At 40.0% G+C, this 144179-nt stretch overlaps 2 protein-coding genes across 4 annotated transcripts; both read right to left on the reverse strand.

Moving 5' to 3' along the window:
* Positions 1–575: 575 nt before the first annotated feature.
* EIF1AX (eukaryotic translation initiation factor 1A X-linked) lies at positions 576–9701 on the reverse strand. Its single transcript, XM_033052298.1, has 7 exons — positions 9599–9701; positions 8662–8745; positions 6955–7058; positions 5551–5601; positions 4069–4150; positions 3871–3962; positions 576–2294 (listed from the first exon to the last, which is right to left on the reverse strand). The coding sequence occupies exons 1-7, from the start codon at positions 9612–9614 to the stop codon at positions 2289–2291; spliced, it is 435 nt and encodes a 144-aa protein (XP_032908189.1). The 5' UTR covers positions 9615–9701; the 3' UTR covers positions 576–2288.
* A 1588-nt stretch (positions 9702–11289) lies between these two features.
* On the reverse strand, positions 11290–87875 carry RPS6KA3 (ribosomal protein S6 kinase A3). Of its 3 annotated transcripts, none has more exons than XM_033051323.1 (22): positions 87692–87875; positions 74375–74431; positions 51687–51803; positions 49863–49944; positions 46149–46229; positions 44509–44588; positions 42026–42132; positions 40042–40079; positions 39528–39670; positions 36564–36634; positions 31024–31112; positions 30694–30758; positions 30493–30595; positions 30183–30307; positions 28319–28441; positions 26784–26873; positions 22325–22483; positions 18776–18937; positions 18505–18581; positions 17336–17453; positions 16461–16601; positions 11290–15358 (listed from the first exon to the last, which is right to left on the reverse strand). In XM_033051323.1, exons 1-22 carry the CDS (start codon positions 87761–87763, stop codon positions 15236–15238), a joined length of 2223 nt encoding a protein of 740 aa, XP_032907214.1. In that variant the 5' UTR covers positions 87764–87875; the 3' UTR covers positions 11290–15235. The 3 variants fall into 3 exon arrangements, with proteins under 3 accessions (XP_032907214.1, XP_032907212.1, XP_032907211.1); XM_033051321.2 differs by having other exon boundaries at positions 28319–28444; XM_033051320.1 differs by lacking the exons at positions 74375–74431; positions 87692–87875 and adding an exon at positions 64099–64185 and having other exon boundaries at positions 28319–28444.
* Between the last annotated feature and the right edge of the window lie 56304 nt (positions 87876–144179).

The following is a 144179-nucleotide window of genomic DNA, read 5'->3' on the forward strand; positions in this document are numbered from 1 at the left end:
GTATCAAGCTGTGTAGATTGGACTGTGAAGAGAGCTTTAGCAGAGGACAGGGAAACAAGGTGGCCAAGGGTACTCAAGAATGCAATACAGCCCAACTTATGAGTAGAAACCTAAGGGTGTTAAGTTGGTGCACCATTAAGAAATTAATAGTTAAGAAATTTCCTTAAAATCTGCAGTTTAGGTTGAGCTAGACGTGAATCTGGGAGCAATGAAGATTGGAAGGAACCTAAGGGCAAACCACAACAGATTCTGACAGAAACAGTTTCATCTTTGACCCACAGCTGAAATCTGTGTTATACTGAGAACTGTAGGCTCCCTAGAGCAGCAGTGTGCATGTTTTTCCCTTTACCACTGACCATGCATTTACATTTCACGTACAGAATATCAGTTTTGGCAAGTACAGTTCCCATAATATCTGAATCTTCAGTACACATTCCCTACAATTTAATCACTGACCTTCCTGCTAGTACAACTGAAAGGACAGACACCTTCTGCACTTGGATCTCAAGAACTCTGAGAGCTTTTAACCATTTTCAGAGCTGCTGACAGCCTGCAGAATACAACGAGGAAACCAATGAGCTTAGGAATGGTTTATAAGCCTTATTCTGAAACATTACACCATTTATGTTCCTTCACAATTGAACCTTACAGATGTACAAAGACAGTAAATTGATACATTTAAGATCAGTTGAGTAAGAATGCTGTACTGGTAGAATCTTTCCCTCAATATTTACCAAGTTTTTACAACAAATAGTTAAAATCCATGAAATATTTGGCAAAATTACTTAATACTAAGAAAATGTTATTCCTAGAGCAGGGCAGCTGATCCACAGGAAAGGAAAATAGATGCTATAATGAAAGAAAAAGTAAAAGAGAAGACATTTTTACAAAAGCTCTGGATGTTTAAACCTCTTTAAAAAAAACCATGTAAAGCAAAGAGGCCACTCCGTGTTTAAAGCCATTTTGTTTTTATCTACTGGGGTAGTCACTTTACATCATACCAAAAAGACTGTATAAGGAATACAAGTGTTAAGAATCAGATCTTTATGGCACAAAAGGAATTTTTCCATTAACCTTTCAGAGTTGTTAAATACATTATTAAAGACAAAGACACTAAGGCTACCACAAAATAATATTTGCATGATGATGTTAGTCTTTATTCAGTTTCTCAACTGACTCCTCCAGTCTGAAGGTGGACAAGAATCTTTCCAGTAGTCTGTTTCATTGATTTATTCTGGATGAAAAGATTCTTTCTACTTTTGACACAAACTTATTTTCTTATTTATAGTGTTACTCAAAGTTCACAAAAGCTTTTATGTTGCAACTTACCACGTATGGAATTTCAGATTAAAATAAAACTCTACTCTTAACATAACCTTTTATATAATGTAAAAAATATTCTACATGTTTAACATATCAAGAATGTTAAGCATTTACTTTGGGGAAAATCTGTTTTATTTCAGTACAAACCCAACTGTGAAGGCTTTGCATTTGTGTCTCCCTGTTCAGTCGGGTGCCACCCAGTGTTCATCGTCTGCAGCTGCAGCTTGGCCACTGCACCAGCTGCACTTTCAAAAAAATTGCAAATTTGAGATGCTGCTCACTTTTCATCTTTACTCCTCTCCCACCAGTCCCTCCACCATGGAAAATTTACATCTTTGAAATAATGAGTGTTTTTAATTATCAAAATCAGTATAAAAATAGCAGCATGCTACTAGATGTGAAAAGCAGATTCATCATGCATTGTGGGTTTAAATGCAGATTTCTGCCTTCCTCTTATATTATCAAAATCATTTTTAAAGTTAACATCAAGGCAAGGGGTATAAGGACAGACACTGCATAGTATGATTTGATACTAATCTGAACTGGGTTATTTGCCTTTAATCAAAATTCATGATAATTACAGGGTAAACAATTTTTATTTCAAAATACAAGTTTAACTGGAATTATAGTGATGAAAGCAGAAGAGGGAAAAATGCAGTCTTTTACAGCCCATGTCACTGTATCTCACTTACATCCAGAGATAAAAGCTCTAATTGGTGAAGAGACAAAATATTTGTGGCATGTCATTGAACCTTTGTGATAACCCAGCGTTATCCATTTCTAAAGAAATATAAATACTTTAAAACAAACATTGAAAATAAATCCTTTTGATGTAACAAACTACACTCTTTACCGAGAATTTTCAGTCTTCTTAAAAGTAAGGGACTTTACCCAAAAAATAATCGAAGTATCAATGTTGAACAATCCTTGGAGGAAGAAGTTGGAATGTAAACCTCTGTTCCAAATTAGATCTGAAAAGCAAAAACACCACACCATGTATTTCATCCAACTGTATTTTTCATCAAGCAATTCTTTTTAGAAACTACTTGTACAGTTCAACAGGAGACTTCCTGAGCTTAGCAAAGTCCTGGTTTTGCCTCAGCTCATACCCTGTTTTGTTGACATATGAAAAATTACTCCCTGCTTTTGCCCCCACCAGCCCTGAGACAATCCTAGGGTAATGCAGGTGAGCAATTCTGTATAACTACAGTATCTACAATACAATTATACATCACTAGAACAGCCATAAATTAGCCCACGATTCTCAAAAATGAAAATAAAACCAAATTTGAGAGTTACTTCCAAAGGAAAGGCTCCACCGAGTTCCTCCTATTTAACAAGGACCTTGGAGGTTGCACTTCATTCCAGATATATGATGGTGATCCTCAGAGAGGTTACTCACATCTTTACTTTACATCTTCTACTTTCTTAAAGCATGATATTAATATTTTATTGAAGAGCTGACAAAAGCTTAAGAACAATCACAGCTGCTCACTTTAACCCCACACACAGGTCCATTAGTTTGCAAACTTGTGCTACAGCTACTTGTCTCTTTGATGTCTTCCAATAGCCTCATTATTAAAAGCATGCAGTACTAGTTTTTCTGGCTTCAATGAGCTAAATCTTCAGTAAGCTCAACCACTGACAGGCCCACAGTGAAATTTTCAAAAGTCTGAAGAAAAATTCCTCAGCATTTTGATATTTTTAAAATACTTGATCTAATGAATCATATGTTGAGAACCTAAAAAAAGTCAGAATAATGTAAGCATTTTAAAAGAATTAGTCATATTATCAACTCAGAGCGAGAGGACTAAAAGAATTAAAGCATAATAGTATTCTTAGAACAGTCTATCCAATTAAGTTAACTCACTGGCTCAGTAAGTTACTACTTATCCTCTCAACCAGCTGACCCTGCACACATTCATCTCTCAGCTGTAAATTAAAGTGCATCAACTTAGAAAACCTTGCACAGCAGATTCTACTTCTGCAATTCATTATAAAATTTGAGTTGTGACAATTTTCCTACTGTAATTTCAGAGTGTGCATGACCACTTACTACAGTTTAGTGGTAAGCAGTAACAGAAGTGACTGTGACAGTCAAGATTATGTTAACTTTAGAAAAACTAAAACGCAGCTTTTTGGAATTTTTATGTAAACAAAAAGGAAGACCTAAGATCTTTGGTTTTTAAAAAACCAAATCCCTCGATGATTTCTGCAGTTCTGGCGGGACAGTGAGGCTGTTTAACCTACAGAGAAATTGGGGTTGGTCAAATGACTGATCTTCTTTTAGGCACCTTCAGACTGCTCTCCTTGTGTTTCAGCAGCATGACACCAAGTGTACCATGTGTTTAGAGCCAGCTTGGGAATGACAGAACAGGAGAGACAACAGAAAGCTGGCACATGCATGCACCACACCACTTCCTGATGAAGTCCCTGAGGAGCAAAGCTATCCTGTACACCCATGTATTCTTTGCTGTAGACTAACAGCAGCTTATTGCCAAAGATGAGGGCTTCAAGCATATGATAAAAATACACATTTACACTTACGTCATCAATATCTTCATCATCATCTCCAATATCATCAAACTGGATTTCATCATCATCTCCAGGACCGAATGTGTCTGTTTCATTGATTTTAGCTATGAAAGAATTTAGAGAAGTTAAGGAGTGCACTCACACTGTGCCAAGACAGACTGAGTATGCTTGACCAATATGCAGTGAAATATGAAGTGAAAAGATTCTTACCATGTTCTGGAAGTTCCCCGTAGGCTTTCAGGCTTCTGGCTTCGTCTGCATTGTATTTTAGAATAACATCAGCCTTGTTATCCTAAATAAGAATTTATTAGAATGTATTAGTCATCTATGAAGGAACAACCAAAACTATTAACCTCAGCAGACTGCATTATTTACAACAACTGTATTATTTACAGTGGATTAGCACCTATAATATTTATAGAAGAACATCCTGTTCTTCCTTCCCCTCCAGTTCTTTAAATGTGAAGTAAACACATTGGAGTATTTTCATTTCTGCTGAGTGATAACTTCATTATCTCAAATTACAAGTAATTTATAGATTCATAGAATGGTATGGACTGGAAGGGACCTTAAAGATCATCTAATTCCAATTCCCCTGCCACAGGCAGGAATACCTTCCACTAGACCAGAGTGCTCAATCTGGCATTGAACAGTGCCAGGGATGAGGCATCCACAACTTCCCTGGGCAACAAGACAAAAGAGAATTTGAGACAAATAAGAATTCAACAACTTGACAAGTTCAGTTTCACGCCTTTGAAATTAACCTTTCTTCATATAATACACATAGTGAGGAGTTTGATGGTCAATCAGGAATGACAGAATAACTAGGCTGGAAGAGACCTTTAAGGTCATTGAGTCCAACCCATGCTCTAACACCTCAACTAAATCATGGTACCAAGTGCTACATCCAATCTTTTTTTAAACATACCCAGGGATGGTGACTCCACCACCCTCCTGGGCAGACAAGTCCAGTACTTTATCACTCTTTCCATAGAAACCTTTTCTCTAATATCCAACCTATATTACCCTTGGTGAAGTCAAAACTGAAAAATTCCCAGTTTTAAGTACTTTAATATATATACTAAATGACAGTCTCTTCAATGTTTTATAAACCTAATGCACATTTCAGAAGCAGAATCTATCAACAACTGATGACAACACTAACATTCATGAAAGGCATTCACCTAATGAAAACTTGACAACTGTTTTCCATTACTGTTTATGTCACATAAAGTTATGCCACTCCATTTTTGGAAATTTAAGTACAAATTAATTACTGATTAATTTGCCTCTTAAGGTAAAAGCCTAAACATCAAGGATCCAAAATTCTGATTACCAAAAATTCTAATTATCACAATAAAATGTTTGGTACTTGACTCAATCTCCCTTTTTACTACAGGATGCAAGCACCAAACAGCTGCATCTGGAAAAAGAAAGGTCAAGCTTGATGACAATAAGTACCTTCAACTCACAGTGTCTCAGGGTGCAATTTAGAAGAACAAGTAGAACCAGAATTTGTCTACTCATTACAATCTTCCTGTAGTACCAGGAAACTAAAAATCATGATTTAGCATAACTAAATACAAATGCAAACTTAGATAGGAATTTCCTTACAATACCTGGTGTAATTTAACAGTAAATAAAGCTACTTTAAGGTACTCCTTATAGTAGCATATTATACTGAATTTTTACCTGATAGTCTCTTAAGCCAATCAATATAATATCAGATGTATTTATCCAGACCTGAAGGAGAAAACATATGTTACAGAAATTCAACTTCTGTTGTATAACACAAGAACCAAACAGCACATTTAGAATTACGGAGAGACATAAAGCATTTCTAAACGAAGCATTTCTTCATTTTCTAACTGGCATGCCAGAAACACCCAATTTAATGTTTTAACAGCAAATCCAAGTTCATAAAGACTCATATTTACATTATTTTTACATGTTACAGAGCTATTACAGGGTAATCAAACTTCTTTGAAGAGCTTCTAGCCAACAGGGTGGTTATTAAGCCCTAACATCTGAGAAGACAGAAAGAATGCATCAAGGCACTAGTCACGGACTGAGCTTCTCAAGGGCAAAAATTAAAAAAAAACCTGATGAAGAGGGTGATGGACAAGAACAGTGAAGAGCACAAGAAAATGAACTGATTTGTTTCTAGAAACTCTGTTAACCAGAAATCTGCAGAACATAATATGCTTTTAAATGTAGAGGGTGAGTCTATGTGGGTTCTATGCCACATCCACTTGGGCTTTTTTTGGAGATCCAACTAATTTCAGTTGGAATTTTCTTTCTTTTAAACATAAGGAATAGATAAGTGGTGTTTTTTGTAGCAAGAAATTAATTCTGCAGCACTTAGTGTTTATTTATGCACATTCTCCACTACCTACAACAGTTCAGGCAGCTATAGCACTGGTTACACTATCCCAAGACATGTGCATTCACTGCTGCACAAAAATTTGAACAATCCAGAATGAAGACTGTTTTGAATGAATGTCTGTTTTCATTGGAAACAGACTGAGGGGCCTCCTCCTTACCATACAGCAGCAGAGGACAGGAAGATGTAACACCTGACAAGGCCCAGAAGGGACACCATCTGAAGATGGCAAAATTAAGAATGCAAACACTCACACCTGACATCCCTGACAGTACAAATCTTTGCAGATTAGCTTTCAACAGAAATATTTTGGGAAGTGATGAAGTGGACACTGAAACAATGGCACTGGAGGTGTATTTTCTAAATTGCCACCAAGTTCCCCATCTGCAATTAGAGAGAATTTTATTATTTTATATATGTATAATTTTCTAGAATATGAAAAGCTTGTATTTCATAAGATGCCAAAAAAACCTTCCCCTGAAATATGCACATTGAAAGGCTGCCCTTCAACTGTGAATTTCACCCAAGTGCCAAAGACTGCCTATTCTTGTGTCTTGAAACAGAAAGACAGACTAGTTTACTATAAAAAAGGTAGTTTAAGCTATTTAGTAAAGTAGAAATATTAATTTTTATAGCAAGCTACATATGTAAATTTTTATAATTACATATCATGCATAACGTCACCGTTTCCTATTGCAATGCTTCAGAATTACCTTTTTTCTTAGCTTCCCTCTAATATGACATAACCTCTTCACACCATCAAAACATAATGCCTCCAGTCTTCCATTGCCTAACATCTTGATCACCTGGGCATATTCTGAAACAGATGGTAACATACAGAAACAAAGAATCATTTAGGCTGGAAAAGATCTTTAGGATCAACAAGTACAACCATTAACCCAGCACGGTTAAGTCCACCGCTAAGCGGTGTCACAGAGCACACAGAGCAAAACTTCTGAACAAATCCAACTTCAAAACACACCCAGTAACTTTTCCACTGTAACCCAAATTTGCTGTAACATTTTATCAAACATTAACTGCTGAGAGAAGCTTCAAGCAGCCTCAGAGGCTGCTGAATGTATCACAGTTTTGTATCACTGTTGATGTTAACATTTTTAAATACTGCTCCTTCTTGGTTGCATCCACCCTTTTGCTCCCTCTGAAATGCTTACTACAGAAAAATCTCAGAGCTATTGAGTCACACTCAGAGTCTGAAAGTTTATGACAACATCACAGAACCTATCCTAAAGGACAACAACATCTCAGTGCTGTCACTGAGGCAGGACAAAGCTGCACACCCTGTATAACCACCCACTGAGACTCTGAATCCCTCTTGCAGAGACTGTGTGGACAACACCCCACCACTGTCCTTGAACGGACATAACCTGTGTTATCAGACACTGCCTGGAAGGCAACCAGCAGGCTTCAGCTGAGGTCTATGAAGCACCTCTCCAACACCTACCCTCAATCTCTTCACCTTCTATTTTGTCTTCTCCCTCACCAAGCTGCAAAAATCACATACTGGAAAACTTCACACAAGTTACATAGTCCAATGAACCATGAGACTGTTCATAACTGAGAATAAAGTTTCATTAAATAGATTTTGCTTGGGAGATGCAAAGGATCTTAAGTTTCAGACGTACATAAAAACAAACTTCTGCTTACAACCAACACAAAATACCAGGAATTTGTTCAGTGGCACTTCTACAGTGATTTAAACCAGTACCTTTCCCATATTTCTAACAAACCAACTGATTAATCGATTATTAGGAAAGCACTGGCATTATGTGAGCAACCACCACAGTGTGACACACAAAACAGGGCGAGCTGAAAGAGAGATGAGCTCATTGTCACCAAAGGCAGGGCAGATGGGAATCCCAGTCATCCCCTGGCTGAACTCCTGCGCCTTACCTCACCTGACAGCATCCCATCTACTGCTCGTGTTTTAATAACTGTTGGACTTCCAGCCCAGAAGCCAACTGAACCAAGCCACAGGGGACAGAACAGGGAGATGAGCTGCTCTACCACACCAGTGACTTTGGGGAGCTCAGTGAAGGATCCAAGAGATGCTAGAGCCCATATAAAACAGAAAGTGGGACTGTGCATTCCAGGGACAATTACTGGCAAAACTGAAGCACATCTGCTAACCCAGCTGCTCACAGACTCTCACACAAAGCTATCAAGGAGTTTCTAGAGAATGTTTAAGTGCTGTTTCACACAGAGCATTGCACTAAGGTCAGGAGAAATTCCTTTCTTAAGTGGTGAAGCTATCAAAAATTTCCCTCCTCTTACTGTCTTTCTCTTACACTCAATATGCAATTTGGAATTCAAATACAACCCCAATAAGAATATCTCTCACTATTCTGTCACTGTATGTGACTGAAAACAATGACATTGCCGTACTATAGTTAAAAACTCACCTTGCCCATCTTCTTTGAACACCAGTTCTCTTTTTTCTGATTCATTCTCGTTCTTACCTCGTCGCCTGTTTTTACCTCCTTTGCCTAAATTAAAAATGGGAGAAGTAAAAAGCATGTGTACTGTCTCTAGATATAATAAGTGAAAAAAATCAGATTTATGGAGATTTTTATGCTTGTACTCTATACAGCTATTTTAAATATCCTACCCAGATCTAGATTTTTTGCTTACTTTTAAGTCTAAAATAGCTGAGTAGTAACAAAGAAAGTAAACATTATAATCTCCACTGTTTAAGATGTCCTGGTTGCTCTGGAGTGACAGCAGCCTTCAAAAAAGATTTTCACAAGATGGCCATTTTCATTTTCTGTGATCCCTGCAATCAAATACCTCAAAAATAATGGCAGGATAGCCTGATGCACGTAATCATCAAGAGCAGATGAATAACTTCTGTTACTGTGGTGCTGAAATCCCTGAAATACTCAGAGGAAGCTTACACTCCAAGTGAAGCTGTCCTTTTTAAAAGGCACACACGTGGCAACACGAAGAGCATAAGAGCAGCTCATGCATGGCTTGCTGTTAAAATCTGCTGCTCCTTCCCCTCACGGTTTGTGCGTTTCCTTTCCGGGGTAAGAAAGCAGGGAAGCGGCAGCAGCGCTGCCCAGCGAGGGCACGAGGGGCCCGGCCGCCTCCTCGGCAGGGCCGCTCCTGACAAGCGAGCGCCGGGCAGGGCCTCCCGCAGCCGGCCGGGCCTCAGCGGCCTGCGCCGCGCGCCCGGCGGGCGGAACCGGTCCGGAGAGCGCCGCGGAGCCGGGAGGGCCCCTCCGCCCGCGGGTCCGGGCTCCGGCGGCGCCCACGTGAAGGGCCCCGGGCCTGCCCTGCGCGACCGCACCCGGGTCCGGCCGCGCCGCCGCGGGCCCGGCGAAGGGAAGGGCGACTCACCTTTATTCTTAGGCATGGCGCCGAACGCTCCGCCGCGGAGGGGCTGCGGGAGGGGCGGCGGGAGGGGCTCCGGGCGGGGGCGGCGGTTCGGGCTCGGCGGCGGCTCCGGGCGGGACCAGCGGCGGGGCTGCGCGGGCTCGTGCGGTGCGCTCCGGCCGCTGCGCCGACCTGGCCACAGCGCCCCCGCGCGGCCCGGCGGACTGCAGCGCGCAGGACGCGCCCAGAGCCCGCTCCCCGTCCAAAGCCCGGCCTCGGGAACGGGAACGGGAACGGGACCGCCTGGCCCGGCCTCGGGAGCGGGAACGGGACCGCCTAGCCCGGCCTCGGGAACGGGAACGGGACCGCCTGGCCTGGCCTCGGGAACGGGAACGGAACCGTGACCGCCTGGCCTGGCCTCAGGAACGGGAACGGGACCGGGACCGCCTGGCCCAGCGAGGCGCTTTGGGTGGAGCTGGCGGCTAAGAGGAGCAGGAGCCCCGGACACGGCGCAGCGCTCGGCGCAGCGCTGTTAGTGATAACTCCTTCCTGTACCTGCCAGGAAAGACGGGGCGAGACTTTTTGCAGGAGCGCGTAGTGACGGAACAAGGAGGAATGCGATCAAATTGAAAGAGGGCAGGTTTAGATGAGACATTAGGAAGAAATTCTTTACTGTGCGGGTGGTGAGGCAGTGGCACAGGCTGCCCCAGCTCCGGAGGTGTCAAGGCAAGGCTGGGTGAGGCTCCCAACAGCCTGGGCTCGTGGGAGGTGTCCCTGCCCACGGGATGGTTTTCAAGTTCCATTCCAACACAAACCACTCTGATTCTGTAAATCAGAGGGTCTGAAGGTGAGGAAGGCTGACAGCAGGAACTGTGGTATACCAGCCCCCGTTTCTGCCTTTACAGAATTTCTGGAGGCTTACAAATTATGCAGTTTACTTGTAAATACATTTAAAAATGTTTTTAGACAGGCAGGATAAAGCCTTGCGTGAGAACAAAGGGCCACAGCTATGCCCACCTCTGATCCCAGGTGTGAATTTCAGAGGAAATCGCAGTACCCTTGCCCCATATCCACTACCAAACCTCTCCATGGTCTCGGATGCCTTGCTTTTGGTACACTTTGCAAAAATGCTGGTGACATTCTTCACAAATCCTATATACAATTACTGCAAATTTTTGTAGACTATGCAACCTTTGAAAATCTTCCATCTTTTCCAGATTGCAAGGTTAAAAAGAACCACAGCTGTAAGTTTCCAAGTCGTATGAGCTACTAAAACATGGGCCTATTGCTTATGGAGTGCTTCTGCATATAATATTATGTTCCAAATGTTTAATTCATTTAATTAATGTTTAATTAATTATCCAACATGCTCATATTTACAGTGTCCAGAGCAATGCAGGCATTGCAAATGTCATTTAGCAGCATCGCATTTAGAGTCAACTGGAATCCAACAGGGTATTAAAATAAAATATCCTTGCACTGCAGTCTTCTTGTATGCTGTATCAGGTCTATAAGCACCAGCTGAACACAAGTTTTTCCTTTGTCTCCACGTTTACCTTCCTCAACATGCTGCAATTGTCAGGACACTTGTTCTTTACAAACCCTTTCTGGTTGGCAAAGCACATGCAGTGTGCTGTGAAGGTATTTCAGAGTTAGTGATGAACAAGCAGTGACTTTTATAACTGGTCAGAACAAATGACTACATCAAACAGCCCTTTAAGATGTTTGAAAGTTTATTCATAGTAGAAATTTCAATTTCTTTTGAAGACTACAAAACCTGCCATTAGACAGGAAAACAAGCAATGATAACTTTCCAAAACTGTTCATAGTTACATCTGGAACAGTTTTAATTACACATTAATAGCATGATTGGAACATCTCTTAGATCAGACTCTGAATAAAACAATCATTTAAAGTATTCAATACAATTAATTATTTTTTAAACTAGCATTTCAGTTCTATGACAGCAGTGCCAAGCATCTAAGAGATGCTATTGTAATGGTCTAGAACAAGGTACAATACCACTGATTTCCTGGAACAGTACCCTAGACTCACATGCCATGCTGAGAAAACTAGTATAAAGTATGATTGTATAGAATCGTAGAAAAATATTTTATCTGTGATTTTGTCATTTTTTAAAAATTGTTTAAGTAGACTTCCCCCCCAGCTAGGTTGCAAAATAATTACATCCCTCATAAGTACACCTTCCCTTTGATTAGGTCAAGAGTATCAAGATAAAGCTAATCATTTACATCATTTTCATAAGTGAAAATTCATCTATTAACCACTGCTGCTTAGTAAGGGCCAGCACACTTTGAATTCTTTCCTTCCAATAATAGAAAAGCACAGCTTTAGTTGGTAACACCACATTTACAAAAGGAAAACACACACACACACAAATCCCAGACATGAAAATCTATTTTCTTATGGCCTTGTCTCTTAAGAAGTTTTAAATATTTTCTTTAAAAACTCCTTTTAAGTTTCATTCAATGTTATAATGATCATGAACATAGAACTTTGCCCTTACTGGACACAGATGGCATTTAACATGCATTGCAATTACACTCTTCCCTCCGTTCCCTTATGCTCTTAAAGCACAGTAAATGGTAATTTCACACTAAAAAAAAATAAAAACAAACCACAGTCAACACAGAAAATTCACCTGTATCTGCATTCTCTCTCTTTTTTTAATCCTCTATGACTCTGAGTCACTTGCTATGTGTTGCAGACCAAGCAGCAGTCCAGCAATGATGAACACAGTGTGCCATATAATCACATTCTAACAGAAAGGTGCTGAGAACTCAGAAGCATTATGTAGATTTCTTTATAGGTCATAAAAACTGCAGCTATAAAAACATTAAAAAAAAGGTGAAAGTCATGAACATAGATACAAACCAGGAAGTAAGGTACATAAACCATGCCTGGCCTGTAAAATACACCTCCCTGATTAGGCAGGCCTTTTATACCTTGATTTAGAAAGTAAGTTAAAAATATAGTGTATCTAGACTTCAACACATTCAGCTTAGGCTGTGCTAAATTTTCTGGTTTTGCTACAATTTAAAATGGTCATCCTCTGCTGATATATATATACATGACTTAATAGCAACATCTGTAAAGTCTAGACTAAATTAATGGCTCACTTGAGAGTGCAGATATGTAAAATACAGGAGTTAACTTTGCTTCACTATTTGGCTAATGACCAGTGAGCTTGAGGACCACAAAATATGGCTACAATAAAACTACTGAAAGTATTTTTATATTATTTTAATGTGGATATTGCCAATAGTGAGGCAGCTTAACACTTCCTCTTTTTGGTCTGTTCTTTGCCAGGTACCTATATACACACAATGAACAGAGGAGGAACTCCTTCCTGAAGTGAAATGTTACTACTGACACACTGGCAAGTACTGCTGTCCTTTTATTTCAACAGCGTTTAAATAATTTGGTTGACTAGACATGACATTCTAATTAACACCTTAAAAACCACCAGAAGGTATTTTCCAGATTTTGAGAAGCCCGAGTTAAAATTGCTCACAGAATTGAAAAACACTTTTTTTTGACAGGTCAGGTTTTACTAAATTCCATTGGAACTGCCGACACAGTAAAAAAAATTTAAGATGGCCTTTTTCTGCCTTTACTTAAAAATGTTTCTTGAAGGAACGGTAGATGCATCTCTGCAGCTAAAGGGAACTTTAATGCTAGAGCACCAAGTAAGGGGAAAATACTGTTTGTTTGGGAAGAGCTGTGATTACAAATTTCTGAGAGCTAGGCTAATTTAAGAATCCTTGTTTATAAAACCAGTTTCTTCACAATTATATAATAGATTAAATATTTAGCAAATTTTTAAGGGCAATAAAAGTGGTATTGCAAATCCAGCAATGAAAGCTTCCCCAAGAAACTCAGAAATTCTGGCAGAAGAAACACTCCCATTCAGAGCAAATTTGTGGTGTTATAAAGATGACTTTTCCTTTCAACAAACCACTGATGATTTCAGGGATATAAGCCAATTAATCACCATGAAAGAAATTTAATACCACTAAGCCAAGAAAATACCTTCTTATGCAAAACAGAAAATTGCATTTTTCACCAACAGCCATTCACCCAGATCTGTATTTTATTAAAGCTGGAATTCCCAATAGTCATTCATATATCTGGAAGGACTTGACATAGCCTATAATTTAGGTGGAATGGAACACTCACTGTATTCAAACACATTCCAGTGCCCCTTCTCATTGGGTAATTTCATCTTTTCAAGACCAGCCATCAAGATGGGCCTTTAATTACTTTAGACACCAAGAGGCTGAGAGTATTCAAAGTTTATACCAGTATTTAAAGTGAGTCTTCCACTCTCATTACCAACTCACTTCCATCTGCGGACAAGTGAGCATATTTCCTCTGAATGGCTTCATCTTACCTGACTGGGATGACACTATTTTCATGGTAAATTAGAATGAACCTTTTCAAACCAAACAGATGCTTATGACTTGCCTCTCCTTTTGCTTTTGAAGTCAATTAAAATTAGCAGAAAATAACTAAAATAACATTAGATCCATCAGTTTTGCAACTGCAATGAATGCAGGTAAAACCTACTCTTTGCAGGCTGCTGCTTATTAGCAACCAATATGTTTTGCTTTATCTTCAAATGTTGCCTTTCTTCTATAATGCCAACATTCATTCACTGAACAATTCCTTTGCAGCTTAAACAAAAGTCATAGAATACAGATAAAATATAAACAATGGATTATAAGAATAAACCATATAGAAATGTCCTCTATCAGAAAGTATTTAGCAATAATTCCTGAGTCCAGAGATTAGATGGAAGAGGCTAAAAGAGAGGGGAGGGGTAACAGTGAAATATGGAGCAAGTTATCTTTTCTCTGGCTTATATTACCTATAGGATATATAGTATGGTGAGAGATTCACTGTTTAAATTTCATAACATGACATGTGGCATCAAAAACACAGAAATGTAGAAAAGACATAGGCAAAGAAAACTACTTATCCATAGTATTACATTCAATAGCTGTTTAACAGTCAGGCTTCTTTCAGAGCTGTCCAACAACACTGATTAATCCAGGTGAACTGTTTAATCAGATTTACTTGTCATAATGATTAATAATATCTAAGTAAAACAAGGCATGTATACATTAAAGAAAACAGCACAGATATGTACTGCTTGTGAACTGTTTACAAAAACATACAAAATGTTGGATGGCACAATGTATAGTGCTAATATAAACAGATTGTTTAAGCTAAGTGCTTAACATAAACTGTCCATCTCAACCTGTAACAAAGAATATTTTAGGGGACAAAAGAAATATTCCTTATAAAAATAATGCTATGTGGTGCAGAGTGCTTTATTCAGTGTATTTTTGACAGAGGTGGCATTTGTAATTCTTCTGGTTTACTCAGTCGTGAACATGATCATTTTCTTGGTTTCCACTTGTCACTCCATTTGCAGCTCCAGTAAGATCAGTAACTTGCCATCAACAGTTTAAAGCGGGAGTAGATGAAAGCAGTAGCAGCAGCAGGAGCAGCAGCATTATAGGTACCAGCTGGGACAGAGTGTGCTTGCAGGTATCTGTCAGGTAGGTGCTACCTGTCGCCATGATTTGTGCTATCATCTTATGCCATGGTACCAAGTGTCTGCTTGAGGTCATTTCACAGGGCTGTTGAGGTAATTTTTTTAATACCTCTCCTCTGAGCAAGAGTAGAACGGCCAACTGGCTCCAAAACTGGTGACTGATTGCGATTCAAAGCGGAGTAAGTGGCTGCCATTGCACCCTGTGGGGTAGGGGGGAAAAGAACAGTAAGAGTATGTTGTGAACTGATGCACACACTATAGCAGTGCTAAATATCACAAACTCTGAACAACTTTTCATTTTCATCTACATAATAGAAAGATACTACTGCATTACTCAAGTCCTAGCAGTGCTAGGAGTGAGTGTTTTTTGGGGTAATAAATAGTTTTACATTGCTTAAAGAGTCAAACCCAGAAGGCATAAGCTAGGTTGCCAAATTAAGTTCTGTCACTGTGTTGTGTCAAAGAGTTGGGGGATGAAATCCCATTGGTAGACTGTCTCTGCTTACCACTTATATAACCATTCCAACAAAATATTTAAAAATCACCCACATTATTCAGCACATAAAATTTATTATTAAAAAATTTAGAAAGTTGTGAGCTGTGGGATCAGAATTCCCTGACTTCCCACTTGTGTTTTTGGATGCTAGAAATTTCTAATAGCTGACTCAGAGAGAGTGTTAATCATATTCGTCAGATTCCTTTTATGTTGCACAAGAGATTCTTGAAAGTAGGACTGAAAACAAGGTTGAATACAAAGAAGTAGAATTCAATTATTTTTGATTTTCCTCTGCTTGTTCAAAGGGGGAAAGTTCCAGATTGTTTCAGACAGAGTGCACAAGTATGATACCATAATAATTAACACTGTCCTTTTGACTTCTCTTCAGCTTTTACTGTGATCAAAGTATTCTGTTTTCCTTTACTTACTGGCAAGTACCCTCCACTGAAACTTGAAAGTTAGCGAACAATTTTACAGCTCACCTGTAGTTACCTGAGATTTTTCACTATGAGAAGAATGATTTATGTTGGTTTCTGAAAGCACTTAAGCCTTCCAGTGTAGTGTCAGTCCGATAGATTTCAAACACAAGAAAATGAATTCTTTTTCAAATATATTAGATTTATCACCTGTAAGTGGTTTCATATTAAATCCTATTACATACTACAAGTTAATTTTACGGCTTAGTGCAACAGCCAATCATAACAACTTTTTCATAATATTTAGAGGAGACACCCTAACTTTAAAAAGAAAACACCTTTTGTTTAAATTAATTTTGGCTAAAACAGCTGAAAAAAAAATCTACTTACCTTCACTAAATGGGGAGCATCCTGTCTGTTCAGCTGGTATTGAGGCAACTGGTCACAGTGAACTATCCATGGGTGACTGAGAACTTGGGCTGCCGTCAGTCTTTGATGAGGGTCAACATGAAGCATTTTTGAAACAAGGTCCTGTCAACAAAGGTCAATGGAAGTAACTGCAGAATTTCAACTTTAAAAAAAGATTAATAGTTCAAAACTATTAAAGAAGATTCCAGAGTTATAAAAAAAGTTCATAATGTCACTTTTAAACAAATTAAATACCACCCAGCAATGCTAGCAGTGTATCTTTTATCATGTGACTTAACAAACATTTGGTAACACAAAAAAGGAAGGTATCCAATTAAATGTGGAAAATTTTAGCATTTTAAGCATTCATATAGAAGGGGCATAAAGGATATTGCACACTTGAGGTTCAGAGTATTTGCTGTCAAAAATAGAATTCTCAAAAATGCAATTTTGAGAAAAAAACAATGCTTCATTGGTTTTAATTTTCATGATTTAGACTACCTGCATGATTTTTGAATGTCATGCATTCACATGAAGTTTTATGAAAGCACTTCTCACCATGGATAATTATGCGTGTGAATACTGATAAAACAGCTATATTTCTAAGGACAGCTGTTAACTACTACAGTGTAAGGCACACACCTCTTCTTTCCTCCTACATGCAAGTGACTGCAGAAACATGAACAGATCAAAAACAGGAAACAAAATTCCAGGCACATAAGGGATTAGATGAGTATTTTAATACAAAAACAGATGGAAGTTACCCAGTCATCTATGATCTAACATATACATTATAATCAACATGTTACATTGCAATCCATCCCTGATCTCCCAAGAGATAAAGCAAATATACTTGCCTTAGCTGTGTCTGAAACAGTGTTCCAATAACCACCGCTGAGGGAGAACTTCCCACTTCCTATTCGGGCCAAAATCTCCTCAGGGGTGTCATCAGGACCATTTGCAAAAGGAGTGTAGCTATTTAACCAAACAAATTCAATGTTAGTAATTTCCACAACCTGGGCCTCAGTAAGTATTACAAATCTGATTACAAGTTCAACATAATTATAGGCAACAAATAGTCAAACAGTTGTAAAAAGAATTTATTCTTAACATGTGAAAATACATGGCACTGATTATGGATCTGCTCTTGTTGTATGTATTCCCTCTGTATTTGGTCTGAAATTTTTCCTATTGCAGTTCCAATATTGGTGGCTCCTGAATTTCAGAAAGTATTCCTTAAGCTTCCATATTCTACTGTAGTACTAAACCAATACATTCTGTTGTAAATCTGTCTGAGAAAGAATAAATGCTGGTTTAATGCCAGAGGAAGAAAGGTGCATCATTTTCCTTGCCTGACTATACACATACTCTTACTGCTATCAGAATGCCCCCAACCAAAAGAGAGATACACTTAAAACCAAATATGTTTGTAATTTACTTACTTTAAAATACAAAAATCTTTGATGATAACTGTTAATCAGCGTGGCAATCTGAACAACCTAGCATAAAAAGGTAGTTGCTTTCACATCTGCTAAACAGATTTTATTTTAAACTTCTGCTACTATAGTTGAGATCCTTATCTTTTATACAATCAATTTCTGTTGCATATACAAATGCCTTTCTATTGCATTTATTATATTCTAAGTGCATCACTTCTAATATTTCAGTGGTTGGATTTTGCACACAAACATGCTTTAATGCATTGCCATTATATTTGCAACATACATTTCCTTCAACATATATGCTCCTGAATCTATCTTTTAATTTTCACATGAAACAATAAATTCTTGGTGAAAAATCACCTTTAAGCAGAAATTAAAAACCTAAAATAGAGGAGACATTAGAAGCAAAGAGTTTTTCACATTAGTCCCTGAAAAACTGGATTTTACTAAAGGCATAGTCTCAACCCCAAAGTTGAGATTAATCAATGCTTCGATAGAAACTCTGCAACAGTGGGCATACATTTATTACTGCTTTTGTTTGTATTGGTTTGGTATTCTAGAGTGAAGCAAAGAATCATCCTTACCCAGTGAGCATGGTATAAAGTAGAACACCAAGGCTCCATATGTCACACGCAGCATCATAACCTTGCCTCTTTAAAACCTGAGGGAGACAAGTATTTTTTCTGAAAAAAATGCTTAGAAATGCTTTGATCATGCTAAAAAATGGTAAAATTTCAAATTTTTACTGTTTACAGAGTGATTCTATTTGTTACATAAGAACAACAACAAAAAATCTAGCTAGCAAAAAAATCCCAGTAGAATATATCAAGGTATATAAACTATCCTAGGTTTTACCTCTGGTGCAACAAAATTTGCTGTGTAACAGGGAGTCATCAGAAGACCATTTTCTGCTCGCAGTTGTTTTGCAAAGCCAAAGTCACAAATTCTAATTGATTCTGGATTGCCAGATTCATCAACATAGAGAATATTGCTAGGCTTCAGGTCTCTGTGAACAACCTGAAAAACAAAAAAAAAGGAAACCATTAAATACAATAAGATAAACAAATAAAAAACCCATTATAATTAGCATTTCTGCTACTTAATTTGAAATCTCCCATCAGTGTGCTCAGTTTCCAGAGTTCCAGCTTCTACCATCAGCTGCAGTGTTTTGATGCTCCATGGTGTCTGGAGCGCAAGAATTCTAACTTGAAAACTAACTATAAAAGCCCTGCCAGACATCCCTGCCCCCCTAATTTATTTGTACAGACAGTTCCAGATGTCTCTTCTGATGGCTGAATCATGTATTTCCTTTTTAACATGTGTAACTACCAGGCTCTTGAAATCAGAACCTTTGGCTACTAATATCTTTTGGAGTCAGGGGCTGATGTACGACCTTGCTATGTAACCTCAGACTAGTTACTGCTGGAGTAACTGTATTCTATTCTCTTTATTCAGACAGTCTGGATTAACCTCAGAAAAACCTTTAAAAGCCCGATTAAGAAGGAATTTTAATAATAATTAAAAAACCCCAAAGTATTAAAGAGGTATTTTCCAAGTATCAAAAAAAGCCTGTGCTGGTTCCCAAGTGTCTGCTTTTGCTCGAGAATGTAAAATGCCTGACAATACTGGAGAAGCTACCAAAGTTCTGGCAGAATTTGGATTTGTTATAATGAACCTTAACAAAACCTGGAAAGCACAAGGACAGTCTTTGAAATCAGATGACCTGCTATATTTTCTTCATGAGACAAGTTAGCCTACAGCCTCCAGAGACTCTGCTCTCTGTAAAGAAGAGGGTATGTAGCACTGTAAGAAAGCAGAGTGAATCTAAGTGTCCTCCTTTAAATATTGAAATAGAACGTGAGGGCCTTTATCTTCCTTGTTGTCGTATGTGTTTTATTAATATATTAAACACAGCTTTTCATGGTTAAATTTAAATGGAAGCGATTGCGAAATATTTCATAAAAGTAATCACATTAGAACAAGAAGAAACTCCAGACTTCTGCAAATAAGTGATGTCCAGAAATCAGAAGCTCAACATCTTCATCCAAACCTACCATGGTTTCAGGAGAACAAGGAGTGCAGAGGGTCATGCACATTGCAAAGCCACTTAACATGTTAAGTCTATTTAGTAGACTTTTCCAGCATGCAAATCTGTGTGATGCTCAGATTTAATAAAGCAAGTACTTAAAATTATGGAAATAAGCACCTTGTAAGCTGAAATATACAAATGATATTAAAGAATTTGACTTGGAACTTAAGATGTTAAGGGAACATCCTGGCTTTAGATGTCAGTGTATGAGAGAACCAGTTCCTGATTGCCCTTGTTTTTACTTTTTACCCAAAAAACCCCCAGTTTTATTCCTGTTGATGTTTTGGGTTGGTTTTTTTTTTTTTTTTTAAAAGAGATTCTAAAAGGGGTAGAAAGGAAGAAGTGAGCAATGGAAACAGCACAGAACTGGGGATTTGGCTGTTTCTAGAACAGTGTGCTTGAGCTGTAGGCTTTTTTGCGAAGGGGAAGCAACGCTCAAGGAGGAAGAGTAAGCATAAGTGTGGCAGTCTAGTTCAAATTAAAACACTACTTCCCAAGCAATCAAAATGTTTATGCCAAAGAATAAGTGAAACACCTTCCTATATTAAGTAGTTTTCCCAAAGGTAAACTTTGAAAATATTTAAAAATATAATGCTTTTAAAAAAATTGCCAGATTGTTTAAATTATGTTGGCATTTTGTGTAGAAATAACATTTTATTTTAGAGCAACGGAAGAGAGCAAAATAACCTGCAGGAACTTTCAGTTCTTTATTTCTTAGCATTGTGCTTTTGACCAGCAGTCTCAATTACCTACCAGCATACACAAGTGTGCAGCTCCAAGATGACATGAACTTCTTGTTTATCTGTTTTATGACGTCTCTTATGCCAATCCTTAATCACTGTATGTTGGCCCTACTACTTTTAGAATGCTCTAGGTGATTGCTGGAAGCACTGCTTACCCTGAGGATTTAATTCCTTGCTTAGTTTCTCTTAGTTCAAAAGTATCCTATGAATGGCCATGAGAAAACTCTTCCTGGGAAGGATTGTGGAGACTGCACACAGATGCAGAGACTGTCAAACCAGATATTACCTAATACCATATTCAATTAAGCTCCTTCAGTGTCCAAAGGAGTTTTAACAGGAAAATCCACTGAAGACACGAGGGACTCTTCCAGAAAAGAATTAACACTACTGAAGTGCTCACTATTTACATATATGGCCAGCTTTCCTGTGGAGGTGTACTTAATATAAGACTTAAAATTTTCCAAAAGTAAACATTCCAAAGTGCACGTGGTCTAATACCAGTTAAAATGCCAATATTTACAGATATCTACAGTAAAGAAACCATAACCCCTGAAATCCCTTACTAGATGCAAGGTCACTGGGCCTCTTCTAACCACATGGGGCAAGAACGAACAAAGTTATGATTTGTTATTCTATTATCTGTATTTCCATACAGAAGATATCAAGGTTTGATCGTAATTCCCATGGGTGCTGCTGGCCAAGGACTATCATCTGTGCACACAGACTCAAATAAAAATACACATGTGAGCAAGTGACTGGCGAGATGAATCACAGAATGAGATACCAGGTAACCTTCACCATAAGTTTTCTGAAATAAAAGCTTCCAGACATGACAGTATGTATTGGATTGCTATTTGCTAGTGAAAATAATTTGAGCACTATATGTTTCAAAGCATCCTTTCTTGGGTAACACTATCATGTATTAGCAGCTTGACTTCTTCCTTCACCCTGATTTTCTGCCTTTTCTCCATTCCCTTTTTCTTGTTTACTTAAAAACACAACACAACTTGTATTTCTTGCCATGCAATTATCACACTGTCCTTCTCTATATTAGAATTACTTCCTCTGTCTCCAAATTAATTTCCCAAAATGTTAGTTTTCTGTCTCCTTTCCTGACCCTATAGCACAGGGGTTACAAGTCATAAACCATGTTCTTCAAAACTATTAAGTCAAAGGAATTACAAAATGGAAAATAATTTTTCAGGATATATCACAGGACAAGATTGAAATTACATTAGGACCCATGGTTATACAACAACACTGGTCCTAGCACTTCTTCCTGGACTTTCTTCCCTTCACATCCTCCCTCTCTTAGTAATTATCTGCATATTCCACAGAACTGCTGACAGACTGCATGAAGAACAACAGAAACAGTTGCATCAGCTCAGTTATCTGAACATGTACAGAGCTGATAAGGAAAGTTTTGATTTCAACACAAACTCCTGCTGCAATGCAATTGTTTACCAAAACCCACTTAATTACCACAGAGAAGAATGTATCAAATACAAGTTTATCTTCTGAAAGAGAAGAATAATAATAGCTATAAACATTTTGTCTGAGTTGAAAACTTACCCCTTGTGCGTGGAGATATTCAACCGTTTTTGTTATTGTGAACAGAACAGCACTAGCTTCTCGTTCTGAGAAAAATTTTTGTCTAAGAATTTTGTCCAGCAATTCTCCTCCTTTCATAAGTTCTGTTACTACATACACGTATTTTCCATCATCATACACCTGTAAAAAGTACATAAAAATTTAAACTTAAAAATATTTATTCTCTGCTGTCTTCATGTGAAACACACAGAGATAGTGCACGTGTGTCCACAAACTGTTTTCTTCAATTTTTTCCCCTGTATTTCACAACCCACACACTACCCAAATGTTGTCCACCTTCAGAAGTGAACACAAAACCTTTACAAAAAGCAATAGTGTACCAAAATAACAGAAATACTGGTATGAAAGTGTTTAAAGATAAAAAAGGGACAAATAACAGGTAGTTTCCCCCCCCACAGTTTCACTAAAACAAAGTAAACTAGACATGTGAGAAATTAAGTAGTAAAAAATGGAAACTAGTTTAATTAAGGCAAAACCAGAGCTAATTCAAGCAGCAATCGTTGCACTAAATTAAAAATATAAAGAGAGATCATTCCAATAGTCAAGACGAAATAAAAGGAAAAAAAGTAAATTTATCTCAAATAGCCTCTGTGAACAGTGAATACAAAGTTGATATGATAAAAACCAAAAACTTATACATTCCTCTGCACATAAAGCCTATAGCAAAGTCTAAAAGTATTTAAATACGCACATTTTATCCCTTACTTCTAGTTATGGAAAATGGCCTAATTTTTGCATGGCTTTTACCATCCAGGGAAGCATTTGAGAATTCTTTACATTCTCACCAGAGGGCACTACAGACCGAGTGATACCAAAGCACATTTTAAGGTACTTAGACTTCAGCATTTCAGTTCAGTTGTACTTTCACAAAATCATGGAATGGTTTAGGCTGAATAAGCCATCTATTTAGGTTGAAAGACCATCTATTCCCAACCTTCCTCCACAGGCAGGGGTAGGTTGCCCAAAGCCCCATCCAGTCTGTCTTGAGAGTTTCAACTTAATCCTGAAACAATTCCTGCTTTAGTGAAACCTTTTACAGACTGTTCCCTCTAATAATTTCAACCTACTTTCATGGTGATGTTGCAGGTTTTTTTTCCCAGTAAAATGTGTGAAATAAAAAATAACTTGTGTTTAAGAAGAAACAATTATCAAAATTATAGTAAAATAAATTTAGGAATAGATATTAGCTAAGTAACAGAAAATAAGTAAAAAAAAAAGGTTTTCATCCCAATTCCCTGGTCTTAAAGTACCCGGGAAAAACCCGCTAATAAAGTTCTAAGGGTTGAAACTTGGGTTCTCCTAACAATACTAGAAGGATCTATTTTCTTCCCAAATAATAAAAAAAGAATGTTAAATAATTCCATGGGTTGTACAAACTTAGGATCTTAAGGAGATGAAGACATGATGGGTTTCTGTGTTGTCGCTTAACAGGAATTTTCCCCCCAAGAAATACAAATGACTGAGCATCTAAATGTGTTTGTATTAAGACTTTAAATATTACACATTATTCAAAACCAGAATAATCTAATTCTAGATACTAAACTGGCTTTTTTTTTGTTAGGCATGCTTCCTCTAATCCTGGTATAACATGAGGCATATTTCATTTTACATGTCAGAGCATACACATCCCATGATTGCAGAACTCCAGCAAAATTTGCATTTATTTGGTTACTATTTTATCTGCTGGTCCTGTCTGCCAGCCAAAAATCCTCACAGATAACTCACTCCAAACAAACCATTCTCCTTGCACCAATTCCTCTAACGGTATTACCAATTTAAGTTGTTCTTGAATAAATACTGATGACTTTTTATTCACATGTGCACATTATCATGCCACGATCACAAATGTGATTTTTGTAATTTTAAAATTAATTCTGAGCACAAGCCACAGGTCAGTCAGTATGTCTTTTCTACAAGGCAAAGTAGAAGAAACTATAGTGACAAACAGATGTAGCATATGAACAAAATATAATGCAATGGAGAAAGAAATCAAGGTTTTTGCCAAGGGAAGCAAGATTTTACAGATATATTATGAGGTATTTTTAAATCATAAATAAGCACTTGGACAGGCAGACTGGATATCTTGTATTCAGGTTTCTAAAATATTTCTGAACAGATTCTTCAGCCAATGCTTTAAATAACTCAAACCAGGACAAAAGTTCTGCTACAGAACAGTAACTATTACATAAAAAGGGTAAAACATTTATAATGGTCTGGCACAGGAAGTTTCTAGGTAATGTTTTGTTGGAAACCGTGTGCTTCCTCCCTTCTTACACTGTTTCCTAGGCATCCACTAAGGGCCTCTGTCAGGGGCAGGATATTGGTTAAGAAGGACATCTGATTTAGCACAATATAGCTCCTTTTGTTTACATACTATGTAACTGAAAAAGACCACTGATAACAATCAGAAGGAAAACCCCCAGAGGACTGTGCACTGCAGAAAGAATTTGGTCTCTTGAATATCCATTGTTTCAATCCAAACACCTTCAGAATTAAATTACATAAAAAGACTCAACAGGAATGAAAACTTCCATCTTAAGCAAAATTCAAACACTACCGCATTTCTTCTTGAAATAGAAGAAAAGAAATTATTTATTGCAGAATAATGATTTTCAAAGCAGGCACTTAAATGCTGAAATACTTTATTCTGGCACTTCAGATTAGAAACATTTAAGTTTTGATGTGGAACTAAATGAAAAATTGAGCAAATCAATGGGTTTTATTTTTATCATGGTACATGGTGCTCTAGAGTTTGAGACCTGAAGGCAAAATACTCCTTATCTTCTCTGAAAGCTGTGATAGCACACTGTTATAATGTGAGACATGCAAGCAATCTGCCCCATGGGTCTGTATTAGGACAAGAAAAACTTAATGTCAAATTCTTACAGATTTATACAAGATTCTTTTTTACATTGGACATCCTTCCATAATTTCTGCTTGGGGAACTGATTTGAAGCAGAAGTGAGTGAGAATTACAACCTTTCTCCCTTTGTGCGCTTAAGGATTTTTTTATTTTTTTGGTAGTCTCCTATTTGTGTATTGCTGTTGCTGTGCATGAAAGATGGTTCCTACTGGAAGGCAACTGATGATGATAAAAGATGAATTACAAAGTGAAATAATTCAGCATATATTGCTGCTGTTTAAGACTGGCTGGATTTCTGTTCTCAGTGTAAAATAATCATCATGCTGAAGTTCAGGTGAATGTTCACATCCTTGTGTTTGTTTTCCTGCTTAAATAACAAACTGTCATGAATTAAAGTAACACAGGAGCCTAGCATGCAGCACTAGAAGCACCATGAATGCTGATGCAGGTTCTGTTCAGCACAGCTTTCAAGTAGCTTTTCTGTCCAACCTCATGAAGCAGAACAGAAAGTGGGACTGTAACTGTGGTATCTTCCTTACAATAAGATAAGCTCACTGGTGAGTTCCCTTATTTTCTACCTTATCTATATATCTACCTTATTTTCTCTGTCCAGGAAAGGCCAAAAAGTATGATATCAATAAGATAGAGAGACTGTAGTAGACCAACTTCATGCAGAGTTGTCTAGTGCTCATCGCTACACTATTTATGAGCTGTTGCTTTAATGACTTCAAAATGTCTGACAATCTCCTTTCAGCTGAGCTCAGCTTCCTGGAAATGGTTTGCTGTTTTGCCTGAGGTTTGGTTTGGGGGACCAGAATATTTCCCTGTAGTCTAAGAAAGTCATTAAGCATATGCCTTTTAAATTTTTAATCCTCTTTAATGAACAACCAAGGAGACAAAGACAATTTTCTTTTTCAGTTAGATCATCAGAATATACTGTTCACTATGAACACCCTCTACCTCCCAGTTTATGTTACTCTTTGCTTTTTATGGACAAAGTATTTCCATGGTCAAAGAAAATAATACAAGGAAAAAATACCTAGATAGTGTTCATACAGAGGCCAGATAAAGATACTGGGTAAAAAAGAGTGAGAACCATGGAAAGATTTTGTCTACTACTGAGTAATACTTGCTACTGTCCATGAAAATTACTTTGGTACTGTGCTAACAGTGAGTCCTTTGTTCTATAATAATGTGCTTTTGAATAATGTAGGCAAAATCAGATTCAAAGTCAACTAAGCAATCAAAAAACTTCCTTGTTTCTTTAAAAATACAGCCAACATTAAATAAATTATTCTTTGCTAGAATTTATGAAGGATGAGTTATTTGACTCCTTAGAATAAAACTGGTATCAAAATATAAGCATCTTTAAAAAAAACCACAGACATCCCAGTAAAAAACTAGACAGTACTGAATAAATTGCATTGGAACATTGTTTTATTTTTAAAGACTGAAAAACATGAACATAAATCTAAAACATATAGCTTGTCATCTCTCAAATCAGAAAGTGATTCACAATTGCAATACACTAAAGGGTGTCTTTGAAACACTACTTACATCTTTCAGGGTAATAATATTTGGATGCTGTCCATAGCGCAGCAGGATTTCAATCTCTTCCGTGGGATCTCTTTTACTCTTGTCAATAATCTGTAAGAGCGTGTACAGACAGAGGCATAATTCTTCTTGTGAATCTAGTGTATGCTTTGGTGTACTTATTAGCATCAACAGTTAAGCAGTATTTATTGTTGCAAAAGGTATGTATTACAACCAAACCCCAGTTTATTAAATTGGAAAAGCAAGGCAAAGCAAAAAATGTTGGGAAAAATGAAAAAATGTCTTTTGAAAACCATTTTAGAGGATAAGTGATCTAATCTCTTTGGTTGTGATAAATAATGCAAGGCTGCTTGGTAGGTAAGACTTCAGTGATCCATTATTTAATAAAATAGGAAGTTCCTAATTTAACACAAGATACTGGTTGGATAATGCCAATGAACTGATTTTCACAATGCTAATCTCAAACAAATATTTGGTGAGCAAAAGAAAGCAGAAGAGAAAGAGAACAAAAAAAATAGAAAAAGTAAAAATTTCTCAGAGTTAATTCATGCACACCTTCATTATGAAAGTCCATTTGCATCTCTGGCTCTAAAGTTCACCTTGTTCAAACAAGCAAAATATTGTTTTGCCCTACTTAAATGTATTTTTGTTCTCATTTTTTTCCTCTCCTGAACTGCAGAATTTCCTATAATGTGTTTTCCATTGTTATGTTACCCCTTCATCCTTATGCCCATACTGCTACCAGTCCCCTGCTAGCAGACCAGACACGGATCATCTTATTCTTTTTTTCAAGATTCCTTGAGGAAAAAAATGCCCCAACAGAGGCAATAGAAAAGTGAGTGAATCTTCACAGCAAATGTCATAGCTGAGGGAATTATCAGCTATGCCAGCACTTTCTTGCAGTTCCAAGAAATTACTTCAAATTGAAAGCACAGAAGTCAAATCTGTTCCTGGCCAGAACCAGAATAAAAATAAGTTTTTAACTACCAAACTGAACCAAACTGAAACTGGAAGTTTTCCAGGAGGCAATCTACATACTTAATTCATCTTTGTATTTTACATAATTAAGTAGTAAGCTGTTCAACAATTCGAAAAGAGAACTGCCTCACAGTACAGGATTTAAAGACTGCTTTTTTTTTCCCCACTTATAAAGTCTTGCTCACATAGTAACCACTGAGTCCCAGGTTATTACACAGAAAACCTTATAATTGCAGTTCTGGGAAATCTGCTGATTTCAACTGAGAATTTAATGCCTTCAAAGAAGTGCTAGAAAGCCCTAAAGAATAACATAAAAACAATATTAAAAACCTTACCGAAAACTAGAAAGCCAAAACAGAGCTGAAGTTTATTCTGGAAGTTGCACCAGACTGAAGACTGTTACAAACCCCTTAGCCATCTGAGACTTTATTAATTTACTCTTACAGTTGCATATAAAGTATTTTTATATTTAAAAAAAATCAATCTCTATGTTTCTCTATGACAAATAAAAATGCCCAATGCTAAAATCTGAAAAGTATGGTTTATAACAAAGTAATTACCTTCACAGCATATTCCATGTTTGAAGCTTTATGAATACATCTCTTGCAGACAGAATAAGAGCCAACTCCAATATCTTCCTTTACTTCATATCCATCAGTAAACTGAATGCTGTTCCTGTGCAACTGCTACCAAAATAACATTATCAATTGATGAATATTCTTAATATTTAACTGATTTTTAAATTAAAATAACTTTTAAAAAACTCCTATTGATTTGCTTAAAATTTTAAACTGATGACTCTACTAGGTCAAAGTGGTCTAAATCCCCACTACCTTCTGTTAAAAATTAGTATAAGACACATTATATATTAGACATATTGTAAATAATGCATGCTGTATTTTAGAAATGGACAACATTTTTCTGATTGTTGCTTTACTAATTTAAAGATAGAAACTCCAAACCAAAGAAAATCAGAAGACTTCAAGACAAAATAGTGGTACAATAATGGTAAAGAAGTATCACTTTTTATTATCTGAATAGACAGAATGCCAGCTGGAAAATTCAGACATACTGAATAGAATCAGATTGGCTGGAATTGCATGGAGTGGCAGTCGAAAAACCCTTTCACAGAAATAAAATGCTGAAAGGAGGACAAGTGCTCACTCTTGTAAGGGAAGGAAATGGTGTTCTAGTGTATGGAGCTGTGCAAAGGATGCAAAGCATTTGCAGGAAACCATCTGGGTATCCTGCAGCACAGAAAAGAGGAAATAGGAGTGAGGAAGTTGTTGAGGGGCACAGAGGAAAGGCAGCAGAGAAGTAGACCTTTACAAGAGAAGGAAATCATATACAAAGAGCAATAATGGCATGTACAAAACTATGTGGGAATGAAGCAGCACAGAGATGCTTGCAGCAACTTCTAGCAAGATACCAGGATCAGAAATAATTCTGATGCATATATCCAATCAGAAAGCTTCTTGAGAATAAAAAAAGGTCTGAAGTTATTTTTTTAAAAAATGTTACTACACATGAAACAGTAATGTGTAGAAAAGCATGTTGCAACAATTCTGGACATGAGAATGTTGAATAAATACAAGGACTACTCATGTTCTGTATAAATTGTGGGGTTTTTAACATTTTCTCAGACATTTACAAAATATTGGTGCAGTGAAAAATACAAATAAACCCAATCATAGAGCACACCTTTTTATTCCTACCTATACATTAAGAAGTTTTCAAGACAATTTAGATCACGAGCTGGTTTTCATGACTCAGTAATTAGAACTATCAAGAGAACAGAGAGGCAGTAGAAATACAATTTTTGCAGAGGTCTCCTCTTCCAAGCGACAGCATCACAATTATTAAAACAGGAGACTCTACTGGAATCATTCAAATACATCAAGGAAGCTGAAGCTTGAGTGTGCACTGTAACACTGATTTGTCACAAAATAGCACAGATTAGCAAATTAACTTCAAGTGGCTTGGGAGGGACAGAATACATCCTGGGTCATGGACTTCAAGATGCACAGCAGTCCAGAACATCCAGATACAATTCATAATTGCAGTCCAGTGCCTCCCACTTCTGCATTGCAGGAATCAACTGACATTTTCATGTATGGGGGAAAAAAACCAATAAATCAATATATCTGCTATTCCCCTCCACCTTATGGCTTGACATTAAAGAGGCAATGCAGTACAGATGGTAGAATGTTCTCATTTAAGGTTGAAGCCTATTTGTACCTGTAGTTGCTCAGTAATTTAACAGGTCCTGTACCTTGAGAGATTTTGTTTGGATAAAATAATCTGATCTTTACTTTTCTTGTATAAAAGATGACAATGATTTTCTCATGATATTTCATTCTGTGACAAGGAAACAATCCATCCACCAAGAAACTTTTTTTTTTTTTTTAAATTGGATATACTCACCTGGACAATTGAATGCACTCCAACTGTCTGCATTGCTTGGCTTTCATCATCTGATGCAATAGCTACAAAACTAAATCCCCGAAAAAGTTGATGTGCATTAGCACTGGGTGGAATACCAGGCGAATCTGAAAAACACATCATCTACTTACAAGCAGAATCTTTAACATGCAGATACGAGACTAAGTACTGAAATTTTGGTAGTACCTTGACTTTGTAAAGACAACAATTTGCATCAAAATTTGAATGAAAAAATTTGAAATTCAAATTCTATCTTTTGAATATGTAAGTTGTCTCATTCATATCTCTTTACCTTTTGGAGTTTTTGCTGTAAACTCAGGGTCAAAATAAAATGTATCTTCAGGTCTGCCAGTTGCAGGTTTAAAAGGAGGATGGATTTCTCTCCGGTACAATTTCTGAAGAGAAGGGACACATTGTAAATGGAAAAGTTATATGATACCATAAAAGACTTAAACAAGAAATTTACTGTATTGATTTTTAATTAGATACTCACATTCCAATCTATTTTGGAAAAGAATGCATGCCTCTTAATTTCTTCTACTCCATCTGGCCCTGCTCCTTTTATAAGGAAGAAAAATGTCTGTGAATAATTTTCTTCTTGGTCAAAGGAATGGCTAGCAAAATTATATTTCTTATTCCTTCTGCATTAATTTTAGATGTAGGACCAGCAAAAATGATAATACTTTAGTGATCACTTGAAGGGCAATCTACATTCTTACTTTAAAGTCCATTTTACACAGGAAACAAAATTTTAGTCAGTTTAATGATCAATGATAATTTGAGTATTATGATCAAAATTAAAATATTCTGCTAAAAACTTTACCTAATCTGTTTGCTGGGTTTCTTTTGAAGAGCATTCGCAGGAGACTCTGTGCTTCAAGACTCAAGAACTGAGGCATCCCAAGTTTGGCCCTAGAGAATAAAAATAATTAACAGTATACAAAGATATCTAGGTAAGAATTAACTCTGCATTCCCCCTGTCCTTTGCCATTCAAAAAGTCCGTAATAAATGAAGTAGCATCACTGAGAAATTGCCTTCAGACATCAGACACAGAGCAAAACTGCTGTCAGTCAGGTAAACATGTTGGGGTTTTTAATTTTCCTTTTAATAGTATAGTATTTTCAGTAATGACTCAAACTTAAGTAGAGAAAAAGTTGGAAAAACATGTAGAGAAGAATAGCTGGAGGATAGCATTTTATAAACTTGTAAATTTTCATAATATGCTTCGATGCACTTAAAGGTCCAGTTACCAGCAAATGACACAAAACAAAAAAAACCAGAAGGACTAAGAAAAGTACCACACTATGACACACACCAAGATGACCCAGGAAACAAACTAGAATACAGAAATTGCATTAAGGTAGGACAGATCTAGCAGGATTAGAGCTGGTTAAAAGAAAAAAAAAAAATTCACTCCTCTTTTCCTTTTTCTCCCGTATCCAATCTATTTCAAACAATAAATCTAAAAATGGTAAGTTGTAAAAGTAAGTTTTTGTACTTGAATTTAATTTTGTTTTTTAATCCTTGTCATATTTTTCCTCTCCATTTAACATTGAGCCTCCATTCACTAACTGTTACTAGGGCTTACTTTTTCTTGTAACTATGAAAATAAATGATAATGATAAAGGAGGGATATACAGTAGTTTCACGAATACAAGCCGCACGGATTATAAGCCGCACCCCCGGTGCCTCGACAATGTTGCTGTCTTTGTCAATAGATAAGCCGCACCCCGAATATTAGCCGCACTTTCGTTCGTCGCGAGAATCCGTGCGCAGCTTTCACAAATTGGCCAATTAGTAAGAGGATCGCGGCATAGCGGGCTTTACTGGCTCGGGGCGGGGCCAGGCAGGCTCGGCCCGCTCATGGTTGCCGACGGGGCCGGGTGGCCCAGCTCAGCGCCACGGCTCGGCGGGGCTGGCCGGGTGGTGCTGCCGCCGCCGCCGGGCTTGCTGGCCCCCCTCTCCCGTCAGCACCGCCCCGCTGCCGCGTTCGCTCGCCCGGCTGGCAGGGCTGCCGCCGCCGGGCTCGCCGTCCGCCCCGCTGCCGCTTGTCGCCCGCCCCGCGGCGCTTTCGCGGCTCGCGGCGGCGCTTTCGCGGCTCGCGGTTCGCGGCGGCGCTTTCGCGGCTCGCGGTTCGCGGCTCGCGGCGGCGCTTTCGCGGCTCGCGGCGGCGCTTTCGCGGCTCGCGGTTCGCGGCGGCGCTTTCGCGGCTCGCGGTTCGCGGCTCACGGCTCGCGGCGGCGCTTTCGCGGCTCGCGGCGGCGCTTTCGCTCGCCGGGCGGCGCTTTCGCGAGCGCCGCTTTCGCTCGCCCCGCCGGCAGGGCTGCCGCCGCCGCCACCACGCTCGCCGGCCGCCCCCTCCCGTCTGCACCGCCGCCGCGTTTCCTCGCCCTGGCCGGCACTGCAGGCCCCCGCACCGCCGGGCTCCCCCACGCTGCTGGCCCCGATTCTGCTGGGCTTCCCCCGCTGCCAGGCAGCCCCACCCGCCGGCCTTCCTGCTTCTGCCATGCTCCCCTGCACTGCTAGCCCCAGTTCTCCCGGGCTCCCCCGCCCTGCTGGCTCAGGCTCTGCCGCCCGCCCCCGACACTGCTGGCCCCGCCTCTGCCAGGCTTTCCCACCTCTGCCGGGGCCGGCCGGGCTCCAGCTTGGCTTGGGGCTGCCGCGGGCTCTCACTTCCGTGTTGGCAGCTTTTAGAATTTTGTTAATAGATTAGCCGCCCCGGAATATTAGCCGCACTTCCGGGTTTCCACCAAAATTTTGGTCAAATTGGTGCGGCTTGTATTCGTGAAATTACTGTAATTCCCTCCTTTCCAACACTAATTCAACCTGTAGCTTATATTTTTCTGAAACAGTCCATGACACAAGCTCTGTGTTTCAATCAGAACTTGATTTGTCTTGTATTCCAGGTATTTGTGTATACTCATCTCTGTGTTACTTGAGTAAGTGCATACATATTGCCACTGATTCATAATTCATTACTTTAAAACTAGAACTTATTACATTTCCCATTCCTTTCAGCATTAAAAAAGCTAGGGCAGGGAGGAGGAAAATCTGAGAAACTTTGGCTTCTTTGGGCTCTTCAATAACATACTACAGATAGATCAGGGCCACCAAAGGAGAGGAAGAATGGGCAGTGGGCCATCCAATTTTTCCTGACTGGCATGCACCACCACCTTTCACAAAATCCTGTATCAGACACATGACAGAGAAGGAAAGGCAACTTCCAGGTCCTCAGAGTTCCTCTATTACGCAACTACATGAGTGACAGCAATTTTTTTCTGACATTCCTGATGGACAATGACAAAATTTTATATGAAGGCATACCTCTTAAGTAAAGGAGAAAGATGTTTTAAAAATTAACTTTGTTGCTGAAACCTGTGATTTCTTCCAACAGCAGGGTTTCCCAGTTTTAGGTAAAACACACAAGAATAAACCAATTTGTCTTGGTAAGGTTGTGAGAAATAAAGAACCCCTAAAAATTTTTATTGTAAGGAGAATGCATTTTCTGTGGATTTTTAGGAACAGAAGGTAAGAAAAGCAATGTATCGTTCACATACATTATAAAAACCAGAATTCATATGCACACCTGTCCATTTTAAAGTTTAATGAAAAATTTAAGGAAAAATATGCTAGGTATGTGGAAAGTAAAAAGAAAACAGACCAGAAAAAAAGTGTGAACTTATCAGAAAACACTTTAAAATATCTTCTGGTTTTCAGCTGCTTGTATGACCAAAAGAAAAACTCTTTTATTCAACATAACACTTACAAGCGTACAAATCATTAAAAGAGAGTGAAATGTCTTTACATCACAGCACACTTTCTGTGCAGCTATTTAAAACCATTAACAATTGCAAAGACTAGAAGGTGAAAATAGAAACAAGTTGGAAAGGGCATTAAGAGACCTATTCTCAAATGAAATCTCAAAGCAATTACAGAAACATAGCAATCTGTAATTGTATAGGTTGGAAAAGACATTTAAGATTATCAAGTCCAACCATTAGGCCAACATCACCCAGTTCACCACTAAACCATATCCCTATGTGCCACATCTTTCTAAAGAACCTCCAAGGATGGTGACTCAGCCATTTCCCTGGGAAGCCTGTTCCAATGCTTTACAACCCTTCGAAGGACAACATTTTTCCTAATACCCAGTCTAAACTTCCCATAGTGAAACTTGAGGTTATTTCCTCCCATTCTGTTGTTTCTTACTTATGGAGAAGAGACCAACCCTCACCTGGCTAGACCCTCCTTTCAGGTCATTGTAGAGTGATAAAGTCTCCCCTATGCATTCTCCAGAACAAACCAACCCAGACCCCTCAGCTGCTCCTCACAGGACCTGTGCTCCACACCCTTCACTGGCTCCATTGCTCATCTCTGGACTCGCTCCAGCTCCTCAATATCCTCATAGTGAGAAGCCCAAAACTGGACACAGGATTTGAGGAGCAGCATCACCAGTGCTGAGTACAGGGGACAATCACTGCCCTGGTCCTGCTGGTCACACTATTGCTGACAGAGGCCAGGATGCCACTGGCTTCTTGGCCAGCTGGGCACATGTTCAACAGTTGTTGAAAGCACTCCCCAGTGCTTTTCTGCCAGGTAACTTTGCAGCCACTCTTCCCTAAACCTGGCACATTCCCTTAGGTTGTTGTGACCCAAGTATACGACTTGGCACTTGGCCCCACTGAACCTCATTCTATTGGCCCCAATCCCATTGATTCAGGCTGTCCAGATTCCCCTGCAGAGCCTTCCTATCCTCCAGCAGATCTGTATTACCTCTTGAAGGAAATAAGCCCCCTTTGCAAGGGGCACCTGCCAAATGACACTCAATCCCCTTGTCCAGGTTGTTGATAAAGATGTTAGATAGGCCTGGCCCCTCAGGAACACCACTTGTGACCAGCCATCAGCTGGATTTCACTCCACTCAGTTCTCTGGGCTATGAATGACTATGAACATCAATTACCTGGAGAAATGCAAGGATATTCTACATGGCAGCTGAATACAGAAGATATTTATAGCAACAGCGAAAAGACTGTTGAGGAACAGAGCGGAGTCACATGCAGGCAAAGAGAAGAGAAAGATGTGACTCATGAGACACAGATAGAAAAAAATGCATGGCTCCTGAAACAAGTGAGTGCAGCAGAACTATCTCAGACTAGCTTCTTGTAAACGGGAGGTGGCCAGAAAGAGTTTATGCTTGCTGTGAATAGATAGAACTTTTTAGTTAAAAGACATTGAATAATCACAACTTTAAGATTTGATTTGGCATGGTGCTGAGGCAGCAGAAGAAACTAGCATCACCAAATGTATTTGCAAATAAGATGAAGAAGAAAAACAAGGGCAAAGAATAACATGTAAGCAGTATGAAAGCAAAAGCCAAGAAAATAATGAGTGTGTTTTCTAGTGGTTTTCACATTCTAATTACTTAGAAAAAAGATGAAAGAGTTCCATATATTTATTTTTCAAAATAGGCTGTTAGTGCAAAAGAAATTCCAGCTTTGATATATGGGTAAACAAGTGGTTAACAGGACTGAGAACAATGATAAACAATGAAGCAGAAAACAAATGAGAAAGCTAAGATAATCTTATGAGCTTCCATGGAAAAAAATGGTATCACTTAAAAATAGATGGAAACAGAGAAGTGAACCTATGATATGAGGAAACAGACTTGTTTGCACAGTGTTTGGCTACAGTCCCAAAATGGGGCATTACACCATAGGTTTTATTAGTTTAGAGAATATGTGGGGAATTGGCAAGGAAAAAAGCAGACCTTCATTAGCAAAAACAAGAACATTAACTGCATGAAGGAAAGCAATTCCCACAATAGAGCTAATGCAAAATATATGCTGAAAATAGCAAAGGGGAAAATTGGAGCTTAGGTGATTCCTAGGAGAGTACAGACGGGAGAAGTATTGGGGAGGGAAGTTGTTCACAGCATTTTATATAAAGAGGCAGGGTGAGGAGCTGGTAAGATAAAGAAGGATAAGGAGTGAAAATACTTTATCAAAAAAACTCCAAAAACCTAAAACAAAGGAAAAAAAAAAACCAACAGGGAAAAAATTCACAGATTATAAAAAAGGATAAGAAAGTTAAAAAATATTATGGAAATAAGATGGGAGAGATCATGTGGCTGGAGAACTTATTTTTACAGATTAAAGAGCTGCTATGAAATCCTTTGTACCTGGTATGGTGGAGGAATAGTGAAGCAAATTAGATAGGCAGCAAAGGGAATTAATAATATGGAATAGGGAGTGAGGATTTACCAGTACCTTTGAAAATGAGGGAGGAGTAGAAATTAGATATTGCAGCCCGGAGGGCATCCCTGTAGAATACCTGATGAGATATATAAATAAGAGTGTACTCACTTGAGAATCATAGTCATGGTTTCTTTTCTGTCTTTCCCTTGGAAAGGTAGAGTACCAGTGAGCATTTCAAACTGTATAGAGTAAAACTTTCATCAATTACATTACCTGGACAAAAACTAATTTTTGACAAAACTACTTAGCATCTTAACCTTCCAAAATTCATGCACGTTAACAATCAAGTCTGCACAAAACAACTTCATTGTACAGTTTTAATTGCTAAGAACATTGAGCAGCCTTTGCCATTTTTAAAGTGGCAAAATATTTTCCTATATTGTTAACTTGCTTTACATCCTTTTATCTGAACAAGTTAGACTATAATGTTCTGTGTTTCATTTCTGCCTTCTAGGAAGACTTGATCTGTACAACTGTATTTTTAGTTTTAAACAAAGGGGAGGGGTAGGAAAAAAGGTTTTCCTTTCAAAAGTTAGTAATGATTTCTCCTCATGCAGAAATTTTAAAAAAGTCAAAATTTTGAAAACTGGTATGTACATAGCCTTCATTGGGAAGGGGAAAAGGTTAGCTGATTGACAAAGACATGCATGATGAAAAGTGGTTACTGTATGCATACAGTGGAAATAAAGCCTGAAGGAACACGGAAGAGCTACACAGTACGTGCATGCACATTCTACAGTGCCTGGCAATAAGCAACAGACACTGCTAAAATACTGATTTGTTCTGAAAGTGACTGAGTAAAAATAGATAAATATAAAGGCACTCCTGTTGAACTGCAGTATACTGCAGGGATATCAGATCTAAGCGAGGCAGTGAAAGCAGTCTGGCAGCAGTCATGGCAGCCAGCACTTAGGCAGAAACCTGATTTTTTTGGTTTAAAGATTGCAAAATAATTTAGCTCAATGCAATTTCATGGCATACAGTTAATGACACAGAAATTAAAATAATTATAAAGGAACCCTCTGAACAGCTTATGTAAACTTCAGTCATCCTGAACACCAGGTATTCTCTATTCCCCTCTTTTCTGGTATGACCCAAACATTCAGCCTTCTAAACATAAAAAATGTATGTGGGTAACTTGAATAAATAATGTATGACTAGTATTTGTAGATCTAGAATAAGAGCATGAAATTGCACTTATAGTATTCTTTAAAACACCATTTTATTGAAATAAAATTTGAATTTCTTACTGCCATCCCTTCACTACTGTTAGATACTTTATACCCTATATAATATTTTTTTATATATTTAAAAATTAAATTTAATAATAATGCCAATACAAAAAAGCCTACTTTTAGCTTTAACAATTAAGACAATTGAAGGTGTGAGAGGGATAAGCCAGAATGATAAGAAAAAAAAATTTTGTGATTTAAAAACATCTTCACAAGGTGCAGTTAAAAAATGAAATATTTTCAAAAGGGTAAATTTGAAGTGCTCCACTTGCATGAAATACAGTTTCTTTAGCAAGCTCCTTATTTGTGACAAGCACATATATTTGTACTAAAAGCTCAACATGTGTATTCTTTGTCACCCCTCCCAAATACTATATTCCAACATTAATAAGCTCATAGCACTTAAAGAATAAGCCAACAATGGCCTTCCCTACTTATGTTTTATTTCAGGAAGAGAGTACTTTAGTGCTTCTGAAAAGTTCAGATTTTTACTCATATGGCATTCCTTACAACTGTCACTGTTTTAAAGGACAATATAGTCCTTAACAATGGCTTAAGCATACTTTGTGTCCAGCAGCACAAGAAAAGAAGCCAAATGATTTGTTGAAATATCTGTGAAGTCTTCATTTCTATGCTGTAACTTCTGTTCCCTCTAGTTACTGTGGACTTACACCAACCATCACCTGAATTTTTGATCAGTTCAGAAATTAAGAATGAATTAAAAGTGGATAATTACAGATTGGTAATGAAAATTATAAACTATAAATGCAAGCAACATCTTACAGCAATTTTCAATTATACCATGTCCACTTGAAAAACACCAAACTATGTTTTCCAGCTTTATAAATTAAAGCTGAAGTTTAATTATGTTTGTGTTATCAACAACAAATATTCTGCAACTACATTGTAATAATCTTTTAAGTGCCTGTTCTTAGGAATAAAATGTGCAGTTGGGAGGAGTGTGTGTGCCTGTCTGGAGAGAGTTCAGTTATCAGGTGCTACTTTTACATAGTCAGTTTTCAGATCACAACAGCATTCTAATCATCATAAAGTCAAAGGATGACCTATTTTCAGACACAAGAGTCCTTCTTGTACTATAAAGCACACACATTAGTTGTACTGTTACAGTTATGTAGCAGAAGCAGTAAGAAATGAATACATTTATACAGTTATTTAACTTCCATGTCAAAAATGCACACAAATATTTTAAATATTAAGTCTTTTAGCATTCCTTCCTTAAATACCAAATATGATCTATTACTCTTTTCCAGTTCATATTCCATATACATAATATTTTCCCAGACCTTGCAACTCTAAAGTAATTACCCCTTGCAGAAACACCATAAGCAAGTAAGAAACTATATCCCATATCAGCTCAGTGTCATTTAGATAATTTTGATGTGTGAGAATAACAGTTGTCATTATTCCACTAACTTGCAATTACACCACAGACTCTAATTAGAAAGATACCAATCTCCTTTCTCCTCTTGAGTGTAAATTCAAATTTAAAATTTGAATATGAATTTCTTCCCCACTTTAGAACAGACAGCATTTTTCTGTATACTTCTGTATTTCTCTTGGTGCCTATAAAATTCAAACTACTATAGATATAAAGTATTTGAATTAAATTATAATAAAAATATGGCATATTATTGGTGTTGATATGATACCTAGTCCATACTTGTGATCAAACTCTGTGATGTCATTCATTTCACACAATTTAGACTCCCTTTGTAGTTAAAATTCATGTAAAGCTCACCTTAGGGGTTAGTGTTTGATTTGTTTCACCAGACCTTGCAAAGCACAATTTTGCTATGATTTACATTTACCAGAAACCTACCATTAAAACACCAAAAGACCACCAGTCTGCGCTCTGTGTGTGGCCTCGTCTGTTAACAACTTCTGGTGCCATATATTCCACTGTTCCACAGAAAGAGTAGGCTTTTTTTTCATGATCAATTGACTCCTTACTTAAGCCAAAATCTGAAAGGAAAAAAAATAATTCCAAATGTAATTTTTTTAAAAAAGTGATGGTTGATAATTTTACCATAATGTGAAGTGTTATGCTTTTATCATTCCTATACACAAATGAACATTAATATTGCAATTACAGGATTCCTCTTCCGTCCTCACATTATCATAGGTTCATAACATCAGATATACTTGCAAAGCAGGTATCTCATTCAAATATTTACAGATTTCATTTATTTCCAGCTAATTACACTACTTGCTTCCACAGCTGAATTTCTGATAAGTTAAAATTACTTACTTTATCATAATGGCTTACTAAAAGGAAAATGCAAAGATTTTAATATGAACAGAAAGGATCCTAGTATTGCATCTCCTTTATTCACCTGTCAATTTGATATGTCCTTCCTCATCAAGCAGGATGCTAAAAAACAATAAAAAAAAGAATATAAAAAACTAATTAAAATGTGTTGTTTCAGACAACATACTGACAACATTCAGGAATAAACAGTAGAGGATACACAAGGACAGGGAGACTCAAACATGCATGAAAATGAACTATCAGAAGACAGATTCAAACTACACATTTCCTTTTACTCTTTCTTTTTAGAGATTAAAAAACAAGCTTGGAGTTTTATTTAACTATTTGATTAAATTCAGTATTTAGTAACAGTTTTGGCCATCTGCAGCACATGGAGCACTATTGCAATTATTAAAAACAGAAGCATAGTTCTATTTCTCTTATACCAGCTATGTTTTCATGTGTATACATAACAGGAATACATTTATAATTACCATTTCAAAAGTTGCTGACCTCTTCAAGTAACATGAAGCAGTACATACTCTCATGCTGTACTAAAGAACAGGATCCACAGGCCCTATACTCATAGCAGACCTTAGGGTTGCACCTTTCCACTTCAATCACAAGAAAGGGCACACTTCACCAAGATGTTGAATGTCCTTGACCACCACTGAATATCACTGCATTGCAAAGAATGCAAACTATTCAAGAACTGGATTTTTTAACACCCCCTACACAGTGGATTTAATTCCTCCATCTGCATTTCATCCTGAAAAGGTATGGGGTAAGACTTGACCCAGACTCATCCCCTTGCACTTTGCAGTTCCCATGGGAGGAACCATTAAAGCACCATTAAAGCAAACATTGCCTTTCTGCCCACCAGCAGATCCACACTTCCACCCAACTTGGTGTTGTCTGTGGGACTGCCCAGGGTGCACTCAATTCCCTCACCCAGATTTCCCATGAAGATGCTTAATAGGTCTGGTCCCAATGGAGAGGTCTGGGGAACACCACTGGTGACTAGCCTCTGGCTGGAGTAATTCCATTCACCACCACTCTCTGGACCCAGTCACCCAATCAGTTTTTTACCCAGTGAGGAGTGCACCCATCCACACCATGGGAAGCCAGTTTCTCCAGGAGAATGCTGTGGGAAACTGTGTCAGAGGGACAGAATCACAGAAGATAAAGGGCTAACGTGTATGCCTCAAACACTGAAAGCCATTTGGCTCTGGGGCTAACCACAGATTGTTGGTATCAAGAGATAAGAATTGCTAGTAATAAGCAAGGATTGCTGGTAATAACACTGTGAGAAAGAACAAGATGTGCCCAGAGAAGAAGCCATGCAGATATAGGGCAGCACTTTTCCAGGACAAACATCCTTGTTCTAATTCCTGAAGATAAGCACAACCCAGTACAGCACAAGCACAGGAATGAGGTTGAGAAGCAGGCATGGACTGTAAGGGAAGAAAAGACTACCCAATATTCTCAAAGACCCCCAACCCATTTTCAGAAAGATCTGAAAGAACAGACTGTGCCTAACAACTAATCTGTACAGAAAACAAGAAACTTACCTTCATGGCACGGAAACCTATCTATAAAAACATACCCCACCAAGCGCAGCCAGTGCTGCCCAGACCCTGGATATCCCATCAGCTGGACTGACACTGTAGCCAAGACTGGTGATCTCTTTCTCCCTCTTTAATTCACCTTTTCTCTCTTCCTTTTCATCTCACCCCTTTATCCAAACCCCACTGCATGTACTTTTATTGTAGGTCAGGGACTAAAATACTGATTTCCATGCCAGGTATATAATTTACTAATAAAACCTTGTGGTTTTGAGTTTAAAGTTTTCTAAACAAGCCCCTGTAACTCCTGAGCTAACATCATTTTTCATCTTTGAGACAGGTGAAATCCAACCTTAAATGAAAATAGCTCATAAACCTCCCCCACCTCCCTCTGTTCAATTTATATAGTAAATTACCAAAGTTTAACAGTTGGGAAAAAATGCATAGGAAGAAGTGCTATAGAAATGAGATTAATACACTGCATTTCTCACAGAGGAGCCTTACTTTTCTGGTTTGAGGTCCCGGTATATTATTCCAAGACTATGTAGATGGTCTAAGGCAAGTGCTAATTCTGCCAGATAAAACTTAACATCATCTTCTGTGAACATCACCTGAAAAAGTAACACAATGTATTTCACACGAGAAATCTGAAAGAGTTACACCAGCACCAACTCAACACCAACAATGGTTTTACAGAAGGGTTTCTTACAATACTTGAATTCATCTCTATAGAAAACACTAGAAAAATCCAAATTTCTTTGTTACACAAAAACTAGGATTTTATAACCCACACTACCTCATACTTGAAATACTTGGACATACTTGAAATAGAAGTTTTAAAGGCAATATATTATTCTTTCTGCAGACTGGGAGATGATCTGTTTCTGATTGTTCAAGAAAACAGAGACATGTTGTAGTGAAACTAAAATATTTTGGAAGCACTTAAAGAATGCGACTACCTCTTGGTTGGATGGGACCATTTTATTTACAGACAAAAAATGGACCAAAGAAATCCAAATGCCTGAATTTCATCCGTGAAGTAAGAAAGAAGGGTATATGTATCTTGGTTTTGGAAAGACTGTCTCTAGGTACTTTGAGAAAGCAGCTACAGCAATGGTAAAAGCCCCAAGGTGCAGCCTGAGATGCAGAAAAGGCAGATCAAGGAGTAAACTAAGTGAACAGACTGCATAAGAGCACAGGAAGGATCCCAGGTAGCAATGCCACTTTTTGGATTAGTAAGAGAAACTAATCTCTATGTTCATTGAAATGAACATACTGTCCCAATGTATCAACTGTTGTGATCACTGACAGAATACATTACAACTCAACTCTTATGAGACTGTAGAAAAAGATAAAAATAACAGAACCTGCATGATTTGATTCTATTTCAGTTACTACTCAGTTATTTTATTTGCTTTGTTTTTAGAATCTAAGACAAATACCGTAAGATAAAGCATACAGACCCTTAACAAAGAATAGCAATAGGGAGCAAAGCTGAACATTATTTTAAACAAGAGTTAAGAAAGGAGAATGTTTTCCCCTTAGTAGTTTCGTGAGAGAAAGCAATACTAAAGCTTGTACAATAGGTTGTTGCTGATGGTATTTCTACAAAAGAGCCAATATTTGGTGTAGACATACTCAAAAAAGAAAACCTCTATAAAAAGCATTTAAAAGTTCAAATAATAGAAGATCCCATGAGGAGGATAATACACCCACACTACATTATTCAACACCATTGCATGGGACTCATCTTTCCTACCCCTTAAACATCTTCAGTGTAGACATCTAGCTCTGAATTAATCACTTTTCCCTTTGTAGTCAACAGGAAAAAAGCAATAACTTAGTTCATCTGATATATTTCAACACATGGAGGATGACATGAATAGCATCCAGCATGGTCATTTCACTCACTAGTTATGAACACTTTGGTTAGATTCAGGTACCTATAATGGATATTTCTCATCTAACCATGTTACATTTTATAAAATGTGAGTGGCTCAGGATGAAAAAGTCATCAGCAGGAAGCCAATATACATTCTTTTACAAGAATCAAGAATGAACTACAAAGTAAGACTATCTCAATTTTAGAGCACTAATAACCGATTAGTTATCTGTGGCAAAACTAATGACAAAGAGCAGCTTGAAAAAGATGGCAGCATCAAAACAAATGTAATAATTTATGTGGTCAGAACAGAAGTAATGTACATCTATATACAAAGCAAATTCCATTCTACTGTCCCCTTAATAACAATATAGCTTTGCAGCTGTCCCAGACACTGTGGCAAAGGAAAATGGAAAGCAGCTACAACTGAAAGTCCTGACTGCCAGATACACATTGGCTATAATCTCTGTCTTAACAGACAGATGTTGTGAGTTTTTGAATGGCAGTAATGGATAACAAAAATATGGTGATAGATTGGATGTTAACATTTATTTTAGGAATTATAATAAAATTAAATTGAGGTAATGAAACTCTGAAGTTATTTCCTATATCTACACAGACTTAGTACCATCATAATAAGAGGTAAAACATTCATTTTTTGAAAATTACTAAAGTGAAATACAATTCTTGCTTTTAAAATACTCACACATAACGCAATTTTACATTCATGGGTAAAAAAAGAGAATATCTTATCTGCCCCTGAATTCTGGATATTAAAACCAGACATAAATTTACTTTATATAAATCCAGGTTCTGAGTCTTATATTTAAACATGGTAGCAACAGGAGAAGATTTTGCCTGATATAAAAAGCAGCACAGAAAGGTTGCTTGTCTAAGACTTTGTTCAGAAATAATGTAATTTGCCATCTGCCCTTCCGTGAAGCGACTGTGCAAAAAATCCCAAACAAACAACACATGTACCCGTTTAAAAACAGATTAAAATTTTATTCAATGAAAACTGAATTTAAAATGTAAACTCTCCTAATACAGACAATTTATAGTCAAACTATATCAACAGACAATTTTTCAAATTTAAAAAGTGTACCTCTTTGGATAAACGTGTAAACAAGTCTCCTCCCCTGAGAAAATCCAAAATAAGATACAGCTTCCCTTCTGTTTGAAAAGCTGAAAAGATCAATTAAAAAAAATTAAGTATCACCTAACTTTATCCATGATCAGGAAAATAACATACCAAATAATTCACCCTTATTTGCATTATTAAAATGAATTTCTCCCTTGTGGAAAAATGTATTGAAATGAATTAGGCAACTGCTCCTCTCCCATGGGCCAAGTAATTTGCATGCAACATGAAAGTAAAGCAAATCACCAATAAAATTCCTTGAAAAATAAACTTCACTTAGGTTAGCCAGTATTTTATTATGTATTTTAAAGTAAAAAGCCAGATTTTAAAGGGCAAACTAGTAACTAATGAACCTTTAAAAATCTCTAGAAACTCAGCTTAACAGAGACGTTCAGTCTAGTTTGCAAAAGAATAGCAAGTAAAATAGTGACAGGTACATAATTTAAGCCACATCAGAAAGTGAGAGAGACACGAGGTTTAACTATCTGAAAAAACAAACCCTGAAAGCGAAATATGAACTAAAAAAAACCCCAAATCAAAACAAATCAGAAACTCAACCTTTTCTTTACATGTTAAAAGTACTGATATCCTCCCCACTTACACATAAGTATTCTGTTACAGCTGCTCTTACTATTAGAATTAAAAGGCTAATTTCCATCAATTTCAATGCAAGTGGAATTAATGCCATTGCATATGTTTCCACTGAGTAAACAAAAGCAACTGTAAGTAATTTCATGATTATAAGCCGCACCATTGTGACTAAAATTTTGGTCTGAACTCGGAAGCGTGGTTTGTAATCCGGAGCGGTTTATATGTGAACAATGTTCTAAAAGTTGCCAACCCGGAAGTGCGAGCCCGTGGCAGCCCCAAGCCGAGCTGGAGCCCGGCCGGCCCCGGCAGCCCAGGGAAGCCTGGTGGTGCGAGGAAGCCCGGCAGAGCCGGGGTCAGCAGCGCTGGGCCAGGGCGAGCAAACGCGGCGGCGGCGGCAGTGCAGGCGGCGGTCGGGGGCGAGCGAGCCCAGCGGCAGTGGCAGCGCCGCCCGGCCGGCCCCGAGTGGCCCCGCCGAGCTGGCTCACTCGGCCCCGTTGGCAGTCCCGAGTGCGCCGAGCATGCCCGGCCCCAAGCCGAGCCAGTAAACCCCGCAATCCTGTGATTATGTTACTTTGTGAAAGTTGCACACGGATCCTCACTGCGATCAAAAGTGCGGCTTATAATCCAGTACGGTTTATTTATGGAGGAAGAAGGAAACATTGCTGACACCCCGGAAGTGCGGTTTATAATCAGGTGCGGCTTGTAATCGTGAAATTTTAAAAGTGTATGTCCAATAAAAGATTAGAGGTTTTGGAAAATAATGACTAATTATTAATAGATAACTGCTTTAAATAACACAAAGGGCTACAGACTCTTAGTCCCATAAAGATTTAACACTGCATGAAGTCTATCACATGCTTTTGCATGAGAATCGTTAGAAAGCAAGGCTCTGCACAGTTGGGATGTAACACAATGAAGTTCTATGACTTGCTGAACCATAAAGCAAATATTAGGAACTATCTTGACAAACACACATTTTTACACTATAAAAAAAGAACTTTTCTGCAACTCACCATAATGTAACTTGACAATAAAAGGGTGGTTAACTTCTACTAGAATATCACGTTCCATTTTTGTCCGAACCCGATCTCGAACTACAATAGAACATGAGCAAGTAGGATAAAAAAAAAAAAAATTACATTATGACTCAGTATTTCTCATATGTTTCCTGATGTACTTCTCATTGTGTTCTGTAATACTATAATTGTCTACAGGTCACTATACTGCACACAGCTGAGAATTGAGAGAAATTATTCCACATTTTTTCTGATAAATATCTTGATGCATTTTGATTTGCTTCAGTTTTTGCTACGGACAAAACCTAACACTAAGCAAATAAATTTAATAAAAGCACATAAGAAATCATGGCCACCCTTCAGTCTGCTCTACACTTAACCTTTTAAACATTACAGTAAAACTGCCACAGCTATGCATAGAAAACATTCTGCTAGTGAAAAGCATAGAGAAGTCGTAAGAAAATAAACACAGCATAAATATAATCATATCATACAGATATTGATATTAACTCATTAAATAACTCACACTAATGAAATATTTTTACAATTTGGAAGGGAAATTTCATTTCCTTTATTACGAACTTAAAATAAAAATGACATTGATTCAGTGTACTGTATACTCCAGATTATATGTTTGATTTTAAGGACATCTACTGAGACTAAACATGCATGGCGAAATATATCAGACATTAGAAGCAGTTGCTGCACAAGCTGCCTCTGCTGTCCCTCCATGGTGGCTCCGAACAGGACATGTAAGTGTTCCTGTGCCACCAGAAATTAAATCCAAATGAACATCATATGCCAGCAGTACAGGAGTACAGGCAGGAAGTCAGCTGAGCACAGCACCTGCTTCAGCTGTTCTCCACAACCCTCCTGCCAGCTCCAGTCAGGGCTTGGCTCCCATCTGAAGCTCTGAATCGGCCAGGACACAGACAAAACTCAGTACTCTACACAGGGAAGAGCTATCAAAGTTTGCTTTCAGTGGTTTAAGATGTTGCATTTTTCTCTTTCCCTCTAGACTACCTCTTGTTACTGCTCCTTTCACAAATGTATCTTCCTGAAGGAAGCACCCCAGAACAATGAAGTCTTGTCCAAAGTTTAAGTTGACAGCATTCCTTGTACAGTTAACGAGCCAGAGTTCTCAGATATTAGAACACAACAAGGCAGAAAAAAAAAAAAAACAACCAAGAAGCAAAATTGTGTTTAGACATTTATCTGTCTTTTCCCAGAAACAGGCACTTACAATAATACAAATGCAGGTACTTATGAAGAAAGTTATATAGATATGTTTCCATGAATGAATACAACTATGAAGTTTCCACCTGCCTGCAAAACACAATCCTAAAAAATGGGAGCTCATGAAATAAGTGCTCAAATACAGAGCAAACTTCACATTTGAATGTTGACCTTTGCATCTAAAGCCATTAAAATGTCACAAGATAGATGTGCAGTTTAACTGTTTCAGCAGTTCATCTGAATTACAAGATTGAAATTCAGAATCTTTCTTTTTTTAGGCAGGTAGAGGTGAGGAAAAAAATTTAAAAGACTTTCAAGTGCCTGCAGCTATGCAACAGTTACATGGAAAGAACGGACTTAACAAAACTCCAAGCAAAAAAAGTGTACAGAACCGAGCTCATTTCAGACATTAGCATAAGCCATTACTTGACTTGACATCTGATTTTTGTTTGACTGTAATTTCCATGTGTGTTCTACTGGAAGCACTGATTTTTCTTAATACATTTGATTTTAGACACTTTACCAATATTTGGCTCTGTTTCTCTCTCTGCATCATAAAGGGGCACTGAAAGATAACATCTTCTAACTGAGCATATTAATAAACTGGTCTCTGTAGTAAACAGAATTATATGCACATTGTCTTGGATCAGTTCTAAACATTAAAAAGCTGGACTGTGCAGTTACATCAATGTGCTCTGGCTAATACAGCTGCACTTCTATGAAAATATTCTCTTTAATTTTGATTTGTGGAGCAGGTACAGTGTTTTCAAGTGTGATCTTTTTATCTTGAATTATAGAGCACAAAAATAGCTTTATGAAATAGATTTGAAAGAGCTAAAGAAACAGAGCAATCAAGTAATATGCTGTATTATTAAAAATATAGTATTATATATATTAAAAAGGTTGCAATTATGGAAAACAGAATTAATTCCAGTTAATTTCATATTAAAGTTTCAACAGTAACCTTAATTTGTTTACAATTCTGCTCTTCCTAAAACATGAATCATAAGCAAGCAGTGCACGAAAAGCATCTGATAATCCAGATACAAAGTACTGAATATTGCATCCTTGAATGCTTAGCGCCCCAGAGAGTCTCCTTTCCCAATTAAAAGTCATGCTCCCAATTTCATTATTTATCAGTCTCTCCCATCTGTAGGCAAAACTAGAACCACAGCTTGGTCTGGAATTTTTACACAAGGTTAAGCTGTAATCAAAAGGTGATGAAGAGAAGTCCTCAAACATCTTTAAAAAGCAACTGCTGAGTGACCTTTGACCAGTCCTGAGCTATTAACAGGCTGGGGAATGAAAGGCTGTTGAGGATATTAATGTACCTTAAACGACTGGAAATCAATCTCAGAAATATAGGAAGTAAATAATGAGAATGACACGTGCCACAAAACACAAAGGAATCAAAATATAGGAAACTGTTCAAATACACACACCCTCTGTAATAGTTTTAAGTGTAAGATCTATGACATTCAGCACTAGATCTTAAGTGAAAATATTTCAATATTTCAGAAGTTAATGAACCAATGTTTTTGTTCCCTTCATAATTCTACAAAAATTTTGCAATAAAATATGTTAAAACTGAAATTCAGTATAATAATCGATAGCATAAGTAAAGCACTACAAGCTGTTGGAGCCATGCCAACATTATAATTTCAGTTTCAGTACAGTAATGAATTAGAAGAACTTTACATAGACAAAACTATTTAAAAAAAGGCATAAAAGAACAGGCATACAATCTAGTTAAGGCATTAGTGAGAAAGATGACTTTCATTTTGAACTATGGCAAAAAATACCTTTTCTCTTATAGAATTCTCTGCAACCAAATTGAGATTGTTCAGGCTTAGACTTATTTTGCTACTGATAGCATTCAAGATCAAAACTACCCAAGAAACCGATCAATTCACAATTCATTTTTGCTCAAGTAACTTAGATGGTTAACATAAGATTTTATAAAAATAATCCACATTAATATCAAGTGCCCATGAGTTTCAGGCAATTGTACTGTACATGTCTGTTTCAAAAAAAGAAAAGTCTAAGTCATGTGCTTAAGAACTTCTAGAATAAAACAGCCGATATAATGTGCTTTTAAATATCATGACCTAATTATAAACTGAGCAAAAGGCATTAACTGTATCCTTGGTGACACACAGCAAAGGAAAAACTGAAGGATATTAAGTTTCAAATAACAGCTCAGGAGCAAGTCAGGTGGCAGATGTAACACAACCACCATCACCTAAGGAAAGTGGCATGGGAAAGAACTGGCTGTTAGAGAGAACTATCAGTACGGTATTGTTAATCCTTAATCCTTCCAGGTTTACAAGACAAAGCAGTGTATGCTGCTATTTCCCATTTCAGAGAAAAAGCTGTAAGACAATCTGTAGAGCAGCACCTCTGTAAATATTAGGTTTTGGTATAATGTCCCTGACTTGTTTTTATTTCTCTTCCCTTGTTCTAAATAAAGCTTACCTTTCAAGGTGGCCTTTTTCAATACCTTCATTGCATAAAGCTGTCTAGCATCCGATCCTGAGATTTTTTTGACAAGGAAGACCTGCATTAAAAATTAGAAAGAATTCTTAAAAGAAAATAAAAGCAAGTCAGATAATTCTATATTCCTATGAAATTTAAGTAGTCACTATGATTTCCATAAAACTCTATTTGGCAATTTTAGATTCTGCAAAGCCAAACCTCCTTTCATTTTTTTCCTTCTATTCTTTTATTTCATAATCTAAAAGATTTCATGCAGGATATTCTGCCAAATCAATTTTGTTCTAATTTAAGTGATTTCAGTGAGTACAAAAAAAATTGATTCAGAAGTTAATCCAAATTTAAAACTCAAAAATCAGCTTTTTAAAATTAATCTATAGTTTTACCATATTGAAGTTCATAGGATGGCACAGCAAATGTGCTAATAATTTTCAGATATGACAATAAGTGAACAAAATCTAATCCATAAACCTACATAAATCAATGTATAACTACATAAATCTAAAAAATACCCTAGTGTTGCATGTACCAATAAAAAACCAAACAGCCTCAATTAAAGGGTGTTTAATTTCCTTCTTCAGTATCATGGGATTTCTTGACTGGTATTGTTTTTAACATCCTTTTGCATAATGGCTAAGACAACTCAGGACAAGACTGACATTTTTGCAGAAATTTGAGTCAGTAAGACAGCTTATAATTTTCACTTTTTTTAAAACTCACGTTCCCCCTTTTCTCTCCCATTAAAGTACTGAATTTAGTATTATCAATAAAAGTGATTGCTGAAATGATCATTTATTAGCTTACTTTTCCTTGTCCTTGAATGATTTACTTCTCGTGATCTGAGGATTTCCAGATAAAAACTTGGTTAAGATTCTGGATTAAATCAAACCTTCGGAATCAGGTTTCCCAGTGAATTCTTACTAGTATGAATACAAAATTTTATGGTTTCTAAGTATCTAGATTTCCAAACTTAACTGGAACAATAATGTGACCATAAGTAACTTACTACCACCAAAAGCAAACTGGACCTATTTTTCTAATTTTCCCCATATCTAAGGTGAATTTTTTTACATGCTAGAGCTTAACATCACAATCAGAATTGCAATTAAGGCTGAAAATGGATGCAAATGCTCTGTCTTGCCTTACATATTCTATTCAGTCTTCATGAACTGCCTTGCCATGTGAACTTCCATTTTTTGCTTTCAAGTTGGATTTGGACAGCTAAAAGTATAAAAAATGTATGCCTAGTGAGATCTCAGTACTCATTGAGTCTCTAACAGATGTTCAGATAAATATCAAGGTACATTGCACTTTAACCAAATTATGACAGCTAATGAATATGACTGGGGTGTATCACATTTATTTCAGTAGCCATTATTGCCTAAAATTTGTTCATTACAATTGCAAGATGCTACAAAAACCAGCTTCTGTACTGATAATGTCCTACCATTAGAAGCAACAAGGAATACTTCTCAAAATCCTTTCAATCTTCACCCTCTCAAATACAGAAGAGCAGCTAGAGATGAATGACACTCCATTTTAAAAGTAAATACCCAATTACTTAATACCATGCCATTTTTTCTATTGAATTTTGAAATCCACATATCATACTAACATGACAAAAAATCTACTGCTTTAAAAAGATGTGCCACAATTACAGTGCCTAGCTATTAGTACTAATTTAGAAAGCAGTTTTCACTTGCAACTTTGCCTTAATGCAAAACTGTGACTGTTCTAAATACTTCATAACCAATATTCAATGCTATATGCCTGAATAATTGGCTCCACAAGAGTTCAGTTACCAACCTTTCCAAAGGATCCTTGTCCTAGTACTTTCAGAAGTTCAAACTGTGAAGGGTCTGCTTTCTCATGTCCTTCCTTTACATGGTGAGTTATTGCAATTTCTTTTATACTTCCTTCTTCCTGGCAGAGGAAAACAGAAGAATAAATTTAGATTAATGGTTTACAAATATTTACAACTTCACAATATGTTGAAAAATACCAGTGCCACTGAACCCAAAAAACTAGACTATGCTAAATATAAGCAAAAATCCACTTAGCAAAACTATTTGCATAATTAAGACAGACAGCACTAGTTGAATAACAATGTAGCCTAAACTTTTAGAGATGCACCGGGAAGAAAATAGAGTAGACAGAAGTCAGCAATTCTCAAACTTTTTCTATTGGGTTCATATTTCTGTTTCAGATTCACAACCAGTTGTTGGAAACCAATCTTTTTGAGAATTTAGTCATCTTAAAGCACACCTAGAGTGCATCAAATGGACCAGACGTCTTTGGGAAGCCCTCCTTTTCAACACATGAATGAGGACCACTATGCTGCATTAATACTAATGCTTACCTTTTAAGACAGTGTTAGACACAAGACATTTCCACACAAAGCAACACTCTCCACCCCTACTTCACCAGGAGGCTATACCTGCCACTGACAAATTCTATTGAAGAAAGTATTCTGCCTTTCTTCTCAAGGAGACTCTATCCTATAAAAGCTGCCCAGTCTTCATCCTTTCTCCTTCCATGAGAAACTGGTCACCAGAAAGCTCTAAGCAGCAGTGCCTCTTGTGCTCTGCACTTAATTCAGTGTTTTCTGCACTGAATTTGAACATCTCCCGAAAAGTGACACTCATTGTCACACAAGGAAAGAATTTCAGAACTTATCAGCATCAAATAAGTAAAAAACCTGCATTCTTGTTAATGCCACCTGAAGATCTACCTAGGCATTACATGTAATCCAATCTACTCTAAGTCAACACACAACTGACAGCATACAGAAAGCAATAATACTATCTACAGTTTTAGCTTCTTGCTTATTCTCTATTTCTTCTATGTGTTATAGTAAATAAAATCTGAGAATACTTTTCATCTATTTAATAAGGAGCTCTTAGACCTGTTTCACAGAATTGCACACTGGTTGACACTACAAGTGACCTCTGGAGATCATCTTGTCTAGCCCTAAACCCTCTGCTCAAGCAGAGCCACCCAGAGCCAGCTAGCCAGCTGCCCAGGACCTGAATATTTCCAAGGATGGTGACAACCTCCTTGTGCAGCCTGTGCCAGGGCTCAGCCAGCCTGACAGTGAAAAAGTATTTCCTGGTGTTGAGACAGAAAACTCCTGTATTTCCCTTTTTGCCCATTGCCTCTGGGCAGCACTAAAAAAAAGCTCTTTGCAGCCTCCCTTTAGTCTGGGCAAACCTCATTTCACCATTGTGAATCCATGCTGAAAAACTCCAGCTACCTTTTTGTCCTCTGTGTATATACAAGCGTTCAGTTTCTCCATGATTTTCTTGAGGATTAAGGTCTGGTTTAACCTGTAGTTCCCTGGATCCTTCTTGCCTTTTTTGAAGATAGGAGTTGACATTTGCTTTTCTTCAGTCCTCAGTCACCTCTCCTGGTCATCATGGTAATTAGAAGATAATCAAGGGTGGCCTCACAATGACAGCTGCCAGGTCCCTCAGCACCCATGTGCATCCCATGAGGCTCACAGACCCTGCTTGCTTAAGTATTTTCTAACCTATCCAGTGGCAGGACCTGAGGGAATGGCCTGAAGCTGTGTCAGAGAAGGTTTAGGTCAGATATCAGGAAAACGTTCTTCATCCAGAGGGCGGCTGGGCATTGGAACAGCTCCCCAGGGAAGAGCTCAAGCAGCATTTGGACAATGCTTTTGGGCACGTGGTGTGACTCCTGGTGATGGTGCTATGCAAGACCAGGAGCTGGACCTCAATGAGCTTGATGAGTCCCTTCCACTTCAGGGTATTTTATGGTTTTCCTCTAAGAGTATGTCTTCATTGCTCCAGTCTTTCCTTCATCTATATGCACCAAAATGTTCACTAATTAGTTATAATGATAGATTAGTAGAGGCAGAGTTCTAAAACTGTGTTCTGAAGTGCTAATTTGTAAGTTTTTCAAGCATTCTGCAAAATTTATGTGCATGAATTTGCATCTGAGCTATTCAGTACTGTATATAAATGCAAAGCAACTGTCCACCCAGGTCAGCATGTTCCAACACATGTTTCTCCCAGACTGACAATTCTTCTTCAAAACGTTATTTTTTTTCCAAAAAGATTATGAAGTTGGAAATGAGCTGCACATAAGAAATCCTAAGAGTGGGTGTGAGAGTCTGTATATATTAAAAAACTCCAGCACATGATTTGGAATAATGCACAGAACATGCTGGCAACCTTTAAAAATTAGGGAGTGAAAAAAAGATACTTCAATGTGAAGAATATTGTTTTAAGAATAGTTTTAGAATACTCAAAACAAATCCAAGATGTCTTCTTGGTTTAGGCACCTGTTTCTATTTTAAGACAGCCAAAATTTTTCATGTGTGTGCACATAGGCATGCTGAGTACTCCACCTAATAACCAGAACTTCCGTCTTTTCAGGAGAAAAATATTACCATCATTGACTCCCAGCTGAATCTTCACAGAGCCTGAAAGAAATATTGTTTCCTTTTACTTGTCAAAGGAATAAATTGCTGGTGGACATTTTTGGTTTTATCTTTTAAATTAGTATGTGATCAGTGGGGTTACAACTACTTAAACCACCCACTGAATCTTAGAGAATCCCAAGGGAGGAATAGAACAGCTCAGCAAAACAGACTGCCAAGTACACTGCCAACTACTTCAGATATTTTGATCCATTTCTGCTTAACTGTTTTATCTATTTGCTCCCTGGCAATCTTGGGAAAGTCAGAAACATGTGAAACAGAATGTTCTTAAATCTTTTTTATCTACTGCCTTCAGGGATGCAAAGCAATCAGGTGGACATAAGAAGGACATATTGTTGGAGCAAGTCCAGAGGAGGGCTATGAATTTGCTAAGAGGACTGGAACACCTTCTCTATGAAGACAGGCTGAAAAAGTTGGGGCTGTTAAGCTTAGAGGAGAGAGGTTTACATAGAGATCCCACAGTAACCTTCCAGTATCTGAAGGGAGCCTACATGGAAGCCAGAGGGGGATCCCTCATTTAGAACTGTAGTGATGGGACAGGGAGTAAAGGGTACAAACTGAAAGAAGGAAAATTAGGTTAGGTATTAGGAAGAAATTCTTTACTGTGAGGATGGTGAGGTACTGGAACAGGTTGCCCAGGGATGTTGTAGACGCCCCAACCCTGGCAGTGTTCAAAGCCAGGTTGGATAAGGCTTTGAGCAACCTGATCTAAAAAGAAATGTCCCTGCCCAGGGCAAGGGGGTTAGAATTAGCTGACCTTTACAGTCCCTTCCAACCCAAACCCTTCTATGATTCTATACTGCATTAAAAGCATTACAAAACTCAACAAGAATGAGAAAAGAAAAAATATAATAACTTGCTCTCTATACACAAACAAAAATTATTATTTTTGAATGCAATGCAATTATTATGCAACCAACTTTCCAGTGGTTATTTTGAGCACCCTCTAAAAAACAAAACAAACCCCAAACCACCACTTCACATTCCTGATACCAAGAGAATATTCCCAGACTTTGCATTTTCTCAGGGCTTAGTTACTCTTCAGTCCATAAAAGGCAGACCTAACAGAACTCTGTTTTAAACGAAAAGGAACTCAAATAATATCCAACTTTAGTTTGTTGGTAACACTTGTTTGGGAGCAAGATTTATGATGAGTGGTTGCCCACAAATTTGCAGTTTCCTTTTCTGACATAACTGATAAATGTTTGTTATTTTAACCTAAACACTGTTCTGCAAATGCAGTAAAAATACAAAAGCTAAGCCTTTTACAGAAACACAAATCATAGGCAGAGGTAATCAGGCCTCACTATCTACCTGAATTAATATACAAGTCTTACTGTAGAAAGAGATCTCTATTCTCAACTAACTGCACTAATTACATCAGATGATAGATGTCATCTTGCAGTAAACTGGAAGAGAAGCCAGCTGTTCCATCTGGTACTGAAGTGTTTGATCATTCCCTGGTACTTGGCAAAAACATTTGTCCCATGTGATGAATTGAAAAGAAACGACATGCTGGAATGCTTGGGTCCTCCTCTCCTTTCTTCCATCCCTTGACAACTTTCACACAAGTATAGACAGTCAACTCATCAGCTGCAATGGTGGGGTCTTCCTTCCAGTTACAACTATATTCTACTGCCCACATTTTATTTCTGTTATTTGTAAGTGTGGAAAGCTCCCTTTTCTCAAGCATTATATTGCAGCAGGGTCTAAATAGAAGTCTCAAGACACAATTTCCTCTTCTAGGCACACATTTCCTCTTCACACTACAGAGTCACACTGCCTCAGAAAGTGATTTTTTAAAACCCAAAAACAACCATGTGAGTCAACTTTTAAGTGGTTACTACAGACTTCCACTACAGGGAAACTAAATACAGAATACAAGGAAGCAAATGGAAGGTAGCACTACTCTGAATTTCCTTAACAATGTAATTGTGTTAAATCAACACTGGCCTAGAAGGGAAGTGAGTGACAAAGAAGTTTAGGTATGATTTTAAAATACCATATTCCAGAATAATTTCCTGTACAGATACAGTCTGTGAGTTAGAATATTCTGGGTTGTATCTCTGTATAAGTAAACTTTAGTAATACACCTCACAATATATGTCTATGCACAGGAACACACATATACACATAGGAAAGAACACGAAATGGGTCATATGGCACAGACAAAATCTGAATGAAAAACTTTATGGAATAAAAAAGGGGGATTCTGTGACACCAAGAACAACTCATTTTTATCTTAAGTAATCAGCTGCAAATTGGAATAGGAAACATGTTTGCCAGTAAAACAAGGAAAGAACAGACATCTTCTAGGGAAGCAGTGAAAAACTATTTAATCATTATCAGGCTAACAATCATATAATTATGAGCTATATAAGCTATAATAATAATCATAATTATTACAAAAATAATAGTCTGATCATGTTGCTGGGGGAAAAAAATCAATATTTTAGGTACTTAATGAACATTAAACACTCATTTTGCTTCTAATAATTTAATTTATGTGAATTTCCTTTACCTTCACTTTTTAATTCAAAAGTAGATTAACTCTGTTGCAACATAAAATACTTGTATTTGTTTCTGAGATCTTATTACAGGAACAACTAATAGAAATCACGATAAAAGAAAACCAGACTTCGAACCCAAAAGGAAGTAGAAACAGGGACTTACTAGGTAGCTATTTCTCAGTAGTAATGAAAAAGCCCAGAAAAGCACGAGAAAAAACCATGAGTTTATCTATACATAGACTCTTCTGCAACTTATTCAGTAGGAGACCTGAAAACTGCTCTGTGTAAAGAAGTGGCCCATGTAGAGCTGGATGGCGTAAGTTCATCAGTGCAGAACAAGCTGCGTGTTATCTGCAGACCTTTTTCTGAGCAGTATGTTCCAGGAACAGCTCAAAAGCTCGTTTAGGACTACTAAACTGGGCTCTGAACTGGTATTTAGGAGAGCTACCAGTAAAATCCACAGTACCACTGCGGCACTCAGTGCTTAAATAGCACCTCAAAAAATGGAAGCATTTTTAGCCTATAAATTTTACGTAAAAAGGACACAGAAACAATCAACTAAAGATTAAAAAAATTTGAAAAATATATCAATGTATGCTGCAATATTGGCAAAATAATTCACAAGGAAATACTCTGAATCATCTAAATAGGCAGCACAGGATCAGAGCTGTGCTCTGACTCATAGCAGGAAGAGGAAAGTCATTCAGAGTAAGGAATATTAGCAGATCCAAACACCATAGGAGTTTCACTGCACCTAAAATTCTCAGCCTCAGTTTCCTGAAAAAAATGCATAAGCAAAGTGTGAACATGCATGATGACAAGTGCTTGGCAAAGAAATTTCAAAATACCAGGACAGAAATAGGAAATTCAGCAAGAATTTGCTCTTAAAGAGGTGTAAGAACTAGACGTGAATTAACTTAAACAGAACATCAAAGAATAAACTGCAATGTTACATATGGAATGCTTACTTAAAGGTATTTCTGGATGTCTTTTCTCCTTTTCCAGATACTCAAAATTATGGGAGTATGAATAGAAGTATTTTAAACACTTAAATCTTAATGACAACATAGTTTAGCTAAGTTACTAACAGAATAACTATTTCATCAGCTTCGCAATGAGTGACAGACTTGAGTACATACTTTTCAATATACTGAAAGTATAAATTACTCCAAAGGAAAAAAAGCAGCAGCTGCCTAAAAAACAAAGTTTTAGTGCAAAAATAATAATAGACCAGTGTATTTAAATTGCTCCAACACACAGATGAAATTCAAGGGGTGTAAAGTCATAAAGTGACATATAATTGGAAAGGTAAGGAAAAAAAAAGTACAGGGAAACATTTACAGCTTAAGACACTCAAACATTAAAGTCAATAGCATGTGACTCTAAAAGTACACTGGAGCCATCCTGAACAGAAAGACTGACTGCATAGCCTCTGCTGTCAGCTTCAGTGCAATTAACTAAACAAAGTTGACCAAAAGCAAGATACCCAAAAACTAAGATTCCTAACAAAGATAGGCAAGCAAACAAGATTCAGGGTTGGAGGGGTCCAGGAAGATTTTATTTGATTATAGTACTGTGGGATTTTAAGAAAGTCAAATTAAAAACAAACAAACAAACAAATCTTTCTGATTAACTATGCAGAAAATAACAAAAATCCTGGCAGGTTTAATTTTTTTAATCATACCAAGAGCAAAGAGATACGTGCTGTACATGCTACCAGTACCTATAGATTCTTTTTCAAAGAACTTTCTATTTATTTTTAACATGTTGAAACACTTCAGGATTGGCATTCGTTTTTGGATTACTCTGAGGCCCATTATTGTGGAAAACGAATATTCTTACTTGATGATAAAAAAGGAGTAACATCAGCTAAAGGCTAAACAAAATAAATGACTCCTACACCATACTAGAGTTCCACCTGGAACAAATTCAGAAACAGATTTCTGAGAAAGTTCTCTTTATAAAAGGTTGATTTAGAAAATCCCTGAAGTCATTACTGCATGAGACACATGCTGAATAACTACCCTATCTTGACTCCTTTGCATCAGGAAGGGGATATTGAAGATAACACACAACATCCGCATGCTGTTACAAGAAGGGACTCAAAAGAACTGAGTGCTAAACAAGGCTAGTTGCACTTTCCCATGACATGAACATTACCCAGACGAAGGTGAAAAACTCCTCAGAAGTGCAGTGAATTTCAGCTAGCAGATGACTAAATAGCTCTCAAAAAAATTCCCCTCTGCCTACTCGTTGGCTATACAAAATATAGCAAGAAATACAACACCAAACGTCTAACATCAGAATAAAATGTTTCAGGGTTGAAGAAAGTAAAAGGCCACATACCAATCCCTTCTGTATCTAACAAGAGATGGAAGTTATGAAATAAAGAACATAAAAAAGAAACAAGGACAAAACATTAACCTCACACTTGCTTTAAATAAAACCTCTGAATTTTACAACGTAATTTCTAGACAGAAAGAAATCCCTGTAGTATTTTTGCTTTTAGAACTGAGAAAAAACTTGACCATCAGAAGGACTTTTAAATAAACTGAATTTTCCAATAAGAAGCACACATGACTAGGACAGATGTGGCTATTCATTCTCTAGTTCATCAAAACCCAGTGGGAGGGAAATCTGACACATGCAACAAATCCTTGGATGGGTCCAGTAATCATAAAAGTTTTTCCTAGACATCAAACATTCTTGACATGCTGACCAAAAACTAAAAATGAGGTTAAAAGACTTTGACTTAAGGTAAACTTTAGATAATAAGTTTAACAAATTTTAATCTCCATAAAATTAAAACCTTTATAATAGCTAAGCCATCCTAAGCAAATGCTGGAGGAATTAATTTAAATACTGATAATCCTGGTTCCAGCATTAGCCAGGTTTCACCTTTACCTGTTAATTCTGTACAGGTCTTAACAGAGTAAAGAAGGTACACACCAGAACCATCTTTGACCTAAAGTTACTTACAGACATAAGTCTTAGTTATGACTTAATTTGCTCCTTAAGAATTTTTTTCAGATTTTTCATGGTAGAGTGATTTTCCAGCTCCTGTTCTTATAAAGTCTTCCCTGATTTTTTAATTTTTACTACTTGATTGTTTATGTTATTGTGGAAGCCTCTGCATCACTGATTTATGTTGCACACAGAGCAATAGCCTCCACGCTTCCAGCCACAATCCTCCTGCCTCAACCTGCAGTGGCCACAGCTGCTGAGGGAGCAACCATGGGGCTGTGTTTAGTGGTACTGAGAGTCCTTCCAACAGTCACTGCCTGACAAAGTCCAGTCACTCTCCCAAACTGTGCAAGATTTTATTCTCAATACACCATTTAGCATTTAACTGTGCCAATATCGTGACTTTAATACTTATTTTAAACAGACCCTATTAATACATATAAAAATGTTGGTGCGATCCCATCAGAAACTCCTTAGGGAACTATTTAATGAGTATTTTCTGTTTAAATTCACCTATTACAGTACTTTTTGTATCTATTTCATATGGGGATAATTTACATATGAGAAACAGCTAGAATCACCATTAGGAAAGATCACAGTTCTGGAACCTTAATTTCTATAGTCAGGAATCAGAATAAGAAAAAAAAAATCCTTTTGATAGCTTTAATCATAACAAAGTCAAAACCATATTGCCTATATTGGTGAACACCTCCCTCAAACATCAGCCATTTTTCAAGATAAGATCTAAATCAGTCTATCAGTCCTAAAACCAGTGTATACTGTTGACCATTCAATTTTCAAAAAAGCAAACCCAATTAATAAAGAGCTAATTGCAATCTTATTTTTCTCTTGAAAAATGTGCAAAGACACTGCTTTTATCATTTTTCATTTGTTAGTATTGATTATGTAGTTGCTACAGAAGTAGCAGCTTTGTTTTCACCCCTCTCAATCCCTTTTTAGGAGTGTGTTGCTTCCTTTAGACAAATGCACTTTCCTGAAGTGCAAGCACTTTCAGTACAAGCAAAGATAAGGCTGAAAATAAGAAAAATGGATTCCCCAGCAATTTACTTAACACTACTCCAACAATGGTTACAGATTGTCTTTTACTACTTTGTTACCCTTACTGTACTGCTAAGAGCTCTGCTGGACATGGCTGTGTTTGGTAAAATATTTGTCCATCACAGGTATCAATAATGTTGATCCCCATAATCAAATAAAACATTTCTGAAATATTGACTATGATATTAAACCTTGGTGCTGAAGTTATATAAAGCAGTTATGTCCTGTAAAGACAGGAAGCTTATTGGATATCAAGTGATTTTAAAAGGATGACTCAATGTTGGCACAGTTCCCCAGCTCATATACACAGTTTCCTTTTCCTCCCCTCCCTTGAGTCAGGAAGTCTCCTAGATGCATTTTTACTTTCCCAGTTTGTTATGAACGTAGGATAAATTTTCAGCATTATCTGCAGAAATGTAAGCCTCCTTTTAAGCTATACTTTTTGAAGTAATAAAGAGCCAACAAACCGAAAACCAATTACTTTTACCTCTTGTATTAGAACTTACAGAAATCCTCATTAAGGTAAAAATGGGAGTTAAAAATATGATGAGTGCACCAGTCTAGGCATTTTTAAATATCTTAGACCCATTTTCTATACATTCATGCATTCTATATTGTTTATGCCTCTACCTTCAAATTCAAAACTGCCTTAAAAATAAAACTCGCAGTCCAACAAGTACTTCACAATTTCCTATTACTTTGGTAAGCAATGAGCTAAATCAGGGACCAAAATCCATTCCTTATAACTGTGACTAATATTCAATTTGAGTCACTTAATAGAACTAACCACTACTTATATTGCTCATACACAATTATTCTAAAAAGCGGATTAAAAATCCTGCTTCTGAAGTAGCAATTATTCCAATTCAACAAAATGCAAAGCAGTGCCATACATAAAATTAAACTGATCTAAGGATATTCTCTGTATGTTGTCTGTTTTACACTACTATCAAAGAAAAGCAAGAGTAGAGCAGAAGTTCTAAATGTGAGCATCCAAAGCCAGAAAGACATGTTTTCACAATTTCTATCTTTGTTTCTTTTTAAAAGATGGAAAAACTTACAATTTCAACTAGCATCATATCACATGTTGCAGAAAGCATCTATTGTTTTACCTGGTAGAAAATAAGATTTCCTAAAAGAAAACTCTATTTGTAAATGTTTAGTTTCAGGGTATTTTTTTTTTTTTAAATTCTTAAAGCGTTAAGTCTCTCAAAGAAAAACCATGTAGAGATGACCAAGAAAAAATTGCATTTGTGCATTTATTCCTTACTTTCTTTCCACTCTTTTTCATTTGTCTTTTTCTGCAACAATTTTAAGATCTAGAAGGATGTCTATGTCTCTATTTGTTCCACACAGCCAACTCACAGAATGAAGACTGCAGACCTGGTGATTGAGAACTCTTCCCATTCTTTTGGTTGTACAGATAAAGGAAGAGAGGAGTTTGAAGAAAGAATCCTGTCCCAGAGAAACAAGCCAGAGGAGAGATAATAATAAATGGCCCTATCGATAAATGTGGTTCACAGGCTGGGACTTCAATTCTGAAAATGCTTTCTTTCCTTAGAATGAAAATATAAAAGGACTGGACAGAAGTAGGACACTACCCCTTCCTTCCCAAAGGAACTGTGAGCAGTAGGCTGTTTGGTAGGTAAGCTGAGGAATTCCTGTAAGCATTTTAAAAATCTGGTGTTACCAAAAGCAGTTTTGCAATGTAGTTCTCTTTTGTTCAAACAACACAAAATTATCTCATGAACTGAAATGTGCTCGTCAGCATTGGAAAAAAATACTCATTGGGTGGAACTTTCATTTCCCAGTAACTCTGATATAAGTTTTTCTCCTACTTTGTAAGCACTAACATTTCAGAGAATTGCAATTAAAAAAAAAAAAAACTAACTAAAAGTTAAAAATCCCCTAACGATTTGGAAGGAAAAATAATCCCTGAGCATATTTAGCATGAAGCAATGAAAGCTACGAATCCTGGTTTATTACCATAATTTCCTAAGCATATACTGAAATATATATGGGTTGAAAAACTTCAGTTTGGTCTGCAATACCTTTCATTTTAAAATCAACAGAATGTTGAAGACAACCTAACCAGGCTGCTGTAAGTAGATAAAACAATGTAATTTTTTCACCAAATTTCTGAGGAATGCCTTTCATGTTGCTTGTGGAAAAGAACTATAATTCAGGACTACGAGTTGACAAATATTTATTTTATAAGGTATACACCAAAAACCCCCTTGATTTTAATGCAACCTATGTTTTACTATTTTGCATTCATGTCAAGTTCTGGTGTTTCACTTATGGCAAGAAAATCCCATTTCATTTTTTAATACGCATTGCAAAAATTAATACAAATTGTTTAAACCAGCGCACAGGCTAGTAGGTGTCTACTGCTTTTACAAGTTAATAGATCTTCACTTAAGATGTTACATCATTACACAAGAAGGTCATGGGGATTTGGGTTTTTTACCCCCTCACTGATAAGTATTTGCAGACTTACAGAAGGACAAACGTGAAAACTGATTTGACTTCCAATGATAAAATGTTCTGTTCCACTGTATGTTTACATGCAACGCTAAATAGTTCTGAAACTGCTTGGGATGATACAACACTCCACTAGTAATTTTTCTCAACTTAAACCAAACTTTTTAATGCTTAAATATATGTCCAACGAGACAAATTATACAAACTAAACATTTGTTATCACTAAATTATAATTTAAAAGTTGAAAAGTTAACTGTTATGCAAGTACCACTACTCTTCATACCATTTCAGAAGGAAATTTAAGATATTAATAAGCCTGAGTTATTTTAACTATCACTACACAGGGCAATATTTTATAGTTTAAAGTACTATATGAAGATGTAACCACCAAAATAACCACTAAGTATTAAAAATACAAAAGTTTTTAATAAAACTTGACACTGTGAGAAAACATATAGCTAAACTCACATTTAACCCCCACACCTCCTCCTGAAATATAAATTTTACATTATTTACATACAGGTAACAATTTCCTAATAAGGCTAAATTATCAGCAGGTATCTTAGAAACTTCTACAACATATGAACATACCACAGACTTTTTTTATTAAAGGAAATAAATACTTTGTATCCAAACAATGCTGATCCCTAAGCAGTGAAAGACTGCCCTGAAAATAGAATTAAAGTAAAACTTCTCCTTTTCCCCCTCACTCTCTTAAATAAGAAAGCAAGCTCACCCGAACAGAGCGAACACGCAGAGCCAGAAACTTAAACATGACTAAGAAACCATGATGTTTGGATTTTCTGACTGAGCGATCGTCAGTCCAGCAGGGAAGACCAACCCTGGCGTTTTTGCTGTGACCAGCTGTTCCGGCAATTAGAAAATTTCCTGTCAGGCAAGTCAGACACAGCTGGGGGGTGGGGAGAGGGAAGAGGGGAAAAAAAGGTCAAAAAAAAAAAGAAAAAAAGACATTTAAAAAAAGACACTTATTTCACACACACACACAGAGCCACGATAAAGACTGGGCAGCACTGGTACTCATGTTGCTGATACTTCTAGAAATCAGCACAGGAAACTTAAGCAGATTGCCTGATAGCAACAGGCTGTTGCAGATGATACTGATTCCTGGTTCCCAGAAAAGAACAAAAGAGACCAGCATCTCTTTCAGAAATCACACTACTATGCAACATTTCACTGACTAAGCACAATAGCAAGTATTTTAAGTCCTGTAGGTAAAAATTGTATTTTTATGAATTTAACTTTAGAAAATATTTTTAGATCTTGCCTTATAGACTTCAGAGAATGCATAGAATGTCTAAAGATTGTTTCTATTTCCTAGAGTTTAGTTAGAGGACCCAAATGACCTAGTCCTTTGAAATCCTGCACATAAAAAATGCTACACAGATGTTCTAGGCCAAGGTAAACTGCAGAAATATTTGAATTGGATTGCCCAGCTCAAATGTCTGACTTAGGCACCAATATTGCATTGCTCTGTGGAGAGTGGACTTGAAGTAAAAAAGATCCCTAAGTTTTCTTTCAATGTTTAAAAAGCCCCAAACACTTCAAATGTTTTAGGAATTAGAAATCAATCCAGTTACTTCAAAGAGTAAGAGATGTTTTTGATTTGATCTCTCTAGATTTAGTATGGGAGCTATTTTCCTGAATATTGACACTATCTTTAGCTTTTTGATACTTGTTAAAACAATGAATTCCAAAGTACATGCTCTTGTAGTGGAACAAGCCTGTTTTTCAAGTAATAAATAAACAAAGGCAAGTAAAAACCTTTAGTCAAAAGCATATATACAAGTATTTAGATACAAACATATCCAGGTGATTCCGTTCAGTGACTAGGTATCACAGGAAACATACAGCAAAATACTGTAGTCCTGCCTGCACAACACATGAAAACAAATCCACCCTGCAGACAGCTTCCCTTGACTGGGTTCTAACAAATATCTGGATTACTGCATTTTGTGTTATATTTTAATTCCTCTTCAGAAGATAAAGCAAATAATTTAAGTGACAGAACACACTGTTGCTATCTCTATCCCACATCCTGGCTCCCTACAGTATCAGTTTCTAGGTTTTCCTTTAAATTGGGATTACACATTACCCCAGCATGAGCCAAGATCCTCTTGTCAAAACTGAGAGGTGAAATAAAGACCTGACTTCACCCATATCCCAGAGGCAAAATTGTCCCCTTTTAGTGTTCTCATGTACTGCTCTGGGTTTTTATTTGTGTCACATCTGCAGGGACGATCTTTCAAATTCTGTGTACTGAATATACATAATTATTATTATAATAAACACAGACCTTCAGGAAATACTACTACACAAAGCAGGATTTTATGACTCAATTGAGGGCTCAAAAGTCCTCAATGCCAATGTGATTTTACAGTCCAGTGTGGTACAGCCTTTTTGGAAGAAGCAATCTTTCCTACAACAGCAGTAACACAGCATGAAAAATTATTAAATATTTATTTCAAGATGAACAAAGTTTCTTGAATACAAGGAGCTTACTGCAACACAAGGATTTCAAATATTTCATAAATAGCATAAAAATTACTTGAAGCTATCCCCTCTTCAATTGCTTCAAATTTGCAGCTACTTCCTCCTTCAAAATGGAAATATCTCAAGAATTTACTATATATATATAAAACAGCAATATAGTTATTTGCACCTGGAAAACTGAAAAGAAATTTAAATAAATAAATGGGAGACCATTCAAGCTCTCTGCCTTTACCTTGTCAAGAATAGCTACAATTACACTCAAAGCAGAATGACCAGGAATCTTCAAGCTACTAAATTAAATCCTGTGGTACCAAAAAGAGCTAAAGGCAGAAATAGAGAGCAAATGGTAAGAGTTGCTCTAACTACAATGTTCCTTAAAGGTGAAAAGATACTGTGGGTAAATAATAATTCTCTTATCTTTTGGCTCTGAATGTAAGAGCATACTTTGCTGCAGATATGCTGGATCTGCTAAGGGCGACAGGAATAAGGCATTTCAACTGAAACATTTGTACAATTACTGACTACTGCTATCCCAAACCTTTTATGTGACCTCCCAGAGAACTACAAAGCACAGTGCTCAGGGGTCACTGGGGTTACTTCACAACAATAGCTCTCCTATAACTGGCATGAGTTTGGCAGGTGGAAGAAATTTCTTGTGTTCTGGGAGAACACAGCCTGCATGGTTCCCAAAGAGCACCAGCAGCCAACCAGAAACATTAAGATACAAGCTACACAGCTCACTTTGAGAATCTCTCAAAAGAGAGCTTGCCCTTTTAAATATTCCTTCATATATGAAGGAGACAAGTTAGAGGGCAGCAGTCCCCAACAGGAAAGTCTCTGACAAAAAGAACAAATTGCTCCAGCAAGTTGCTTCCCTACCTTAAAATCTTTGATAAGGATTTGTATTATACTTGTTTATCAGGAGACACAACTGTCTCCAAAACAAAGGGAATGTGGTATGCCTGTCCGTTACAGTTCTGTCAACTGCAGAACTCCACTTGCACAATGCATTTCCTTCTCCTTCAGTACAGAAATAGAAAGTCAATTCATCTCCCATCTTTCCCTCCTAATTGTTTAAATTGGATGATCTGGGTTTACAAAATTAAGAGAAATGCTGTCTAGACTTTAAAGAGAACAGCGCTCACAGATATTACAGAGAGCAGGAGAACTGAAAAATGCTGAGGAACTCTCGACACAATGCAGAACATTTGGGAAACCATGAATTTTATTGAATGATGAAACATTTAACCTGAGTGGAGTCCATCAGGTAAACTGAATGTCCTATACTTTCAGTTTGAGAAGTGTAACAAATTAAGTCTTTACAGTGCTAGAAAAGGAAGGCTCTGTAGTATGGATTGCTTTCAGTAACTTGCAAAAAACAAAGAGGCAGCACACATAAGGAATGAAAAGCCCTTGTTCAACAAAAGTCAACAGTTGAAGAACAGAGAGCTAATTTTTTGAGTTTTCAGAAGCTGAAGAATATACTTTTCTTCATAATAAATACATTTGTATAGCCAAAGCAGCAATATTCCATTAAACAGGGGGTGTGGCAGCTTCCATCTGTCAGTTTACAGGCTTTGTGGGGCTACCATCTGTTTTCTCTCTCTGTAACAAGTAAGCAGCTTGACTTTGAGCATTGCTTACACTCTCAAATAATTCAAATTTTCTGACCAAGATCCAGAAAGTACCCTACAAATAAGACACAAAATAAGACGCAAAATAAGCCACACAGAAAATCCAGTAGAACACATCAAAGACAGTTTTGCTGTAACCTTTCCTCAGCACCTGATGACACCTTGAGGGAAAAAAGTATTCCAGGGCTTGCCTTCTTTATATATTAGTTTGCTATCTAAGACCAAATGGTCTGCACTGTTTACAAGGATGCTGTAACTTCTTACTTACATGAGGACCTGGAAGGTCATTCTCAGAGAGGTAAGATGCACCATGTCACCAAGTTGCTAACAAAATTCATCCAAGTTTCAGCAAAGTAGAGTGCTTTGGAAGATAATGAATTTCCGATTTCACCACATTAGACAAAAAAAATACCCAGAAAAAAAAAGCATTCTGCCTTTTACAAAGCACAATCTGGTCATTGAGAAGGAAATGAGTGGATTTAATTTTTACAGATGAAAACGGTTTGCTAAAAAAGCTTATTTGTTCAAGAATCAAATTATTTGATTGTGAAGTAGCATTAAATACATGAGTACCTATATCTAAGCACATTTAGTAGAACACACTAAAAGGAATGTAAGAATTACAGAATACTTTGAAGTACAAGTTTAGTATTTGTAACCCAAGCTGCTACAAGTAGTTACACAAGTAGCTGTTTCAGTTAAAATTAAGTAACATTCTGTAAATAATGATACAAAAATCCAAAACTTGGTTTATGGACTATGAACACTTGTGAATCCAAACATTTCCCTAATGTTTAAGAAATTAAAGCTATGTCTTAAAGCCTCTACCACAGAGCCAAGAATTTTAATCAAAAAACTAAGAAAAATGCACACACAGAAAATTGAAATGTGAAGGTTGCATATGCAAAAGTAAAACATACCAAAATAATCATCAGGAATGCCTATAATGTCATGTTAACAAATATGACTGTTCTCAAACATGGAAACCGCTACTGATCACCTGAGCAGGAATATCCAACAGAAGAGCAGTCCTGAAATGGTGCTCTGGCTTGCCAAAAGGCAAAGAAAAGTTAGTGAAACATTGAGTTCTCTCTAGCACAGAATATTAGAAATTGAGGTAAAACTAAAAATCAGTTAAAGCCTCTCTGAAATGTTTTAAAATCTAGAAATCTAAATTAAAAATTTGTCATGCTTTTTTTCCTGAATTTTCCTAAATAACATTCTCATCCTACATTATTTTCACAGATGAAGACATAACAAATGAAATTATCTTAGATTACTCTGGATTTAGTATTACTGCTTGAGTGATGGGGGCTATTTTGTCCATGGTTGTAACTGCTGAATGATGCCCCTCTTCTTACCTTGACATCTCCACTCTAGTGTTTTATAGATTTAGTATAAATTGCATGGTATATATGCATGTAAAATACAGAATCTCAGCACTGACCAATCAAATCAATACTTCAACAAAGAGACTGTATTGTCCACATGTTTCAGATTATTTTTCCAATGTATCCTAAACCACACTTTTCTTACAAACTCTTTTAATGAAAAACACTGATTGGAAAGAAAATTATTTAATTTTCATCTCTCCTGACTGCAAACAGATGTGTTATTTAAACTCTACCTGGAAAAAATAAATGAAAAAGACTTTTAAAACTACTGACTTCTCTTTGCAAGCATTTCTTACTCTACCTTTTGACTACCCACTGACTAGTTATTGTTACCTTAGTTATATATTTTTACAAGGAGGATGGTAGCTACTGAGATTTAATTTTTTTTATCACCCTGATCAGCATATTTCAATATTATTTGTTTTGATTTAGTTTTAATTCTATGTATGCTTTAATTCTGCTTGTTTAAAAGCAGAGTCAAAGCAAGAAGTCAAGGGTAGTAATATGACCCCACCACCTGCATTGAAGAGAGGTTCATTGTAGGTTTGAGCCCGAATTGGTTCCACTTGGCCTGCACTGCAAAAAATCAACCTTTAGTCCTTGCAGGTTACCAAAAAGAAATTTGCCTGCAACTTAAAAATGAAAACTTCACTTCTAGTGAAAAGAAAACACTTACCAAATTCTTGGAACCTAATATTTTTCACATGTTTAATAATTAGGCTTAAGCCAGTGGAATGCAATGGTATTACATCAGTTGTGCTGCTTTTTATGGGCTTCATAGAATCCAGATAATAGAACATACAGAACACAGCCCAAATATTAAATGCTCTTCACATACACACGAAATGGGAAGCCACCTGCTAAACTAGCTGCAGTTTCTGGTTAGCTTTAACCAGTAATAAAGCATGCAGCATGACTGTAACAGTTCAAAACAATTAATTTGCTCAGTTAATTTACTCAATCTCTATGGACACGGAGGTACAAAAAGCAATGGTAGACAGTGCAAGAGTGAGAAAGGTAGCAAATAAAAGGCTTTAAATAGCTTCCCCTTTCGGTAATGTTCATTTAAGTTTTCACATTAGGTTAAGCTTCAGCCAGCTGTTCTTACATTTATTTCCTGCTGGTCCCAGGTCATTTATGAGACACAGATAAAAAAATGTTAGCAACAAGCTATAAAGTCAGATATAATCAGCAAACTTGTTGCAATAAAACCAGAGTACAGAATGAGTCCTCTTTTAAAAGAAGCAAGACTTTGAACCATACAGCATCTTGAACTCCTTAGAAATGGATATCTTTATAGCTCCTGCTTTTCCTAAAACAATCAGCAAATTTGAACCACAGCCACGTAACTCAGGTTTTCCTGTTAATTACAGTAAATTCACGAATACAAGCCGCACTGATTATAAGCCGCATCTCTGGGTGTTGGCAAATATTTCGGTTTTTGTCCATAGATAAGCCGCACACGAATATAAGCCGCTTTGTCGTTCGCAGCGAGGACCTGCGTGCAATCAGTAACAGAACCGCGGGAGGGCGGGGTTTACTGGCTGAGCTAAGGCTGTGCAGGCTCGGCCCGCTACGGGCCGCTGACGGGGCCAGGTGGGCCAGCCCGGTGCTGCCGCTCGGGGCCGGCCGCCGCTGCCACTGGGCTCGGTCACCCCGGGTCGGCGTTGCCCTGCGGTGGCAGGCAGGGACGGAGCTTCCCCCGCTCCTACGGCAGCGGCGGCAGGCAGGGACGGAGCTTCCCCTGCTCCTACGGCAGCGGTGGCAGGCAGGGACGGAGCTTCCCCTGCTCCTACGGCAGCGGCGGCGGGCGGGGACGGAGCTTTCCCGCGCCCGTGGCGCCGGCGGCGGGCAGGGACGGAGTTTCCCCGCTCCTGCTGCGGCGGCAGCGGGCGGGGACAAAGCACCCCGTCGGCTCCCCGAGCCACGGCAATGGCTGCGCGGGGCTCCCGTCGGCTCCCCGGGCCACAGCAATGGCTTGCGCGGGGCTCCCGTCGGCTCCCCGGGCCGCAGCAATGGCGGCGCGGGCTTCTCCCCCCCTCCCCGGGCCGCAGCAATGGCGGCGCGGGCTTCTCCCCCCCTCCCCGGGCCGCAGCAATGGCGGCGCGGGCTTCTCCCCCCCTCCCCGGGCCGCAGCAATGGCGGCGCGGGCTTCTCCCCCCCCTCCCCGGGCCGCGGTAGGGGCGGCCCGGGTCCCCCCTCTCCTCCCCGAGCTGCAGCAATGGCGGTGCCCCCCCCCCCCCCCCGCGTCTCTCCCCTGGGCTGTGGCAGAGGAGGAAAGAGAGCTCTCCCGCCTCTCTCCCCGCCCCCCGTGCTGCCTGCAGGGAGCCAGGCTCCACCCGCGGTGCAACAGAGTAGCGATTTGTAACAATCGCAAAATGCCGACTTTGCAGCTGCTCGGCTCAGCACTCTGGCAGGCACTTCTGAGGTTGTATTAGCCGCTCCTGATTATTAGCCGCATTTCCGGTTTAGGAGCAAAATCTTAGTCAAATTGGTGCGGCTTGTATTCGTGAAATTACTGTAACTTTACTTTTGACCAAAAGAACACGGATGCAATGAAACAATTTATCTTTTGATACACAAAATACTAGAGAGAGTTCTATGTACATAGAACTGTGTTAAATGTTAATATTTATTTTAAACTTCCTATCTCATTTGCATTATCAGTATTCTATCCAACCACCTAAGATAGCAAAAGGATGCAGATTTCAAGCTTGCAACTTCTACCTCCACAGAAGTATGGCAACTTTCTATCCTGAACTTGCATACTTTACACACCTACCGAAGTATTTTGTCTTCTTACCTGATTTGCTAGTACACCCTAGGTATTTTACTGTCCTCAGTTACAGCTGAGAAATTTCATAAATTGTTAGCACCTAAGTGCCCCAAGTCCATTAAAGTGCAAAGTTAAACAGAACAACATAAATGAGTTTCAGTGGTAATTTAGAATTGTCTGTATCTTGCACCAAAACAGATTATGCAGCACTGACAATCCCATTTCCCAGCTCAAGTAATATTTTATCACCTGATGGCATTGATTAGCTTCCAACTACTTCAGCTCCTCAGTCAATTATAATGTCTTGTTTAAAAAACCCTAGATAATTTATACCACAATTGGCAACATTTTACTCACCACAGTCTAGAAATAAATGCAAAGTATACTGAAATACTGGTCTGAGACATTAAAAAGCTAAAACAATCTTAACCAAGCAGCTCAAGCATGACAGAAAGAGTATTAGAGAAATGTTTTAACTTTTTGATGGTAATACCATATTAAAATCAGTTGCTCACCAAAAAAGCAGCAGTTTGGAAATTTCCAAAGGAAGTACAGGGAAATATTTCTAAACAGCATGTAATTATCCAATATTGAAAGAGAAGTTTGATAATTTTGAGGGATAAACCTTAGCTGGCTGCCAGACACCCACTCAGGCACTTTCCCAATCCCCCCTCCTCAGCAGAACACTTAGAAGAAAAGCTCATGCACTGCCTTAAGAACAGGGACAGCACACACAGTTACCACCATGGGTCAAAGAGTATCAGTTTAGGGAAAGTTTATTTCACCTGTTGCCAGGAAGTGAGAAACAAAGAGGAAACTAAAACCACCTTTTTCTCCACCCTCCCCTTCTTCACAGGCTGATACCATTCTTCTACTTCCTCCCTGTCAAGCAGCACAGGTGGAATGGGAATTGCAGTCAGTTGTTAACACTGTTTCTGCTACTTCCTTAGTTTTTCCCTGCTCCAGCACAGATCCTTCCCACAAAGATTAATTCCTCAAGAAAAGACTGCTCTAGTCTAAATCCCCCATGAGCTGCAGTCCTGCCAGAAAGCCTGCTCCTCTGTGGGCTTCTCTCCATGGGCTACAGTTCCTGCCACCAGCCTCCTCCAGAATGGGTTCTCCACAGCCTACAGCTCCCTTCAGGGTTCATCTACCTGCTCCAGTATGGAGCTGTCCACAGCCTGCAGGGGGGAGATCTTCTCCACAGTAATCCTCCAACAGGCTGCAGGGGACAGTTTGCCTCACCATGGTCTTCTCTGCAAGGCTGCAGGGGAATCTCTGCTCGGACACACGAAGCACCTCCTTGTCCCTCCTTCACTCACCTTGGTGTCTTGCAGGGCTGTTTCTCTCACACTTTTTTACTCCTTACACTCACAGATGGAACACAGCAATTTTTACCATGAACATGCTATCACAGATCTCCACTCACATGGTTGATGGGCCTAGATTTGGCCAGTGCTGGGCGCATTTTAGAGCTGGTTGAATCTGACTCTGTCCTACATGGTGAGGCAACCCCCCTGACCCCTTCCCACCAAAACCCTGCCTTGTAAACCAAATACATCAGTTAAGTCACAGACCCAACACTAGGAAATAACCAAGAAAAGGCATGAATCAAAATAAATTAACAAACCAGAACAAAACTGAACACTTCCCCAAAGATATGTTCTAGTTTACACAAGAATTCAAGTAAGCATTCTAGTCTACATTATGCACAATATCAGAACAATCTCCTAGTGTTGCCTTCTAAACACACAGTTACTGTTCTTTTCTTACTGTTAACACTGCACTACTTCAGTCACCTGTCAGCAGTTGCCTCATTTCTTCATTTCGTGGTACATACAGCAAAGCCTTGATGCTATGAGGAGGAACCAAGACCAGCTATACTCTGCAGGCTTGCAGTCACCCAGTTTTCATGTCAGCTTAAGAGCTACATCTATTATGGGCACATTTGAAGACAAACACGGAAAAAGTAACTTACTATCTCAACTGTCTATGTGCACAATTTCAGCAGAGAGAGAAACTGCTGTGGTGTTGCAATTATATCCATGCTGTATAGAAGGAAACAGCTTTGACCATCTACTCACAACCTGAAGTCTGCACAACATGCAATAGCAGCGTATGAACCCTGAAGTCTAACCAAACACGGAGTTTCAAAAGTTGTTTTTATTGGCCAAGCCATTTATCACCAGACTTAACAGTCAGCTAGTACTCTCTAACACAAAAGTACAGGTAAATTTCATGTTTGACAAAATTCATAGGCATTGCAACAAGAAAACTGAGCTCAATGCTTTCACATTATGAAATTTTGGAAACTGCAAGTTTGACATGAAGACAAGGAACCTTGAAAATTATCAGTCAGGAATAATTTCTCTTTTGTAACAATTTCTCTATTTTTAACAAGCCTAGGTTAAGAATTAACAAGCACAATGGAAACTACACTTTCACAGTTGTTCCTCACCCTTGACCTTCCCTGAAATGCTATTAAAAGTTGAGGAATGAGTTTTGAGAACAGTAGGATACCAAACCAGACCCAAGTCAGGGAGAAAAAACCTCTCTCAAAGATATTAAGATCTGAGAGTACACCCCACATCCAGTAAACTCAAACAACAAAACACTAATGGCAAACAGTCTATGAATGAAGTGATGTCAGTGTGCTCCAATATTGTACTGTTTTTATTACAGCCATCTTTTACTTACAGTTTGTTGGTTGATATCATCTTCTGCCATAGGTTCATCCACAATTTGCTGTCCATTCTGTAAAAAAGACACAAAAAGTGAAAATAGTGAATCCAAGTACAGAAATAAATATATGGGAGATAGGCTTCCATAGCATGTTACTGTACTCTCTTCTCCATATTCTACAAAAACAGGTACAGTAATTTCACGACTATAAGGCGCACCCTTTTGACTAAAATTTTGGTCCAAACCCGGAAGTGCGCCTTATTGTCTGGTGCGCCTTATATATGGCAAAGTTGTGAAATTTGCCTACCCGGAAGCGTGAGCCGAGCCATGAGGTGGGGTAGGACCAGGCAGCCCCCGGCCAGCAGGAGCCGCATGGGGAAAGAGGGAGCGGGCAGCCCCGCGCCACCCCGAGCCTGGCGGGGGGGCCGATCCGAGCTTGCCCGGCCCCGGCAGGGGAAAAGCGGGACCGATCCGAGTCCACCTGGCCCTGAGCCACCTGTGGTCCTGGGCCGCCCTGAACAGCAGCAACCCCGAGGTGTGAGCTGTGGCCGCCCCAAGCCCCACCTCGCCAGCCAGGGGTGGGTGGGAGTGCCGGACCCCGCGCACGGGGAGGATGCTTGGGGCTGCGTTTAAAGGTTACGCCAATCTGTGAAAAATGTTTCCAAATTGAGCACCTGCCAGGAAACTCCACAATCGCGGGATTCTATTACTTCATTACTTTGTTGCACGTGGCACGGATCTTCACGGTAAAAAAAAGTGCACCTTATAGTCCGGTACGCCTTATATAATGTACAAAGCTGCGAAATTTGCTGACTCCCGGAGGTGCGCCTTATAATCTGGTGCACCTTATGGTCATGAAATTACTGTAATTGAAAGTAACCATGGAAAACTCCCTATTGCTGGCATGTAATGCCACTCTTGCTTTGAGCCTCATGTATTCTCAACCTGGATGAAGTCACAGTAAGAAATATATAAAACCACGTGGCATTTGAAGCCTCACTGCTACACAGCTAGACATTATTTTACATTACCACAACTTCTGCAAAACAGTTAAACCTGATGAAGACTGAAAGGCAAAAAGCCACACAAAATGAACAGAGAAACAGGTTCTTCCTAAGAGCATGACCTTACATAGCAAGCCAGGTCTTATTCCACTGTAAAAAAACCTACAGTATAGACTTAGAAAAAAAACACCAAATGCAATTCTAATTTTACAGCATTTACCACTTTCTGCACTTTCCCAAGGGCCATTCTTAACAAGCCATTCAGAAAAAACCTTTTGAATTTGAAATTTAACCATAATGATTTTTTAAAATATCTCAAATACCTTGTTGGTCAACAAAGGTTTTCTTTTTTTTGACAGTGAAAAATGATTAAAAATGGTTACCATCTTCCATTACCATTGGAGATGGAACTTGAGGTCATTTGTGCATTGTTTCCCCAGAGAACCCAAAGTCTAATTAGTCAATTTTTTCAAATCCTAATTTACTTAAAGGTTACATACATGTATAGATAGTCACCTTTTAGATGTCACAAAGTTAATAAAAGCTGCTCAGAAATTCAGAAGTTTTACCTTCATTCCACACCTTCCTTCCCACTACTCAGTTTTTCACTACAATTCTTCAGAACCTTCCTAGTATTCTTCTTTTTTCTGTAGCAACTTCTGATTAATAGAATCTTCTACCTTGCATATGGTCAGAGGAGAGTCTTTCATATGTGACAGATTAAATCTTAACCACTTATGAATTGTAATTTTCAAGTATTGCAAGCACACTGAATGTTCAATCAGATGATTATCAGCTCTCTAGCAACTTTTCTCCCAAGGTTTTTTTTTTTTTTTCTGGAAAATGCAGCTGGAAAAAGCTAAATTATAGGAATGATGGGTTTCCCAAATGTTACACAGGTAAGTTGGGTTTTTTTGTTTAGGTTTGTTTGTTTTCTGGTTGTTTTGTTTAGGTGGCTGGGCTTTCTGATTGTCTTTCTAGTGCAGATATCTGGCACAGGGTAGCAGCGCTATTTTCTCATATTTCCTGGCTTCAGGAAGATATTAGAGATTTCTGGCATGACTCTTATCTACTCTCCATGATGGAGGACTAGAAAGAAATCAGTGGTACATGCTATAAATCACTACAGCAGTAAATATAATCTTTAAAAGCTGTATCTCAGTTAAGGGCTGTCAAAACAGCCTATCTGTACAGCAAAGTGTATTTTGGGTAAGATGATTCTCCAAAAGGCCCACATTGCCCTTATTGCAATATCCTTTAGTTATCATGTACAGGTAGTGAATATTGTATTGTACTATCCTTCCCTAAGATAAATACAAAGTTGATATTATCAAATAGAGGACCAGAAAAATACTAGCTTAGCTAAGTAACAGAAATGAGTGTTTTTTAGTAAATGTTGTTTACAGGGAAACATATTGAGTATACATATATCATTACTATCAAGGCCACAAGTCACATACTTCCCCTTTGCTCAAATTTATGACAAATTCACATTTGTATTTTAGCTACACATCTCTACATACTGTTTATGCTATAAGACAGCTTCTTTTGGGGGGGGGGGGGGGAGAGATTAAAAAAAAAAACGTAGAACAAATAAAATAATTTACTTTAGCTGGAAGGGAGGAGTCTATAATGTCCTAACAACAACAATAGCTAAATGGGGCCTAAAATAGGGCAATTTGTATATCAAAACCATGTGCTCTACACTGACTCCATATGCAGATTTTTCAGAAACAGCGATTCCTGCTATAGTAGCCATTCTACTAAATAATAATGTAAATTAACTGCAGGTTAAATAAGAATTTATCACACAATAAGTTAAAGTTTTCACATTTACTATTTTAAGACAAATGAAACTAGTTGGAAGTGAAAACCACTCTCAAAAACTTCAGACAAGTCTCCCTTCAAAGGCAAAAAGGCAAGACCAACCTCTGTTTTTAAAAAGGCTCTAATCTTCAACCTCACTGACTTTCTCAACAGTCAACCAGAAAAACCACAGCAAACTTCTGCAAAACAAATAAACTGTTTTGCACAATCTGGTTTTCCTGTTTAATCCTGCAGTCCTTACAGTTACTTTTCAGCTGAACTCAAGCAATGCATTAAAAACACACTCACTGGAACTCAGAACAAACTCAAGGAATCACCATGAGCACCATGCAGTCATGTCTGAGCCAGAGCACTGGATTAGCAAGATCTTTTTAAACACGTCTACCCAAGCAATGATTATGCTAAGGGAATCACCGGATGGTAGAACCAGTTTTTCTCAGAACAGTCTGAGCCATGTAAGGTAAAGCAGAAGATGTACATATGATTTATGGTTTGCTGGTATATACCATTAAATGGAAAGCAGCTGTGTATTTGGAAAGGCTCCAAAGCACACAGCCTTTCTTAGGAGTTAAAATGTAAAGCCCAAAGGTTCCTGTTGGAAATGGCACTGCTGAAACCGGTGTGGAGTGAGGAGGTCAGCAGTGTGCTTAAGGGGTGAGCAAATGAAATGTTTTGTTTTGCTGGGTGCAGACTTCTTCTAGTACTTAACTAGCACCAAGGGCATGCCTTGATGACATAACAGACTGGGAGTAGATATAACAGTCTGATGAACACAGACTAAGAGAAGGCTGAATACCTTTCACATTCTCAGATTAGTCTAATTCAAAAGACAGAGACTCCAGACCTTGATTAGTCTTCACGTGCTTGTCATAGCAGGACAACTAAGAAGAATTGATCCAAGATCTGGCTATTCCCAGTACAGTGGTTCCAAAAGTAAAACGTATTTCAGATGGTGACACAAAAGAAGTATAAGAAAAATAACAGAGAAGGCCCACAGAAAATTTCTACTTACACCTGAACACATCAACAATCAATTTCTGCCAGGGAAAGGAGGGTACACATCTCTTATAAAGGTAACCTACAAAATGATCTTCCAATCCCCTCTGATTCAACTTCCTATTCTGTTTTCCAGGGCAAAAAGTCATGTTAATTAAGGTACAAAATTTGTTTACCCAAAGCTTTTAAACCTGTTGCCATATCTTACTAAATTAGTAAAAATCAATATCTAAACACAGCTGGGTTCAAGCAGTTTTCCTGAAGGCACATGGCCAAGAACACAAAGAGATCCTACAGGTTCTCCACTAGTTATAAAGCAGACAGACACCCGGGAATCTTTATCAGGCACCTGGTACACGATGTCCTCCCTATGATCTGACAGAACATCTGACACAAAACTAAATCAACCATCAGTATTTTCCACCAATCAAAAAATCACAGGTTTCAACCCACTGAACTCTCTTAGGAATTTCCTGGCAGAAAGACAGTTTACAGAAAGCTTTTTTAAAATTCAAATTTCAAATCTGGACCAGTAATGCAAACCCATAAAAAATCCCACTGAAAGGACGACGAGGTCACAAGCAGCGTCATATGTTAAGGTAGTGGCATCAAGAAAACACGGTCATACCAAACTCCTTGTAAAAAAGAAGCACACCAAGAAATGCAGCCCACATCCCCCCACAATCAATTAACCACTTCCTTTGAAGCACTGAATATCCTGCACTTTACATACTACAGTTATATATTGATTTGCAAGTCATAATGCCACTTTTTTTTTTTTTTTTTAAATTACGGTTCCAACATTTACTGCAAGAAATCCAATTTGTCTCGGAAGTCTGACAAAACTCACCTGCACAATAAACCTAATGCTTTTCACATCTACCTTTCTGATTAGCACTGGATCCAGATGGGCAATTTTGTATGTACAATACAGCACCTAGCATCCATAGATACAATTAGGATTTAGCAATCTGGGGCACAATATCTTGTTTTAATAATGTCAGGTAACCATAATTCCCATTATAGTGGTTTCTACATGTATCCAAACCACAGCAATGAAAATATTAAAGTGGGCAAATCATTATGTTTCCTATTGTACTAATTTTTCCTATTTTCCCCTTAGTTTCATCAAGAATATGATAGTGTACACTTGAAGTTTTTAGATTTAGTTTAGCATCTCCATTCCTACATTCTGTTTGCAAATCAAAGTTCCACAAAGTTCCAAGGATCTACCTTGCTAAAAACTTTGTTCTTTCCTACAGTGTAAAAGGATTTTTCTTCTGAAGGGCATTATGTTTCTCCCTAGACCGTCTTTCATATTACATATCTTCTTCCACCCTCAGAATATCTCTCCTTTGCATTTACATTATTGTTAGACTATTTCAGGATGTTTAAGTATTCTTTCTGGTAAATATTTTAACTTTTTTCCTCAACTATGTCTGTCAGCTATTTAAAAATCCCTTGTGAAACTGATACCAATTCCATCTTTTGGAATAATTCTTCTGCCATTAAACTCAGCATTTCCTAATTATTAATACTGGAATTGAGCACATAAATTAGTAAGCAGTCCTTATACTATTAACGGAGTTCAGCAGACTTGGCAACTGTTGGTTTTTCCACATAATTGGTGGCTTGTAGCAGAACCATAAAACTCAGCAAAGACAAAAAATGTTATATTCTTAGATTTGGCAATTAATCAAGACTTAACAAGAGTTAAATCAAGAATTAAACTGCATATCAGTGCAGATGCTCTGAGGACACAAGTAACCAAAAAGAGATAAGACATCTGAATCAGACCCTTTACAAATTGCTATGTGGAAGTTTTAATAGGCCAATGAGTAACATAGGTGATGAAGCTTCTTCTAGTTGTCAACTACCAAAACTTCCAGATTTACCCAACTGCAGTTATTGGATTTAAACACGTGAGCACTTCCAGTATTATTTATTATTTAGTCATTAAAAGAGTGGGTATATATAGATCTGAGCTTGTCCTCTCTGGTGTTTCTGAGGGACTCTCAACTAACAAAGCCCAAGAATCATGAGGTCCTTGGATAGAGTAAAGCTGTGACAATGCCTCTGGCTTGTTTCAAAGCAGCACAGAATGAAGCATTCCCACTGAAACTTGTAACAAATCTGCCGAAATGCTGTGTGAAATCACATTCAGTAAAAAACCTTTTGAATTGTGCACACTCAAACTTGCTATTCATGAGCTACCCTGAGAAAAAAAATTGTAGGTCTGCAAAAAAATAGTTGAAAACAGACTAAGAGGACCTTAAGAGGTCATCTGATCTATCTCCACGCACCAAAGCATGATCAGCTATTCCTACAATGCTGCTCACAAGACATTTATGTCTAAGCCCTTCTTAAATCTTCAGGAGTTTTCACAATCTATTCCAGTGCTTAAATAAAATATAAGGCTTTAATAGGATCTGAATTAATGACTTGTGCCCTAACTTCTGAGCTGTGAAGCCACACAGATCCAAAGCACTTACCTAAATCCTGACCCGATTAAAATTTACTAGATGTAAATAGCAGAAGTGAGCCATCATCTTGGACTTTTCTGGCTGTTCTCTTATAGCACTTATCCAAAACATTTTAACATATACTGCTAGAAATAGTACATGTAAATATTAAAAACTCCTTATTAAAAAAAAAACCCACAAGTATTTTTTATATAAAACTTTAACTCAAGTTCCATAAATTTCACATAATTTATTCTTAATTTTATTGTCTAAGGTGACTGACTTCTTCCTTTGCTGAGTATTAAAAGAAACAACAGGATGTTGAAACTTGCCTCTCTGTAGACAACCTCAGATAAAAGCCATTAACTTGCAAATCATTTAGGTACAAAGCCAAACTTCTTTACGTTAGGATACTTGGGCAATTATGTGATTTCATAAACCCTATCCATTTTGCCACCTTCTTCCTATCTAGTATGACTCAAGAGTATAGTTTAACAATACAGAAAAACAGTCCCCTTTCCTGCACTGCAAGGCTTTCCTTGGCTGGCATTTGTCCAGTACTGTGCCAAGCCACATTAGAAAAGAATAGTAAAAAGGTTTGCAGCTCTCAGCAAGTTTAATTCTCTGAATTAACTCATCCTGAAGTCAAGCAAGTACCACAACATTACTCAAGATGCTGTACATATACTGTTATAAAATCTTTTTCTTGGACAAGCAGTCTATGTAGCTAAAACTAGCTCCAAATCATGTGTGGTCATGTGTTCATAAAAAAACTCCAAAACCCAACCAACTAACCAACAACCTAAGAAAATAAAGACAGGGAAGAGAAAGTCTCATTTAGTTTCCTACCTGTACAAGTGGATGGGTAGTAAATGATTACACATAACACATCGATTCAGGAGCCTTAGTAAAACAAAGAGAAAAAACGCACAGCACCTAATCTCTGTTCATCTGCTCCAAAGAGGAAGAAGAAATACACACGTTAGAAATCACCTGCCCCAATATATCCAACCACTGCTGCACACCTGAAAACAGAAGAAATTCCTTCTGCTTGCACACACAATCTTGAGAGTGATTCTGGCACATGAGTGTACAAATCTTATTACCAAGCCTGCAAGTGCACGAGAAGGCAAGTGCACCTCACCTTCGCTGCCTCCTGCAGACCCAGGCCATGGAAATGCCCTGTGCCTTCCTGGGCTCCTGCCAAAGGACTGGAAGCACGCAGGGAGGACGTGCCAGGCACTTCCCCTATGAGCAGGGGCAGCCAGCAGGCACAGCAAGGCTGTGCACTGCAGTTCCCTGTGCTGCACACACCGGTTTGCAGATGTGAGCTGGTTTCTCAAAATACACAATAAATTCACATAGTGAAATTTAATATTGCAGTCACCTAAAGCATTACCCTTTAGACTTGTTTTATAATTTATTATTTTGATACATTCTGCTAAGAAGAGAGAATAAGCTGTGTAACAACTTCACCACTTTCTAAAATTCAGGATTTCTGAAGTGACTATGTAACAAAAGTCAGCTACAGGAAGACAGAAGGAGAAGGAATCCCCCTGAAACTAAAAGCATGGTTTCACAAGTAAGTCTAACAGCAAATTTTGTAAAACATTACGCAAGAAATAATTCAGATATTTACATCCTGAAACGACCACCTTTTGAATTTGCAGGGCAAAGAGGGTCTTATTTTTCAGAGCTATGTATTGTTGGATATTTAAAATCACAAAATACTATTTCTTCACATCATCTGCATATAGCTAAGCATGTTTCAATAAATTAATGCTTGGATTAAAATTATTTAGATTTTCTTTTAACATTTATTTTAATTTAAACTTAGAAACTGACAGGAAACAGACCTAGACGATAAAATATTTTTAAGATATATACTCACTTATATACAATTGAATAGCTTCACTGAATAAATAAATAAATTTTAAAAAGGTAAATTTCCTCCAAAAATAGTTAAGTGGAGCATTAAGCATAAGCATACCACAGAGGTTTCTTGCATCAAAAGCAACATATGGTAACTCTTACTGATAGGGACAAACTAGCAGTAACTTTGTGGTCAAGGCACTGGAGTAGGTCCCAAGAACCTAGAGTTCATGTAGTTCTAGAACAGACTATGAATGATGCTAGATGGGGTCACTAAGCTGTTGAGACTCATTTTCCCATCTGTTACACAGGACTTTTTCTCCCCTCTATTTCCAATGGGTGAGGCATCTTATTCCAGGGAATAAGGAGAGAATAAGTAGCATGGTACCATGTATGCAAGCATCTAGCACAGCAACAGTGGTACTCAACCACTTTGGCCAAACTGAAAAGTCCCCCAAAGGGATTCCAACTTTTTCCAGTTTTACTGATTAAATTGTTCTCCTCTTGAAAGTCACCAAGATTAAAAAAAAATTTAAAAAATCAATTATACAAATCTACTCTGGCCTGAAAAACTGCTGAAAAGTTTTACTATTGGAATATGGCTATGAATTACATCTGTTGAAAAGAAAATCCAAACAAAAAAAAAGCCTTAAACCCAAAACAAAACACCTCCTTCAACCAAGTGCCACAGAAAAAAACCACAATTCCAAACCAGTATCTTGAATAAGTTCTTAAAGTTGATAGATCTGCCAACTGCCAAGATCAGTCAACACACAATGCTAATATTTTTGATGTGCGGAAATAATTAAACGCCCACCTCAGTCTTTGTATCATTGTGACTTTAAACCAAGCATTTCAAATGACAAACAGCTATAGTGAGTGTGACAGACCACAACCAATTCAAAAGATAACAGACACGCCTTTAAATGTGTCAATCTGCTTACATCTACTTTGTGTTACATGTCTCAGCTGGGGCAAGAAACATTGCCTACACTACAACAAACAAAACAATAACAAGATAAGAACTGCTGATTTAACAAGAAGATCAACAAAACCATTCAAAGAAGTTAAACTCAACACCATTGCAAGGAAATCAAGAGCTGCAGAGAGCACACAGTAGCGCATGAAGGTACTGAATTCAACAAAGTAAAGCTCCTGCCCCACTCAGCTGACCACAGGACATCATTAGTATGTCATGGACTAGGATTGTGTGAACTGAAAAACAAAACAGGTAAAATGGTACCAATAAAGATATCAAAAATCTGAACATGCTCTCCACCAACACTTTCCATGCAGATGACGTGTTTCTCAAGACAGTATTTACATATATGTAAGATCTGTTATCTACCACAATAGTTTGTGGAATATAGTGAATACTACTTATTTAGATGAGAATTAAATTTCTAATTCCCATTTTTAACTCAGTACAAAAAAACATCACCCCACAAATCAGTGAAAAACTCAGACTTCAGAATGCAATGTGCTGACAGCAGTTATGCTTCAGAAGTGACAGCCAAGTGCTGCACATACTTTTGTTTATAATGGAGACACAATGGATAGTCTTCAAAATCCCCACAGACCAGTCCATTTAGGTGATTTCACTTTGACTTTAACTATTTACCTCTGTTGTCTATACCAGAAATGACTGCAAATATAGCCTTTGTTCTTGTGGAAGACAAGTACAACACTGATTACAAAGTACAGAATGTGAAGAGACAATCACAACCACAGGCTCAAGGCTACAGGTGGCAAGACATCCAGCAAATTTCAGCTTCCAGATCAGAAATATATATTGACATAAAGAATGCCACACTGAAAATCAGAATGAAATTATAAAGCAACATTTACATTATAATAGTTTCTTTAAAGTATCAGCATGACTGTTAAATGTTAGCACCCCTTGTCTCATGCAAAGTTCAAATAATCTTGGATGTAGACTATAAACCAAAGAAATTTGTGAAGGCAGATTCATACCATCTATTTAAACACTTGAATGAGCGACCACAAAACCTGTCAAGAGCAGTGGAAAAAAATGAAAAACTCCTATCCATAGCTGCCACAAATACTTCCCAGAAAGTCTAGCAAATGGCATCTCCTTATGATGGCCAGTTCTTTCAACATACCGACGTCCAAAATTTGGCTGCCATAACTGTATTCATTCTCCTCCAGTTGATACTAATATGCATAGTTGGGAGTACAGATCAAAGGATCAGGCTAGTTATTCAGGCATTCAAATGCAAACTCAAATCATCGATACTTAATTTGCTTGAAAGTAGATGACTTGCAATAAGATGCATATTCTCACAACGAAAAACAAACCTATGCTTGTCATGAATCCTAAGTAGACACTGAGTAAATAAGAGACAGCATCATTCCATGAGCCTTAAAGGTGCTGTGATTTACAACACGAAACTGAAGCGACTCATATTATACAGACAAAATATTTTAAAAATAGTGTAAAACTTTACACATTGAAAAAACTGTCAGAGATGCAATGTGGATCACCGACCTATTTGCATCTGCAGAAACAGAAATCCTGAAAATGATTTTTGAAAAAAATCTAAAAAATATTATCTCTTTTATTTTTTAAGAAAGACTATATTCTACTGTTCTGCACACCTAAGTTACAGCAGCTGTTTGTGGTTAACTACACTTCCAAACAAAAGCTATTTAAAGGCATTCTATCCTTGTCCTAAATTTGCTCACCCATCACAGAATATCATCTCTTTGGTGATACCACTGTAACTACAGGACTGCACCAGGAAACAAATGAAAAATCAAGTCAATTAAATACTCCACGAGTCATTAAGACAAGGGAAGCATCTGAGCTGAGTTTTAGAGCTCAAAAATCTGTAATTCCATACGCGGATAATACAGTGGTTGTAAGAACTGTGTCAGCAAAACTGAGAGGTTAGTGGAAATACTTCACTCAGAGTTACAGCTAAAGACATTATTAGTATCAAACTATGACTGAAATCACAATAAGTTTCAGGCAAATGGAAAAATATTTTTGCCCAAGGACACTCTTGCAGAATAGGGTCTGTAATTAGGATATTGCTATGCTACAGATAAACACAACTCATGCAAATCAAAAATCTAAGTTATGTATTTAGGTCACTTGTCTATGTATTTGAATTAAACTTATCTATTTTCACTAAAAATATCTTTTCTTATATAGTCATTTCATGTAAGCAACTTTTCTAAGTAACTTTTTCCTTTTGAGTGTCATCTGAGAAGCTTTTGCAGGTGCAGCCCAGCCTTTTCAAGAACTGTTTATTCTAGACTAGGGCCTTGGAGTGCAAACCTGTCAGTTCATGCTGTTTCATGTTTTATTAGTGGTTCTAGACATTTTTTGGTCATAAACTACTGTAGACTCATGTCAATATAAAAGTTTAATTATTTTTAAGGAAGTGATAAAATACACTTGTTTCAAGAAGTTTATGACAGCAATTTAAAAACAAATGGTGTCTGAAATATGCTAAAACAAGTAACAAAGTATAATTATACACATACACAGATTGCAAATAACAATCTTTCTACCTATCTAGCATAGGTATCATGAAGTTAAGACTGCACTCACTGAGCATCAAAGACTAAAGCAACAGTTCTTTTCTCTAAGTGATTAATCTAAGTGTTTTCCCCAACACTTTCTGCCCACCCTCAAGCATCACACAACTATTGTAGTTACTCTCAATTTAAAATCATCTAAGATCTCTACTCCAGAAGTCAGTGAATAACTAGCATGAATTTAAAAGTAACTACAGTACCAGGCAAGAATTTAAAAGATACATGTGCCTGTCAGATCTGAACTGGACGTTCTTCTGACTCCCTGAGATACAGTGATTTTCAGCAGAAGGATGACAAGACAAAGATCAAAAGGACAAATCCTGATACTGCAGAAACTCCGCATTGGTCTCTCTTTGCTCCTCTCACTAAGGAGAGAGTTCTAACCTTGCGACTAATTGTTGTGAGCTGGCCTCGGTCCACACGGTTCCACATCAGCATCACTTGAAGCAGCCTGGCTTCGTATCAGCTGGAGCCGATTCAGGTCAAAGCTGCACTGTCAGAAGCAGCTTTTTCTTTTCGGACGGAATCTGCTCTCAAAGTAGCACACGCACTGAGGGCGACTAGGGACTCACGGAGCAGGCACAACTGACTGTGTAGATGCAGTGTTTACATAGATCCAAACTAACAGCAGTAGGAAAAAATTAAAATACCCGAAAGCTTCTACGGCCTCGGTTGCAAGTGACTCTAATTTCCAGGCGCTCTCATTATTCCAGCCTAGGAAAGCTGACACGCGTCCTGCCTAACAAGAACGGGCACAACACGCACTCCCCGCTAACACAGCGGGAAACCCACACAGCGCGGCACCCCGGGGATGTTCCCGGCAACGCCGCCGAGCACAAAGCTTCATCCATGCTTCACCACCCTTCGCGTCCCTGCGGTTTCCCAAACGCTTGAGAAACTGCCGGCACCCCCATCCTGCTGAGGTAAGGGGGCAGCGGCACCGGGCGGGGACCCACAGGGGGAGTGGCAGCACAGCGAAGGCACCGGGCAAGGCGCGGGCACCGGGCAAGGCGCGGGCACCGGGCAAGGCGCGGGCACCGGGCAAGGCGCGGGCACCGGGCAAGGCGCGGGCACCGGGCAAGGCGCGGGCACCGGGCAAGGCGCGGGCACCGGGCAAGGCGCGGGCACCGGGCAAGGCGCGGGCACCGGGCAAGGCGCGGGCAGGCCTGGCGCTCCTGCCCACGCCGCGCCGGCGGAGGCGGCGGGGCCGCCCTGGGAAAGGAAACTCGCCGTGACAGTAACCAGACACCGCGCTGAAACAAAAGCGCCCGAGCCGGCGGCCACCACGGAGGCAGGTTACTCCCTCCCGGGAACGGGGCGGAAGGGGAGGGAGCGCGCCGGGAGCAGCCCGGTCCCGGGAAACACGCCCCGAGCCCGGCGCGGGCGGGGGAGTCCCAGCCGGTGCTGGCCGTGAGTCAGTGCCCCGGAGAAGGAGCGGCGTGCAGATGCCGGCGCTCGCCGAGTCCCCCCGCTGGGCCGCTGCCCTTCCCAAAACCTCGCGGGGGGAAACTCTGCCCATCCCCTGAGCGACGGCGGCACCGGAACTCCCGGTCCCGTCCTCTCCTCACAACTTTGCCCGCAGCACCCCCATGCCCGCCCCGTACCTCGGAGCTGCTCTCGGCCGTGCTCTCCACAGCCATCTTCTGCCAAGGGTCTGCCAACTGCGCCAGGGGCATCTTCCCCGTCCGGCTCCCGCAGCCTCCGCGCTCCGCGTTCCCGCTACCCGGCGGGGGCGGCCAGGCAGGCAGCGAGCGCTGCGGAAAGCGCGGGACAGCCCGGCTGGCTCCGCCGGCGGCTCCTGCGGCGACTGCTGCCCGCTGCCGCCGCCGCGGTGCGCCCGTCCCTCCCCCGCGCCCTCCCCGCTGCCGGGCGGAGCCGCTCTGCCGCCCTCCCCCGGCCCGGCCCGGCTTCCGCTCACGACATGGCGGCGGCCCGAGCCCGCCCGCGCCTGCGCCCGGCGGCCCGAGCGGCGCCGTTCTCTCCCAGTGCCCGTGAGGGGCTGCGCCCTCAGCGCCGGCGCCCCGGCGGGCCCGGCCCCACCGAGAGAGGCTGCGGGAGCCGGGCTGCGGGGAATGGGACACACGGGCAGTTTGTTTCACAAACAGGCGCGGAGGGAGAAGTCGAGAGGCGGATGAGACGTGATGGTGTGCAGAATATCATTAGGCAAAGAGGGAAAGGAATTTGTTTTTGTAGCAACACCGTTTAAGTAGTGGTTGGACTGCGTGAGTAGGAGTTGCCTCCAAGCGGGGAAAGTCATACTTCCACGGGCCAAGAGACATGAATATAAAGCTGTTAAAAAAACCCCACAGGTTCTGAAAACGACCCTTATTTTACTTTTTATTCTCAGCTGTTAGCTGGTATGCAAACATATAAATCGAGCCCCACAGCCTATGGAGTGTTACGTGTTTCTCCTAAAATGCTAAGCAGTGTCATAAACAGCCGTCGTTTTGCAACAGTAGATGGCTTGGCTGATGCTGAAGAATCCTTGAATCCTTGAAACATGAGACCAGCAACTGAAGGTTGGTGAGCACTGGTGTCAGGCTTCTTGCTGTTGAAGCCAAACTTTCCAGAACTGTTTGAGAAGGCCACTTAGTTTTCGGCAGCCTCCACTGCCCTGAGCATTTCTAGATTTTGACAGGTCACATGATTTGTTCCATCCTTTATAAAAGCTAACATTCTTTAAATACTTGGAAGGTTTTTCGGAGTGGGAGGAATGGCAAAAGTGCTAGTAATTAAAAGTGTGTGTGTGTATGTGCATGCTCGCACACACTGCTGTGATGAACACAAGCTGCTTCTGTTTCTGCTTGGTAGCATTTGTGATCCCACTTCATATTCATGTAAGCATAAATACCTATCTACAAAGAGGAACAAAGGAGTGGATAGGCAGTTGCTCATCATGAATCAGTCCTCAGCTGATCCTACAGAGACTTCCATAGACGTAAAGTAACAGGTCACAGTTGAATGATCACCTGAAGCCAGGAGAGGCGGATGTGCCCTTCTCTTGATCACTGCAGTTCAGTCTGGCCCTTGCATCAGCCTCTCTTTTGAAGGTGTGCAATTGCTTATGCTATCATGTGGTGAGCTATACCAGGGAACAGATCCACATCAAAACTTACCCTACCCTTTTTAACCTTCTGTTGTCCTCAAAAAAACCCCATCAACCAACTCACCCTATTGAAAGCTGAAGAGGAATTGGGACTGCTTCCTTCCAATGTAGTCAGACTCTGGCTGGTTAATGGTATGAAATTTAGTACAAGGCAGTAGAAAACAGATAATTCAGTAGTTTTTTGACAGCCTTTGTGCTTAATATTATTATGTTTGCATTATGATATCAATCAAAATACAAGGAATAATTTTTCATTGTCTGATCAGCACCAGATCACTTCAGTCTCAGACTGGCTGCTGAAATGTTCAACATAAAACTAATTTTTTACAGCAGTCATACATTATGTGGTTGGTACAAAAATCAGGACTTTAAAAGAAATCCCTGAGTTTATGTAAAAATTCATGATGTTAAAAACATACATCTCACATCCCTCTGGAAATACAAGTTTCTATTCCCCCACAAGGATAGTTCACTTGACTTTATCAAAGGTCATACATTTGTACCTGCATCAACTACACAGTCAGGTACATGCATCTGAGATGTGCCATTAGGGAGAAGAACCTGGGAACTGGCAATCACAACAAGAAATTTATATCACACCTAAGCTTGCATTTCACATAGTTCAAAAAGTTCCTCTTTATAAAAGACTTCCTTCCTCTAACTAAAAAACTCCATGATCTTTTTTGCTTTCATAGTTGTCTAGTCCTTTCTTGTCATAGGTACATATTCTAAATTACTTGTTTGAATTTTAAACTCTTTTTAGAAGGAGAGAGGGGTCATAGTTTAGTTATATTTTTTTACATAGATCCTCTTTTGTCCTCTGTATGCATCTTACAAATCCAAAATAAAACAGGGGCAAAGATCATCTGCACTAGCAGGTAAGAGGGCTGCAAACGAGGAATCCGACCTTTTCTCAGGCACTGAAATACAGAGAGTAGGTAGAAATGTGCCGTTTCATTGTTCAGGGGTTTCAGTATTATCACACCACACATTTAAATCTTATAAAAGACAAAGCTGCATCAGGATTTTAATAGGAGCTACAATGCAAGTACAGACTTCAGGGCAAGAAAATCATCTGGAAAGTGTCTCCACAGGGAAGACAAACATATCAGTTAATCTCTGGGAGATGTGGGGGATTCTGACTTTCAAATCCTGCTAAGCTCAGGGTTGGATCATCCTCCCAGGAAGAGGTAAGATGCTGAAGATATTTTGCCTCAAGACAGTGGTTCCTATTTTTCATTCCTTTTGTCTCAGGCCAAAATAAGGTACTGTGGCAGCAGACCTCTCCTTTTACACTCTTTCCCTCTAGGCACAGCTATCTCTGCTTGACTGCAGTCACTGCTAATATCTGTCTGTCACCAGATTCAGTTGTGGGCGTTGATTTTACCTTTGCATAAGTGGTTGCAATCGTGGTGCATCCACATGGATGTTTTATATGCATTGCAACAGAAAATTTGATCACGTTTGTTAGGAAAAGGGTAGCATATGGCACTGAAATGACAGTGCTGTATAAAATCCCATTAACTTGTCATATGAATTAGGTGGGCTTCACATGCTGTACCATTTTTCCCCTCTTGTTTCTAACAAACCTCACTAAAATGTCACTTGATTGCAAGGGAGACATCAGCTTAATAGTACTTACCTGTCTTTTCCCACAGGCAGCCTCTTGATATGTGGCAGAAATTAGGGAAGCTTGCTTATTGTTAGTGGTATCTAATGCTTTGCTTAGCTTTGAAGTAGTATCTACTTACTCTTTGCAATTAGTGCAGAATTATTTGCAGAGTTAGTAAATCATCATAGTTATGCCCCCAAAAATAGTAAGTATAAAGCAAAATTAGTTTACTAACATTACCATCAGAGTAATAATTGGGAACTTGAACTGGCGTTTTTAAAATACACATAAAAGTGGGGAGAAAATGAAGCAAAACTATGGCAACAAACCCCATAATCTGACACTCACCTACAAGGTCTGGTAGTGCATTAGGTGAGAATTATGATGTAGTATCTACTGTATAGAATATGAAACAGTAAATACAGTGCAAAAATGTGAAATTCTGTTTCAAGTATTATGACCTGAGGTGTATAATTTTAATTTAATGCACAGAAAAATATATGGAAGATACTGTCTGAATTTCTATGGGAAAAAAACCTCCAAGAAGTTAAAAAAAAATATCAATGCAATTTATTTGTATAGCTAATAGACAGAATCTCTTGCTCTCAAGACACCTGGATTCAATTCCGAGCAGAACACAAAGGACAATTGTGTAATTTAGTCAGTCACTTCATACAGATGAGATTCAACTGAGGAGACAGTCTTTCTTCATGATCTTTTCAAAACTGTGAGGAGTCCTTGATTGGAAAAGCATAAATACATTGTGCCAAAACAAACTAAGGAAACGTTAGTACTACTTAGAATGGGTTGCTTTAGATGCAGACAAAAAGAACATCTCCCTAACCTCATTGGGATATTGGAAGGATGGTTTCAGTGATGTTTGGAAAGCTGAGAAAGACCAGGGGAAGAGAGACAAAGTGCTGCAAGAAATTTCCAGCTGGTGTGAGTTGTCATAGCAGAGACACCAGAAGAATTTGCTGTACAAATCAGAGTTATAATCAATAACTAAAAAGGGACAAACTGAAATGAATGTCTATTGTGTATTAAGATTTAACCTGACCTTTAAAAAACATCTGCTGAAGGGTGCTTTCACCAATACAGGCCCCTGGATGATGGAATCATACAGGAATGCAAACATTTCCTGCATTTTCCTCTGGCAGGCTCTTCTTTGAAGTTCTAATCCTGCAAGTGTAGTAGATGTGATAATGACAATAAGAATGCTTCTAAATTTTATATATGTTAGAGGTACATTGTCTGACACTGCTTAAAACTATAGCTTTTCTGGATGTAAGTATGTTTACATAAAATTGCACTGAAAGGGTAAAGCATAATGCATCAGGCTCAATGGAATTACTTATCCGAGTTTTATCTGTGGTCACTATGCTAGCAGGAAATAATTGTGCCTGTGGTTTCTACATCCTGAGTGGAAATCTGGAATTCAATAAAATATGGTCTCATTACAGCATACCTGTCTCCAACATATGTTCTCATTTTAGTGTTTCTGTACATACAGATAGCTCAGATTTATCTTCTGAATGACAAAATTTATCCTGTTCACCACAGAGTATAAGAAACCTCTTGCTGAGCTTTGAAATCTTACATGGAAACCTGCTGTAAAATACCGAACACAGGTTGTCACCCCTTTGCAGTGGAACATTGAGAAGCAGATTAAAATTTCAGATTGTGGTATTTTGAGACAAAAAGGAAATGGTGGAGTATGAACAAGCATCAGTGTTTGAGGGTCAGGGTTCTCTTGGGTTAAATACAGCACAAGATAGCTGTTGACAAGAAAACCCCAACAAAACCCAATCAACCAAAAACAAAACAAAAACCAAAAAACATAAACAGTGGTGATAGAGGTAGAATATGATGTTAATTTTTACAATATAGCAATAAAAATACTCGTCAGCTTCACAAATCATTGCTATAAAACACACAAGGTCTAGAGGAGGCCACAGTATTATTTATGCACCCTACCTCCCCCAGATCTGGGAATTTAAGGGTCACAGGCCATTTTATTGTTGTTATCAAATTAGGTCTGATTTAAAGAGCCTACTGACAAGCAAAGCCTAGTTTATCTTACTTTTCTATTTAACCTTACTACCTAAATTTCCTGATTTCCTCTCAATTTCCTCCTGATGCCCTCTCAATTAAATAGTGCCTCGGTCTCTTTAAAAGCTACTTACCAAATCTACTCTAACAAATCTCACTCTTCACTTCCTTTTACAGATTATCCAGCATCTCTTAGCTAAGAATCCCTTTTAAATCTAGAAATCTTCACTTTGTCTTTACCGACCCTTAATTATACTGAACGGATTTTCCAGGCTGAGCTAACAGCTGTTCTTTATCCCACCTGACAACACCTGATGCTCATTCCCAGTAGTCTGGGGATATTTTCCAAAATACATGCTGTTGAAGTGATTATACCTAAAAATAGAGTTTGTTACCTCTACTGGTTTGAAATATCCATGTATTCTCTCAAGACAGTTCACTCGCTTTTCCGTCAGCATCTCATTTTTGTCCCTTGTCTTTTGCCCTGTGGAAAATGAGGCAGTGCCAGAGGGGACCCAGGTTTGTGAGCATGTCTAAAAAATGTTCTCCTGTGATCAGTAAAACTTGTTACATCATCAGATGTAAATCAATAAGAATCTTAATTGTGTACATTGTACAGGAGGCTGTGTAGAGGTAGTATTTTCCTCAGCTCCCTGTATGAGCCCTGGGCCCCTCTGTGATTCAGTGAAATGATGGATTCACACTCCTATGTGCTGTCTGTATATCAAAAAGGAACTTCCTGATGACTGACTTACCCTGAAATGTTTTCTCAGCACTCAGTATTGGCTGGGAGCTATCAAATTCCAAAGCATACTGGCACCCTTCCTTGTGTCCCACGAGTGATTTTACTGGTGAAAAGGTGCCTGCTCTAAGAATGGATATTTTACATCCCCAGCACATTGCGATGACACAGTTCCACAGTGAGTGCACATTTCTATCTTCCTAAGTCAGCACTTACTGAAGGGAGGCATGAACGTGATGAAAGACAGCTCTGGAAGCATTACCTGGAAGCAGTGAAAAGAAATACATTAGCTGAAACAACCCTGTTCCTCCCATAAGTACCCCACTCTGCCCCAGCTATGTTGACCCACTTTGTCCTATTTGATGGAGCAAAGACGTGCTCAAGACCTTGCTCCAGGGGCACAACCTGATCAAAAGGAGTATCAGGATGAGGAGGCAGCAACATTCATGCTGTACTTCAGAGCAGCTGAATACTGTGCTAAGATGTGGTTCCTTATTTAGAGCTTTAGTGTTGCAAAATGGTGTATATGTGACAGATGAGTCAGAAATGGTAAAGTCTGTGCTATCTGATACCTGTTGAAGGTTCTGGGCTTAAGCTAATGAATGGAATGGACTTGATCTACTACTAGATGGGCAAAATACTGGAGGAGGGGAGATTGGGTAAGATTTTTGGCTTGTTGGTCATTCTTCAGTAAGTGCTAAGGTAATGTAATGTAAGATGTGGGATAAAATGGAGAGGGAATGCTGAGGATAGAAGATGACTTTTTTAAACAGGGAAAAGAGCAGAAGAGTTTTAAAAAGCATAATGGAGCGGTTGTGTCTTGGAATAGCCAGTCAAATTGATATGTACTTGAGTCAATATTTAGTGAATCACAGGAAATCCTAAAGGCTGTTGTGATAACAGTAATAAGCCAGAGATGCTCTAAACATTTGTAGAAATCTGTCAGTATTTTCTTTTTTTAAGTCACTTGATACAAGATTAATGAAACAAACAACCATTCAATGTCTCATTAAATGTTACAACTGGATAAAATTTCCAGTGGCTTAGCTTAATGCCTGCAGTAAGAAGTAAATTTTCAGCTCACGAGTGGACCAATAAGTTAATAGAGTTTTTGGTATTACATCACCACAGATAGTAGAAAGGATTAAACAAGTTGTCAGGATTATATTCTTTCTCTACTGATTCACTTTCAGCAAAACTGAAACTTTGCCTGACTTCAAAGAAGCTATTTTAAAAATCACAATTTTCGGGAAGTAATGACGTTATTTTGCCTGCTTCATCAGAATGAATGCTCCTCTGCTGTGCACAAATGAGCTGCTTGCCCTAGTTGAACAAAAGCTACGATGAGGGCTTTGATCAGTGTTGACAGTGTTCCTGCAGTATTTCAGTGCCTCATTCCTTTTTGCTTTCTAGAACCACTACTAATGACGTTGGTTAAGAGAGAATGTAAATTGCAATAAGATGGCCGTCTCCAGAGACTGCTGAATTGGTCTGTTGCAAGGCTTCCTTAATTATTAATTTCATTACTACAGATTCTTTTTTTTTAATAGTTTCTCAGGACAAAGAGATTCTTTGTTATCTCCTTAAATCACCACTCATCTGTATGACAAAATTTGTACACTTTAGTCTACAGAAACACCTTTTACATTTATGACATGGCCTGTCATGAGTGTTTTTGTCTGAAGTGTGACATTCCACACTGGGTTTTTTTTTTTTCTCTTGGAGACAAGCAGGAAATCTGTCCCTAATTTCCTTCCAGCCAGCTCTGACTGCCTTTTCTCAGTCCTCTTAGTTCTGTGTACATTTCTTCTTCTCCATTTTATCTTCTGAAGACAGACATGGTTTTCTTAAATTAATTCTTGTGTTTCTTTCAAGGTATTCTTCATCCTTCTCATGCCTAAAGCTGGCACTTGGCAGAAGATTGCCTGCTCTCCTTTCCCACTCACCTCATGTACATCTATTTCCTCACTTAGCATGACTCTGTTTCCTGCCCAATCATCATTAGTTTTTAATTATCTGTGTATTTTATGTGGTGCATCCAAAACTTTGCTTCCCCTTCTCTCAAGAACTTCCCACTTCCTGCACAAGAAACCAATCTCTCTAATCGTCCTTGTCAAGCCATCAGCTTCTCACTAAATCATGTACCTTCACGAACTGCATATTGGCAGTTCAGCATTTCCTTCCTGTCTGTTGCCAATGCCAGGAGTTGCAGTCCTATTGCTGCAAAGTTCTCATCACCTCACATCTAATCACAGACCGACACAGCCAGGCTACTCCCATCTCCCTCAACACTTCACACTTTGACTTCTTTCTGCTTCTTACTCAGGTTCAGCCTCATAACTTGGCAGAACTCTGTCTTGGCTTATTTCTTCATTTTCTCCTTTATCTTGTTCATGGGCCTGTATTCTCATGCATCTTCTTTTCTACTGCTTCTCAGCCTCATGCATTTTTTATGTCACTCTGTGCTTCAGGCTTTTCCCCAAATCCCCTCGAGTCTCCCTGTATCTACTTTAACGGTGTCTCTCAGCCACTGTCCCAGAAAATCTTTTTTTTCCAAGTTAGAAAACTCTTCAAAGCGCAGTTCTTGTACTGCACTTGAAAAGCAGAAGCTTTTCCACCTCCACTTTAAAAGAAAGCAATGCAGTTGAGAGAGAAAAGTATTTTTCCAGATTTAGTTCCACATTCTATACTGCCCTCAGGGCTCACAGGTTGGGCATCTGAAGACTGTCAGATTTCATATAAGGTCACTTTTGAAAATTTTGGCAAATGGTTTAGACTCTTCCCTGGTTTATTTAGATGCAATTCTAAAGTATTGGAGGACTTGTTCACACTTCATACAGGGCTAAAATTGCTGTAAATCTTGTTTTGGTGCTTCCTAAAGAAAAAAAAATGTTTTATATAGTTACAAGGTTTTGAAAAATGCATGTATACTTTTAAACACAGAATGACAGTAGAAAAAAAATATCTAACTTGAGGGAGGGAGTGCAAAGCAAATATATTAGGAGTAGGCATGAGTAAAAGTTAAGTTTCCCTTTCTCCCTTTTGTGCTTCTCCTTTACCTGTACTGTAAAGACTGAAAATAACTCTGCTCTCAGTGATGTCATCACCATTAGAGGCATGCTGTCAGCTTAATTTATTTTCTGACTTCAACACGGGAAATAGAATCTGACTGCTGACTCACTTGTTAAGTCTGAAGTGAGTAGTTATGCTTATTTCATCTATTTTGGCCACGAGTTTGGGACTTTAAATATCCACCTTCTTTGTAGCAGTACAGGTACTCCTATTCATGAAAGAAAATTGAAATGAAGACTGAAATAATTTTGTACTTTGTTATCATACAGAAGATGTTGAAAGCAGGAATATGTAAGATTTTTGCAGAGTTGTCCTACTGAAGAGTTTTCTCCTTCCATACCAGGCCACAGTGTTGGTCTAGTTGTTGGTTGTCTGGGATGGTTGAATTCCTACTTTCACCTCAGCTGACACAGTGCCAGTGGTGTCAGCAAGCTATGGTTTGGCTGCAGAACCACTGCTCAAATCCTTTTATTTTTCCTTCCTGGCCTGCCCCAAAATACGTCTCCAAGCCGAAGTGAAAACGTCTTGTGGAAAATGGGTGTGAAAATGGACCCTCTTTTGTCCGTTTTATTATCTTTTTTCCCCCATGTAGCTGCGAGATTGGGCAGAATTGCTCCTGCTCCCAAAGAATATTTCTGATTTCTACATGACATATTTTATGCACATTATAGGGGAAAAAAGTTTCAGTTTAGTTTGGATGAACAAAGTAGCAGCAAATGGAGGCTTTTCCTGACAGCATGCTTTTTTTGGCTCTCCTTTTGTATGTAATTATCCAGGGGTCACATTCTTTGCTGGCAAAAGATGAAAGGGGTTCTAGCTTTTCTGACCACTTTGCATTTTCAGGGATGCCACCAACTTGCCTAAGTAGAATGGAGTTGTGTCCGCAATCAAAAGATAAGATATATTTGAATGGAATGAATGGCTCTATATATTCAGAGCAAGGAGGAACACACACATGAAATAAGAATAAGCAAAAATACAGAGATTGTTTAATTTGTGTGGTTTTCCTCAGGATGTTTAAGTAGCATTGCCTTAGTTTCACTTTATTTTTCTGTAATCCTTAGCAGTTATTTCATATCCGATCTAATCTAATTTTCTGCCTTTAGCTTGTTTGTTTTTAGTTTCTACTTCTGAAGTTTAGGTTGGAAGCTGCTTCTTGCTGTTTTTTTCCACCCTTTTGTTGAAATGCAGAAGAAAAACATGGCATATTTCTAAATTCTCTAAATTAACAGGCTCAATAAATAATTTTTTGATTTGTCACACTTTTAATCATGTGTGTGCATTTCTGTAGGAAAAAAATCAAGGAATTCCAGGAATTGACATGACAACAACACTAACAATACTCACAGAATCCCAGAATAAAGAATCACAGAATGGTTGAAGTTAAAAGGGACCACAGTGTGAGGTCATCTGGTCCAACCCTCCTGCTAAAGCAAGTTCACCTAGATCTGGCTGCACAGAATTGTGCCCAGGCAAGTTTCAAATATCACCAGAGAAGGAAATATTCCTTGTCACCCTCAAAGTAGAAGTCAAGGTAGACAACATCCACTGCTCTTCCCTCCTCTGCCTCACCAGTTGTGCCATACAAGGATGTCTGATTGGTCAAGCATGTTCTCCTCTTGGTGAATCCACTCTTTTAGAAGTCTCCTTCTAGACATTTATTTCAATTGTAGATTCAACAAACAAACTGAAAACTAATGGCAACATTTAATTTAAGTATGAGGTACATAGAAAGGTAATCTCTTCCAACTGAGAATATTTTGTGATTCTCTGATTCTGTAATATACTAAAACAGCAAAACAATGAGTATAATTGTTTTCCTGTTGAAAGCATAAGCATAAGCATACAGTAATTTCACGAATACAAGCCGCACCAATTTGACCAAAAGTTTGGTGGAAACCCGGAAGTGCGGCTAATATTCCGGGGCGGCTAATCTATTAACAAAATTCTAAAAGCTGCCAACACGGAAGTGAGAGCCCGCGGCAGCCCCAAGCCAAGCTGGAGCCCGGCCGGCCCCGGCAGAGGTGGGAAAGCCTGGCAGAGGCGGGGCCAGCAGTGTGGGGGCGGGCGGCAGAGCCTGAGCCAGCAGGGCGGGGCAGGGAGGGCGGCAGAGCCCGGGCCAGCAGGGCGGGGGAGCCCGGGAGAACTGGGGCTAGCAGTGCAGGGGAGCATGGCAGAAGCAGGAAGGCCGGCGGGTGGGGCTGCCTGGCAGCGGGGGAAGCCCAGCATAATCGGGGCCAGCAGCGTGGGGGAACCCGGCGGTGCGGGGGCCTGCAGTGCCGGCCAGGGCGAGGAAACGCGGCGGCGGTGCAGACGGGAGGGGGCGGCCGGCGAGCGTGGTGGCGGCGGCGGCAGCCCTGCCGGCGGGGTGAGCGAAAGCGGCGCTCGCGAAAGCGCCGCCCGGCGAGCGAAAGCGCCGCCGCTCGCCGCGAAAGCGCCGCCGCGAGCCGCGAACCGCGAGCCGCGAAAGCGCCGCCGCGAGCCGCGAGCCGCGAAAGCGCCGCCGCGAGCCGTGAGCCACGAACCGCGAGCCGCGAGCCGCGAGCCGCGAAAGCGCCGCCGCGAGCCGCGAGCCGCGAGCCGCGAGCCGCGAGCCGCGAGCCGCGAGCCGCGAACCGCGAAAGCGCCGCGGGGCGGGCGCGGCGCGGGGCGGGCGCGGCGCTCGCGAGGCGCGGCGCGGGGCGAGCGAAAGTGGCAGCGGGGCGGTGCTGACGGGAGAGGGGGGCCAGCGAGCCCGGCGGCGGCGGCAGCACCACCCGGCCAGCCCCGCCGAGCCGTGGTGCTGAGCTGGGCCACCCGGCCCCGTCGGCAACCATGAGCGGGCCGAGCCTGCCTGGCCCCGCCCCGAGCCAGTAAAGCCCGCTATGCCGCGATCCTCTTACTAATTGGCCAATTTGTGAAAGCTGCGCACGGATTCTCGCGACGAACGAAAGTGCGGCTAATATTCGGGGTGCGGCTTATCTATTGACAAAGACAGCAACATTGTCGAGGCACCGGGGGTGCGGCTTATAATCCGTGCGGCTTGTATTCGTGAAACTACTGTAATTCAAATAAATACCTACAGGAGCAATCTGGCTCTTAAACTTTTATTTTAAAATGGAACAGTTCGTCCAGTCATAGAGGATTGCTGCATAGCATCCTTCAACTTAGGAGTTCTCAAAACAGCTTTCTGGTGTAACACCATGCATTTAAAGGACATGTGAAGAACTTTAATTTACAGAACCAAAATGTAAATTTCCATAGTGTCGTAGACTGGGAGGGACTTCATCTCACATCCCACAGTGGCATATGCAGGGTTCAGTCTTGCTTTTAACTCGCCATACAATTTGATGAATTCTTCACATAAACTGCTCTGCTTTCTAGAAAACAGCTTATACTCATAGCTTTCAAAAGGTAAGGACCAATCAAATCTCATGGAAGTTTTGTTTGATGAAGAACTGAGTGAACTTGAGATAGAAACCTCAGGTTCTGGCCCAGAGAAAGCTCAAGTAAGTAATTCTTTACTGTTACTACTGGCAGTTATTGAGTTTGTTAAACAAGCTGAAGGAGATTTCAGCTGAAGAAACAATATCTGGAAAATAAAAAATTATAGAAATAGTAAGTAAACAGCATTGCAAAAATTGGGAACTCAATTGGGAATTGACTGATATATGGTTTTTAAAGTGTTCAGAACCATTATCATAGTACTTTATCTACCATAATAGGTACAGTAAATTCACGAATACAAGCCGCACTGACTATAAGCCGCATCTCTGGGTGTTGGCAAATATTTCGGTTTTTGTCCATAGATAAGCCGCACACGAATATAAGCCGCTTTGTCGTTCGCAGCGAGGACCCGCGTGCAATTAGTAACAGAACCGCGGCAGGGCGGGGTTTACTGGCTGAGCTAAGGCTGTGCAGGCTCGGCCCGCTAGGGGCCGCTGACGGGGCCAGGTGGGCCAGCACAGTGCTGCAGCTCGGGGCCGGCCGCCGCTGGCACTGGGCTCGGTCACCCCGGGTCGGCGCTGCCCCGCGGTGGCAGGCAGGGACGGAGCTTCCCCCGCTCCTACGGCAGCGGCGGCGGGCGGGGACGGAGCTTTCCCGCGCCCGTGGCGCCGGCGGCGGGCAGGGACGGAGTTTCCCCGCTCCTGCCGCGGCGGCGGCGGGCGGGGACAAAGCACCCCGTCGGCTCCCCGAGCCGCGGCAATGGCTGCGCGGGGCTCCCGTCGGCTCCCCGGGCCACAGCAATGGCTTGTGTGGGGCTCCTGTCGGCTCCCCGGGCCGCAGCAATGGCGGCGCGCGCTTCCCCCCCCCTCCCCGGGCCACGGCAATGGCGGCGCGCGCTTCCCCCTCCCTCCCCGGGCCGCGGCAATGGCGGCGCGGGGCTCCCGTCGGCTCCCCGGGCCGCAGCAATGGCGGCGCGCGCTTCCCCCTCCCTCCCCGGGCCGCGGCAATGGCGGCGCGGGGCTCCCGTCGGCTCCCCGAGCAGCAGCAATGGCGGCGCGGGCTTCTCCCCCCCTCCCCGGGCCGCAGCAATGGCGGCGCGGGCTTCCCCCCCCCTCCCCGGGCCGCAGCAATGGCGGCGCCGGCTTCCCCCCCCCTCCCCGGGCCGCGGTAGGGGCGGCCCGGGTCCCCCCTCTCCTCCCCGGGCTGCGGCAATGGCGGCGCCCCGCCCCCGTCTCTCCCCTGGGCTGTGGCAGAGGAGGAAAGAGAGCTCTCCCGCCTCTCTCCCCGCCCCCGTGCTGCCTACAGGGAGCCAGGCTCCACCCGCGGTGCAACAGAGTAGCGATTTGTAACAATCGCAAAATGCCGACTTTGCAGCTGCTCGGCTCAGCACTCTGGCAGGCACTTCTGAGGTTGTATTAGCCGCTCCTGATTATTAGCCGCATTTCCGGTTTAGGAGCAAAATCTTAGTCAAATTGGTGCGGCTTGTATTCGTGAAATTACTGTATTTTGTTATGTGTTTGATGATGTTTACAAAAATTGAAATAACTGGATTGAATATCATGCCTTCATAGGTGTGTGTTCAAACTGAGAGTCTAAAGGCTGAGAAAACATGAAGGACACCAAAGCCATTTGTTTGATATTGTGTGCATTAGGTAAATGTGCATATGAAATACAATAAAGGTGAAGAAACTATGGACAGAAAATTCTTTTTGCCTTATGCATTATGTAATTTTGCCATAGAAATCAGACTTTTCTAAGGGTAATGTCTCAGAAGAGGCCCTGAGATAAGCTAAGTATTTGTTCCATCCCTTGGTTCCCACCACAATGGGTGCATTTTCCCTGGTTTTTCTCTCTCACAGGTTAACCATTTGTAGCAGCAGTATTCAAAACAGTACCTGGGCAGCAGTTGATCTGCATGCTTTTACTTGTCAGCAAAGCAAAAGAAATACACAACCCAGTTCAAGTTCAGCAAAAGGTAGTTCAGCTTGACTTTTTAGCTGGAGGAAGAAGCTAATACTGGTGTTAATTACACGACTTTAAAAATGCAAATCTTCATTACAGCTATTGTTGCCAATTCAAAGTCAGTTAGATTTAGTGTCTGTCACAATTCCTATCTGCAACTGCCTCCATACAAAAGACTGCAATCAAGAACTTGCCAAAATTAAATAGATGCCTACACTGACATGCTTATTATAGCATTTATGATGCATTAAGTGCCAGGTGGATGCATGGACTATGAAAGAATAAAAAATACAGAGCAATCCCCATTTTATGAATTTGTATTGCTTTGTGAAACATATATAATGCCTTATTTTTCAGAGGCATTGAGATGACATACATTCAAATAAACTTCTCTAGGATGGAGGAGCAGAGTTTATTAAGGTTGAGAAATATTGGTTCTTCCAGCACACCTGTAGCACATTTTTATGGTAAGGCAACTGAACTTTGCTGTCTGAAAATTGCAAAGTAGAATGTGGGCATTATTGCTGGCAATTTTGTAGTATTGAGACATGCACTGTTAACTTCTAACTTCTAACTTGCAACAATAGAAAGATGGTACACATAGCTTACCTGTAGTTGTATATTGTGTCAGTGGCTGAAGATGAATCTGAAAATGTGAGGAAAAATGTTCAGTTCTTGATTTCAGTCACTTGAAATCAAGCTCAGCATTGTATCTGGAGGAGACTTTCTGCACTCAGACAGTACTTTCTCAAGTGGAGCAACAAATTATGATTTTTCTTGTAGACAAGCCTCTCCCAAGCTTTTCGAGCCCCTGGGCAGCCACTGGCAAGGCTCATGTCTCAGGCTGCTACTCACACACAGACCTTCTTACCTCCCTGAATTCCGCATTGCTAGGGCTATGCAGATGTGAGAGACACCAGAGCTGGCATGTGGGAATGTTTTTAGAGGAAAATGGACATGTAGTGAATGAGCCAGGAAAGGGATATGAGCGCTTTTATGAGCCTGAGCTAGGCCTGTAGCCTTGCCCTTGAAGTCACCTTGAGAGAGAGATAAGGAGGACAGCTGTTGCTTAGCAAGAAAACAAGGGACGAGACAAGAAGAGCTGAATGTGATAGGTGAAAGCCAAGAAACTCTGGAGCCAATGAAAAATAGAAAATCCCACATGTTTGCCTTGTTCAAGAAGGCTTTTGCCAATGATAAGTTGCATGATTGCTTGTAGAGGTAGAGAAATTGTATATTAGGGTTAGAAGAAAGCAGTAAAGCAGCATTTGCTTGGTTCATATTGAAATGTGCAGTGTCCAGCTCTTATCTGCTCACTGGCAGAAGTCTCTTCTCTTGCACAAAATCCGTGTTGTACAAGAAAATTATCCAGACACTATAAGGACTTGCTGGGAAACCTTTAGTGTAGTCCCACACAGCTCTATGCCTGATTTTGAACTCTTCTTGCCCAGAATGCAAGAGCTGCTTCTCCTTTTTCCTCTCAGCCACGTCAGATGCCATGGCAGGAGATGCCCATCTGCCTACCAGCCTACTACATCTTAAATATAACCTTGGATGTCTGGACAGACGTCACAGCAGTGTAAGAGCTAACAGATGTAAGAGGGGTCCAGCTGCATCAGGTGAGAGCTGACCCTCACTGATAGGAGCAGATTGGTGGCTGCACCTAAGTAGGTCAGCAATATGCTGATCAACTTTCACTCCTTAGGCTGAAATGCTAAACAACAACAACACAACTTTAAAACCAAAGACAATGAAAAACTGACTCCTAGTGCTTCCAAGTGCCAGGATACCTGCAGCGATAAGAACAAGAGGGTTGTGGTCAGGGCAAAGGACGGGAGTGGCCTGAAAGCAAAACTTGGAGGGACAGCTAAGCAAACCACAAAACACAGGAATTGCTCAGATAAGCAGATTCAGAGAAAATCCTGATTCTCTGGCCTTGGAATGAACAGACAGACCTAGTCCTATCTTTTTGACCTACCTAACAAATCAGACATGACTGCTAGGCTCCTGGGTTTTTCATAAACAAAGGAGTCAATTAATTTCTAACCATGATTTTCTTTTAGACAGCAACAACTTTTACTGAGATAGTGTGGGCTTGTCCCCATGTCTGTTCTGGCTTTGCCCATTTCAAAAACTAAGAAAATGCTGGAAAGTGTAGTCAAAGGCTGTTTCCCAAACACTGCTCTGGTCCTAATTGGCCTTCCCATGCTATACCCAGTAATCGTCTGAGAAATGATCCTGGAAAAAAGACCTGTACTCAGATCATAAAGAAATGCCAATAAACATTTTCATCTTTAGTGTTTCTGAGTGAGAAAGGCCATGGTAGGGAGTTTCAATTGTTTCTTTGATATCTAGGAGAAAATGTTTTCCTCAGGAGCCTCCCCTTACCCTCCCTGCAGCTATGGCTGGAGCCAAAGTCCCATAGTCTGTGCTCTCTCTGGTTCACCAAACTTTAAAGCTGTCTCAGGTCTTGGTCTGTCCATACAACTGTTCCAGGAAGATGAGTAGTAGTCCAGTCCTTACCTTCTTGCTAATGTCCCTTCCAAGCTCTTTTGCTGTCTTCCAGTTCATCCTTCTCAATCCCAACTGGTTTCTGTGAAAATACGTCATGCATTTCATGGCTGAAGGTTTCAGTATTTAAGGAGTGGGTGAACCTGATTGTCAGTGTGGGAGCTTAGGTTTTTAGGTGTTTGGGTTGGCCAGGGATGGTGTAAGCTCAGAGAGAACTGGGAAGATAATGAAGGAAATGGGACTTACAGGGCCAGCATGTGACAAAACGGCCCCAATGTATTAGGCAAGGGCTGAATATTTACATGGGAATATGGCCCATGTGTCCCAGACTCTGTGTGACCTTTGGGTGGAGACAGCAAGTTGGTACTAGAAATCTATTGGGGATAGGTTGGATGAATTGCAGTGGGACGTATCTATGTAAATTCTCTTTGACAGATACTTTAAAGTTGATGAGCCTGACCACTAACATTCAAATTGCTAAAATTGTATGAATGAAACTGTTCCTGCGGAAATGCCTTGGAGAAAGTGTTGTGAGAGTGCTGGGTGGGAGTAACAGAGAGGAGGCTAAGTGCTTTGGGCTGTATTAACTGATCAGAATCAGACTATGAGCTACTAATGAGAAGCTGCCTTGAAGCACAGTGCTTGGATTTGTCAATTGAAGTAATTGTAAAGAAAAAAAGAGATATTCGTGCAGGTGTAAGTGACTCTGCCAAAACCTTAACTGGAGTATTGTGTGCACTTGGAAGCATCGTGAGTGAGGGAGAGGGAATTCAGACTGGAACAGGTGCAGAGAATTGATGACAATAATGGAAAGTGTTTTAGACTAGAGAGCTTGCTCAGCTTAGAAAAGCAAAAGCTGAAAGAGGACCTGGTTGCTCTCTGTGAATGTTAAACAGGTGAAACACCTGGAAGGGAAAGAGCCACTTGTGCTCAAGAGCAATACTGGCACAGGAACTAATGAGTATAAATTGTCTGTGAATAAAACTAGTCTGAAAGCTGGGATGATTGCTAACTATCAGAGCAATAAGGTTTAGGTTGCTTTGAAACTGCAGTGGAAATAAGGGATGACAGAATCTATGTAGTTTTAAACCAGAATTTGGTCAGTTTATAAAAAGGAAGATGCAGGTTGTGTGCCAGGAATACCAGATAGGTAGAACTTGATGCAGTGGGAAATTCCATCCAGTCCATTGCTCCTGGGTCAGTCTTTAACCTTTACAATTGGGCAGATATAGCAAGTTGCCTGTAACAGAAAAAAATAAAGCTAAATAAAAATTGAAATATGAGTGGCTTTCTGTGGAAGGGTGAGTGATTATTTAGAACATAATAGGCTCCTGTAAATATTAGAATCAGGTTCCTGCTGGTAGCATACAGCTACTTAGGCATTAGTGCCAACATGCAAACCTGATTAGAAAGACAAGTAGGGTTAAGATAGGGAATAAGAAATAATGCTTTGTGAACAGAGATTACATTACAGAGGTGGCCTAGCAAACATTATTAACCTAGAACCTTGAAAGCAAAGGAATAAGATATTAGGGAAAAATATTTTTTACATGGCCCATAAACTCAAAATACTCAAGGACTGGAGAGTTTCACTCTACTGCAACAAAGGCAACAAAGAACCACCCAACTTCTGAGCTCTGAAAGAAAACTTTACCAGTGGCTGGAGTAAGAAATACTGGACTAGATGGGCCAAATTGTCTGTTCCTAATTTTTCTGTGATAGTTATTCCTGAGAATTATTGGCATTTCTATCCATCTTCAGTGTGTTCTTCATGCCCCAGAATTAAGATCTCATATTAGGGTCTCTGATACTAAAATTGGCGTTTCTGGTAATGACAATTTGCAGTGTGAACCTCAAGGATCAAAAAGAATGGCCAAGGAAAAATATAGATGGTAACAATTAAACCAACACTCTGCACCTTTCTTTTTTGGCCCTGCAGACTAAAACTTGCTTAAAACACATGTACCACACTCAGCAGCTCTGACAGAGCTGTTATCTCTTTCTCCTGTAGAAAAAGAAGTCTTAAAATCTTTCAGATGAGAAAAGTGTTAAAGGTAGACCCTTTTTTACATATTTTACATTTTTTGTATCTAAATTTCAACACTGAAGATTCCAGATGCTATAAAAACATTATTGAAGTGCAACATGGTATTAAGGTCATGTCTCACTGGTGCGGACTGTACTGGTTTAGCCACTCAGCCTGGCAAACTGCTGCCAGTGCTAAACCAATGTATCGTTTTCCCCCCACAATTATACCATTTTTATCCCTGAGTGAGATTTTTCAGGCAAGCTATTGTTGTTGAGGACATAAGACTCCATTTACCACTGTGCTGCAAACTTTTTCCTGCCCCCACAATGCATTTAAATGTATATTTACTTTTTCAAAACAGTGGTTTCATAATCAGATACTGAGCAAGTATAGTTGTGCTTAACAAAGTGCTAAAGTACAGACATGGTCATTTTCTTAATTAACTCTAAAAAAAAAAATCTCTGTACAATACTATTTTGTTTTTTAACTGTCAGAATCCCCTTCTAAGACTAAGATACTGTAAAAACAAGAAGGCTTTGACTGGAGCACGGTAAGACCTGTGATTGTCATGCCAGGAAATAATTAAGAATGAAAACAAACTGGAAAGCTGTATTTCACATGAAACAATTATATCAGTGATTGATAAACAGTAATTTGAACTGACATTCCTGTTATTTCCAGGAAGGAGTTCCAAAGTCCAGATTTTAAAAGAAATATTATTTTCATTGTATTAAGTATCAGTGTAGTTGATAGAAAAGCTGTGACATTTAAAAATAGAGGACCAGCTTGTCTTTTCAAAGCAACTATTATGGAACAGTCTTATGAAGCTTAATGGTGTCTGTGGCTGGCAATGCATGGTGGAAGAGAGAGACAGTGCTCACCTGTGGCACAAAGGTGATGACTCCTTGGGGACCGGCATAAACTCCAAAGCAGCAGCATCATCCTGCTGGCAGGGTCTCCTCCTTGGGGTGATGTTTTACAGAACCCCACTGATTGCCTCAACCTGCTCCTCACAAGTAGGGAAGAGCTGGTAGCAGCTCTGGGCACACAGGGCAGCTCAGGATGCAGCAACACAAATGCTGGAGGTTGGGGCACAGAGGAAGGCTGGAAGCTGAGCAGAGGGCCCTGGTATTTGGGGAAGCAAACATGAACTGATTCAAGGTTTACCTGGCATGATTCCTTATGAAGCTGCTGTGAAGGAAAGCTGACTGGTTTCTAAAGGTGACTTACTGAGAGCTCAGGAATGAATCCCACCATGTGGGAAGACTGATCTTCTGGAGAAGGTCATGCCTAGGTGGGGGAGGTTCTCATTGAAGTAGCTCACAAAAAGGAAGTGGAGAAGTTGTACAAAGAAGGACAGGTGTGCAGATGGAGTAGTGTTAGGAACTTAGTGTCAAAATTAGGAAGGCCAAAGCCCAGTTAGAGCTGAAACTACTGAGGAGCACAGACTGGGAATGTTAGTTTCAAAGTAAATTCAGGATCCAGGGATGGGTGAAGAAGTGCTAGTTACAATGGAGCAAAAAAGGTTTAAGTATTCAGTGACTTTTTTTTGCCTTAGTATTCACAAAGAAAATCTGATTTGAAACTGGCTTGATGTGGGATGGAGAGGGACAGCCCTTCCTCGGTGAGATCAAACAAGTTAGAGACCTGAAAGAAGCTGAATGTAGTGAATACCAGGACTAGGTAGGATTTATCTGAAGGTGCTGGAGAAGCTGGTCATCATAATTGTGGATCAGTATATGGACAAAACATTTTTAATTTTTTTTTTTTTTAATAGTAAAGCTGTTGTGAAGAAGAAAATAGAATAGGCATGTGAGCAATTTTAGATGTAGCTGAGCTATGTTAGCTGCACTGGTTATTATAATGAAAGAAATTCCCACAACTGAGTAGGCCATGGGACTTGATTTTCATATCTCTTGTCCTACTTTTATGTTTATAAGACATTACATGTAGCGGCTTTGGTTAAAACCTGAGATTTGGTGTTTAGTATTTCTGAAACAAAAATGAAAGATTTGCTGAATTTATCACTGAGGGAAGAGGGAGAAATCCAATACCAGGTGAAATGGTTCTTTTAGAAGCTGGACTTGGTATGAGCTTTCACAGCTGGCCTAGGTGAGATAAGCTAGTACCCTGGTGAAATACTCATTTGCCATCTGGGAAGGAAATGATATGAGGAAGTGAGCTCTTATGGCCACTGGGCCAAGTCCCAGAGTTTCTGCATAGATTTAGCTCAGCCAACTGCTTGTCTGACTCATATGGATTCCTCTTCAGAACTTAGACATTCACAAGGAAGTCATGATACTATTGATCCCCCTCCTCAAAAAAATAGAAATAAAAATAATAAAAAAACCTCCAGGTTTGTGAGTTGTCACTTGTGAATCTTGATTTCCAGTATGGCACCCAATCTGCTTAAGGCTCCTATCACACTCATCTTGCCTCATCCTTCTGTGTGTTCTCTAATACCCAGCTATCAACATTGCTATCCGTGCTTCCCAAATACTGCTTTTGCTAGAAGGATTGCAGCCTGGCAGGATGGGAGGGGACTCACACTGCCACCTTCTCGTGGAGGGATGGCTGATCTGACTGGATCTCTTCTCTGCTATTTCCCCAGAATGCACAGAAATATAATGTTTTGGAAACCAGGAGCTCTCTCAAGTTAAAGTACATTAAGCCGGAGGGTTTGAAAGTGAAGGTGAGCAGACAAACAATGTGGTCAGATAATCCCCATCTCCTTTAGAAACCAATGTAAATGTACAGTGACTCTAAGAAGGAAGAGAAAAAAGGAAGCTGAGGCTGGGAGTGAAAGATACCAAAATGTCTCCTTTTCCCTTTCATTTATGTCATTAGGTTGGAATAGGAACTGAGCTGGACCCTAATTCAGCTATGCATATTTCAAAGAAAAATATTAATTTGGGAAGTAATTAGGAAAGTTGTAATTTAAACAGAGTGAAGAGGAGACAATATAAAAGAAGCAATGATTCTTGTTCCTTTTTTAAAAAAAATTCTGTTTGATATTAATATTTGGGCATCTACTGACACTAATAATTGCTTTGAGAAACAATTAAAGAAAAAATGGCTTCTTTGGAGCTAGGTGGCAATATAAAATAAATTACTTGATATGCTGGAATAAGTACAGAAATTGAGAGAAATGTTTTATTACCAGTTAAGAAACAGCAAAAGGGACTCCTTTGAGATTGAATGCATAACCTCAGCAGTACTGTTTTCCATCTCACTGTGCTTAGGCAATTTATATGTTCTTTGAATGTATTGCTTTTAATGAAAATAGGGATGATACAGTGTCTGTGTATATACTGATATAAATTCACTTTCCCCTTGGCTACCTGAATGACTGTAATGAAATGTAATTATTAAAAAGCTTTGGTGTCCTAATATTTAAGTCTAAAATTTTCTTAGATCTTTTCTATCGACATCATCCACGTTTAAAAATTTTCAACCTGCTTCTTCAGATTCAGCACAGGATGAGCATTTGCTTTGTTGGTCTGACCACACAGTTTCATAACCACTGAGCACCATTATTAGTCCTCAGGCTTTTATTTGTCAGGATATGAGCTAAGCAGTGGCTAAACATTTAATCTGGGCAAGAGCTTAAAGTTAGGTGAATTCTGCTGGATAAACATGACCCTTCTTGGAGTTGTGCCTAGGGATGCCATGATTGATCACACATATTCAGGCATGAAAAAGAAAAGGCAAAGAGAGGAGGGGAGAAGTGTTTCTGAGATGAAACTCATGTTCCTAAGACCCTGGAAATGGCTCTGGACACCTGCAATATTCAGCCTCCAGATATCTGGAGATGAACCAGGCAGGAACTGACTTTGCAACTTAGTTCCTTGAGAAGCCAGAGAAAACATGGGTTTGTTAAATAGAGTCCATGGAATTTTTCTGTGTCGGGTTTATTGTGCTTAAATTTGCAGGCTATAATTAAAAATAAAAAATCAGACTAGGCATCTTCTTACAGAAGGTTGTACAATGACTGACAGTCTTCCTTGCTTCTGCGTTTTAATTCCTCCTTGATTTTTCCAAAAATGGATTTTCTGTGTTATTCTCTCCAGGTGTATTAGTCAGGGACTCAGCATCTTCTTATGACATAATTTATTGCTTAGTTATCACTGACCTTGAGTATTCAGAGCTGAAAACTGGTTTGCCCTGGCCGAGAGCCAAGGGTTTCGAAGGGTGGCACGTGAAGTGACTGGGCCGGCTTCACTGTTCCTGTTCACCCTGTGCCAGAACTGGCCCTGTGTGCTCCCATAGGTTTTGTGTCAACTGGGAGGGCAAATACAGGAAAGGAGGCAAAAGAGACCCATGCTCAAATTGTTGTAAGCCTGGCCTCTGTATGCAGTAGCCTGATGCATTTAGAACTCAAATAAGGACATTTCACTGAGGTCTGCAGTGTCCAGAGCTGGTTGTTGGGCTGCCATACCCCACATAATTTCCAGTCCTAGGCAATGAGCTGTGAAATCAGCTGAAGCACAATGTGACTTACAGGGAATGTTGACTATATAGGATATGTATGGTAGAACTTCATAAGGTTACAAAATTACTTACTGATCTTGTTTATGCAGAAAGAGAATGGCTGGGATCTGGAACAGAACTACTAAAAATGCCACTTTCTTGTCTGATTTATAAATTTTAGTTTTGGGCTGTACTTAGAGCTGTAATCAGTGTTTTGAAAGAAGTTAATCCCAGAGCATGAGGAGTGATTAATACTATTACTCTCCTTTTAGATTGCTTGCACAGAACTTCTCTTTCTGATTAGGAAGAGTTTCATCTATTTGCAGCCTCTGCTGCTCACAGTCAAGGATTACATTTATTTAAGAAATTACTTGGATAATTTTCATAATCTGCTCAAAATTTTCCTTTCCTACCTCCCATTTTTTCTCTTGCTTATATTCTTCTCTGTTCTTGCAGTTCACAGAGGGCTATCCAAAAAAGACAGAGGTTGCTATGATCTTGCGTCTTCTGCTCCAATAGTTTTAGAAGATTTAGTGTGGAGAATAATTCAAAATTACCCCACTTGTGAGCTTCAAGCTCTATTTCCCTTCTCTAAAGAAAGGGATAACCTCTGTTAAAAAGGCTATCACCTCTGTAGTCTAGAACTCAGCAATTCAAATGCAAATAAGAAAAATCTGAGCTCTTCTGCTGCTCGAGAGTTTTGCATTGCCTTAAACAAAATTAATGCTCAAAATGATGCCCAGGCAGAAAACATTCACATGTCCAAATCAAGCTTGAGACACCAGTGATTCAGAAAAGGGGAAAGTCCTCCTTGTGCTGCTTCTTTCCAAGACATTACCTCATCTGCTTTTAATTAGGCCCCTGTTCATTGCAAGATTATGCAGTTACCAGTGGCTCAAAGTTTTAGCAGTTTGTTGTTGCTTTTCTTCTACTTCTCAGTTTCAGGAGAGATCACTGCATTGGGTTGGGACTTCCCTCCCAGATGGTTGTCTCAGTTTCCCAGTAAGTTGATTCAATCCTATCAGGTCTAATAACATTTTCTCTTCCTAAAGACACTTTTACAGAAAATCCTCTGGCCTTTGCAGTTCTTTTCTGGGGCTGTTGCAGCCTTTCAGGGGTAGGCAGCATCTTTGAGTATGCTAAGGAGTAAAGCTCATCCCCAGAAATGTGTCTCAATCCAAAGTTTCTCAATTCTGATAATTGTTCCTGGAGTGAAATATTCCTGTCTCTGACCTGTACTTAGTAATCGCTGTGAGCTTAATCTTCATTTGTTCTTTATCAACTTTACATCATGAATTTGTTGGGAATTACAAAGGTTTGATGCAAAACATAATTAGTGCAGGAGTATTTTTATAGATTTCAAAGAGCTTTTTAAAATTTGATAGTTCTCTTTCAGTAGGAGATAGACAGTTCTGGCTCACAAATGGGTAACATTATTTTGCTTTTCTTTCATAAGTAACACTTAACTACTGTTTCTAATAATACTGCAGCAAAACAGTTTCTAAATATGACAGAGTGTTGAAAACACTGATGTGCAGGGGAAGTTGCATAATTGCAAAAAATCTTCACTTCTTGTGCCCAACACTTTAATCCATCCATTCAAAGCCTAGAGGTTTCTTGGTCTTTCAGCTGTGCTTATCTGATAAATGAGCTTTTAAAAATAGAGATGGCAGTAAATTCAAAAGGAGTTTCAAACCTCTAAGTACTGGGAGGGCGTAGATAAACTGAGTTTATATTACAAGCAGCTGCTGTGCTAACAGTCTACAAAATAGAAAATAGGCCTGAAGTTGAATCATTTATTGAAATATCATAGTATTTGGTTATGGTGTAATCTGGTTCTCCATGTGTTGTTCTGCCCAACAAAACCTGATTTCAGTTTAAGATCAGTGTCATTATCTTCTGGAAGGCATATGCTGTTACTGTGCCTGCTGACAGGCTGTACACATGTGCTAGGAGCCGGCTGTGGCTTTGACAGCTGGTGCCAACTAATTGCCTCCAGCAAGATAAACATGGTCTGGATTTTGATCAACTACTTTTTAGTACAAGGACCAATGGAAGGGAGCTGTGCACTGCAGGAATCCAGGAGACTAATGGGGAAAAGATTAACATTGTAAGGATATTATATCAAGGCAAAAATACACATATATTTTATGCTTATAATTGTTCTATACAAGAAGTTTAGAACAATCTGTGATTTTACCTTTGCTGCATCCCACGAAGAGTATCTCCTTTCTTGCAGTGCCATTTTATTCAGTAATTGTCTCAAGTCATTAGACTTCCCACACAACAATTCACAGTCAGAAATGTAAGTGTGAAGGGAAATGCATTGCTTCAGTTTGTGGAAGAATATGTACCCCACTTCCACTTGGAATGAAATTCTGATCTGATTTATTTGCAACTGCCCAAATAACCTACTCTTATTATTTAGCTTTCCACATGAACTCGTGTCCTGAAGAAAAATTTGCCTAATTGTTTATATTGCTGTTGCACAGGCACAGACTTGATGAATGCACCTCTCCCTTCCCATGCCAAACCCAAGTGTCAAGAGGAATTACATGAAGAATTCTGAAATTCGTTTTGAGCTAAATCTGGGTTTGTATTTTGTGGCATACACTAAACTAATATTCTGTTAAGGCAAAGCAGAAAATTCCATTTTCACTGTGGATTTGTTTCAGTCACATGCAAATTTCTGGCTGATGAGACTGCTATGAAATTTCAACATTTATAAAGAATAGATTTATGTTATCACAAGAAAGGACTTTGAGAAGGGGAAGCTCAGTGAAGCTAGCAAATTTAACTTCAGTGTCATCTGAATTTGAGAAAATTAAGGCACCTGATCGCCAGCTATCTTGTGGTAGGTCCACTGATAGCTGCCTTCTGTGAAAACCAAGATTGTTGTCTCCCCAAACCACATGCTAAAACTTCCCCAAGGACAGAGGTGTTAATAAGCAAGATGAAACATCCCTACTCGGGTACAGCACTGAAAGGGTGACACCAGGCTCACAAAAGCATGAATGCCAACGAGTGCATTCACTGTACAATTACCCTGTTTGTGTGCCAGTTGCAGTAATTGGATAATTGGGTCCACAACTGCCTAACTACATTAGTAACTACTCATTGCTAAATTATATGTCAGCAATGTATAAAAAGCCCCAGTGTTTAAAAGCCTTTGTTACAGAAACTTTAATTTTGTGAAGGCTCATCCTAATTGAGAAAAGCATGCCTATGTGCCATGATCTATCTTTTTTTAATTCCTTTTGAATCTGGACACGTCTGAATCTAGACAGGAAAACAAACACAACTGAAAGGGAAAAGAGGCAGTTGTGAACACAGGCTCTTGCTTTTCTCTCCTCCTCAGAGCTTTCCAAGAAGTGCCATGGGAAGTTAAATCAGGAGGTTTTAAACATCCAGCCTTTAAACGCGCATTCTGACATGGTCTTTGAGTGACAGGTTTTTTCTCCTCTCCTGGCCTTTTCACAACTTTCATTTCAGTTAATTGTGTAGGAATAAAAGAATGACTTCAAAATGCACTGACCTGAAGGAGTTTTAGAGAACTGAGCCTTGGCAATGGCAAACACATGAAAAGTCAAATTGCCCTGAATGGCCACTGCATGGAGAGTTAACAGAGAGTTACCAGCAGGACCATATTTTTCACCTGAGAACTCTAAATGGAAGCAAATGATCTGTTAATTTAGTGTACAGCCACTTGTTTCTCACCGACAACCGGTAACCTGGATAACAGAGGAAAGGAAAAGTAACAAATGATGCTGCCTGATGTTGAACACAGTTTCAGAGATTTTAGAAGATTACAGACTGGTTTTGGCCATTAATAAAAGAGCAGAATCACTGGATATGTAGGCAAATATGCTACATTCAGAATGATTCTTCGTGGTTCTGTAAAGGGAATGAATTTCTTATAGATTATCAGAGTTCTCTGAAGGAGTGAACAGCCATGATGATATGGAAGATACAGATGACATGTTCTCCTTGGATTCCTGAAAGTCACTTGACAAGATCATTCACCAAAGGGTCTTAAAGAAGTTAAGGCTGGGATGAGATGGACAGTGCTGACATGGAGAGGCAACCAATTAAAAGAAGTTACTTTTCTTGCCAGAGGGAATTTAACACTGTGGTCCTATAGGGACGTATCTGATGAGCCCTGCTCTTCATTACATTCACAAATGAATGGAATATGAAGTGACAAAGTTCAGTGACTGTTCTGAACTCTACTTTGTGTTAAAAACAAAAGCTAGCAAAGTTTGAAGAGCTGCTATAACATCTTGTGATACTGAGTAACATGTCCGGCTGGGGAAAGGGAACGAGTGAAAATGAAAAAAGAGTTCACAAGAGGAATTCTAATTTAATATATTTGATTGCAGACTCTGAAGAAGTCATTATCAGCTAGTACAGAGCTTCTGAAGTTATAATAGCAAATTATGCAGGAGCATCAGCACAGTCCTGAATGGCAGCCAGTATGAAGCAAATTACTAGGGAAGTGAGGGAGAATGATGCATAAAACAATATTAGGCTGCAATATCTTGAAGGCTGTGGACATTTTTTAGCTTTCATATCAGTGTGTGTGTGTATATATATATATATGCATTTATAAAAAGAGTACTGTTGAATGACAAGCAAAACTGTGGGTAAAAAGGCTCAATACAAAAAATCAAACATTGAAGGACTCTGGCTATGAAAAATGTTGACTCAGAGGAAATATGAAAGAGAACTGTAAAATCATGTATGGGATGAAGATCAATAAGGAAGGATAATTTTGCTCTTCTAAAATAAAAGGGAGCATCCAAGGAATCACTAGGCAGCAGCTCAGCTGTAGAACCCAGACATGGGGATATATGAAGTACTAAAAGTTTACATTGATTCAAAAAGTGATTAAACAAATTAATGAACATAAAAAACCAACCAAACAAACAAAAAACCCAAACTGAAGTAAAACACAAACTTCTATTTAATGCTGAGGTAAAGTAAGAGATGTCTCATCAGGAGATTTTGACAAGTCCCTTATGAAGACTAACTTTTAACAAGTGTTGCACATTGACAATACTTACCTTTTCTTTGGCACAGAGTTGCTATGGAAATAAACAGTAACTTGGCACAGACCTCTTTGAGAAACTCCAGATCAGTGAGTGTCACAGACATTTCGTGAATGAATTTAATCTTGCAACCTGCACACACAATTCTTGAGCTGACGGGAGAATAGTTTTAGAGTAAATAATACATATCAAAACCAGTCACTGTGTATGGGAGGTTTTACCAGTTTCACTATTGTTGGAAAAAAAAGTAGGTGTCCCAAAAGGAAAGGTAGAGGGCAATAGAAAAAAAAAAAAAACCAAACGGTTTGCAGGTTATTTTTAAAATAAAATAATTTCCAAATTTTGCAACTGATGATTCATAAAAAGGCTTTTTCTTTTTTAATGTATGCAAGCAAGAGCAGTTTTTTGCCTTTCTTGTTCTGGCTTTTGTTTCTGTTTATTTTGCTGGCTTTTGTTTCTGTTTATTTTGCTTTTTATATCATAATGCCATGATATTCTTGATCCAGGTTTCAACAGTCCATTCTGACTTACCATGTACTTGAAGTACTTTAGAGAGGTTCCCTAATTTTTTTAAAAAAATAATATTTGGAACATTATCCTTGTCCTTTTTCATTCTGAGAGTCCTCAAAGAGTCACATTCACACACTTACAATGAATGCACTGGCTCGGAGAAATGACAGCTTCCCTTCAGATTGCCATCCCAGTAACTCAGCAAGCATCTTGAGATGATCAGAATGAGGATGGCACAACCCAATGTCTGGAAATTTTGCAGACTGTGAAAGTTATTTAATAGGTTTTAAAACTAGAAACAGGTATGTGGTAGCACTGCAGAGTTTCTAGTAGATGAAGTTGCAGGCAGTAAATCCCCAAACCTGTGGGGTCTTTTACTTTTTCTTGGGGGAATTATGTTTTTTGTGGAAGTGCTGCTGAAAGTACTGAAGTTCTGCCTAACAGCTCTAGTGTCTTCATGCAAGTGCCCTGACCACTCTGCCAGCCAGCTTGGTGGATGAGAAAGCCACATCTTACAATGCCCAAAAGCTGGGTCCACAGGAGTCAAATACTTCTGTGTTCACCTCTTGAATACACACCAAATCTGTGTGCAGCTCCCCTTGTCAGAGTTCCTGATGGATCTACCACAGCTTTTGGAAAGTTTTAACACCCAGGGGTGTGCTACAGTCACATACTCAGAAAAAGGAAATGAGAATGATAAAAATAAATACCAAGGAAAGCAAGAGTTCCGTTTTGTATTGAGTTCACAAAATATATGGTCACCAGTAGAATTTAAGAACCACCCATACACAACTGCAGATGTTAAAGACTGGTAACACTAACAGAGAGATTGGAGGGCAAGTGAAAAAATAGCATCTTAAGAGGCAATTTATGGCCTACCAAGACTTATGGTCCTTGCATCTGATGCACCCTGAAGATAATGCATATTGCCATTGCTGTTGATATTAGAGGCATGATGGTTATAACTCGGTTGAAGTTGTTCCCATGATCTGGTAAGGGGCAGAGCCTGGAATGGAGCAGGTGGTTGGCTGCTGGTGGTTTTGGTGCCCTGGTGTGTATCTGCTGGCTGTACCTGCACTGAAGCCAGTCTTGGACTCCAGCCGTAGTGGAGAGGGCCTAAAAAGTGACCTGACACAAGCTACACCTTTAGGTCAAGTGTGACCAAAGGGACCCAAAGCTTGCATTGGGGTTAATATGGGGTGCAGAGTGCTTGCTGCTCTTGGGATGCACTGGCACAGTCAAGCAGCACAACCCTTTTTATGGCTCTGACTCGAGGATGTCCTTCCCTTGTGCTGTTCCAGTAGCCCCAAACAGTTTCACTTCAGGAATCCAGGGTTTCACAGATAACTTTCAAAAGTAACCCAACAACAAAAGTCTCACAGACTTACCTCTTATTTTTCTCTTGGTATCCTCATATCTTAAATGTAAAATTTAAAAGTCTTTTTAGTTCTAGGTCTCTGTGTGCATGTCACTTTTCTCATTTTGCTTAAAAAGTGCATAGGAAATCACACAGCAAATAATATAAATATGTCAACAGATTCAGGACCACGAAGCAGTATTTGCCAGTTTTGTTTGGCTTAGAATCAAGAGTCAAGCAGCGTGACTTCTTTTTGTACTTGACAGTCTTGAAGAAACAGCCCTGCAGAGTAATTAGGCTCATGTACTCAGGTCTCTATCTATACTAGCATTAGATTCTGCTGAAAATCTGTGATGAGCTGAGTTTTCTTCTAACTTTTAAATACAGGATAAGGAGTAATTCCTTTCTGGTTTTAATTACAGTAAATTCACGAATACAAGCCGCACTGAGTATAAGCCGCATCTCTGGGTGTTGGCAAATATTTCGGTTTTTGTCCATAGATAAACCGCACCCGAATATAAGCCGCTCTGTCGTTCGCAGCGAGGACCCGCGTGCAATTAGTAACAGAACCGCGGGAGGGCGGGGTTTACTGGCTGAGCTAAGGCTGTGCAGGCTCGGCCCGCTAGGGGCCACTGACGGGGCCAGGTGGCCCAGCACGGTGCTGCCGCTCGGGGCCGGCCGCCGCTGGCACTGGGCTCGGTCACCCCGGGTCGGTGCTGCCCCGCGGTGGCAGGCAGCGACGGAGCTTCCCCCGCTCCTACGGCAGCGGCGGCGGGCGGGGACAGAGCTTCCCCGCGCCCGTGGCGCCGGCAGCGGGCAGGGACGGAGCTTCCCCGCGCCCGTGGCGCCGGTGGCGGGTGGGGACGGAGCTTTCCCGCGCCCGTGGCGCCGGCGGCAGGCGCGGACAAAGCACCCCGCCTCCTCCCCGGGCCGCGGCAATGGCTGCGCGGGGCTCCCGTCGGCTCCCCGGGCCGCGGCAATGGCGGCTCCCCCCGCCCCCCCTCCCCGTCCTCCCCGAACAGCGGCAATGGCGGTGCCCCCCCCCCTCCTCCCCTGGGCTGCGGCAGAGGAGGGAAGAAGAGAGCTCTCCCGCCTCTCTCCCCGCCCCCCGTGCTGCCTGCAGGGAGCCAGGGCAACACGGTAACACTGTAACACTTGCGAAATGCCGGCTTTTACTGGCAGGTGCTTGGCTCGGCGCCCTGGCTGGCACGTCTGGGGTTGTAAATGTCAGAAAATTATTCACAGATTAGCCGCCCCCGACTATTAGCCGCACTTCCGGGTTTCCACCAAAATTTTTGTCAAATTGCTGCGGCTTGTATTCGTGAAATTACTGTAATCCAGCCAGCACCAGTCTCATCAACTGCAGAGCAGTTATCAAAACAGAACATCAATGTTGGCAGATGTCAGACTTGTGGCTTTCATGGGTACCATCTCCTCCTCTCTGAAGCATTCAGCATGGCACCGATGTTCTGTGCTTTGGTGGGGTGGAGTGGAAGTGATTTGGACTGAAAGCCTTTTAACAAACTCTGTGACATATAATATTTGTGTGTCATGTGCAATCTCTGTGAAAAGCCAAATTAATGGTAGAGAGTGTTTGATGACACATAGTTAGTAAGAGTATGTACAACTAAAATATAATTAGTAGCACACAGGATCAGACTTGGGAATGTTGTAATAACCAGGAAGTGCTTTGAACACTTGAGATAACTCTCAACCCAAGATAAGCATGAATACTTCACCTGCACATGAACAGGTCTCTAGAAGCTGATCATGATACACACAAGTAATTTTCCATCTCAGTTAGGGAACTGGTAGAAGGAACCAGTAGCTCAAAGAATTTAAACATCAAAAGCAGCCTAGAAGTATTCAAAGCAACAGTTTCCAGGTAAAGGCTGAGTAGCTCATTTGTACTGGGGAAGGAATTTTGAAAGAGTGTAGAAGAAGTTGGCATTTAGCTCTTGGGGTGCTGCTGGAGTAATCGAATGTTGCGCTTTAGCTGACCAAGTCTTGACTTAGTAATCATAGATGAAGGACATGAAAATGGCACTGAAGCAATCTGCTGATAGCAGCCTAAGCCAGGCTAGAACCTGCTTAATTGCTGTGCTCTGCTGCCAGGAACTTCATTTCCAGTTTTGCGACAAAGACATTAACCTTTGGCTCTTCTGCAACAGCCCCTTCTGTTACCACTTGGAAAGAGGTAAGTCCAGAGTAAAACCAGTGGGTTTGGTTTGCACTCTTTTTATGGAGGCAGTAAAGCCAAATTAGCCAGCATGCACTTCCACCCAGAGACGTGTTTAGTGGAGACATGTCAAAACAGTAGCACTGGCCTGGGCTGGGAAGGAATTTCAATGCAGTGAAGAGTGGATATTTGAAAGACACTTTGCAGCTTCAGGCAGGCCCTAACTCAGCACTATGACATCTCTATTAGATAGTAGGAATAATTACTTTTCTCTAAGCATTCAATATTTCTGGTTTTCAATCATAGCCTGAACATGGGGATCTTACTACAAACTCCATTGCTAACAGTTTATGTGACACTTGCCCAACTGAAAGACCTCATTGATCTATTAGCAGATTATAATAATTGGACAAAGCTGCTGGATCCCTCAGGAAACTCCAGCTCTATAGCTGTAGCAGAGACAGGCTCCCCTGTGTGCAGGAGCTCATTGTCTCAAGGGGTTGCCACAGGATCTGGGCAGTAACTCTTGACTCTTTCTCTGTAGTTTAAACATCTCCTTTCCCAGAAGAGCAGTGGCAATGTGAGCTTCTGGCTTGTAGCTGAAACCCTCAGAAGCCACAAGACAAGATGCAGACATGCTTTACAGAAAACTTACACTCCTGCTAGTACTGGACCTGACATTAAACTTGAAGGCTTACAGAAAGGACAGGATTATTCTTTCCTCACAGGGCAGTTGAAGAGAGAGTCTTTCCCCATGCCATGTAGTGAGGTATAATTGCAATTCTTTTCCTGCTAGTATAAATTTCCACAGGAACAGATTGTGTATAATTGCATGATCATTCCCTTGCTGTACAAATGTGGTTCTCAGAAATGGGTAGATGTAAATTTGTATGTGGAGGTGTTGCAAAATAAATAACTCATTGCTTTTTAACTTTTGGTGATTTATTTGTAAATAATTAAATTTTTTTTAGAATCATGTTGATAATTTAGTAGCAAAACTGTAACACAGTTTGGCTTGTTACTGGCATCTCACTGCTTTTCTAAGAACAGTAACAGCCACAATCAATAGCATAAAGATGAAAATGTGGCTTGCCCTTTGGGTTATCAATCAGTGATGTTACAGTTTCATACCTTTAAACCCCTCTGAATGACATGCTTAGTGGAGACAGCTCACTGCTATAGTTCTTACCATAGGTGAACTTCATTAGCTCATCCCAAAATAAAGAAATAAATTAAATAAAGCTGACTGATGCTCAGCACAGCTCAGACAGTCCAACTGCAGAGGTTTAACAAAGCAAAGCTCTTCCTGTTCCCTCCAGACTCTCATGAGTGTTTCAGCCTAGCTGAGGGCTGTCCCTTCTTCATAGGCATTTTATGAGTTTGAATAAATATGTGCTGAAATCCTCAGGGATTCCTCCCATCTTGATGCCTGTGGCAAAATTTTAATGAGAGACAATTCAGTCCCAATATGAAGGAAGGAGCTGGAGCCGAGGTGGGTATTAGCTGCTCATGGGTTAACATGAGGGAGTTCTTCCCACTGTTTAGATTACAGCACAAATTAGCCAAATGTATCAAAATGCTTTAGTTCTGCTCTAGTATAGAAGTAGTTTTAGCTCAAAACCTCAGTGTTAATTTCCTTTTATGCAAGTTGAGACACGCTTGGCCCAGACGGCAGAAAAACTGCTGCAATTCAGTTACACTAAAGCTGAGGAGCAATATAATGCCAGGCGTTTCATAAGCCAGGAGACCACACATGCACTCTTCCTGCTCAGCAGAACAAAGCCAGCAGGAAAGTGCCCTTTTTACCAGTGCCCAGTGAAGCCTCCCAGGTGCGGGGAGAGCAGGGGCAGCTCATCGAGCTGCCAGCTCAGGGCTGGCATGACCTTCTCCTGAAGTCTGGGTAAAATTCACCCCAGCTCCATGCCCTCAGCAGACCTGCATCCCTGGCTGCACCCTGAGGGGATAGGGCACTTCACTTCTTATTGTACTAATTCCTGCTGCCCTCCTGTGCTGCCTCTTCTCTTGCTAGCCAAGTTCCAGTGCTCTTTGTGGGCAGGCCTGCATTCAGTCTTGGAAAAACTGGCAAGTGACAGGAATAGAGCTTCCCATTATTCACTGCTGGCAGTCCTTCCTTGTCCCCATCACATTCTATGATGAGGGTAATAAACTGCAGCTAGAGACCATCGCACTCACTGCAAAGTCACAGCAGTGTCATGGAAAGCCTCCCCACACATAAGGATTTTCTTATTTTGGTAAAATTGTGGCCTTGAAGAGGGCATATGAGTTGAATACCAGATTTGGGCTCTAATTACTTCTCCAGTGCCTTATGCAATGACACTACATCACCCTAAGAATCTGTTAAGTAGGACATATATTTTTTTGTAGTTCCATTGTAATGGTAAAGGCTGAAAAAGTAACAAAATCACTGTTGCTTATATATACATGCTTCCTGTAACATTGTATGTATACTTGTGCAACCTTCTGATGTCCTGGGGTGGAAATTTCAAAGCTGTTTTATTCCCTGGCAAGGAGATTTCAGAAGTGACAACTGCGTCTCTCAGGTCTCTTCCAAGGCTCCCTCTCACTAGGGAAGGTCTCCCAGGCCTCTTCTGCAGGTGTTACTACGTTGGCAATGGTGGTAATGGCATTTGCCAGAAATGTACTCTAAAGTCACGAGGTCCCCACTGTGGCATATGGACCCTCCCTGAGGACTCTCTGCCTCTGGCAATCAAAAAGTAAACAGCCCTTTGTGCATCCCATCTGGGGATCTGAGGCACAGCCAGTGACACCACATGTGAACCCCTGCTGTTGTGACCATGTTCAGGTGGCTGCAGGACCTGTGTCCTGGTGGATACAAGGCAATGGTCCCAGCTGCTGTCTGTCTCTCCTCTGCTTGCAAAGCCTGTGAGTCACCTGGGGATAGGTGACTGCCAAGTAGTCTTTCTTACAAATTCTCTCTTCTTCGTGAGAACACTGATGTGCCAAATATGTGGCTTTGAAGATCAAAAATACTTCTGGTTAACCCTTTTGGTTGGTATAAATGTGACCCAGAAGTGAATTTCATGGCAAATTTAATTCAACAGCTAGCTGATCAAGTGAGGAAAAGGGCAGCACTTCTGGGTGGCAGTTTTATGTTCTTTTGTTGCTAAAAGGAAAGCTGATGAAGATTTACATCAGCTTTTTGTTTGAGAAACCATAACACAGTGGGAGTTACAATCATGATCCTCAAACCCATTTAATTTTGAGATGATAGAGGTAATAATGGGAAGCAATTTTCACTTTGCAATATTGAATTACTATAATCTCCTATCTGTGTAAATGCCTGGATCAAGCACCTTTTTGAGAAATGATCTGTCAGACAAAGTATATGGAAATGCAGTGCAAAACAACTGTCACCAGTCCTTTTTTAGATGTAACAATGTTTTTTAGCTGTTAAAGCATAGGAAAGCCTGTTATCATGAAAGCAGAGATGAATGCAAAGTTTTATGGTCATGTGGATTAAAGTGCTTCCTGATGTGTAGCGTTTGGCAAAGCTTCCTGGTTTTTTTCTTGAATAATTATTCATGAGGATATTCTTGGCTTGTCACCCTTACTTTGGAAAATGCTAAGTAAGGTGTCCTCTGCTTATTCCATTGTTAGAATTAATGCTTTCCATGTGTAGAAGTGCTGAAGATGATCACTTTCACGAGTTTACCAGAAAAAATGGGAATCCTGCAGAAAAGCCCACTTACACCCATGGAACTATGCATCCTCCCTTCCTACCCTGCAGAGGAGTTTCAGTGTTTCCTTTCCCTCGCAGTCTCTCTCTGTTTACAGGGATGGAAGAAGAGCTCACCTGTGGTGCACCCCGTGCACTGCCGGAGGTGAGCTCCAACTCCTGAGTGTCCACACACCCAGATGGTGCATAAAGTGAGCCAGGATGCAGCCCAAGCTGCTCCTGCAGGTGCCCACAGGACATCTCTGTCAAGGCTGTGCTCTGCTCCTCTGGCAATGTTCTTCACTCATCCTCACAGCTACAGAATTCTTGGGATGTGTTTAGCATACACTTACATAAGTGGTCAAGGACATGTTAGAAGCACGGCCAAGGACACTGAAGGTCCCAGCTATGCCTGCCACCTCCGCTTCCTGCAGCCTTTGTCTTGGCACAGAATGTACTTATTAGTTTGCAAGAGAGTATACGTTCTCTGGTTCTTACGTAAGTCACATTCCTCCTTCTGCCAAAGACAGCAACTGCATTAATGTCCAAAGCACTTGGACACACCAGCCACAATTAATGCTTGCTGTATCTCCTCTTTTATCAGGGAAGACAGAGCAAGGATAAATTTGGCCAGGAGTGAAACCTCTGCTCAGTATTGTGCTCCTCATGCATGAGTGTTATTGCAGCATTTAAAGAACAATTACAGTAATTTCACGAATACAAGCCACACTGACTATAGGCCACATCTCCGGGTGTCGGCAACATTTTGTTCTTTGTCCATACATAAGCCACACCTGATTATAAACCACTCTGTCATTTGCAGCGAGGACCTGCGTGCAACAAAGTTGCCAAATAGTAACAGAATCGCGGCATGGCAGGGTTTACTGGCTTGGCTCGGGCCGTGTGGGCTCGGCCCGCTCGGGGCTGCCGATGGGGCCAGGTGGCCCAGCTCGGCACTGCCACTCGGCGGGGCCGCTCAGCGGGGCCGCGCGGGGCCGCTCAGGGCCGGCCTGGTGCTGCCCCATGGTGGCAGGAGGGGACGGAGCCTGCCAGCACCCACAGCGGTGGCGGCAGGAGGGGAAGGAGCCCCCCCGCTCCCGCGGTGGCGGCAGCGGGTGGGGGCGGGAGCCCTCCGCCTCTGCCCTGAGCCGTGGGGCTGGCAGCACAGAGACCACGCCTCTCCCCCGGGCTTCGCTGCCTGAAGGAGGGGGTCCCCGCTGCCGGCACTAAGCCCGCTCCACCCGCCACACAACAGAGTAACCAGTTTGTAACAATCGCGTAATTCCGGGTTTTACTGGCAGGTGCTCGGCACCTCGGCTGCACTTCCGGGGTTGGAAATGTCAGAAAATTTTTCACATATTAGCAGCTCCTGAGTGTAAGCTGCATTTCCAGGGTGGGAGCAAAATTTTAGTCAAAATGGTGCGGCTTATAATGGTGAGATTACTGTACTTGCTGACAGGGTTACTAGCAATAGCAGGGCATATTTCATTAGTGCATCCACACAGGGTATTGGCCAGCTCTAATAGCTGCCAAGGGCTGCACTTTGAGTGCCAAAGAAAGTTGCTTTTATTTGCCTGCCTGGGTACAGATGTTGGACCTGAATTACCTCTCAGCATGAGGTCCCTCATTGTCTCCCAAAATATCTCCAAGTCACTTAATTCCATCAGGTCACCCGCCGTACCTGACCTTTAGCTAGAACATCCCAACCTGCTTTTCCCAGTGGGAAACAAGGATTGTGGCCAAGCTGGCAGTGCGAAGGCAGTGCATGCACACAAGTGCAGGGTACCTGTAAACAGGAAAAATTACAATGTGGGGGTTGGGAGAACCACGGGAAGGATTATTTGAGCCTATTTCTAATGTTCATTTGTCACTGGCTGGCTGAGCCATCCTCTGAGGGTTCTCTAGGCTGCACCCAAAATGAGACTGTTTGTGTATGAGTGGCTGAGCCTGACCTAAGTGCCTGAGGATCTGTTATAGGAGAGGCTCTTCTCTGGGTTTCATCTTTTCTGGGTGCTTTGCTTCAACTCTTGGGGGCATGCAACTGTTGAAACAAAGAATGGAACTTTGGCAGAGCAGTTTTTGAACCTCTGTACTTTTCTTCAGGGGACTGTAGTGCTGCTGCAGGCACAGCAGCACTAGCACATCAGTTTCTTCCTCTGTTTCCTTGCTAAAGCCAGGGATCTTCAGGGCTCTTCAGAAGAGGTTTCTCCGTGCCTGCAATCAGGCACAAGTGCGTGCCCATTCTATGAGTCATTTTAACCTCCAGTGACTAACCCATCCAACCTGCGGGAGGGAAGGGAATTATAGTAGTAATAACAGTTTGTGTTGCCACTGGAGGGTTTCAAAGTGCTTCCTAAGCAATTTTCCTTATCAGGGTTCCTCTACGAAATTACAAACATGCAACTGATATTTCATGGCCATTTCTGTCTACTATTTTTTGAACTGCTTTCTCCTTTGTTTTTGCTGAACCCACAGCGCTTCTGAAATCCTCCTGCAGAATCCCAGAAAGGGTCAGGTTGGAAGGAACCACCGTGGGTCTTCTGGTCCAGTCTCCCTGCTCAAGCAGAGCCATCCCACAGCACATGGCACAGGACTGTGTCCAGACAGCTCTGGAATGTGTCCAGTGAGGGAGACTCCACACCCTCTCTGGGTCATCTGTTCCAGTGCTTGGTCACTGCACAGGAAAGTTCTTCCCCGTGTTCAGGTGGAACTTCCTGTGCATCACTTTCTGCCTCTGGCCCTATTGCTCAGCGACACCGAGAAGAGCCTGAATCCATCCTCTTGTAACTCCCCCTTCAAATACTTACAGACCTTGAGGAAGTCCCCTTTCCCCAATTCCTCATTTTCCCTGGCCATAATCAGTGATCATTCCAGTCTGGAAAATGATATGGTGAGTTGCACTGTAGCGAAAGCAAAACTGAATGCATAAAATACCCATCTATTTTTTTTTTTTTTAACACAGCTTACCAGCATTAAAAAACGTGAATGGTTGCAATGACTGCAAATTAATGAGCTGTCAAGGTAGGCAGAGGAGCCAATTCCACCTATTTAAACCCTTGGGACTGCTCAGGTACACCTCCAACAGAAAATGAGAGACAGTTCAAGGAGTCAGATGCAACTATAGTTTTATATTTTATTAATATTAGTTTGGATATTTCTTCAGTCATTTTTTTTTCCTGGCTCTTCAACTGGCTTTTTTTCCTGGCTTTTCCCCAGTGCCTTCAGTACAGTAAGAATGTATATTAGGAGAGTGTAATTGAAAAGGTATACTAATCCTAAATAGATTCTTGATTGAATTGGAAGATATTATGGACCAAACTAAAACTGCTTAGCTGAATGCTTGGGTGTGCCTTTATTCTGTAAATGCAGAAAAATGGCAAAAGGACTGTTCTTCCTGTCTAAAACCTACTTTTCTTGCTGTAGATTGAGTCAGTAACCACTGAAGATTGCACTGAGATCTGTCTGGAGATTTGTCTACTCAGCCCCTTTCCCTCTGTATTTTAACAGCTGATTTTCCTTGTTTGTATCTTCTGTTTTTATGAAAGTCACCCAAATTGCAGAATACACATGAAACAACTTACCTTTTGCTTGCATCAGCAACTTAGTGTGAGTGAGGAATCCAAAACTAGTGAAGCTTGATTGGGATCAACACACAATTACTGTTCCCTATCTCTTCCCCGGCCCCTCAATCTCTAATAAATCAAATTCACAACAGTAAAGAGAACAAATCAGCTGTCCATAGTGAAGTATTGTTTAAATAATGACACAGCCAGATTACAGGATATTTTATTTATATAAACATTGAGAAATAAATTTTACAGAAAGCACAGAAATAGTCTGACAGCTGAATTCTGTCTCAGAATGGTTCCTTTCTTGAGAAGAAATTAAATAAAATATGTACAGGTGGACTCAAACATATATATATATGCAGTCACACTCTTTTGTATATAAGATATATAAATATATACTTTCTTTATCACAATTATAAAAAAATCCCTACTGTTGATGATGCAATCTATGTGCACAGCATTTGTATGAATATTAAAAATGTAAGCTATAGATTTTGCTAAATGTAGGACATATTATCCCAATGGCAGGGAACAGCTTCTTCTCTTGAGGGACCAGCTACCCATAAATATCTGTAAAATGGCTCTTGTCATTTTTATGGCTTTCATGCTGTTCTAAAAAGCTGAAAAAGCACACAGATAATAAGGAGCTATGGATGGCTAATTGATCTGTCATTTTTTCGCCAGTAGTATTTATCACATGATGTCAGACTTCCAGAAAATATAAGAGATGTTTTATACTACTTCAGTAACATACAGTTCAGCTGGATGAATTAGAAATTACTGATCCTGTTGGGTCATCACTTTTACCTGCATGTTAATGAAACTGTGATCCAAACCTTTTTTCAGGATTACCAAAAGATGTCGGATTTAAGAAGTTTTTAAGAATTTACTTAGTATGCTTTTTGAACAATGATTTTTAAGAATGACAGAACTGTCTGTTAGAATCTAGACTTAGATTAAATCTAAATATTATTTTTTATGTCATATTAGCATGTTAAGCATATTTCTATGTACACTTAGCATATCTATTTTCCCTGTCTGGAGTGTTCCTCTCCATGGTCTCCGCAAGTTTATTTGTAGTGCTTATTTTTCCTCTGTTTGACTGCCAGCTTTTCTCTATGTCTGTTTTTCATCATATTAGTGGTGTTAACCTGTGCAACAAGGTACCTAAAATGTAATGTCATTTTTTGTGACAACTTGATGAGACCTGTAGAGCAGCATAGAGACCTCGCCAACCTGGAGAGCAATATGCAGAGTGTATTTGTCTGTTTTACTATTTCCTGGTTTTGCACTCTCAGACATTTTATCCCTTCTGCTAACACACACCAGACATTTCTATTACTATTATTTCTATTATTTTAGTGCTGGGATTTAGCTTCAGGTGTTACTTTTGAGTTTTTGAGGGCAGAGCTCAGTGGGATACTCTAAGCTGCACAGTTACTACAGTGATTTCTCTGTACAGCTATAGATAGGATTAAGACGCACCAGATAGGATTAAGACGCACCTAATTTAATTGTGCCTTCTAGTTTAGCTCGCTGTTTTGCAGGGGAGGAATTAGGATCTACAGAAAAGGTGAAGCAGCACAACTGAAGTCCACACCTGATTACCTTCAGCTAGATTGCCCAGCTCATTACTGACACACATTCTGCCTGCTACCCCTGGCTCAGGTAGCTGAGCTGGCTGCTTTCTGCCCATCTCGTGTCCCCACTGCTGACACTGACACAGCTCATGTCAGAGCAGAGGGCTGCACTTGTCGTTGCAGTAATACAGAAAAAAAACCCCAAAACTGTTGGAGATGAATTTAAGTGACTGTTCTCAGCAGCACAAATATACTGAGATATATAGGAAGACCATAAAAACAGTTTAAACCTAATCCTATGATTTGCCTTCTATACCCCCATTGGATGCAACCCAAATTTGTCAGCTGTTAGCTGTCAGCTGATCAATCACCTGGGTATATTGGCAATAGAATCATCACTCCAACAGGGGGTTTGTAGTAAATTGATAGCATTGAAATATTTTTATGGTCATATATCTGTATCTATATAGCTCTGTTTTTACATCACTGGATTATCAAAGATGAAATGCAATAGATCAAGAGTGTCTAATAAATCTTAGTAGGCTTCTTCACTGATTTCTTTTAAAAATATCCCAGCTATTTGGAAAATACATAAAACTCTCTTAACAGCATCACACAGTTCAAATTTAAAAATTACTGCAAGAAGAACTCTCTTCTCCTTAAAGCTCAGCTGATTCTATTGTGTGACTCTGCAAAGCAATCAAGCTGAGTTTATGTATGCGGTCTCTTTTATGGAAACAATAGCAAAGTATTCAGTAACTTTAATGGGAACAGGATTTCCCTCATACATTTTTCTGTTTTGTTTTGGGTTTTTTTTATGGACAACCTATCGAAATTATATTAATTGAGTTGGTCATATATACTACTGAATGGTCTATAAAGATAGACATACATACCTGTGCACATAGAGTAAAAGTAATCATGGTCACAAAGAAAATATTGTTGCATTACATTAGAAGCTGTAAATGAAATAAAAGGGTTCTTAATACACAAATAAATTCTTTAGAATTGGCAGTCCCTGTAGAATACATACAAATGAAGTCTACAAGATTCTAGTGCAGCTTTGTAGACCTCCCTTTTCAATAGTTGGCTTTTTTCTTTGGCTGCTGATTTACTTCCTGTGTTATAGAATACATTCTCTTTTTTTTCTGGAAGGAGAAAATTAATTTTGCTGACTTAACTTAAACCTTTGTCATTGGATACTTCCACTCCTAAAAGAAAAGCACTACCACTTACAGACCACAAAAATACATTCACCCAGCAATTCTCTATGATACTTCAGCTTTAAAGTTAACAATAGTATAATTTCACCTGAGCAGAAGTAGATTTCCTGAATCTCTGTGCATGGAGAATTTGGTTTCCAGCACTGCATAGCTCATAGCAAGTAATGAAAATATTCAAGTGAGGTACAGGTTTTGTGATGGTAACCTTATCTTGATGACATATGAAAGGACAAAATCTCTCAAATGAAGGAAAATGGCACAAGACTATGAGGCTGACATGATATGCAAATGGAAATCCATATGATGTACATTGTAAAAAGATTGAATTGTCATATTCTAGGCCCATGATTCTTGAAGGATTCTGGGAGGATTCTCCTCTGAATATGCAATTTTTCCAGCTTATTGCCAAGTGCTACATATTTTTCAGATGGGTTTGCATGACTCCATCATCTTGGAGCAGAGCTCAGGGTGTGATGCTTTGGTTCCTGACTGCATCATGCTGCATAATTGGGTGACAATAGTCCACACATTTGTCATGACGCAGTCCAGCATCTGTAGCTGCACAACATTCCCCACTTTTGTACTTGGAGTTTAGTGGCTTCATAAACAAATCCATATGACCTATGGTTATGTTAAACTATAGTATTTCTTATGTTAAACTATAGTAATTATTTTCCATGGCATATATTTTCAACACAGCTCCAGTACAAGTCACTTCTCTGGCTGCTCTCCTCTGTGCAAATGGATTATGCCCCCTCTTTGTAACCTGGATTGTGGCTATTCAGGTGTTTTCTCTGCAGTTTTAGTTACCAGCTCTACCATGACTAGCAAAAGGGGATCTTTCACCCAGTGGCAAATAATTAACAAAACTCATATATGCAAAATAGGTTTGAAATCACTTCACCTCTACTTTTAAGGTGTGTTTTTACTGCTGCGCTGACAATTACCTCAATAAAAAAGAGGTATTTGAAATATTTTGTTTTCTCTTTTTATAAGGTCTTAGTGAGATTGTTCTTTCTGAATTTTACCTGACTGCTGCATCTTGTTACTGTGATCACTTTTCCTGAAAATCTTCTCAGTCTTTTTGCTCCACTAACTTCTCAGACTATATAATTCTTGATTTGAGTTACAGTAGTGTTCACATGCAAAATTTTTCTTCTGTATTTGGATTCTATAGAACAGTCATCAAATTACCAAGAGAATAAACTGATTTTAAAAAAGATGTTTTAAGTGTTTTTTCTCTTAAAATGAAAGAATGGTTGCAATGCCTAGCATGGTCACAGTTTAAAATGCTGATGTCTAACAATTCTCTTTTGAATCTCTCCTACTGTATATATAAAAACATCCCTTTGTTTTGGGGCTTTTGAGAAATACAACTGCTGCTGTAGCCTGTTGTGAAATTAATTTTAGAGATTTGTTTCCTGTTCAAAGGCTGGGTGCTTAAGACAGCAGGGGATATAATTAAAAACCCTTTAAAAAATTCATGGATATAATAAACCTAACCAAGCCATTTCAGAAGTATGGTTTGTGTAATTGAGAAATAATGAAGTGATGGTTGTGGAGGTCCATGCTGGCATCTGCTCTGAAGTGCAATAGAACATTTGCAAAGCTTAGAAAGGCAGAAATAGGAGGATCCTTAGAAGACAAAAACTATTAAGTCTATCTGATGATTTAGCCAAAGTGCATTATGACTTGAAGGAGAGAGTAAAGAGAATGTTTCACCGGGCATGAAGGAATATAAAACTCACCCACACCCATTCTTCTGAAAACAATAGCTCAACAGCTACAAGTGCTTGGCAAGTTAAGCCATGTACAGAGATTATGTAATTCTTCAGCTATCTCCCAGTCTCATTAAAATGGGTCAGCACAACTTGTACATAGAGTCTACTACAGGCCATAGTTTCAATTTATCTGTGATTGCCTTGCCCTGCTATGCTTGGTACTGTGCTCCCACTGTTTTTTATAGACTTGGCTTCCCTTAAGAAAAAGATTGGAAGATGTTTAATGGTTGTCAGGGTGGCTGAAAATAGTGCTTAAGAGAGTCAGATATGAAATGGAAGCACCTCATGAGAACCAGCTGCTCCTGGACACATCCAAAGAACTGCAGGCTGAGCAGATTGGTTTTGGGAATGAGTGAATCCTTAGTGTATGGTGGGGAGTGCTGATGGGTTGGTAAAAAGCCTGCTTGGCTTTCATGGGCCAGGAGAGCACAAATTATGGGGCTGGCATTTTGCTGCATTTCTATTTTCTCAGAGTATGTCATTTTCTGTTCTTTTCAAACTCAACATTAAATAGAAGCTACCTTAAAGCCATATTGCCCCCTGCATTTATATTCTAGTATTGCTCTGAGCACAGAGATAAAATAAAACAGGACCAGACTCATATTTTTTCTCTTCTTATCTCCCTTGCTTTTTGTATTTCCCAAATAAGTGTTCACCTCTGAACCCCTTTTACAGAGTAATCTCCCAAGGCTTACGAACCAACTTTATAGTCAGCTGACTGTTTTACAAACCTCTTATGTAGCATTTATTTACTATGTATAAGGATTCCTTTCATGAAATTATTTTCCTGTATTCTTTGAAGTTCTTTAAAAGTGTATCCATAAGGCAGTTACTCCATTATCCACTACTTCCTCGTTTTTTAAGAGGATTGGCTGTGTACAGTATATATCCTCGTGAGATTTCAACTAACTTCTCAATTGCTTACTGATCTTTACCTTTGATATAGATAAAATTTTTAAGGAAATATACTCTTCAAGAGTTTAAGTCCTTCTGATTATGCCAGCTCTTTCAGAAATGAACAGCTGGTAAATTTGCTGAAGCAGACCTGTGTGGTACAACATTTATGGAGTGCTTTCTTGGAGTAGAACAATACATTATAGCTTTAGCCACAAAGTGCAGTCTAAAAATAATTCTACTTTGCTCCAGAGATGTGTATGGATTGATTATTTTTCTCCTTTAGAGGTGATTTAATCCATTAAAATGTAGGATGAGTTCAAGAAAGAGAAATGTGATTAGACCAGGTGCATTATGTCTTTATCAGCTTCCGGCTTTCTTGTAAGAATTGTTGGTTTTAGCTTTGAAATGAATCACTTATCATTTGCATATTTAAGTAAGACTTTACTTTTGGTGAACAATTAATATTGAAGTTTAATGTGGAGGAGTGGAAATGAAAAACATGACTGTCAGCTAACTTTGCTGAATTTTATTCAAGATGGAGCTGTGTTTAATGCTTAATGTTTAATGTTTAATTGGTCATTGTCTTTGGAGCTGAAAATAAAACAGACTTCACTCAGTCTGCATGAGCTAATAAAATGCCTTTGGAATGTGAAATTTAGATCCATATTTTCTGCATGGCATGAGCCCACAAAGGAACAAAAATAAGTGGACGAGGTTCTTCCTAAGCTGCTGGAGTTCACCGAAGATCAGCATGTTCCTGGCATGATGTTTTGGTGCTGTTCAGGGGAGGAGAGGGAGCATTGCAGGGTTCTGCTCTCCAGGGCTCTGTGTCCCTTGCCAGTCAGTTTGTGAGGTGCCTCTGCCCAATCTCTGCCTTCCTGAGCACACTTCTGCACTGTGTTTTTATTTCCACAAAGGACAGCCCTTTACACACTGTTAAACTCCTCTTCTGTCCACCTTTGGCAAAGCTTCTTAAATAACTGCTATTTCTTTGCCCTTGCCTCTTCCCAAGTACCCAAGAATGCCAGTGTCTCAGCTGGACTTCTGTCAGGTTCTGGAAGCAAATGAGATTGTAATTACAGTAATTTCACGAATACAAGCCGCACCAATTTGACCAAAATTTTGGTGGAAACCCGGAAGTGCGGCTAATATTCCGGGGCGGCTAATCTATTAACAAAATTCTAAAAGCTGCCAACACGGAAGTGAGAGCCCGCGGCAGCCCCAAGCCAAGCTGGAGCCCGGCCGGCCCCGGCAGAGGTGGGGAAAGCCTGGCAGAGGCGGGGCCAGCAGTGTGGGGGCGGGCGGCAGAGCCTGAGCCAGCAGGGCGGGGGAGCCCGGGAGAACTGGGGCTAGCAGTGCAGGGGAGCATGGCAGAAGCAGGAAGGCCGGCGGGTGGGGCTGCCTGGCAGCGGGGGAAGCCCAGCATAATCGGGGCCAGCAGCGTGGGGGAGCCCGGCGGTGCGGGGGCCTGCAGTGCCGGCCAGGGCGAGGAAACGCGGCGGCGGTGCAGACGGGAGGGGGCGGCCGGCGAGCCTGGTGGCGGCGGCGGCAGCCCTGCCGGCGGGGCGAGCGAAAGCGGCGCTCGGCGAGTGAAAGCGCCGCCGCTCGCGAAAGCGGCGCTCGGCGAGCGAAAGCGCCGCCGCTCGCCAAAGCGCCGCCGCTCGCCGAGCCAAAGCGCTGCCGCTCGCCAAAGCGCCGCCGCTCGCCAAAGCGCCGCCGCTCGCCGCTCGCCAAAGCGCCGCCGCTCGCCAAAGCGCCGCCGCTCGCCGAGCGAAAGCGCCGCCGCTCGCCAAAGCGCCGCTGCTCGCCGAGCGAAAGCGCCGCCGCTCGCCAAAGCGCCGCCGCTCGCCGCGAAAGCGCCGCCACTCGTCGCAAAAGCGCCGCCGCTCGCCGCGAAAGCGCCGCGGGGCGGGGCGGGTGCGGCGCTCGCGAGGCGCGGCGCTCGCGAGGCGCGGCGCAGGGCGAGCGAAAGCGGCAGCGGGGCGAGCGAAAGCGGCAGCGGGGCGGGCGGCGAGCCTGGCGGCGGCAGCCCTGCCAGCCGGGCGAGCGAACGCGGCAGCGGGGCGGTGCTGACGGGAGAGGGGGGCCAGCGAGCCCGGCGGCGGCGGCAGCACCACCCGGCCAGCCCCGCCGAGCCGTGGCGCTGAGCTGGGCCACCCGGCCCCGTCGACAACCATGAGCGGGCCGAGCCTTCCTGGCCCCGCCCCGAGCCAGTAAAGCCCGCTATGCCGCGATCCTGTTACTAATTGGCCAATTTGTGAAAGCTGCGCACGGATTCTCGCGACGAACGAAAGTGCGGCTAATATTCGGGGTGCGGCTTATCTATTGACAAAGACAGCAACATTGTTGAGGCACCGGGGGTGCGGCTTATAATCCGTGCGGCTTGTATTCGTGAAACTACTGTACCTGCACGATCTGTGGGGGAAGAGTTACAGAAATCTGGCAATGACATTGGCTGTATTTTTTTCTTAGATTCAAAGCAGAAGAATTCTGCTACTTGGACAGTGAATACTCTGTTGTGGTGAATAGTTCTATCATGTTGAAGAGTTCAAGAAATATTTAACAGTACTCTCAGGAGTACTGGAGTACTGGACAGTGCTCCCAGGAGCATGGTGTGACTCTTGGAGATAGTCCTGTGCAGGGCCAAGTCTTGGACTTGATGGTCCTTGTGGGGTGCTTCCAACTCAGCATATTCTGGGATCCTGTGACTACTGAATGCATATGGTAGTTTAAAAATACAGTACACTCTATAATATAAGGATTTTTAATGCTGCCCCACAATTTGAATCTTTAGTGTCTCTTAAATTCCCTTGAAGACCATGCTAACTCAGTTGAAGAAGGTGCCAAAGGCAGATGATAATTTTTGGCAGCTGGCTAGAGAGCATCTAAAATATTTGATATGGGAGGGTTTTTGAAAATGACAAAAACCCCAAATCACTTGCAACTTCATTAGCATCAGTAACCAGAATATAACAATATAACATATAAATTGTCATATTTTGGTGTTTCAAAATGAGTTGGGCACTACAAAGGTAGCAATAAGGCTACTTCAGGCTTCTTGCAGTGTGACTTTAAAATATTCTGTGGGTTTAAAGATTTCTTGATAGCCACCAGAACTGTAAACATGATTATACTATATTTAGTGATTGTGAAATAAATTTGAAATGATTCTTCATGAGGGATAAGAGGGTGGTAACAAACCAGTGAATAAAAATTGACTTTTTTCACCAGCAGTGATTCATGTTTGAGATAGACCCAGAGGCTATGTCTAAACTGGAGACCTGGAATCACTGACATACTTATGGGTCAACAAAGTACTGCATCCAGTTCCAGAGGAGACACAAATTGCTGACCCTGTTCCTGCTTCCACAGAAAATGGGGCAGATGAAGCGCAGTTTGTACAGCCCAGTGATTAGATGCAGTGTGAATAAAACTGCATCATTCCCATGGATGTCTATAACTCCTGTAATTTCATGATTATAAGCTGCACCTGATTATAAGCCACACATTACAATACAGTGTGATAAAAGGTATCTATTCTATCACCATCTGTTGAGGGTGGGGGCAGTGATCCTTATCTCCGTGGGAGATATTCTGCTACTGGCCCATCCACTGAAACCAGGCAGGGCATTGTTCTTTATCTTTTCACAACCCATCCTTCCTCCAGCCAGTCATTTTCTGCTAATGGCCCATTGAGTCCCACTGGGTGACTGATAAAATTACTGCATCCCATTGGAAATTGCTCCAGCCAGGGGGAAGAGCCCAACATTTACCAAGATAAAAACAGAGGTTTTGGGACACTAAAGTAGCCCCTTTCTCCACTGGACTCCAGAGGAAAACTGGATTTCTCCACATCACCACTGGACCTTTAGAGGGAAACTGCACCTTGTACAGGAGCACTGCTCCAACTGAATCACATCTGTCACTGCAGGAGGATGCAGCCACCATTTAATGGGACTGCTACCAACACCCTGCCTGATGAGGTGTCAGGTTGTACTCTGACTTTGTCAGGGTTTGGGGTTTGTTTCTTTGTAGTACTGTATTTCTATTTTAATTTCCCTAGTAAAGAACTGTTATTCCTAATTCCCGTATCTTTGCCTGAAAGCCCCTTAATTTCAAAATTATAATAATTTGGAGAGAGGGGGTTTACATTCTCCATTTCAAAGAGAAGTTCCTACCTTTCTTAGCAGACACCTGTCCTCCAAACTAAAACAGCAACTTTTCGTTCTTTGTCTGTATATAAGCTGCCCCTGATTATAAGCCACACTTTGGGTTGAGACCAAAATTTTAGTCAGAAGGGTGCGGCTTATAATCGTGAAATTACTGTAACTGCAGAGTTATACTCAGGGATTTAATAACAATATGCGTCTGATTTATTGTCCTGGCTGGAAATCAATGGAAGACAATCAGCAGCAGAAATGTCCATTAGTACTGGAATGGCATTCATACAAGGAAGTTTTCACTGGTTGTGCTGCAAACCTAGTTTTCCATTTTGAAGAACAACAAAGGTGTTTGAGAAAGATACTTCTGTATCAGTTGTAGTATTATTCAGAAAATAGAATTTAAAGCGAGAAAAAGAATCACCAGTTGTCACGTTTGTCACTTGAATGGGAGGTTATCCTGAGGGAGACTGGCAACAGCAGTCATTAACTCAGCTCCTCTGTTAGGGCTGTTTTTTGAGAAAGGTTATAAGCTAAAAATTTGACTAAACATTTTTTTTATAGATGAATGAGACTACATTATAATGAAGTGCTGATAAGGCTGGAAACTACAGTGGATGCTTACACCAAAACCATTATTAGGCATCAGTATTTTTTTTCTGTAAGGAAGAAGAAGGGAATGATTTTTAATTTTTTTCCCTGTTGTCTGGGATGGGGATTCTGAACTTCTGTATGTTTAAGGAAAGGCTTTAACAGATGAAGAGTTAATCTACACAACAGGCAAACTGCACTTGCTCACACCCCACACATGGATATACTTTGGGGGATTTCCTTTACCCTATTAAATGCTAATTTCTGCATGTATGACAAATTTAAGGGATCATTTAGCAAACTGAGGGGTTTCTGTGCATTTTATATTCCTGATCCTAGTTCTAATTGCTGATGGAATTTTTTGTGAATTTTTCATGTCCTGAAGTCAAATGCTTGCTTTCACTTTTTCTTATTGCTCATAATGTCACATTTTCAATGAAATAATGACCCACATTTCCAGGGAGACCAGGCAGCATTTCACACCAAGTAAAATTTGCATATATTTGTTTCTCTTTCTAATCTTCATAAGAAGACTTCATGAAGTGTTCTTCAGCAGGGTGAAAATGCAGAGTGAGTGTCCACTGTCCCACCAGCATGGCGCCCCAGAAAGACAGGGCTGTATGGGGGGGACTGAGTCCACCACATCTCATCTCACTTTGTTTCTCTGCTTGCCATTAAGCTCAGAGTTCAAGAGCTGTGATGATGCACTTGTTTCTCCTGCTGAGTGAACACAAGATGGCCTAAAACATGAGAATCTTTCAGCATAATAACATTATCAGGCAAGATGATTTACTACTGGGGAAAGAGCCCATTGCAGCTTTTCTGATCATGTTTCAAGGTTTTGCCTCTTTTCTCCTCCCAATAATAATGATGTAATCTATTAAATTAAGTGGCAACGATGTATGAAGCTGTGGTTATCATTAAATATTTATGCTTCTGGAGTGTTGTAAACACACAGCGCAGCCCTAATTAACCATAGGTAGTCTACAATTACCCTGTGGTAATTACCCTAATTGGAATTGGCTCATTATGTGAAATAGAATAGAATTTGTTTTCTGCTTGGTACTGAGAAATAGAGTTGGCAATTAACTAAAAACAGCAGCCGCTTCATCCAACTTAAATTAAATTGCCCTCTTAGAGCCTGTCACAGTTCCCACAATTGAAGCAGCTTTACAAACAAAACCAATAATCGGATCCAGCTTCCAAAGAATACATACTCTCATAACCTTGTCTCTCTGTCAGCGTTGACTGATAGCTGTGATGCACAGAGGTCCATGAAAAAGCCCAAAGGGCTATCAAATGCACCTAGAGACACACAGATCATTTGCTTTGTGAAGTTATCAGAGGAGTTAAGGGAGCAGTGAGAAAGCACACACTTTCTTTAGCTCTGGCAATAATTCTCCATGTGGACATGGAGAGTCTGCCGTAAGCATGAAGAGCAACGTTCCTGACCACTTCTCTCCTCCCTTGGTCACTGGGAGACCTTCCAAGTATAAGAGAGAGATCCCAGGCTGTTTGCAAGAGAGCAGCCCTACTCTTGTGGAGCTGTCACAGGCAACTGGATCTCTCCAATAGTCTAGGAGACTTGAACCCATTCCAAATGCTCATTCCCAGGCCCCTGCCAGCAAGACAGTGAAACACTCACGTGCAGGACATGGCAGGTGTATCCAACTGCTGTTGGGCACCATCCTGAAACAAAGAGCTGTTACCTCTGGACTGGACTGATTCCCACTGGCCAAGACCACGGCCAGACATGTGGCTCTGCTGCTGCTGCTGCTTAGCTGAGAAAAGTTGGTACTGCCCCAAAGTCCCCCTCTACCCCTCCTTCCCCACCAGACAACCCTGACTGCTTATGCACCAGTGTTGGGGTGCTGGGAATAGCAGGAAGCAGAAACAGCCTTACCTGGAACTGCTCCTGGCAGAAGAGGATCTGTAATTGCAGCATGAGGATTGAGGACAGAATACTGCCACTGTGAGGAATCTCCTGTTTCTAATTTTATTTTCCTATCTGTTCATAAATGTCATTAAAAATTAAATAAAAAAGAAGTGTAGGGTGTTACAAAGTCCTGTCATACAAATGTATCTTCTAAGTCATAAATTAATGATTTGTTTTCTCCATCTGCTTTGCCTGATACAAACAGGAACAATCTGCTTTTGCTGAGAGTGGAAATGCCTCGGCTGGAATGATTTTGTGGAAATAGGAAGATGCAAGAAGAAAATGTTCAAGTAGCCTGTAAAGCCTGCTCAATGCTACAAACAGAAGGAAAGTTCACAAAAAGAAATAAGAGTTGGAGGATAGTGTTTGATCCATATCATATGCTGTCCTCATGTGGTATGTATGTTTTCCACAAATAATGAAAACCCACTTTTTTTTTTTTTAAACTCTACTTCTAAAACATGACATGCCTTTCTTTTTGTCATGTCTGTGACTTTCAGTGTTGTTGGGACTTAGTTTCATTCTTTCCTGTGTTATTTTTTATTTTTTGCAACAATTACATTAGCTGCCATCTCCAAAGAGGAAACCAGTTTTTCCAGTTATAAATGAGGTTAACTGTGAAAAGTGAGAAAAGGAGGATGATGAAGATGTGCTTGAGCAGTATTTCTACAGCACTTCCAAAAGCTATGCTAATGCTTTGGAGACAGTGAACAATGTGGGCTTAGGTCAGAGTAAAGAAGGTAAGCCCTGTACTTCTAGTTAAATGTTTTTTTTTTTTCTTTATTGTGGGGAGTAAATCTGTCTAAATTGCTTTTCTCTGTTTTCCAAATATCTTGAAGTTGGAGGCTAGCAAAACTTTGTGGGTAGATGTTAGCTATTTGCCTGTGGTAATGCCTGGGGCAAGGAAGTATTGCACAGGGAAGTTGTTGGCGAGGTTTTCCAAGTTTGCATGGTGACTTTCAGAAGACCTTAGGGGCAGAAGGTGGGGAAATATCTTGGTCTCATTGGGACAATCAGCCCTGAGCCGTACCATGATCTTTGCTTCTTCTCCAGCCTCTAACCAGAGTATGTTGGGACTTCACTTTATGGGGCTGAGGCAAGTGGAGGCATAATAGAGACAGGTGAGATTGCAGAAAGCAGTATTTTTCTTGTTAGCTCAAATCAGGCTCTCAGGCAACAACTTGCTCTTGAGGCAACAACTAACTGGAGATAGAACCAGAAAGGGCAAATCTCTTTGCAAGGATAATCTATGAAGTACATTGAAAAATGATGGCTGTCTTTAATAGAATTATATAAAAATTGTATTAAAAAGTATGTACATGCAGGTCAATTTTACCTTTTAATTTTTCTCTCTTAGCTCATCCAGATGTTCCCACCTTTCTATTTTCCCTTGTATAGAGCATCTTCATTTCAGCAGTCTTCTCTGTGAAACTCTTCTTTTAGTCCCAAGCACTTCTAGCACAGTGTGACTGACATGTGACATCCCACTCATCCCAAGGGATGGAGACCCTGGCCAGGTTGCTTTGTTTCAAAGGAGGGATGCAAAGTTAGCACTCAAATCAATGCCCTCTTTCCTGTGCTGCCTGAGATGTTCATGTTTTTATGAAAGAGCCAGTTCACTCAGTCTCTATTTTCAGTTTTGTGCTGGCAGACCCTAAGAATTAACATTGAACATGGAGGTGAAAGGAGATCTGTCAAGGTGAAGGGCTGCACAGAGTTTTGGATTTAAATGGAGTTTACTAACCAGTACTACCATAGGGACTGCAGACATGGATTTTTTGAATAGTGAGCATTGTCACAAGAACCCTAAATATGATTCTTCTTCTATTTGCTTGCTTTTGAAATACTTAAAATTTTTAATCTTAAGCATCAAATGCATTTTACGAACTTGTTCCCCCTTCAGTGTTGAATCCTGGATACAGAGGAATATAATGGCAGAGGAAAAACCAAGCACGATGTCTGAAAAGACTGCTTGAAAACCTCTGCAAACCAGAATGAGGTTTAGCTGAAGTATCTAACCTCCTTCAGGATTACAAAGGGCATTGTCATCCAGAAATTTTGGCACCAGTTGTCTGCAAGCTAATTCTGATTCTAGAAGGGACCTGGTCTTCACAGCATGACTCTGCCATCCTGAGCAGCAGTAGGTTTTATTTGCATTGTCTCCTTGGTCCCTTGGCAATACCCTTCTCCATCATTCAGTGTAAGGGCATTTTTACATGATACTACAGTGTACTATACAAATATAACCTTTAAATTTAATTTAATTTTAAAAAATAAGTTTAACTGCTTAATAATTGCCAAAATAACATTTAGCTTTTGCTTTTTGTTTTGAAATATAAATACTTGTTTCAATTCCATACTCTAGTAAGAAATACACTATTTTTAATGGGCTCAAACATATAATTAAAATATTTTACAAGTTACCACTGTATCCCCATTTTTCTTTAAGTTATTCATTCCAAGAGTGTTCCAGCACTCCTTCCTTTGGCAAGAAACTCACTTGCATAAGCCGTTGGATCAGCTTTTCACTGATTTTGAACTCAGTCATTTTTTGCTTCCTTTCCTTCTTCAGAAGGGAAGAGCTGAGTAAAAGAGTTTTTAGTTTAGAAATATTTCTTCTCTGTCACAAATTTGGGTGTCCATTAACTCCAGCAAGAATGGAGATTCTTAGCACTGGGCAGGATTGGCTTGCTCCTGTCACCTTATCCAGGTTCCAAGGATCTGTGCTACTGCAGTGTCATTCCAACTTGCCCTCTGTTTCTCACCCTGTGCTTTTCTGACTCTTTTCTTTAAGTGAAGGCATTGGTTTTCTTGGAAGGAGTTGCAAAACCTACCCCTCCCTCTCCACAAATAAGATGCAATACAGGTAATTTCTCAGAAGTGTGCATTTTCTTTTTAGTGGGCATGTAAAGTGCTGCTAATCATTAGTGGGTGTTTAAGATAAATGAAAGCCAAGCTGATGAGTGAGTGATGCCTGGCAGGTAAATCCGTTTATTCTCTCAGCTGCTTGCAGCGACTCCTTCCTTGCTTTGCTTGCATGGAGTACTAGGGAAACAAGGAAAATATTTATCAAAATTATAATACCACAGGTAGCGTATGACATCTTTTTTCTTGTTGGGATTCATTCTAAAGCAGCACATTACAATGGAAAATGCAGTCCTTTTCAACAGGCACTGCAGCAAAGCAAACCTTGAAGTGCTCTTGAAAGCTCTCAGTGGTTTCTCTTGTGGGACGTGTTGAATGCGATAAGTGACTCATGTTGCTCAGTCTCACAGATATCAAGCTGACATGCACAGCTGGCTCTTTGGGGTTTTGTAACTCTTCTGTTCACCTTGGTGGAGCCTGGTTCCAGATGGGAAATTTAAATTCAGAGAGAGAGCCCACTTGAAAACCTTGTATGCCTGAAGTCAGGCTGAGTTGTGGGTCCAGATTCTCAGGGGACAGTTGTTTCATGTTCTCATTTTCAGGAGATTTCAGTCTTAAGGTGAACTTGATTCCAGGCTTCAGACAACCTTTACAAGGATATAACCCATGAGGCAGGAGGCTAAATTTGGATTTGATCCACTGTTAGCCAATAGCTCACTGTTGATGGGTGTTGAACAGTCTGCTGGAGATAACCCTGTCTCAAAAAGTTCATACACTAATGGTCAGTAGGAGCTGTAAAGAAAAAAGAAGGGAAACACAGCTCAAGGTCCATTACTTACAGCATTGTCCTGAGCCTCCATTGCTGACACTATTCAGGACAGTCTCCTGCAGTGAGTGGTTCTTGGCTCTTACCCAGTGGGACTTTCCTGTGTGCTTCCTTGGGTAAATGATTCAACTTCTGTGTACTTTCACTTCCAGATATAGAAAATGGGATAATGCCTCACCTTAATTCTGTGCATACGACAGGTAAATTAGGGTAGACGTCTGAAAATATTCAGGCAAGATGCAAACTATCACACAATGAGGTTTTCAAAATACCTCAGGGATCTAAGTTCTTCTGGAGTGAATCACAGTGAATCACCTCAAACACTTGCTACTCATATGGGGCTCAGCTCCCAAAGGTTGTGTGAAAGGAATTTGCACAAAGCTTTGACTCTTCTTGCAAACATCAACATGGGGGGTTTTGTTTTGTTTTTCTTAAAAAATGAGACCACTTTTGTTCAAGTTTTTCACTGAAACGAAGATTTACATGAACAAGCTCAAATAACACCCTTTTTTCACCTGCCTTCTGTTGCTCTGTACAGCTAGCTGACTTTTCAAGGGGTTCAAAGATTAAAATATTCATTAATTTGCAACTCTCTCTTGACAAGTCTTGGTCACAAATGCAGCTTTATAAAGGCATCTGGTTGATATGATTCAGCACATATTTTACAAAATCGCTTGGCTCTGTGGAGAGATTTGATTTCTTTGTCAGTGAGAGTGATTGACAATCAAAACCCACATAATCTAAAAGGAGATTCAGAGACAGGATCTGACAGTCCATCATGGCAGACCTGGTGAGTTAGCAAAGCCCTGTGCAGGGATCCTGCAGGGGCTCAGTGATGGAGCAGGAATTTTTTCAGGGGATGAAGGTGTGTGATGAGTGTGCCAGACAGTG

Source organism: Catharus ustulatus, chromosome 2 (genome assembly GCF_009819885.2).
Source record: "Catharus ustulatus isolate bCatUst1 chromosome 2, bCatUst1.pri.v2, whole genome shotgun sequence".
NCBI lineage: Eukaryota > Metazoa > Chordata > Aves > Passeriformes > Turdidae > Catharus > Catharus ustulatus.

What these genes read in the sequence shown, in the direction of transcription:
- EIF1AX (XM_033052298.1), bottom strand. An exon ending in GTTCAAAGAAGATGGGCAAG is followed by an intron (nt 7,059 to 8,661) that starts GTGAGTTTTTAA and finishes CATCTGTTTCAG; the next exon opens with AATATGCCCAGGTGATCAAG. An exon ending in GAGGGAAGCTAAGAAAAAAG is followed by an intron (nt 5,602 to 6,954) that starts GTAATTCTGAAG and finishes TTTCTCCTTCAG; the next exon opens with GTCTGGATAAATACATCTGA.
- RPS6KA3 (XM_033051321.2), bottom strand. Translation starts at nt 87,763, where the DNA reads ATGCCCCTGGCGCAGTTGGCAGACCCTTGGCAGAAGATGGCTGTGGAG. An exon ending in TATTGTCAAGTTACATTATG is followed by an intron (nt 44,589 to 46,148) that starts GTGAGTTGCAGA and finishes TGATCTTTTCAG; the next exon opens with CTTTTCAAACAGAAGGGAAG. An exon ending in TTACACGTTTATCCAAAGAG is followed by an intron (nt 42,133 to 44,508) that starts GTACACTTTTTA and finishes TTACTTTTTCAG; the next exon opens with GTGATGTTCACAGAAGATGA.